At 40.5% G+C, this 128,121-nt stretch overlaps 2 protein-coding genes across 9 annotated transcripts; one reads left to right on the plus strand and one right to left on the minus strand.

The window, feature by feature from the left end:
- The first annotated feature begins 708 nt into the window (after window positions 1–708).
- Window positions 709–35,053, plus strand: Fbxo33 (F-box protein 33). The gene is made up of 4 exons (XM_048415576.3): window positions 709–1,601; window positions 28,778–28,888; window positions 29,991–30,676; window positions 33,031–35,053. Exons 1-4 carry the CDS (start codon window positions 973–975, stop codon window positions 33,300–33,302), a joined length of 1,698 nt encoding a protein of 565 aa, XP_048271533.2. The 5' UTR covers window positions 709–972; the 3' UTR covers window positions 33,303–35,053.
- A 6,598-nt stretch (window positions 35,054–41,651) lies between these two features.
- On the minus strand, window positions 41,652–112,714 carry Mia2 (MIA SH3 domain ER export factor 2). Of its 8 annotated transcripts, XM_048415812.3 has the most exons (30): window positions 112,389–112,712; window positions 107,496–107,629; window positions 104,944–105,030; window positions 100,311–101,520; window positions 95,461–95,643; window positions 95,261–95,361; window positions 85,306–85,437; window positions 84,181–84,202; window positions 83,991–84,079; window positions 80,887–80,955; window positions 79,277–79,303; window positions 78,676–78,786; window positions 75,318–75,389; window positions 73,818–73,922; window positions 69,753–69,875; window positions 67,491–67,611; window positions 65,635–65,681; window positions 64,785–64,875; window positions 62,446–62,584; window positions 61,731–61,832; window positions 59,835–59,895; window positions 59,326–59,361; window positions 58,159–58,226; window positions 57,027–57,109; window positions 54,565–54,693; window positions 51,244–51,399; window positions 46,219–46,335; window positions 44,529–44,587; window positions 43,302–43,536; window positions 41,652–42,199 (listed from the first exon to the last, which is right to left on the minus strand). In XM_048415812.3, exons 1-30 carry the CDS (start codon window positions 112,501–112,503, stop codon window positions 42,027–42,029), a joined length of 4,197 nt encoding a protein of 1,398 aa, XP_048271769.3. In that variant the 5' UTR covers window positions 112,504–112,712; the 3' UTR covers window positions 41,652–42,026. The 8 variants fall into 8 exon arrangements, with proteins under 8 accessions (XP_048271769.3, XP_085553728.2, XP_048271770.3 ...); XM_085697602.2 differs by lacking the exon at window positions 46,219–46,335 and having other exon boundaries at window positions 112,389–112,714; XM_048415813.3 differs by lacking the exon at window positions 80,887–80,955 and having other exon boundaries at window positions 112,389–112,713.
- Between the last annotated feature and the right edge of the window lie 15,407 nt (window positions 112,715–128,121).

Genomic DNA, 128,121 nt, shown 5'->3' on the forward strand with positions numbered 1-128,121 from the left:
CATGAGAACACTGTTAGGGAAGTGGATGCACACGGATACACAAGACAGTCTGCGTCTTCGGCTCGCTCCAAAAAAAACACTTCAATGACTTTATGAAGCTGAAAATTAAAACCTCTGTCTTAACTTCCTAATTTGCTGCTGTTGCCACTAAACGATAGTTAGCTATTAATAAAACATCCTAATTACACAGAACTTTTGCAGGCAAGGGTCCAGAGAGCCTTTAAGTCTGGGTAACGCGCCCCTCAGATGAAAATCGTTAGCCATTTTTTTCTCCTGCCCCTCGAAAGACTAAGGGTGGCGCTGTCGTCACTCGTTCCGCATAGGGGCGTGCGCGGAGGAGGCGGGTCCGCGCGCCGCCCAGAGCCGCCCTCTCGGTAGCCGACTCCGTCCTACTCGGAGCAGGTAGGACGGAGAAAGTCGCTGCTGAGAGTCCGGGGGCTCGGTGACCTCAACCGGGCGAATGAGAGCGCGTCGGCAAGTCTCGCCTCACGCCGGAGTCCCGCCGCGAGCACGCTGCAGGGGCCGGACCCAGCCCGCGAGTGGCGCCCGCGGCGTGGCCCCGCCCCCGCGCCGCTGGCCCCGCCCCTCGGCCTGCCGGCGTCCTGGATCACGTGCCTCGCGATCCAGGCAACCAGGAGCTCCCCGGTTCCGGAAGTCACGCCCGGCCGCGCCAGGCTCCGCCCCTCGCCGCTGACGTCAAGCTCAGTCCCTACCACTACCGAGCCTCCGCGTCCCGGTCCGGGGAGAGTCGCGGTTTCCTCCGGGGTAGCGCGGTCGTCTCCGGACCCCCGGGTCCGTTGGAACGAGGACTCTGAGGTTGTTCAGTGGGCCGGCCGCGGCGTCCTTGCGTGTGGTGCGGAAGAGCGGCGGCTGCGGCCTCCCCGCCCGAGCTCTTTCCCCTCTCCGCCGCCCTCGTCGCACTTGGTTCCGCCGAAGCGCACGACGGTTCCGCCCCCTTCTTCCTTGTCATTGATGTTGTTGTTCTTGTCAGTGCCGCAGCCCCGACCGCCGGGAGCGCGAACCCGAGCCGGGGCCGCCCGGGTGGTGCGGTGGCGGCGGCGGCGGCAGCGGCTGCGGCTGCGGCAGCTACGCCGGCTGCGGGGGCTGCTGCGAGGACTGCGCGGGCGGCCGGGGGCGAGCGGCCGGCGGCGGGGCCGGATGGCTCTGTGCGGGCAGGCGGCCGGCGCCGCGTCGCTGCCCAGCGAACTCATCGTGCACATCTTCTCCTTCCTGCCGCCGCCCGACCGGCTGCGGGCCTCGGCCTCCTGCTCGCACTGGCGCGAGTGCCTCTTCTACCCGGCGCTGTGGCCCCAGCTCCGCCTCTGCCTCCGCGTCTCGCCGGCGGAGCAGCCGCGCCTGGAGTTCCTCATGCGCAAGTGCGGCTGGTTCGTGCGGGAGCTGCGCGTTGAGTTCGCCGCGGAGAATTACCTGAGCGGAGGCGGCGGGCCGGGCGACGGCGGTGGTGGCGGCGGCGGCGGCGCCGACACGGGCACCGGAGGGGAGGAAGGGGAGGCCCTGCAGCTCTCCTCTCGCTGGCTGGAAGTGCTACGCATCTACTTGGAGCTGGTGTTGTGCGTGCTGCTCAGCATCCGGAACAACAGGTAGGCTTGCGTGGGCACCACGAGGGTGGGAAAAGATCCCGTGGGATGCGCCGTCCTTCGGTGGATGCAGCTGTCGGTCCTGACCCGGCTATTTCCTGAGACAAGAGGTGATAACGGGACTTGGCTGACACTTTATCAAGCACCATTCCTGACGCATCCCAGGCACGGTTCATTCATCAGTTCTTGGCCATGGAATATAGCTACCAGGGCAATGGCATTCTTAGTTTATGCGTGGGAGAGTTAGTTGTGAGTTGAGAGTGAGGCCTGTGCAAGAAACAAGACGGTGTTCTGGATTCTGTACCAGACCATTGAAAGTAGTAATTCGTAGTGAAGTCGTGAGTAGTTTTTACTGTTTGGTATCCATAATCACAAGAATTAACCTACAAGAGGTCTTTAGCCTGGCAGTGGTGGTTCACGCCTCTAATCCCAGCACTCGGGAGGCAGCGGCAGGCGGATCTCTCTGAGTTCGAGGTCAGCCTGGTCTACAGAGCGAATTCCAGGACAGACTCCAAAGCTTCACAGAGAAACCCTGTCTCGAGAAAAGAAAAAAAAAAGTTATTGGAGAAGAATATTGCAGAGTTGAAGCCCCTCCCCATGCATCATCTGACTGAACTTATTCCCAGTGATTCACACAAAAGTAATGCAGTATAACATGGCCTGGGGAAAGGAGCTGGCCAGGGCTTTGGGGCGTGGGGGAGGGGATAAGTATGGAAATACCATTTTGCATCAGGACTTTACTATAATTCCACCTAGAGCTCATAATGCATTTTCAGATTCCGGGACAGACTCCATATCCAAATCAGTATTTTTCTATTGTCCTATGAAAGTCTAGTGTCCTTCAAACCATATTTATATTTTCTGTATCTGGATATTTATTCCAACCTTACAGTGACACTCATAATTTGGGAGGAAGTTTAAAAAAGAAAAAAAGGAGAACCTTACGTAGTTGTAATTGTAGCAGTTTACAAATACTGTAGTGTTTTTCTGATTTGATCCTTTAACGATATCGGTCAGATTCAGGTCAGAAAGTATTGTCCCACTTTACAGACTGAAAACAGGTACTTAATAGGTTAAGTGATGTGCACATTGTCCTAAGCATTGTTTTTCTCTAAGAGCAGTGCCCTTCTTCTTACAATAAATATCCCACTGTTGTTACGTTAAATATGGTAATGCAGGCATTATATGTCTATGTATAGGTTATGTTTTTATCCATAATCTGTCTCAAGAGGTATATCGTATCATATGATGAAGCCAGGAGTGATACAGATCTACAGTACCAGTACTTGGGAGTTCGAGGCAGAGAGCTCAGTAGGTCAAGGTCATCCTCTGTTGGAACAGCAAGTTCGAGGCCAGCCTAGGTTTTGTGCAGCCCTGTCCCAAGACACAAAGCAATACAAAAACAAATTTTGTGTATGGAACATGGCTGCATTATTCCAGGGTTCTGTTTCCTAAGCTTTTCACAATAGCTATTCCACTTCCTTGCTTTGAGGCCAAAAGCAGCTTCTTTATTAACCAATGACAATAAAACATATTCATATCATACAGAGGGCAATCCCACATCAAAAAACTGTGTTAACAATGTCACTCAGTAGTTTTTTTGATTGTTTTCTAACCCTAAAATTTAATAACTAATGAAATGTATAAATATTAACAGTTTTTTAAAATTTATAATGCATTTACTTTGATTTCTGCCATTTTTTTAGGCGGAAGATTGCAAATCATTGTTTCAGACATTCCACTTCCAAGCTTTGTGCTGAATTGCTTTATTCCATTCATAGTTACGTTATTTTTGTTTCAGATATGTTCATGCCCCAAAGGAAGAGAAATAAAACTGCAGCCTATAAGTTGTGAGGTGCTTTCAAGGTTATTGATTAAAGCTCAATTTTTGATTGGTCTTAATTATAAAATCCCCCAAGTCAGATAATAGCAGTAAATGCTGAAAGATCATAGACAAAGGAGCCAGCCACCAGACAAGACTTTTTACCTCTACCGAATCCTCAAATTGAAGAGGGCAAGACCCTGTCTCCACGAATTCTCAGACTGAATGCTATTCCTACAAAACTTCAGATTGAATCCCGAGCTCCTGTCTCTTCCCATTGTATATTCCTCTCTCTGCCCAGCCATTGTCGGGGGACCTTGTGTACCAGCCTCAGCACCCCCTTAAGGGCTCAGCACAGGGCATCTACAGCAAGTGAAAATTAGCTGGGAAAAGGGATCTGAGGGGTAGACCAAACTGACTCAAACGTTTCTCCCGTGTGGTTCTTTATTCCTTGGACCAAGAGGAAAGAAAGATTGTTCCCCACAAGACTTTCAGATTATATATATAGACAAATGAGCAATTCCATAGGCAGTAACAATATTATCAAGCATGCGTTTCACGGAATCACAAAAGCAAGTAAAGGAAGCCTCCCTTTACATCGCAGGGGGAGACGTGACTGTGAGGCTCCCCAACAGATACCAGGAAGATTAATTAAGAATGGAACTTTAAATCACTACAAAATTCTAAGAAGAAGTTTTCATGCACTAACTACATTACTTAAGTGTAACTAGAAGTTTTGTATGATTGATAATTGTAGAACAACACAGCAGCACTGTTGCACTTTCTGAGTATTTCCACTTCCTTCCCTGGTGGCTGGGAACAAAACCTTGGTAGCAATAGCAACCCGTGGGTGTGGGAAGAAGGCTGAGTGCTTGCTTTACATTAGCATCTAGCTGCCTGAGTTAAAAGAAATCTCAGCTGGGCACCAGTGGTACACACCCTTAATCCCAGCACTCGGGAGGCAGAGGCAGGCAAATCTCTGTGAGTTTGAGAGCCAGTGTAGTCTACAAGAGAGTTCCGTAGTCTACAAGAGAGTTCCAGTACAGGCTCCAAAGCTAGAGAGAAACCCTGTCTTGAAAAAACAAAAATACCAGCAGTGTGCCTGCCAGCACCCAGGTAAGAATTACTTTCTCTGGAGCTGGTTTTAGTGACCCGAGCCTTTTTTCTGTATCTCTAGGGGTAAAGGCATAAACAGTTAATTTCCTGGGCTATGATCTTATGTTAATTGAAATCAAGGTGAAGGGTAAATACAGAATATTAGTGACTTGTTGAGTTAGAGCAAAGGCCAGTGGATTACACCTTCCTGAGTCTGCTGCTAGAGAATTCAGAGCCACACAGACCTGTTTGTCAGTAAGAGGAGACATACTGTCTCTCTGCTCAGTGCCTCCTAAGTGGGACTCCTTTCTTATCAATGAGTCCTGTCAGTAAGGGTGATTGTGGAGGACTAACATGTAGATCTGACTATGAGAACAAACATGTGACTGAGTGAGTGCTTTCACACCAGGGCTTCACGGTGTGGAGAAAGGTATCCAGTTGCCCATACAGGAAGTCATCTCAACAAATGGTTTACACTGCTGGAATATTAGGAAAGGGAGAAACGTCATGATTCCACAAGATTTCTACAGAAGTGACTATGACTATCCAAACGCCAGGTGTTCCCACAGCTCTGCAAAATGGGTCCCCCACAAGCTGTACATTTGTCTGTACTCACATCCACACACGTGTTGACTAGTTTGCAGAAGTAGATTATAAGAGGAGATTGTGGTAGTCGCTTAAATTGTGACAATAGATAGGGTGTACACAAAGTCCTCTTTGGAAAAGACATTTATAGCTGTATGGTAAATGACAACAGTAAAGGCACATCTCAGAGCAGATAGCATTTCAAGACAAAGATCAGTTAGCTCCATGGCCTGAATCGGACAGGATTTTTGACCTGGAAAGAATGACAACCAGGGCAAATGAATAACTGAGTCAAGGCAAGAAAAACTCTGAAAGGCAGAGGGAAGAAAGATGGGGTCAAATGAACTTGTGGAATCAATCACTTATTGCTGTAAAAAAGATACCACGAACCAAGACAGCTCATAAAAAGAAAGCATTTAATTGGGGGTTTGCTTACAGTTTCATAGGGTTAGACCATTGTCATCATGGCAGGCAGAAAAGCAGGCAAGCAGGCAGGCATCATCCTGGAGAGATAGCTGAGAATTTTACATCCTAATCCACAGGTAGTAGGCAGAAAGAGAGAGATATCGGGCCTGACTTTGGCTTTTGAAACCTCAAAGTCCCACCCCAGCAGCATACCTCCACCAAGGCCACACCTCTAATCCTCCCTGAACATATCATCAGCTGGTGACTAAGCCTGAAAATACATAAGACTGTATTTAAACCACAACAATATTACAAGAACAGAGGTCTTTGTTTTATTTGTTTTGGTTTTTAAGACAGAGTTTCTCTGTGTGGCTTTGGAATTCGCACTATAGACCAGACTGACCTTGAACTCAGAGATCTACCTGGCTCTGCCTCCATCAACTGGAATTAAAAGGCATGCACCACCATCACCCACCTAGTATAAGAACAGAGGTCTTTGACAAAATTTTTAGGGACGAGTCATAGAGGATAGAGGCGATTGCAAAGCCCCACCCCTTCTTGAGTATTTATGAGCAGTTAATGGTTGCTGGCTGGAGAAGGGAGAGGGATTTACTTTTAACAGCTCCACACTCCTAGGAACAACTCCTGCTGATGTCCTCCTGTAAGCAATCCCACTGAAATCACTGGGTCATCAAAGACAGGTAGGAGAGTAAAGGGAGACCAGTGGGAAGCTCAAGTGAGAAGGAAACGAGGAAGCGTAAGGGTATGTGAACATGACTGAAACAAATGCACACACATATGAAAATGTCATGGTGAAATACATGACATATAATATATGCTAATGGAAGGCAAGAGAAAAGCTTTAGAGAGGAGAGTAATGTGATCTAAGTTAAGCATGGTAGCACATTCCTATATTCCTAGCGCTTGGTAGATGGAGGCAGGACTAGGAGGAGGAGTTCAAGGCCAGCCTAGGCTATGAAAACCCGCTGTCTCAAAAATAGATGGGAGGGAGAGAGAGAGAGAGAAGTGTGACTTCATCTGAATCCGTATTTTAAGATAATCTCTGGTAGCTGGATCATGAAACCAGGAAACAACTAGACAAATGTTTGCTGTAGTCAGTACAGTGAAATTGGAAAGAAGTGGATAGATTTGGAGTAGTACAGCTCAGGACTTTCTAATTAGATATGAATCATAAAAGAAAAAATAAATATTCATTTCATTATTTCTTTGTAAGACTCCATTTTCTCATCCTTAATAGTGTTGAAATTATCTTTTAGTCATATATTAAATCATACTTTTGTTGTCTTTGAATACAAATACAGTCCTAATTTTGAGATTTGAGGATGATGGAAATTCTTAAGTGGAGCTTGCAAATTCAGGGAAATTTTAATTAGTGTATCCTAGTAAAACTTAATAAAACCACTATTTTAGGCTAGTAACCTATTTGCTGGCCCTAATGTTCCTGTCTCTCCATTATGGTGCCATTAGCCACACAAATCTAGATTTTAAATTAACTAAATACCACTAAAATGTAGATTCACCCCACCCATGCTCATGTAAGCAGTCCTTACAGTGGCCACAGAAACTAAATAAAACTGTGAAAATATGAAAACAACTTGTTGGGAAAAGAAGGAGCCTCATAGAGGGGGAAAGGGCATAAGACAGGATAATGAGGTGCTCAGAGTGCATTATCTTTATATAAGAATGTTATGTGAATACAAAATGTTTAAAATTGAACCTGGATTCAGAAAAATGGAGTTCAAAAAAGAATCGCATACATTATTTTAAAATTTATCAACAAGAACAAATACTGTATTTATAAACTCTTTAGTATTGGGAAAGGTTTTAACCTTTTTATGATGATATTTTAAAAAACTCATAGCTAGATGTGATAGTGCCCAGTTACTCACATAATCTTAGCAGGCAGGAGGCCAAGGCTGAAGAATTAATTACTCAGGTCCAAGGACAGTCTAGGATCTGTATTGAGACTCTTAACAGCCAGCTTCTCTCCTATTCCTTGTTTCTTTAGATATTTAGCCCTAGGTGTATTAAATTTTAGTTTCAAGGCCACTGCATTTTGTGTTTCTATACCAGTCCTTTTGATTACATCAAATTGACCAAAACATACCAAAGTTACTGCCGTGAATGGAATACGTCGGTTCTGAACTGTTAAATAGAAACAGGCCATCATACCCAAGTCTCAGAAGCTTTGGGTCTCAGGTTTTTTTAAAGGTCCATCTAGAACCTTAAGTTAAACCTTGAATAATGTTTCCTGAGCACATAGGTCATTGTATTATTTTTAAAGAATTACCCAATTTTATTTGCTGGTGTTTTAATTTTATTTACTTGTATGCTTTTTACATACTATTGAAAACTATAATAAAGAAATTCTTATACTAAAGAAGAAAAATCTTTTTCTGACATCCACGTCATGGGCAGCGTATGTGAATGCATGTGTGTGCATGTGGAAACCAGCAGTCAGCCTGTAGGGGATTTCCACCTTGCTTTTTGAAATAAGGTCTCACTTGGCCTGAATCACATTATCAGCTAGGCTGTCTTAGCTCCAGGGATCTGTCTGTCTCCACCTCACCATACCTGTTTGTTTATAACCTCCTCATGTCCTCATGCTTGTGTTCCCAGTGCCTTACTGACTGAGCTTCATTAGTTCCGTGCTTTCTTGATGACTGTGACTGCTAGTAACTCTAATCTCTGCATGATAGTTGATGGGATTTTTCCAGGATTGGGTGTTTCCACATACCTTGTCTTTCTCCTATTTATAAGGAATCAGTTCATGGGTGTATTATTGGTTCTACTGCAAAAGGTGATTCAACACTTTAATGCCACAGTTAGAAAGAATGTTTGTTCCATTGCAGTTTAGCGCTAGGACATAGAAAATATGGTATAACTGAACCTGAAACTAGAAATTTCTGAGGGTCTCAGTATATCAACTAGGTAAATTTCGGCTTAAATTTAAATGATAGTTAATTAAATTCTTATAAAACTAAGAAATATGCAGTTATTTTAAATTTTTTTGGAATTCCCAAGGAATGTGTTGGTAAAAATAGAAAAAAAAATTAAAACTACAGAAAAAAATAAAACAGACTCACCAGATATGGTGAATGTATGCATCTTTTTGCAAAATTGTAGTGTTTTATAATTTTATACCTTTTCATCAATATGTACATTTTTCTTACAGTGAAAAATTTTGTGTGAGAGCAAGATAGTAAAATCAGTCAAGCCATTGTTTTCCCACAGAAACATTGAAATAATATTCAGATAAAGTATATATAGTAAAAGGCCAGAATCCATTTAAGAAGTTAGAGTACCATGGGGACTGATCTAATGAGAGCTCACCAAGGCCAGCTGGACTGGAACTGAACGAGCATGTGATCAAACCGGATTCTCTGAGTGTGGCTGACATGGGGGCTGACTGAGAAGCCATTGACAATGGCACTGGGTCTTCTTTCATCTGCATGTACTGGCTTTTTGGGATCCTAGTCTGTTTGGATGCTCACCTTCCTAGATCTGGAGGGAGCCGGGAGGACCTTAAACTTCCCACAGGGCAGGAAACCTTGACTGCTCTTAGGACTGGAGAGGGAGGAGGAGAGGGAGTTGGGGGAATGGGAGGGTATTGGGAGGAGGGGAGAAAGTGGAAATTTTTATAAATAAATAAATAAATAAATAAATAAATTTAAGAAATTAAATATGTATACACAAACATGCATGGAAACACTAAATGGTAATTGTATATTGTCTTATTGGAGAATGACGATACATGTTTGTAAAATGTGTTAAGAAGTCCTTCAGCAAGCAAATATTGAATTAGAGTTAACTCAGAAATAAAAATAATTTTTATGAAAAAAAAAAGAAGTTAGAGTACCATAGACAAACACAAAGCAGAGAAGTTTTAAGTTTATGCTCGTATCGATAAGAAGAGCACAATAATTCTCTCCCCTCCTCCTTCCCCCCCTTCCCTCCCTCCCTCCCTCCTTTTTTCCATCCCTCCCTCCTTTTCTCCTTCTCTCCATCTCCCTCTCCCTCTCACCCTCTCGCTTCTTGGGTTTCTGTAATAGTGAAGGCTACAGTGGATGGTATTCCTGGCCATCTGGTTTTGTAAGAAGCCTTTTATTTTCACTCAAGGAGTCACTTTCTGTTTTGCTTCATACTGCTACAGAAAGCAGGAAGCCTTATAGATCACAGGCCCTTGGGAGTACAAAGAGCAACAGAGGTGACCTTCCTATTACACAGCTAACTCTGTTTTATGGGACTGTGAAAAGGCTCAGAATCCGGGAGAGAGATGAAGTGAGCCTTCTCCCCACCTTTCAGTGTAATCTCCAAATGGCTGGTCTCCGCTTGCCTCCTGTTGAGTACAGAGGACCTCTAGAGCCTAAATGCCCAGAACAGGACATCTAGTACACAGAAGAAGGACAAGCATCAATGAGATTGGAGTAATTTTTCTTTAAATGCACAGACACCAGCATGATCATATGATCACTCCTTATGCATTACTTTGCTCTCTGGTATTTTCTGGTATTTCAGTTACCCATCAGCCATCATCTAAAAATACTATATGGAAATTTTCAAACATGTTTTAAATCACATATCATTTTTGATAGAATAATAAATTTTTAAACTACTGAATTCTGGCCCTAGGATATGATTCATCCATCTATCCGGCATATCCATACTGTGTATGCTGCCCACCTACTAGTCACTCACTAGGCACTTTGGTTATCAGATTGACTAACTAAACACCACTGTACTGAAGTTTAAGTAACCTATATTTTACTTAATAACAACCCCAAACACAAGCACAGGAGGAGTGATACCAACAGTTCAGATATGCCACAGAGAAGCCATAAAAGTATGCTTCTGTGATGACTATAAATCTCATCAGGTTGACAGTCAAGGTTAAACATTACTATTCCCAGTAGAACGCTTTCATAAATGTACCGGAGAATAAAAGCACCACGGCACATAATCTGGAAGGACGATGGCCTGAAGCTGTGAGACAATGTTGACAAGCATATTATGAAGTCGGGAAGAGTAGACAGGACGAAGAACCCAGGCGTTCTCAAAGACAGTAAAAAAAAAAAAATACACTTTAAGAGATCATGTTTGCAGCTTTTTTTTACTGTTTATTGTAATTTTCCTCTTTCATTATTATCAATAATAATAATAATTATTTAATTATTATAAATTAAACTTTGTCATCAGTACACAGATGTATAAAAACATGGTCTATACGAAGTTTGGTATATCCATGGTTACACCATCTGGTGAGGGTCAGGGTCTTAGAACATGTTTTTTTTTTTTTAAATATTTATTTATTTGCTTATTATGTATACAGTATTCTTTCTTCAGTCCAGAAGAGGGCACCAGGCCTCATTTCAGATGGTTGTGAGCCACCATGTGGTTGCTGGGAATTGAACTCAGGACCTTTGGAAGAGCAGGCAATGCTCTTAACCTCTGAGCCATCTCTCCAGCCCCCTTAGAACATGTTTTCCTACAGATAAGGCAGGACTACTATGTAAATATGTGAACAAATCAAGACAATATGACAAGACACGGTCTAAAGAAAATAAACTATAGCAATCAACTCAAATGAATTTTTATTAATTGCTTGTAAAAAATTCAAATCATCTTGAAACTCAGTAAGTTACAGAAAACAAGGCACACACATAAATCACATACAGGCATACATGCACACACAACTTGAAGAACTAGACATAATGGTGCAGCCTTTAATTTCAACACTCAGGAGTCGTAAGCAGGGAGATCACAAATTTAAGGCGAGCCTATGCGACAGAGCAAGCTTAAGACTAGTCTGGGCGGCTACTATACCCAGCAAAACTTAAGTCACCATAGAAGGACAAAACAAGATATTCCATGACAAAAACAGGTTTAACCAATACCTAGCCACTATACAAGTACTAGAAGTAAAACAACAACCCAAGAAAGTTGGCTACATCAACAAAAACACAGACAGTTGATGGTGATCTCACAGAAGCAAATTCCAAGAAGAGAAAAACACACAAAATAACATCACCAACAACGAAAAATAACTTAACAGGAGAAAGCAATCCCTGGTCATTATTATCCCTTACTATAAATGGACTCCACTCACCTGTAAAAAGATATAGGCTAACAGATTGGATATGAAAGCAGAATTCTTCCTTCTGCTGCATACAAGAAACCATCTCAACCTCAAAGACAGACATTGCCTCAGAATAAAGGCTTGGAAAAAAATTTTCCAATCAAATGGACCTGAGAAACAAGCGGGTATAGCTATCCTAATATCTAACAAAATAGACTTCAAATTAAAATCAATCAATCAAAAGAGACAAAGAAGGACATTTCATATTAGTCACAGGAAAAATTTGTCAAGAGGAATCTCAGCAGTGAACATCTATGCCCCGAATAAAAAGGCACCCCCATATGTAAAAGAAACACTTCTAAAGCTTAAATCCCACACACTAATAGTGGGAGACTTAAACACTCCACTCTCACCACTGGACAGGTCAGTCAAACAAAAAACAGAGAAATAAGGGAACTAACAGATGTTATGACTCAAATGGACTTAACAGACATCTATAGAGTGTTACATCCAAACAGAAAAGAATATACCTTCTTCTCAGCATCTCATGAAATCTTCTCAAAAATTGACCACATACTCTATAACAAACTTCAACAGGTACAAAATAATTGGAATAACTCCATGTATCTTATCAAATCACCATGGCTTAAAATTAGACCACTAATTCTAGGAAGCCCACAAACACATGGAAATTAAATAATGGTCACCTGAAGCATCAAGGGGTCAAGGGAAAAATAAAGGAAGAAATTAAAGACTTGTTAAAATTCAATAAAAATGGCCAACACAACATACCCAAATTTATGGGACACAATGAAAGCAGTGTTAAGAGAAAAATTCATAACACTAAATGCCTACATAAAGAAGCTGGAAAAAACCCACACTAGTGAATTAACAGAACATTTGAAAACTTTAGAACAAAAAGAAGCAAGCTCACAAAGAGAACGGGACGGCAGGAAAGAATCAAATTAAGAGCTGAAATTAACAAAATAGAAGCAAAGAAAATAATGCAAAGAATCAGTGAGACAGGGAGTTGCTTCTTCAAGAAAATCAACAAAATAGAGAAACCCTTTACGCAAACTAACCAAAGAGAGACAATATACAGATTAATAAAATCAGAAATAAAAGGGGAACATAACAGACACCGGAAATCCAAAGAATCATCAGGTTATATTTTGAAAACCTGTGCTCCACAAAATTGGAAAACTTGGAGAAAATGGATGACTTTCTGGATAAATACCACTTACCAAAATTAAATCAAGACCAGATAAACATTCTCTCCATATCTATTCAATATAGTTCTTGAGGTCCTAGCTAGAGCAATAAGACAACAAAAGGAGATCAAGGGGATACAAATTGGAAAAGAAGTCAAACTCTCACTGTTTGCTGATGATATGATAGTTTACATAAGCAACCCAAAAAATTCTACCAAGGAACTCCTACAACTCATAAACACTTTCAGTAATGTAGCAGGATACAAGATTAACTCAAAAAAAAAAAAATCAGTAGCCCTCCTGTACACAGATGATAAAAGGGCTTGGGAAGAAATCAGAGAATCAACACCTTTCACAATAGCCACAAATAGCATAAAATATCTTGGAGTAACTCTAACCAAACAAGTGGAAGACTTGTATGACAAGAACTTTAAATCTTTGAAGAAAGAAATTGAAGAAGACACCAGAAAGTGGAAAGATCTCCCATGCTCTTGGGTAGGCAGAATTAACACAGTAAAAATGGCAATCTTACCAAAAGCAATCTACAGATTCAATGCAATGCCCAACAAAATCTCACCAAAATTCTTCAAAGACCTCGAAGAATGGTACTCAACTTCATATGGAAAAGCAAAAATCCCAGGATAGCCAAAACAATCCTGTACAATAAAAGAACTTCTGGAGGCATCACAATCTCTGACTTCAAACTCTACTACGGAGCTACAGTACTGAAAACAGCCTGGTATTGGCATAAGAACAGACAGGAGGAACAATGGAACCGAATCGAAGACCCAGATATCAATCCACACAACTTTGAACACCTGATCTTTGACAAGGAAGCAAAAAATATAAAATGGAAACAAGAAAGCATATTTAATAAACGATGCTGGCATAACTGGATATCAACATGTAGAACAATGAAAATAGATCCATATCTATCACCATTCACAAAACTCAAGTCCAAATGGATCAAAGACCTCAACATAAAGCCAGCCACACTGAACCTTATAGAAGAGAAAGTGGGAAGTACACTTTGAACGCATTGGCACAGGGAACCACTTCCTAAATACAACCTCAGTAGCATAGACACTGAGAGAAACAATGAATAAATGGGACCTCCTGAAACTGAACAGCTTCTGTAAAGCAAAGGACACGGTCAATAAGACAAAATGACAGCCTACAGAATGTGCAAAGATCTTCACTAACCCCACATCAGACAGAGGTCTGATCTCCAAAATATACAAAGAACTCAAGAAATTGGACACCAAAAGAACACACAATGCAATAAAAAAAAAATGTAGTACAGACCTAACCAGAGAACTCTCAACAGAGGAATCTAAAATGCCTAAAAGACACTTAAGAAAAAGTTCAAAGTCCTTAGTCATCAGAGAAATGCAAATCACAACAACTCTGAGATCCCATCTTATACCTGAAAGAATGGCCAAAATCAAAATCACTGATGACAACTTATGCTGGAGAGGTTGTGGGGAAAAGAGAAAACTTCTGCATTGCTGGTGGGAATGCAGGCTGGTACAACCCCTTTGGATGTCAGTGTGGCGATTTCTCAGAAAATTGGGAAACAACCTTCCTCAAGACCCAGTAATACCATTTTGGGTATATATTCAAAGGATGCTCAACTGTGCCACAAGGACATGTGCTCAACTATGTTCATAGCAACTTTGTTTGTCATAGGCAGAACCTGGAAACAACCTAAATGCCCCTTGACTGAAGAATGGATAAGGAAAATGTGGTACATTTACACAATGGAGTACTACACAGCAGAAAAAAAAGTGACATTTCGAAATTAGAAAACATCATATCGAGTGAGGTAACCCAGACCCAGAAAAACAATTATCATATGTACTCATAAGTGGTTTATAAACATAAAGCAAAGAAAATCAGCCTATAAATCACAATCACAGAGAACCTAGACAACATTGAGGACACCAAGAGAGACATGCATGGATCTGATCTACATGGGAAGTAGAAAAAGACAAGATCTCCTGAGTAAATTGGGAACATGAGGACCATGGGAGAGGGCTGAAGGGGAGGGGAGCAGAGAAAAATGTATAGCTCAATAAAATCAATTAAAAGACTAGTCTGGTCTAGCTGACTATCTCAGAAGGAAGGTAGTGGGGGAGTACTAAGTGAAATCAAGAAGTCAGTACATAAATACATTGAAAATGCAAAAAGCATGGAATAATTTTAGATAACTAAAGAGAAATAGTACAGCTTTCTAGGTCTGTCAGTAGTCTTCACAGCAGATACCTTGCCCCAGAATGTATAGTCTGAGAATTGAACAAGAAAACAGCCCAGCTGAAAATCAGGCCAAAAATTGGGCAGACACCTCACCAAAGATGATGTGTGGGTTGCAAGTAAACTTACAAAAAAACTGTTCACACCATATGATCTCAGGGAAATACAAATAAAACAGTGGGATGCTACTGTGCATCTAGAATAAAAAGTCTTAGTTCAGAGCTATAACATTACATGTGGATGATAGTAAGATGGTAGAGCAACAACGTTCACGTTCATCAGTGTGGGAATGAAAAGGCACAGCCAGGTGATGTGCCATTGAATTGCTTTGCAGATTATTGTGCATATATCCGTAGGTTTAAGTGCTGCGCTGGCCTTTGGTATGAGTTGCTTCCTTTTGTAGTGGGCAGCAGTGTTGCTGAGGCTCATAACTAGTAAAACTAGTGAGAATAAGTGATTATTGATTACTCAGCCATAAAAGACTTCCAACTAGGCAGTGGTGGTGCATGCCTTTAATGCCTTTATTCCCAGCACTTAGGAGTCAGAGACAGGTGGATCTCTGAGTTCAAGGCCAGCCTGGTCTACAGAGTGGGTTCCAGGATGGCCAGGGCTACACAGAGAATCACCATCGCGGAAATAAACAAGCAAGCAAATAATGAGCTGTCCATATGAGACCCCTCTAAGGCTCAGGGGTGTCACAGGTACGTCATACCTGGGCATGACCTTGCTGTTGCATTCCTTAACTCCCAGCTGTAATTACTTGCACAAGACTGGGCCTGTCAGCATCCTGTCATGGAAGGGAAGAACTGCTGGGCCCCATTTCACTGTGGGGGTTTATGTGCATTTAATGGTAACCTCTAGGAAAGTTCCAAACAACTCCTTGGCTGTATTCCTGTGAGCTATCCTAGTGAATAGCAACCCTAGTGAAACTTACTGAGTTATTTCAAACTGTGTGGTGGGCGGTTAGTTGGGAAGAGGAAGAGAATTAGTGTGAGTGGGAAGGGAATGAGAAAAGGATAATGGGGTGAATATGGTCGAAACACACTACATAGATACATAAAATCTACTGTGATTCTAATAAACTGACTTTCAAAAGATAAAGACTTTTTTTCAAAACCATACAAACTCATGTGTTATCTTGGTATATATGCCCACACAAAAACCTTCATAAGGATACTTATAGCAGCTGTATTAATGAGTGCCAAAACTTGGAATCAATCAATATGCCCTTCATAAGTGAATAAAATGTGTTAATCTAGACAATAAAAAATAGCATTCAGTGCTCAAGAGTATAAGCTCTTAAACTACGAAAAGACATGAAAGCCTTAAAGTGTATTGCCAAACAAAAAGTCTGAAAAAGCTGCATGGGATGGTTCAGCTGTATGCAGGCAGAACTACGGAGATGGTAAAAAGATCAGTGGTTGCCAAGTTATGGCGCCGTGACCCTGGCAGCTTACCCTGTGTGGAGGACCTGGGTGAGTGGGAGACAGACAGATACGCCTTGCAGAGAGAGAGCTTGGGTATAGAATTTATTTCGTGGGTGTTATGGTAAGGGGTTATGGAGGGGGTGCAGAGAAAAAGAGACAGAGAGAGAGAAAAGAGAAAGAGGCTGCCTCTTCCGGAGACCAGAGGGAAAGAAGAAGAGAGATCAGTTTACCTGTGAGGGGGAGGGGGAATTGGAAGTGGGTGGAGCTTGTCTCTTAAAGGGACAAGCTACCCAGGTGACAGGACAGGCCAGCAGAATTATAACATCTGCCTTATGAGATCTGGGATTCAGACTCTGGTAATGAGGCCTACTTGCAAGCACCTGCACCAGCTGAGCCTTCTCACACACATCGCGGATCTTGTCTTTTTTTTTCTTTTTTTTATTATTTATTTATTCATTTATTTATAAAAAATTTCCACTTTCTCCCCTCCTCCCAATACCTTCCCATTCCCCCCACTCCCTCTCCTCCTTCCTCTCCAGTCCCAAGAGCAGTCAGGGCCTCTTGCCCTGCTGGAAGTCCAAGTTCCTCGCCCCTCCCTCCAGGTCCAGGAAGGTGAGCATCCAAACAGACCAGGATCCCAGAAAGCCAGCACATACAGACAAAACAAGACTCAGCGCCATTGTCAATGGCCTCCCAGTCAGCCCCCATGTCAGCCACATTCAGAGAATCCGGTCCGATCACACGCTCGTCCAGTCCCTTTGTATCAGTGGGTGAACGCACCCCTCGCGGTCCTGACTTCCTTTTTCATGTTCTCCCTCCTTCCGCTCCTCATTTGGTCCTTGGGGGCTCAGTCCAGTGCTCCAATGTGGGTCTCCGTCTCTATCTCCATCTATCGTCAGATGAAGGGTCCCTCCGATCCTGCCTTCCTTGTTCACGCTCTCCCTATATGTTGGAATAGAGACTGGAGACCATTTACATTTAGGGTCTTATTGAGAAGTGTGTGTTAATTCCTACAATTAAGTTACAGTTGTTTCCTCTTTGACTTGTGCAGTTCATTCTTTTATAATGGTGACAGTCTTTCTCATTTGTACATAATAATCTTTTAAGTATTTTTTGTGGTGCTGACTTAGAGATCAGGAATTGCTTAGTTTATGCTTATCCATTTAAGAGATGATGAATAATGTTGCTAGATCTAGAATCCTTGGCTTGCAGTTATTTACTCTGGAGGCTAGAAGCACATCATCCCGAACTTTCTTGGCCTTTACCATTTCTTCTGAGAGGTCTGATGTAATGCTAATTGGTTTACCTTTCAAAGTAACTTGGCTCTTTTCTCTTAATGCTTTGAGTATTCTTTCTTTGGTTTGAGTTTTTCACAGGGAGAGGTTCTTTCCTGGTCATGTTGGGAGTTCTATATGTCTCCTGATCTTGGATGACAACTTTGCCTAGATTGGGGGGATTCTGCTGTAATTTCACTGAATGTGTTTTGGGGGGTTTGTTTGCTGTTTCCTTATACCTTTTCTCCTGCTTGGTCTAGTATGTTAGCCCCTGGATCCATATGGTATGCTGTCCAGTAGGTCAGATTCTACCACCCATCTCTCAGACTTTGAAAGCAGAAAAAGCAGCAGTACCAAGGCAGTCTGTGTTGCCCAGGGTTGGGGAACAAACACTTAAGTTTTCAGTTGTGCCCGGTATTATGACAGAGTTCCTATTGGCCTGGCACCAGAGTTAGCAAGCAATCACCACTAGCCATCACTCTAGCTGGCCGTACCTGGCCTAGCTCTGGAGTTAGCACCAAGCCCTAATTCATCCTTTGTGTTACAGATTCCTTTAGTCTCCCTATGTGAATCTTGTCTGAGAGTTTCTTATAGATACAAAGCCTATGCAAAACATGGTTGGGGGCAACCCAGAAAACCATGGTACCTGAATAAGGTATTTGCACTTAGCATTGTATTTTTGGAAGCTTTATTCAGGTTGTTGAGAGCATATGGAAATCTACTGGCTAAAATGTAATATAAGGAAAAATAAAAATGTTGTGGGCTAAGGGAAAGTGCTTCAGCCCACTGAGGATGGGACCCCTGCAGCCACAAAGACTAAGTTCATCCTCAAAGTGTCTGTGAGTCTTCGTTTCACAGACCCATGTGAACCTATACCCACACTGTGTTACCTGTGACATGGCATGTTGGTCTCAGTCCCAACTATAAGTGTCCTTCATGTTTCTCTGTGGTGGAGCCCACACTTTTCCCATATAGACTCAGGTGCATGCACCAGTATCCCAGGTATAAGCAATTACCTCAACCACTCTGATTCTTGGGTGGTCACTTGCTTGGTGGAAAGAGGAGACCTTTTAGGGCTTGTGGATATAAAAAATGCAGTGACTGCTGCAGTGACTGCTGCTCTCATTGGAGGTAAAGCTTGACTACACTGCCTCTCCCAAAATGACTACCTCCACAGTACCATGAATAAGCTAGTGTAGGGGTCCCTTCCCCAGCATCTGCTTGGTGTGCAAATAACAGATCTCCCATTTTAAGCTGTGTTATAGGTTTTCTTTTCGATCTCTTTCTATTTTATATGTGTGGGTGTTGTGATTGCACGTATGTCTGTGCACCATGTACATTGAGTACCCACAGAGGCTAGAAGAGGGTGCTGGATCCCCTAGGACTAGAGTTAAAGGCATCATGTGGGTACTGGAGCCCAAACCCAGTGAAACCCATCTCAAAAAAGAAAGCTTAATCCTCAAATTCATGTAGATTTGGAGATGGAGCCATTGGCATGAGAAGTAGATAGATCCTAAGTGTAAAACTATGGTAGCATTAATAGCTTTTGAAAGTAAGAGAGATAGGAACTAAGAAGGTTGATGGGTCATGCTATGATTCTCTCACCCTTCCTTCCCCGGCATGTGATGCAACAAGAATATGTTCATCAGGTGCCTCCTTCCTGTTTTGTAACTGCCCAGCCTCCAGAACTCCAGTTTGTATGTACTAGGTAAATTTGTATCTTTTGTAAATTGCCTGAACTTGGGTGTTTTGTTACAGCAACAGAAAATGCACTAAGGCAGATGTATAACTCTGCAGTTGTTATGTTGCTATCAGCTTTGTGTTCAAAATATGAAAATCAGATTATCTCATTCAGAGAAATAGGCTTTTAAATGCCAGGCTCCAGTAATGTAAATCTTTAAATGTAATATTAGTCTTTTAATGTAACTCTCCAGTCTTAGATACATTTTGTAAGTTGCACATTCATTTTTGTTTCTCAATTTAAATAGAAATAAATGGCCTTCAACTCTGAACTTACTTAAATTTACAAGTATTTTCATTTGCAGAGAGCACTAAACTCAGAGGCTGAAAAGGCACTTCCTTCTAAATGCCATTTCTATATGAAATTCTCAGTGAAGCATTCTAATGTAGTGAATGAAATTTGTCCAGTTGCTTAGAATTTTGCTAGCTGTTATGCAGGTTTTACAGACATGCACAAGCTTAGTATATAGATTTGAACTGTCTTTAAAATATGGTGCTTCTGGCTTTTCTAATAGCTGTTACAAGCAACTATTTTTTTCCTTTTTTATTGATATTTATTAAGCTCTACATATTTCACTGTTCCCCTCCCTGTCTCTCTCCTCCCCCCTTCAGCCTTTCCCCAAGGTCCCCATCCTCCCAATTTACTCAGATTTTGTCTTTTTCTACTTTCTACTTCTCATGTACATTAGATCTATGGAAGTCTCTCTTAGTGTCCTCATTGTTGTCTAAGTTCTCTGGGATTGTGGTTTGTAGAATAGCTTTATTTGCTTTATATTTAAAAACCACCTATGAGTGAGTACTTGTGATAATTGTCTTTCTGTGTCTGGGTTACGTCACTCAAAATAATGTTTTCTAGCTCCATTTTCCTGCAAAATTCAAGATGTTGTTATTTTTTCTGCTGTGTAGTACTCCATTGTGTAAATGTACCACATTTTCCTTATCCATTCTTCAGTCAAGGGGCATTTAGGTTGTTTCCAGGTTCTGCCTATGACAAACAAAGTTGCTATGAACATAGTTGAGCACATGTCCTTGTGGCACAGTTGAGCATCCTTTGAATATATACCCAAAATGGTATTACTGGGTCTTGAGGAAGGTTGTTTCCCAATTTTCTGAGAAATCGCCACACTGACATCCAAAGGGGTTGTACCAGCCTGCATTCCCACCAGCAATGCAGAAGTTTTCTCTTTTCCCCACAACCTCTCCAGCATAAGTTGTCATCAGTGATTTTGATTTTGGCCATTCTTTCAGGTATAAGATGGGATCTCAGAGTTGTTGTGATTTGCATTTCTCTGATGACTAAGGACTTTGAACTTTTTCTTAAGTGTCTTTTAGGCATTTTAGATTCCTCTGTTGAGAGTTCTCTGGTTAGGTCTGTACTACATTTTTTTTTTATTGCATTGTGTGTTCTTTTGGTGTCCAATTTCTTGAGTTCTTTGTATATTTTGGAGATCAGACCTCTGTCTGATGTGGGGTTAGTGAAGATCTTTGCACATTCTGTAGGCTGTCATTTTGTCTTATTGACCGTGTCCTTTGCTTTACAGAAGCTGTTCAGTTTCAGGAGGTCCCATTTATTCATTGTTTCTCTCAGTGTCTATGCTACTGAGGTTGTATTTAGGAAGTGGTTCCCTGTGCCAATGCGTTCAAAGTGTACTTCCCACTTTCTCTTCTATAAGGTTCAGTGTGGCTGGCTTTATGTTGAGGTCTTTGATCCATTTGGACTTGAGTTTTGTGAATGGTGATAGATATGGATCTATTTTCATTGTTCTACATGTTGATATCCAGTTATGCCAGCATCGTTTATTAAATATGCTTTCTTGTTTCCATTTTATATTTTTTGCTTCCTTGTCAAAGATCAGGTGTTCAAAGTTGTGTGGATTGATATCTGGGTCTTCGATTCGGTTCCATTGTTCCTCCTGTCTGTTCTTATGCCAATACCAGGCTGTTTTCAGTACTGTAGCTCCGTAGTAGAGTTTGAAGTCAGAGATTGTGATGCCTCCAGAAGTTCTTTTATTGTACAGGATTGTTTTGGCTATCCTGGGATTTTTGCTTTTCCATATGAAGTTGAGTACCATTCTTCGAGGTCTTTGAAGAATTTTGGTGAGATTTTGTTGGGCATTGCATTGAATCTGTAGATTGCTTTTGGTAAGATTGCCATTTTTACTGTGTTAATTCTGCCTACCCAAGAGCATGGGAGATCTTTCCACTTTCTGGTGTCTTCTTCAATTTCTTTCTTCAAAGATTTAAAGTTCTTGTCATACAAGTCTTCCACTTGTTTGGTTAGAGTTACTCCAAGATATTTTATGCTATTTGTGGCTATTGTGAAAGGTGTTGATTCTCTGATTTCTTCCCAAGCCCTTTTATCATCTGTGTACAGGAGGGCTACTGATTTTTTTTTTTTTGAGTTAATCTTGTATCCTGCTACATTACTGAAAGTGTTTATGAGTTGTAGGAGTTCCTTGGTAGAATTTTTTGGGTTGCTTATGTAAACTATCATATCATCAGCAAACAGTGAGAGTTTGACTTCTTTTCCAATTTGTATCCCCTTGATCTCCTTTTGTTGTCTTATTGCTCTAGCTAGGACTTCAAGAACTATATTGAATAGATATGGAAAGAGTGGACACCCTTGTCTTGTTTCTGATTTAAGTGCTATTGCTGGGAGTTTCTCTCCATTTAGTTTGATGTTGGCTGTTGGCTTGCTGTAAATTGCCTTAACTATGTTTAGGTATGTTCCTTGTATCCCTGCTCTCTCCAAGACCCTTATGAAGGGATGTTGTATTTTGTCAAAAGCTTTTTCAGCATCTAATGAGATGATCATGTGTTTTTTTCTTTTTCAGCTTGTTTATATGGTGGATTACATTGACAGAATTTTGTATGTTGAACCATCCCTGCATCTGTGGGATGAAGTCAACTTGATCATGGTGGATGATGGTTCTGATGTGTTCTTGGATTCGATTTTCCAGTATTTTATTTAGTATTTTTGCATCAATGTTCATGAGTGAGATTGGTCTATAATTCTCTTTCTTAGTAATGTCTTTCTGTGGTTTGGGTATCAGGGTAATTGTAACCTCATAAAAAGAGTTTCGCAATGTTTCTTCTGTTTCTATTGTGTGGAATAATTTGAGGAGTATTGTTATTAGCTCTTCTTTGAAAGTCTTGTAGAATTCTGAGCTGAAACCATCTGGTCCTGGGCTTTTTTTGGTTGGGAGACTTTTGATGACTGTTTCTATTTCTTCAGCAGTTACAGGTCTGTTTCATTATCTTATCTGGTCTAGATTTAATTTTGGTAAATGATATTTATCCAGAAAGTTGTCCATTTCCTTTAAGTTTTCCAATTTACAGGTTTTCAAAATATAACCTGATGATTCTCTGGATTTCCTGTGTCTGTTGTTATGTCCCCCTTTTCATTTCTGATTTTATTAATCTGGATATTCTCTCTCTTTGGTTAGTTTGGGCAAAGGGTTTCTCTATTTTGTTGATTTTTTTCGAAGAACTAGCTCTTTGTCTCATTGATTCTTTGTATTGTTTTCTTTGTTTTTATTTTGTTGATTTCAGCTCTCAATTTGATTATTTTCTGCCGTCTAGTTCTCTTGGGTGAGTTTGCTTCTTTTTGTTCTAAAGTTTTCACATGTTCTGTTAATTCACTAGGATTTTTTTTTTCCAGCTTCTTTATGTAGGTGTTTAGTGCTATGAACTTTCCTCTTAACACTGCTTTCATTGTGTCCCATAAATTTGGGTATGTTGTATGGTCATTTTCATTGAATTTTAGGAAGTCTTTAATTTCTCTTTTTATTTCTTCCTTGACCCATTGATGATTCAGGTGAGCATTGTTTAATTTCCATGTGTTTGTGGGTTTTCTGGAATTAGTGTTGCTGTTGACTTTGTAGTTTTAAACCATGGTGATCTGTTGAGGTACATTGGGTTATTCCAATTTTTTTGTATTTGTTGAGGTTTGTTTTGTTAGCAAGTATGTGGTTAATTTTTGAGAAGGTTCCATGAGGTGTTGAGAAGAAGGTATATTCTTTTCTGTTTGGATGGAATACTCTATAGATGTCTGTTAAGTCCATTTGAGTCATAACATCTGTTCTCTTATTTCTCGGTTCATTTTTTTGTCTCATTGACCTGTTCAGTGGTGAGAGTGGAGTGTTAAAGTCTCCCACTATTAGTGTGTGGAGTTTAATGTATGATTTAAGCTTTAGAAGTGTTTCTTTAACATATGAAGTTGCCCTGTATTTGGGTCATAGATGTTTAGTATTACATTTTTCTCTTGATGGATTTTTCCTGTGACTAATATGAAATGACCTTCTTTGTCTCTTTTGACTGATTTTATTTTGAAGTCTGTTTTGTTAGATATTAGGATAGCTACACCTGCTTGTTTCTTAGGTCCATTTGATTGATATAGTTTTCCAACCCTTTACTCTGAGACAATGTCTGTCTTTGAGGTTGAGATGTGTTTCTTGTATGCAGAAGAAGGATGGATTCTGTTTCCGTATCCAGTCTGTTAGCCTGTGCCTTTTTATAGGTTAATTGAGTCCATATTAATAACCAGTGATAACTATCTCCTGTTAATTTAGTTTTTGTCATTGGTGATGTTAATTTGTACGTTTTTTTTTCTCATTTGGGATTTGCTGTCATGAGATCATCAATTGTCTGTGTTTTGTTGGTGTAGCATCTTCCTTGGGTTGGAGTTTTGCTTCTAGTATTTTGTGTAGGGCTGGGTTTGTGGCTAGGTATTGATGAAATCTCGATTTGTCATGGAATATCTTGTTTTGTCCTCCCAACTTCTCCTTTTTCTATACCTATTATTCTAAGATTTGGCCTTTTTATGGTGTCCCATGTTTCATGGATATTTTGGGTTAAGCTTTTGTTAGATTTAATGTTTTCTTTAACTGATCAATCTATTTCCTCTATTGTATCTTCAGTGCTCGAGGTTCTCTCTTCCATCTCTTGTAGTCGGCTGTTCATGTTTGCATTTGTGGTTCCTGATCTTTTTCTCATGATTTCTGTTTCTATAATTCCTTCAGCTTGTGTTTTCTTTATTGTTTCTATTTCAGTTTTCAAGTCCTGAATACTTTGTTTTATATGTTTGATTTCATTTTCTTGGTTTTCTTTAAGTGATTTGCTGATATCTTCCTATTCTTTGTCTTTTCCTCAATTCTTTAAGGGAATTTCTCATTTCATCTTTAAGAATTTCTAACATTCTCTGGAGGTTATTTTTTAGTTCCTTTTCTTCTGCTTCATCCATATTTGGTTGTTCAGGTCTTGCTGTTGTAGGGTCTTTAGGTTTTACTGGTGTTGTGCTGCTCTTTGTGGTGTAGCGTGTGATCTTACCTTTTCCACTCATCTTTTCCTCTAATAGGTGTGGTTGGGGCTGTCTGAGATTCTGTTGAATAATCTTCTAGGTGCCAGTGAATCCAAAGCTCAGATGGTTTTCCTCGTGGTACAGTCAGTGTCACAGTTCTAGTTACCCCGTTGGTTACTCCTGTTCCTGGAGATAGCTCAGCGCTCCTGTGACTTGCTCTGCTCACTTGCAGTTTGCTGTCTCAGGCCTTCTTTGGCCTAGGTTGCCGACTTTGCCCTGTTTCTATAAATCCTGGTCTGGATCTCCTCCTGCAGAAGTCCTGGCTTGGAGTTGAACCTGTTCTGGTGGAGATGGCTGACTCTGGATCTGGTCACTGGCTCAGTCCTGATCCACCAGTGTCCCAGGACTGGGTTGGCTCCCGGGACTGGATTTGTTTCTGGCTTCTGCTCCAGGTGGAGCTATTTGCACTCTGTCCTAGGTAGCTGGTTCTGTCCCATTCCCGTTCACAAGCAACTTTTAAAGAAAAGAAAAGTTTTAAAGTGCCGCGTGTCAGAGACCTTCTGTTATGGGTTACCTGGGAGGACAGTAGATAGTCTTCTTTGTGGCAAAAAAAAAAAAGAAAAGAAAAGAAAAATGAAAAAAAATAGTGCTAGAATTTGAGAATCATAAAATACTATATTTGGGTGTTGTTTATTGGATTTTGGTGGTTAGGGTGGTTGAGGTGGGGTTTTGAGACAAATGGTCTTTCTGTGTAGTCTTGGCTGTCCTTGAAGTCTGTTAGTGTTTGTTTGTTTGTTTGTTTGTTTGTTTGTTTTTAAGATTTATTTAATTTTGCTTGGCAGGAGTAGCACAGGCCTTTAAAACCGGGACTTAGGAAGCAAGAATAGGCAGATTTCTGTGAGTTCAAGGCCAGCCAGATCTATATAGGGAGTTCTAGGACAGCCAGGGCTACATAGAGAGACCCTGTCTCAAAAGACAAAAACAAAGCAAACAAAAAAGATTTATTTAATTTTATCTGTATGTGTGTGTGCCTGAGTGTATGTTTGTATAACTTACGTGTTCCAGAGCCTGCAAGGTCAGATTTCCAGTACTAAAGATAAAGGCCATTGCAAACTTCCAAATGGGTGATGAGAACTGAACTCAACCACTAAGTGTGCTTACTACAGCTCTTGCAGGCACACTTAGAGAACATAGAGATAGAATAATACAATAAATACAGTTGTGTTGTATACAATAATACAATAAATACATCTTTGTTTTATATCTGTATTATAGTATAAGCACTTCACTCTTTTTTATCATTTGTTCCATTGTGTGGATATGTTAATGGTATATTTAAATTGTTTCTAATTTTATTTCTGTTATGAATAAAGTTGCTGTGAACTTTTGAATCAAATTCTATCTCTTGAGTAAGGTCTTACAGTTGGAATTCTTGGCCAGTATCTAACTCTTCAACAAATTGATGAACTATTTTCAGAGTGTATTATTTTGTACTCTCAAAATAACATATGTGGGTTTTAATTGTTCCATATCCTCGCCCACACTTGGTGTTGTGAATCTCTGTGGTTATCTCACTGTGGCCTTAGCTCCATTTCCCTGGTGAGTGATAATGGTGAACATCTTTTCATACGCAATTCACCTTTCTCCTTTCTTGCTTGCGGTGCCCTTTCAAACCTGTTATAAATGTATTTTATTGGCTTTGGTTTTTTACTGTGTTTTGTTTTTCTTTTCTGAGCTGTGCTCTAAATCTAGCTCAGGCTGGCCTGGAACTCAGTTCCTGTAGCAGTTTGGCCTTGGGCCTTCCCTCTTGAGCCTCCCAGGTGCTGGAATTTCAAGCATGTGCCTTCACAGCTGCTTAAAATTCTTTTTTAGATCACAGTCTCTTAATTAAATATATATCTTAAAAATATTTCCTGTCATCTGTAATTTGCCCTTTATTTTTAACTGTCTTTGAAAACAAAAGATTTTAACTTACTGAGCAACTTATTGTGAGGAAGGTCTAGCTCTTCTTGAATGACACGCAGTAGAAGTAAACACCTCTTGCCTGTGTGTTTTACTGTCCTGCACACTTGAGGGTATATGATAGCCACCAGTGGAAGTTGACCTGAAGGGAAAACACTGAGATCGTGTGACTCGTCAAAATATGAGTAGAAATTGAAAATAATGCAATTTTTTACTTTATAGAGTCTCATCCTCTAGACATTTTGTCTTTTAGAAGTATTATTTTTCTTTCCTCTGAGAAATTAACCTTTTTTTTTTAATTCCATATGTAACAATACAGAATAACTTTTTTGTTGTTGTTTGGACTTTTGTTTTGCCTTTGCTTTCTGTTGCTTTGGTTTTGGTTGGGAGACATAGTTTTTCTTTCTTAGGAGTTTTTGTTTTGTCTTCAGGGTCTCTTGTGTACAGCCCTGGCTGTTCTAGAACTCACTGTAAAGAACAGGCTGGTCATGAACTTACAGAAATCTGCCTATCTCTGCTTTCTGAGTACTGGAAATAAAGGGTGCACCATACCTGGGCAGCTTTCTGTGTTAATGTGAAATAATGTCATGGTCTTTTTTTTAATGATTTTCTTTGAAGCTTTTAAAAAGTAAGAAGTTTTAGTCATCTAAAGAAGCTGTCTTGAGTTACTAGAAAGATTGTCTTGAAACTTTATGAAGGACAAAAGTTATATTATTTCCTTTAGTAATCCTTCTGACATTTTTCCTTGACAGTGTTTTACATTAATTTTCATCACTTGTGTGGATTAAACAGTTTTGGTTAAAGTTTTCCTAAGTTTTATGTTATTAATGAAATCTACAGTTGGTTACTACTTAATACCTGAATGAAAAAAGAAATAGAAAGGAAAGAAAAAGACATAACTGTTCCTAGGTATGATGGAGGAGATGGACAGGGACATCTGGGAGAGTCCAGAGTGGACATAGCCACACTGAGCTGGACCATGTTGGGAGAAGGGGAGGAGAACCAGGTGCAGTAGCCAGGAGGCCAAAGGTACAAAATGGTTGGGTAACCAAAATGTCTGGATTATAAAGGGAAGGGTATGCCAGTCATACCCTGTAACATGTAGGGACTGAGGGGTACTGAGAGAACCTGGCAGCCAGGTCCACTTTGATATGGTCAATAGACACTTCAGCCTTTTGTCTTAGGTTTAAAACTTAACACTACCATTTATGAGTGTGTATCTTTTTAATATTTATTTATTTGTTATGTATACAATATTCTGTCTGTGTGTATGTCTGCACACCAGAAGAGGAGACCCTGTTACAGATGGTTGTGAACCACCATGTGGTTGCTGGGAATTGAACTCAGGACCTTTGGAAGAGCAGGCAATGCTCTTAACCTCTGAGCCATCTCTCCAGCCCCTATGAGTGTGTATCTTAACTATTTATTTGTTTTCTTGTATTTTATTTAGGGTTTTGTTGTTAGAAAAGTATTTTAGCTGAAATTATCTAAAGAGTTTTACATAGGTTCGGTTTGGTTTGTTTTTTCGAGACAGGGTTTCTCTGTAGCTTTGGAGTCTGTCCTGGAACTTTGTAGACCAGGCTGGTCTTGAAGTCTGATAAATTCGCCTCCCTCTGCCTCACCAGTGTTGGAATCAAAGGTGTGTGTGCACCACTACCCCTGTCTCACTTAAGAAGCTCTTGTGATTGACATCTCTTATAACTTAAAGTGATCCTGTTCCCAGTATAGCGTCATTACTTGTACCAAAGACCTGTGAGCTCATCATTTGGCTTTGGTCACAGTATTGTCTCCAGTTCTTAAAGCTTGAATAAAAGCTTTATACCTGGTCCACCTCCCTTACCATATTGCTGTTTTTCCATACTGTCGCTCTGAATATGCACAGCAGTCTGAAGGTGATTTGCTCCTAAGTGAGTTAAAAGGTGGAAATTCTTCTAGAATATCCTTTCTACATATTTTAGTATGTGTGTATTAAGCATTTAGAAAATCATTTTAACCTTTTTCTCCTACAGGAACCTCCAGAAGTTCAGTCTGTTTGGAGACATAAGTGTCATACAGCAGCAAGGAAGTTTATCCAGCACATACCTCAGCCGGGTAGACCCTGACGGCAAGAAGATTAAGCAGTAAGTCTTGACACAGACAATCAAGAACAATGATATTTGCTTCCTATAAAATATATAGATATAGACAGGTGTGTGTGTGTGTGTGTGTGTGTGTGTGTGTGTGTATGGAGGTAACCCACAAGTGTGAAGATTTCAGGTCCCCAAAGATCCCATATGAATGCTGCATAGGCATGGTGGGCTACCTATAATTCTAACCAGAAATCCCCCAGCAAGCTGGCTAACAGAAACTAGCCCTGTCAGCAACCTCTGGTTTGATGGAGAAAGCCTGCCTCAGACAGGCAGACAGACACACACACACATATACACACACACACACACACACACACACACACACACAGTATTGGGATAGAATACGTGTCCTAGAAACATCTTAAACAGTACGTTTTATTGGTGGTTATGTGACATAATAACGTAAATAAGTCTTTTAGGATGAATCATATTACTGTATAAATTCATAATACTTTATTTTATGCATTTTAAGTGTTTTGCATGCACCACCTGAGTGTCTAGTTCCTACAAAGTCAGAAGAGGGAGTCAGATCCCCTGGAGCTAGTTAGAAATGGTTGTGTGCTGCTATGTGGGTGCTGGGAGATGAACATGGATTCTCTGCAGAAGGAAGTTCTCTTACAGCTCCTTACTGCTATTTAAAGGTGTTATTTTTTTATAAAGTAAGTCATATGTCATCAGTCTTTTCTTTCATAATGTTAATTTAAAAATTGCTATTTTCCTCAGATGAAAAACATTTCTACATGTTTAATGTATCTTATTTGTTGTATTGTAATGTGAGTTTAATTTTACTTGTGGGTTGCTTAGAAATCAGTTAATGAGAAGAAAATGTATCTCAACATTGAATGCTATGTATTACCCTCCCCCCTTTTTTTTGAGACAGGGTTTCTCTGTATCTTTGGAACCTGTCTTGGAACTAACTCTCGTAAACCAAGCTGTCTTCGAACTCACAGAGATCTGCCTGCCTCTGCCTCCCAAATGCTGGGATTAAAGGCGTGCGCCACCACCACCCAGCGTATTGCCCATTTTTTAAAGTCATAATTAAAAGATCAGTGCTGAGTGCTAGTGACATCATTGTGACATGTTTTTCTTGTAGAATTCAACAGCTGTTTGAAGAAATACTGAGCAATAGTAGGCAACTAAAATGGCTGTCCTGTGGGTTTATGCTGGAAATAGTCACCCCAACGTCACTGTCATCTCTGTCTAACTCAATTGCCAGCACCATGGAACACCTGAGTTTACTGGACAACAATATTCCTGGCAACAGCACTCTCATCACTGCAGTTGAACTAGAGCGGTTTGTAAATCTGCGTTCACTTGCCCTGGATTTCTGTGACTTCACAGCTGAGATGGCAAGAGTCTTAACCGATAGCAACCATGTGCCTTTGCAGCGACTGTCTCTCCTGGTCCACAGTGTCTCAGTGATGCACAAGTCATTAGATAACATGCCAAACGATGAGCACTGGAAAGCCCTATCGCGAAAGAGCTCCAGCCTTCGGGTTTATCTAATGGCTTTTGATGTCAAAGGTGAAGACATGCTAAAGATTCTGAAACCCAGTATACCACTTGAAAGGGTTCACTTTGACAGCTACGTCACTTGTGTCTCAGGGGCTATTGTTGATCTTATATCCAGGCAGTACGACAAGTTCCTCACCCATTTTATATTGATGAATGATGTAATTGACACGTCTGGTTTTCCAGATCTTAGTGACAACCGAAATGAAGATCCGTTGGTCTTATTAGCATGGAGGTGCACAAAGCTCACTCTGTTGGCAATTCATGGTATGTGGTTTTGTTCACTATGACTTGATACTGACATCAGACCTGAACTATTTTGTGCTGGTAAATGTGTCAGGAGTTAGTAAGTCCTGTCTCAACCCTGAGTGTTCTGTCTCAGTGCCCTTCTACTGTTTTTTCCTGCCATGGGGCATTTGATACTAATTTAGCTAAGAAAACAGATGTGTAACTAACTACCTGCAGTGGGTATATCCACTCCAGTCAGAAGATCTGAAATGTTTAGGACAGAAGGAGGTAATGTGTGACTTTGATATTTATAGCCTCATCTTTTAGATTCTAGATTGATATATTATATTTTTTAAATAATCTATTAGGTACATATTTGTTTCTTAGCCATTCATCTTAGTGTGTATGCTATTCTCATCTGAATGGAGTTGCTGTTCAGATAAACTAAGAGAACATTTTACTTTAAAGACAGTAACCCATAATCTCAGCTCTTGAGACTGAGTTAGAAGGATTGTCATGAGTATGAGAGAGCAGTCTAGGCTTTCTAGGCCAGCCTGAGCTACAGACTGAGACCTTGTTTTAAAAATAATAATAAGCAGGGTATGATGGCATACACCTTTAATCGCATCACTCAAAAGGCAGAGGCAGACAGATCTCTGAATTCAAGGCCAGCCTGATCTACAAAGCTCATTCTAGGATGGCCAGGGATTCTGCACAGAAAAACCCTGTCTCCAAACAAACAAAAACAAATTTTAAAAAAAAAGTACAATAAATACTGAAGCAAACAAAGAATGTCTTCATGGTCTTTTGCTTGTTTGTTTGTTTGTTTGTTTGTTTGTTTGTTTTTTGTTTGTTTGTTTTGAGACAAGGTTTCTCCACGTGACAATCCTATTTGTCCTGGAACTAGCTCTTGTAAACCAGGCTGTTAGGCCGAAACTGGTTTTTTTGTTTTTGTTTTGTTTTGTTTTGTTTAGATTTTTATTTATTATGTATACAGTGTTCTGCCTGCAGGCCAGAAGAGGGCACCTTATCTCATTACAGATGGTTGTGAACCAGCAACATGTGGTTGCTGGGAATTGAACTCAGAATCAGAACCTCTGGAAGTGCAACCAGTGCTCAACCTTTAAGCCATCTCTCCAGCCCTGCAAAAAATGTCTTAAGCTCACTCTACTAACTCTTTCATTGTTTTTGAAACTTTTTTTCTTAGCCTAAAGTTGTGATTTTTCCGGTTTTACTTCATAATTGGGCCATCCAGTTACAGGTAGTGGCCAGAAGCAGACCCATATTAAAGTCGTGAGGCCTTGGTGAGGGGGATGCGGTTGACTGGTTAGGTGCTGACTGTGCACGTGCTGACCAGAGTCCAATCTCGAGCTCACACAGGTACCAGGCAGCATGGTGGCCATCTCTAGTCCTCTACTCAGACAGACAATCCCTGGGGCAAGCTGCTAGCCACACTAGCCAGTCGAGCTCTGCTTCAATTTCAAGATCCTGCCACAACAAATAAAGCAGAGAGAAACCAGGAAAGACAGCCAGTGTCATCTAGAGACCTCCACAGTCAGGCACACGCATGCAGTACACACTGTGTAAAATAAAACAGGAAGCAGCAGGGGGAAAGGGGCTTTTTAAAAGTTAACTTTAAGCTTTTAAAGCTTTTTCTTCTTTCAAGATGTTAGATAGAGGTAAAGCTTGCTTGTCATCTGTCCCCTCATCTTCCCAGAGGTGGCTTCTGTTTTGAAGTTGGTGCATACTCCTATGATTTTTATGATTTCTGACAATGAGCAGTTACTTTCAAAGTTTCAAGTGTCTTGACTTAGGACTCTGAGATACCATAGGAAATGATTTTTACAATAAAAATTCTAGTTTATTATATGTTAGGTTTTTTTGTTTTCGGTTTTTGTTTGTTGTGGTTTTTCAAGACAAGGTTTCTCTGTGTACCCCTGGCTGTCTTGGAACTCATTCTGTAGACCAGGCTGGCCTTGAACTGAGATTGCCTATCTCTGCCTCCCGAGTGCTGGGATTAAAGTCATGAACCACCACTATGTGACTCTATATATTGTTAATAGGGACTTATATAAGAAATAAAATGTGTTCCCTATGATAAATCATTATCCAAAGTTAAAAATATATTTATGTATTTTAAATGTCTTCTGTTTTGCTGAATAAATACCAGAATAAGATAATGCACTACTTACCAGCTGGTGTTCTTAAAGACGGTATGAAACTCCTAGGTAGTCATGTTTCTCTGTTCTCAGTTTGTTTTAAGGGGAAGGACCAGCATGGTGAAAAACCAGTGTGAAGCTTCTCAAGAAGCACTTACTGAGGAACAGACTAACTTATCAGAGACAGAATAAAACAGAAGAGAATGACAGAGTTGCCTTTTGCTTATCTTTAAGGTTACACCGTGTGGGCACACAACCTCATTGCCATTGCTCGTCTTCGTGGCTCTGATCTAAAAGTGCTTGAAGTCACCGAAGAAAGCATTGATTTTGACCAAGGTGAACTAGCCGACCAGGATGTGGATCCAGTACATAACCTTATTGAGCAGGTATCCCTGGGCCTTGGTCAAGCTTGGCACGCAGTCTTGGACATTGAATCACTCAGTGTCTTCACTGAACCAAATCGTCATTTTTACAGAGAGATGCAAAGCTTCAGCGAAGACATTTAGCTTTTTTAAAATGTATAATTCCTGTGGCTACATATGCAAGTAGGGTCCCATTATGTTTTTTTTTTCCAGTAGTATAAACTAATCCTTTTGTGCTGTGTTTAATCAGTATTAGCTTTATAGAATTATATATGTATATTCTACTTCTTGATCAAAGAACGTAGTCGGGTATTGGTTTTAGAAGTTCAAAGTGACACTGTATAGGGCTTTCACGGTTAATGAGATTGTTACCAAACCTTAAGGACATACAGCCAATGATTATCTGAGGTTGCTGGCTAACTTTGTTTTTCACTGAGTTACTCTGCCTTTTTGACATTTTTATTCTTTCTTTGTCAGAATCCAGAGCTCAGGAGCCAAATATTTTTATACGAAAAAATATATATATATATGAATATCCATAGCCTGGTGGATTTGTATGCAATGCATTGCATCTATGTATTCTGATAGCATCTCATTGATTTTGGTTTGAAATAGAAGGGAAAAATAGTGTCCCAAATGAGTTATCTTTAACGAAGCTGAGTTTAACTTTCACTACCTATATAATAATTGATATTGCCAATTACCATTCTGAATTTCATATAGTATAAGTTAGACATTGCTTAATCCCTTTTTAAATGCATTTACATAAACATGAACACTCAAATTGCTGGATTTTTTAAGCTATATCTGACAATTTTTTTCATCTGTTACATTCAAGTTAGCTTCTTTAGCCCAGATATCAAAACAGTAGAGGAAGAAAGGAACCATATTCCAGGGAAACCTCTGAGGCTAAGTCAAAGCACAGAACTGTAGACGCACAGGCTTGCAAATCAACATTAGTCGTGAAATCCCTAACAAGTCACTGGATTCTCTCTGTCAGCGCGCGTGTCAGCTGCCAAAGAATAGATTTACATGAAGAAGTGCCCACATGCTGGCAGGGGCTGGCTGGCTTTGGCCAACCAGGTACTGCTAGATTGTAATATTTAAGGTCGAATTTCGACCTGTGGTACACAGCTGTGCTGTGGCTCAGTCAGCAACCTCAGAACTCTGAAAAAAAAAAAAGAAAAAAAAAAGAAAAAAATGCACCTGTTTCACTGTGAATAGTGAATGTAAAGGAAAGAAAGGAGAAACCAAAAGCTTGTTCCATCACAGGTATGAGCTGCTATGACACATGAAGAACATTCCATGAAGTATGTTTTAAAACCTTGTTATATCTGAGCGGCTTTAAAAGCCAATTTCACTGTTTCAGGGCAACCGCGGTACAGACGTGGTCTCTGTGAGACTTCCACCTGACCCAAGTTTTAAGTGGTACGAATGTTGTGCATTTAACGTTAAGGACAGTCTGCAATAATAAGTAAGTAGCCAACGTGGGTGCCCAGCAGTGCTGAGACCTGGCTGCTCTATTGTAAGCTTTGGAAACACAATTTATGCAACAGATGTCCAGATATGATTCTATTTATGGAAAAAGTTTATATGTTTTACAAATGGTTTTACCATCTTATATTAAATGACCTTTTGACAGGTGTGCACTGTTTTGTCTCCAGTGAGCACATACCATGCGGATTTTATATGTACATCAGTAGTGTGAATCCACTGGCACAGTGTGTGTAAATGCCAGATGTGGTGAGATTTTATCTTGTATATGTGATCTGATAAAATAACTCCTGACAGAAACTGTAAGGAAACCAGCTGAATGTTTGACCTGATGACTGATGTTGTATGGTTTATGTTAAATGTATATTCTTTTAATCAATGAATAAAGCATTAAAAAATGACCGTTGTGATGTATTTCATTGTATATGAAACACAAAGTGTTAATGTTTAAACAAAAATCTTAGAGTGCATGGTGTAGAGAGTCTAAATTGTCACTTTGAGAAAAGGCAAGCTTAAAAACAGACACTAAGCCAAGCATGCTAGCACACTTCTATCATCCCAGCCAGCTCTTGAGAGATGGAGACAGGAGGATCAGAAGTTCAAGGTCAGTGTCTTAGTTACTTTCCTGTTGCGGGGACAAACACCATGAACAGGAATATTACAGAAGAAAGTGTTTAATTGGGCTTAGTTTCAGGGGGCTGAAGTCCAAGATGGAGGAGGAAAAGCATGGCTACAGGAACGTCTGAGAACTCACAAGGAGGCAGCAGAAAGAGCAAGCATAGCACAGGTCTTTCCATATCTTATTGTTCTGTTGCTGTGAAGAGACACCATCAACAGGGAAGCATTTAACTGGAGGCTTCCTTACCATCTGTGTGGCTTAGTCCACCATTATGTGAGGAGAAGGGCACAGCAGGCAGGCATGGTGCTGAAGAAGTAGCTGAGTTTTATATCCTGATCCTTAGGCAGCAGCCTGGGCCAGGGGATGGGAGTACCCTTGGCCTGGCATGAACTTTTGAAACCTCAAAGTCCATCCCTAGCAGCAAATCACCTCCAACAAGGCCACACGTACTGTACTAATCTTTCCAGACAGTATACCAACTGGTGACAAAGCATTCAAATATATGAGCTATGGGGACCAATCTCATTCAAACCACCACCCCTACCCTCGGTGACAGGCCACCCCTCCTTCTCAGACAGTCCCATCAACTGGAGACCAAATATTCAAAGCCAGTGAGGTCATTTATTCAAACCTCTACAGTCATCTGCTAGTGCAAAGTGAGTTTGAAGCCAGCTTTGGCTGTGTGAGGCCCTAGCTCAAAAAAGGCCACTAGACTGGTTAACAAAATCCCAGTGTAGTGTGCGTTTAGTATGCATTATTGATACAACTAATTTAAAGGTGCTTATTTTTTAAAATTCTTGATAGATGCAGAAAGAATTGCTGCTGTTAGATACTTTAGCAAGTATCTAACCGTGACAGCCCTATACAGTGTCACTTTGAACTTTGACTTCTTAGACAAACTGATGCCTTTGAGTGACTCAGCATGTGTGTGTACGTAAATGCACCCATGTGTTTGCAAAGGAAGAGACTTTAGTAAAGAGGATGAGAAGCCAAGTGAAGGGTGAAGTCCCAAACTGAAGGGCTCAGCTTCCGGGCTCTGTTCTGCCTGCTTCCACACAAGCTCCTCTGTCAGCCTCCTTATCTCTTGATAAGAACAGGACTTGGAGCCAAGTGCAGGCCTCCTTAATCCCAGGAAGCACATCTCTTAACCAGCTGTCTACAGAGTGAGTTCTAGGACAGCCAGGACTACACAGAGAAACCCTGTCTTGGGGGGGTGGAGAACAGGACTTGGTTAACTAATAATCATCTCTTTAAAAAAAAAAACTAAGCTGTTTTTACTGCTTGTAGACCAAAGAGATAATTGTTTTAAAAAAAAAAATAGTGAATATTTTCAACATAGTGAAAATACTACTTGTTTTGCAGGACTAAGAATACACCTTAAGTATAAGGTGTTTCCCTTGCATGTGCAAAGACCCTGGGTTCTATCCCCAACTGTAGTGGTTTGAAAGAGAATGACCCCCAAAGGGAGTGGCACTATTAGGAGCTGTAGGCTTGTTGGAGGAAGTGTCACTGTGGAAGTGGGCTTTGAGGTCTTCTTTGCTCAAACTTCCCTCAGTCAACTTCCTGTTTCCTGCAAGATGTAACACCCTGAGCTCCAGCACCACGTCTGCCTGCACGCTGCTGTGCTCATCTTGACAGTGAACTGAACCTCTGAAACTGTAAGCAAGCCACCCCAATTAAATGTTTTCTTTATAAGAGTTGTGGTCATTGTGTCTTTTCACATCAATAAAAACCCTAACAAAGACACCAGCACTGCTAAAAAGAATAAAATAAAATCATTTTTCTATATCTCCCACTGTCCTGAAATTAAAGAATTTAGGAATTTAGTCTGTAGGGTGGGGCTGTAAGGACAGAGTGCTTATCACTGAACACACACACAAAATGCAGAAATTGCTTTGCTTGGGCTTATGACATGAATCACAGTGGTTCTTTATGACACCAATAACAACTGTGTACCTGGAGTAGCACACAAACAGATAAGAATGATATTCAGGGGCCATACAACACTGGAATTGCTTCCTGACCTTTTTCACATTCTCACAGAAAATAGCATACAGCATATCGATACACACTGGAAAGAATTAGGATACCCACACCACCCAGTCGCCTGAAACATTTGTATTTTCTTTATAATTACTAATTTTTTTTTTCCAAGACAGGGTTTCTGTGTGTAGCCCTGGTCTAGAACTCGCTTTAAACCAGGCTGGCCTTGAACTCAAAGAGATCCTCCTGTCTCTACCTCCTGAGTACTGAGATAAAAGGTGTGCACCACCACTGCTCAACTAGCAAAATTTTTGGAGAACTTTTTCTGCATTTACTGTGTGTGTGAATACACCTGCATATTTGCCTGCCACACTGAATGTGTGCAGGTTAGAACACAGTTTGCCGGGGTGAGTCCCAGGGATCAAATCCAGACTGTAAGACTTGCTGGCAGGTACCTTTTCTTACCCATTGAGCAATTCCCTGCCTCTTGAATAGAACTTTCAAATACAATCTTGTCAGTTGTTAATCTCTTCAAAAATTCAGTACTGCCAATACCACCAAGAAACACCCAGCAAATGGGTGATAATGTTTTAAGCCTTTTTTTTCCAATATCCATTTGAAAATATATGCAATTCATATTAAGGCATTTAACAGCTTGCTCGCTTTGGTAGATAAGTTAAAATTGCTTACTGTATGAATTTCAGTTTTAAGTGGATTTTGTCATTATAAGTACTTCAAAAGAGTGATGCTACAAATGGCCCAGCTACAGTTGTAACCTCCACTCTAGCTCTGCTACAGTTGTAACCTCCACTCTAGTTCTGCTACTAGCTGAGACACCGGTGGCAGCAGGCAGCAGCCACCAGCAGTTGCTCTAGGAAAGTTACCATTTTTTTTTTTTAAGTACATTATGCTTGAGCAGGAATTACAGAGGAAGCAGAGTGGGGAGCTCAGGTGGAGACTCGAGCTACTACACTGTTGTGGAGTAATCTTTTTGTACACTGTGAAGATGTGTCACTTGCATTGGTTGTAAGAACTACTGAAAAAGAAGCCTAAGCTCTCGGCCAAGCTTTCCTGCTTAATAAGCTTCTGTGTGGTTATTTGGGAGGTGGCAGGTGGGACAGAGAGAGACTCGCTACAAATGGAGTCCAACAATAGGGGCACGTATTTCACACAGAACAGGAGAAAGCTTTAAAAATGGTTGCAAACACACAAAAACTGAGCCAAACTTGGCTTTCTAGTTCCACAGTCTCTCATGTGGGCCACGGAACAGTCTCTAGGCCACTGCTATGGGATTGAGCCGCCAGAGCACCATGATTAAGCTGCTCGGCAGTTTAAGACTTTGCTCATGTAGACAGAAAAGGTTACAGATACACAGTAAAGCAGGCTCAGATGGGAAAAACTCTAAACGGGTTCCAGTGTGTTTAAAGATGTGTGTAGAAGATGGGTATAGGCAGTCATAGAAAAAATAGTTTACAAAGAAGATAAAGTGTGTAAAGAGACAATAGTATAAAAGGAAAAACCACATAGAAATGGGAAGCCTAGATCATTTATCACCGGTGTGTTAATTTTGAATTTTTGAATGCTAGTGAACAGAGAATGACAGTTGCTAAGAGACACTGGACTTGCTGAACTAAACCAGCCTAGATATTTTAGGAATGCAAGTCAGAAAATGTATTACTTTGGGGAAGGTTATGCTTTTGTTTCCTTCAAGGTTGACAGAGATCAGGTTTGATCAGGGGAGACCCCCCTGAAAATCCTGGCTACAGGCATAAAGAAATAAACCTGGAAAACTACAACACAAGTGATGTATCTTTTACCTGCTCAAACATTAAAAAAAACAAAAAAAAATCACCATCTTTGCCTGGCTTGTGTACAATGCATAGTTTATACTTGTGTTAATGCAGATATGTATGTTACCTTTGAAAGTTTATGTGTGTTCAGAGCAGGGGAAGAGACACCAATGAAAATAGGTGGCTCAGGTGATCAGCCCCTCAGAGTGCCTCTGTTAGTTTCCTCAGTTCTACATCCAAAACAGCCCCACAGACTTATTCCAGCCAGGACTACAGATAAGCTTTGTGCTTTTCCATTGTACAGAGACTGGACAACAAATGTTATGGCTAGTTTTTCCAGGACTTGACCATTACCCCAATTTTCTCAGGGTTCCCCAAAAATGTCATCACCTCCAGACAACAGGAAGCAGTCTAGAGAATATGATACCCACATTCCCAAAAGCAGTAGGTGTTTTTTGGTTATTCAGTAGGTTATAGATGTTTGTCATCATTTAGGGGGTTTGGTTACAGATTGTTGTTATTGGTCATGGTCAGGGAGAAAACTAAACAAAAGAGGTTAAATTTAAGTATCTCTAAAGGGAACAGGGGGGAATATAATATTGAAATGATGAGATAAAAAGAGTGCATTGTTGAGTCTACTTTTGTTTTTGGGGGGTTTTTGTTTGTTTTCGAGACAGGGTTTCTCTGTGGCTTTGGAGCCTGTCCTGGAACTAGCTCTTGTAGACCAGGCTGGCCTAGAACTCACAGAGATTCACCTGCCTCTGCCTCCTTCGGCAAATCCTACCACAACAACTGGTGAGTCTACTTTTGAACAATCATTAGAGTCTCAAGTATTTTATATTGGTATAGATGTTTGTTTATTGATACAAATAAGATTACTTTTGTTATATTGTATATATGTTTCTATTCTTGTTTAAGATTTGTACCAATACAGCTCATTTAAAAATGTAAAGTTTTAGTACTTAAAAACTATTGTGGAGGGCTGGAGAGATGGCTCAGAGGTTAAGAGCATTGCCTGTTCTTCCAAAGGTCCTGAGTTCAATTCCCAGCAACCACATGGTGGCTCACAACCATCTGTAATGGGGTCTGGTGCCCTCTTCTGGCCTGCAGGCATACACACAGGCAGAATATTGTATACATAATAATAAATAAATATTTTTTAAAAACTATTGTGGATAATAAAGAAATACACGTTAATAGTCAACTACAATCAAATTTAGTCATTTTAGGTATGTTTTCAGGGTCATACAAAGATATATTTTAAATAGAGATGGTCTTCAAATACTTCAAAGACCTACAGAATATGGCATTTAAAATATTTTAATAACTGAAGGCTTTTTATGACAATGGGACACATCTGCTCCTGGCAACACTAATCTACTTCATAAAAGGATGATGGGCATCAAAAAAACTCCATATGGAGTTTGCTTTCATTTGTGGCAAGGTTAGTCACTGGGCAAAGAAACTGCCTTTGCCTCAATTGCTGACAGTATGCATGCTGTCCAAATTGAACAAACAGGACACAAAAGTTTGCCAAATTTTGCCAAGACAAGGTAGGACAATCTGTCAAAATTCCTGCTTCACAGAAAAGTCTATCAGATATTTTAGGCCTCTAGGCCAGAAGGTGGTTGCCCCAACATTATAGAGGAACTTTGGGGTGACTGTTCAGGCAACCAGATGTCTCTATTGTTTCTTACATAATTTCTCTTTCTCCTGTTGTAACTATTTATTTATTTTGTTTGTTTCTAAAAGGCAGGTTTTCTGTGTCTAGCCCTGGTACTTGCCGTGTTGACCAGGCTGGCCTTGAGTTTACAGTTGTCTTTTTCTGCCTCTGCGTGCTAAGAATTCTCTCTCTCTCTCTCTCTCTCTCTCTCGCACACACACACACACACACACACACACACACACACACACAAATTGTTTTTAAACTGCTAAAAGAAAACTAGTTGGTGAACCAAGTTTAAAAAATTCTGAAATTCATAGACAATATCCTGGTTTTCTTTAAAATGTAATCCATATTTAAGTTTTTAAAGTTTATTAGTTTATTTTGGGTCATTCATATATAACTGCAAGAAGTAGGGTACATATTCTGTAAGCTAATCAAATCAGAAAGATCATTTACCTTCTTTATTTTATATAACTTTATATGTGCGGATGTTTTGTCTACATTTATGTCTGTGCACTACATGCATGCCTGGTGCATTTTTGAAGGCCAGGATGCTGGGACCCAAACCCAAGTCCTCTGGAAGAGCAGCCAGTATTTTTTTTTTCTAGAAAGATGGATCCTGTTATATTTTTAGTTATTTTTATTTATGTACATGTGTTCCATGGAGGCTTGGAGAGAGCACTGGACCCCCTGGAGCTAGAATTATAGACAGTTGTGAGGTTGGACTCAAACCTGGGGTCTATGCAAGAGCACTCAGTTTTTAACCCCTAAGCCACTTCTCCAGCCCTGTCAATATTCTTAACCATTGAGCCACCATCTCTCCAGCCTCAAATGCTTTACTTTTGAACCACTGAATTATTGGTACAGGTAAAAAGATTAATTTATGGAACCATGTTTATGTGAAATTGGCTGATTTTACTATTATCAATACCAAACAAGACTTTAAATCAATTAAAAATTTATTTGATTAAACATAAGTTACTTTTACATTTGTCTACAACCATGGTGAACACATTCCTGGTATAAAGACACAGTCTTTTGAGTTTTAAGATATCCCCAACTATAAGATTACATATATAAAACTACCATAATTGTGGATGAGGTAATCAAAGTAAAATATACTATCCAGAATAAAATAAAAATGGAAATAATTTACTCATAAGATTCATATTTAAATCATCTTTATTTACAAAATACTATCCTGAGAATTATAATTCCATTAAGCTCCAAGTTGAGCAAAAATATAATCATATAAGTAACAGTTGTTACTTAAACTGAAAATGAGAAGAAAATGACTGTTTAGACCAATATCACCATCAGATCTCTGGCGTTTCTGAAGGTTTAGCTGCAGGTTCCTTTGAAGGTGGAATCAAGTCTGGCGGGAGCTCACTCCTACTTTCAGGATGTGGGGGTGGGGGGAAGAACCCAGCTCTTGGGGGAAGGTAAGGTGGAAAGCCCCTTGGTGGTGGTGGTGCGAACACATTTCTCCCTGTTCAAAGAGATTAGTGAAGCACAATGTGAGCTGAAACCCTGTACTGCACACCTGCCACACCACGTGCACCAGCAGCTATTCTAATACTCAGACACGCACACCAGAATATCTGATCTCACAAACTAATTCTGACACTGAAAAATGTACTTCTTCAACTACACAGGATTAATAAAATATCATTAATTTCAGGTATGTTTGTCCAATCTTCTCAGTTACATAGATCTCAATACACTCAAGATTTACTTTTGGTTTTTCAAAATAGGGTTTCCCTGTAGCTTTGGAGCCTGTCCTAGAACTAGCTCTTGTAGACCAGACTGGCCTCGAACTCACAGAGATCCACCTGCCTCTGCCTCACTAGTGCTGGGATTAAAGGCATGCGCTGCCACTACCACCAGGCTCAAGATTTACTTTAAAACAGGTTTTCAATGTAGTCAAATTTTTGGTGATTCTGATGGAATATTCTACTAAAAACATTACCTGTAATGCCAAGGACCACCTTAAAACTTACCAAACAGTACTCAATTGATTTACCTAGAACTTTAAAACCAGAGGTGAGATCAGAGAGCAGCTACCCAGGACAACTAAGCTAGTTCCTGTCTACTACCTGAAAATATGATTTACTATGTAGAAACCTGTGGTTCCAAAGGATAAAGTGTGCTGTAAAAGCAATAAATTGATTTTATTTTAAAATGTAAGGGAATGAAAGAATTTCGATAAATTTGACAAATAACAAAATACAATCTTAGATTTTAAATAAATACAATCAGCTGGGAACTATTTATGAAAATGATTAAAAATATAATTATTTTAAACAATGACCACAATAACTTTTCTACCAAATGAAATAACGTAATTTTAGTCTTAAAACTGCTTGTAAATTCAGGGATTTTCTGAACTATCACAATACAGATAAAATTCAAAATCCGTTAAAGTGGATCAAGGGAAGCCTTGGCTTCCTTTGTGGCTGGCCTGAAACCTGAGAGCCATCTAATCCTTTTCTCCTGGTTCTGGTCAGTGTTTATCACTGCAACAGAAAGCAAAGCTAAAGAAAAGCACAGATAAATGTTGACACATATATGAATTTTTTAAAAAAGCCGACCTGGGAATGGAGGTGGTGGTGGGCCAGGGAAGTCCCTTGGTGGAAAATAATCTCGAGGCGCTGCATAGATGTTCCCTGGAGGAGGTGGAGGAAAAGGGGGAGCCCTTCTCACGAACTGGCTCCTTGGATCCACTGGAAACAATGGGGCTCTGACTGGAAGAAATGGTGGAGGAACAAAGCCACGGCCAGCTGCTTCACATTCATCAGGGCGAGAAGAATCAGGCACAGTTGAGTTCTGTAACAGATTGACAATCAGCAGTCAGTAAAGTGGCTCAATCCACAGCTGCTTTCCCAGGGGTGCCAGACACAGAAGAAAGCGTGTAGGCACATATGCAAAAGCCAACCATGACATTCTGGAAAGTGGGAGACCAGGTCCAGGTTTCCATACTGGCCTCTGAGCTGCTTGTTCACTATCTTAAGTGTTTGTACTAACAACAGAAAACTTTAAGCATAGCAGCAATAGTCTATCTAGCTCACCCTAAAACACAAGTACAGTTCAAGCATTTCAATTTTTAGACATTTTAAAAAATAGTTTTATCAAATACACATACAAGAAAATATTAAGATATTGATACCAAATCAATGTTATATTTTTAAACTAAAATATTTTAGGATTCAAATAAAATTTCAAGGATGAAAATCTGAAATTATGTTAAGCTAGGAAAGAAGCTTTAAAGTCTTCTAAAAGTTGTACTTTTTTAAAAAGTGGGAGCTATCAGGTTTCTTTCTCATTTTTTTTCTATTTATTTGACATGTATGGGTATTTGCCTGCACATATGTCTGCATACCATATACATTCAGTGTTCTCAATAGATAGAATAGGGCTTCAGATCCCTTGCGACTGGAGTTACGAAGGGTTGTGAGCCACCACGGCGCTGGGAATCAAACCCAGGTCCTATAGGAGAGCGTCCACTGCTCTGAGCCTGTAAGCCGTTTCTCCAGTCCATTCCTGGTTTTTTTTTTTGAGACAAGATCTCCTTATGTGGCCTGCACTGGCTTTGAATTCACAGTCCTCCCACCTCAGCCTGCCAAAATGCCAGGGTAACATGCATCATCAATACCTGGCTGCGACTTGTATTATTTTCCCACAGGTTACAGTCAGAAATGGAACGTTGTTAATGTTACATAGGAGTATGGTTTAGTAGAATAGCTCTGTCCTTATTCTACTAAAACCAAGAAACTGGATATAGATAGATACATGGGTAGAGTTCAATTTTCAATACTTACACCAGGATGATCTTTGGTATCATTTTTACTGGATTCCATTTTTGAGGGCACTGGTCCATCTAGACAGAAAAATAAAACCAGAAAAACTCATGAATTCTCACTTAATTGGTAGACCATTCCCAGATACCAATGACATTGGCATGTTCCACTGCCCTTGCTGGACAGAATAGCTTGGCATGAATACAACAGTAGTCCATATTAGGATCCAAAAGCAGCCTGAGGGCTGAGGAAACTTCAACAGAACAGACATTCTTCCGCAGTGTCGTGATGACCTTTCCGGCTGGGTCCAAGGCGATCTTGCTGCAGCAGACTCCTGAGTGTACAACTTGGGAGTCAGCACCCACTTCCTGTCTTTTCTTTTGCCCCCTTTCCCTCAGTACACAATATATACTTTTATGAAAGTACCCTTATAGAACATCTCAACAAGGGCACAATGAAAATTTAAATTGATTTTTTTGAATCGTATTCTTTCTTAATGTTATATTCTTTGATAGCTACAGTACAACTTCAGTGGATAGTTGACTGGTAGTTGAAGAGGTCCTGACAAACAGATTAAATCTACTAAATATGAAATGACTAAATGAGATAACTGATTGAGAACATGAATCCAAATTATTTTGCTGACTGTCTTTTACACATACATTGATATTTGCTGCCTAATATCCTTGATTGCTAAACAAGATATATGTAAATGGACCAAAAACAATGAGAAGTTAGCTCTGGAACAGAGGGAAGTTTATATCATAGGGAGATACAGTAAACCCTTACTATGGTATTAAAACTAACCTTCAACACATGTATTAGATGACATACCTATAATATGAAACAAGAAAGCACTGGAGAAATGGTTCAGTGGTTAAGAGTACTGGCTGCTTTTCCACAGGATCTGTGTTCAATTCCCAACACCCATATAGCAGCTCGCAACTATCTGTAACTCCAGTTTCAGGGGATTTGATGCCCTGTTCTGGCTTCCCCAGGCATCAGGCATGCATGTGATGCACAGAAATAAATGCAGGCAAAACACAGATACACATAATATAAAAATAAATAAACTGTTTAAAAAAAAGACAAGAAATATAAACACAGCCGGGCGGTGGTGGCGCGCGCCTTTAATCCCAGCACTCAAGAGGTAGAGGCAGGCGGATCTCTGTGAGTTTGAGGCCAGCCTGGTCTACAAGAGCTAGTTCCAGGACAGACAGTGTTACATAGAGAAACCCTGTCTCAAAGGAAAAAAAAGAAAAGAAAAGAAAAGAAAGAAGGAAGGAAGGAAGGAAGGAAGGAAGGAAGGAAGGAAGGAAGGAAGGAAGGAAGGAAGGAAGGAAGGAAGGAAGACAAACACAGGAAATTTAGGAAAGATATTTTGTCCTTAAAAGCAATCTGGGGCCAGGCAGTGGTGATACACACCTTTAGTTTAAGCACTCAGGAGGCAGAGACAGATGGATGTCTGTGAGTTCGAGGCCAGCATGGTGTACAGATTAAGTTCCAGGACAGGTTACAAAGCTACACACAGAAATCCTGTCTCGAAAAATGAAGAAAAAAAAGCTCAATCTGGGATAGCAATTAAATTAGCCTTTTGTTCAATTCCCAGTCCTCTACACTATCACAACTATTTAATCACAGGCACATGGATGCTCACATGCGCGTGTGCAAACACACACACACACACACACACACACTTTTTTTTTCTTACCCACTTTATCCAAAGAAGGCATATTATAACTTCTGAGTTCTGCTGGTCCAGAGAGTCTACCGGAATTAGAATAAAATCTATCTTGCTTTTGTAAAGTCGGATCAGAATATGGTTGACCTAGAAAATTTTTAGGATATTTTCATTAAGGTACACATAAGTCTAGTTTACTTGTGCTTATTCTGACTTAAGCATTTCTCTGAATCCAAAAATTAAAGACAAAACCTGTGACCTATGTTTTGTCTTTGGTATTGGTAGGCACTTGTCAATAATTTGAGAAAAGTTAATTACTTTGCCTTTGTATTAAACAGCAAGCATACTTTGATGCATCAGAATTTGAAAGCTTCAATTATGGCATAGATATAAGCTAAATATATAGATAAAATGCAAAAACAAGACACCTTAGGATATGTGAAAACAGAATTCAGTTAAGTTCATTTCACCTTCAAATTAATAACAGCACCTCAAGGAAACCACATCAACATGTCAGGGAAAATGCTGAGAAGAGCCTGCCAGCAAGAAGGAAAAGCAAAGCAGGAAATCTGGCCAACAGTTAAATCTCTCACCACGGCAGAGAGTAAGCCAGAAACCTTCAGTAGCTTCAGAATTTGGGGAAGGAAAGATCCGGCTCAACAGGTGAAGCGAAGGCTCGGCTCAGATGAAGGACCGCTGCACAAACACAAGTTTGGATGCGAACTCAAAAGCAAAGGCTTCTGCAGTCACCCTCATTTAGAATAACAAAATGGGGACTCGTAATTCTTTGTGGAACTTAACAAAGTGGTGATAGTAGACTTTATGAGGTATAGCATTAACAGATCAACTCCAAAGAGGGTGAACTGTGAGGTTTCTGATGCGTATCCTGGTAGTTTTATGCAAACCTGACAAAGCTAGATAGGAAGGAACCTCAATTGAGAAAACACCTTCAAAAGATCAGGCTGAAGGCATTTCTTAATTAGTGATTAATGGGGGGGGAGCAGCCAATGGTGGATGGTGCTACCTTTGGCTGGTAGTCTTGAGTCCTATAAAAAAGCAGGCTGAGCAAGCCATGGGGAGCAAGCCAATAAGCAGCACTCCTCCATGGCCTCTGGATCAGCCCCTCTCCAGGTCCCTGAACTGCTTGAATTCCTATCCTGACTTTCTTCAGTGATGGACTACAATGTCGAAGTATAAGTCAAATAAATCCTTTCCTTAACAAGTTGCTCTTGGTCATGGTGTTTTGTTGCAGCAACAGTAACCTTACCGCCCTACTACAGACAGCAGCCAACAGTGCCAAATTGCCTTCATGGCCTCACTAGGCAGGGGTGAACTCTTGTGAACTCAGTAATGGCTGTCTCTCCTCATCTGATTTAAGCTCATGGGACTCCCCTGAACCATCTCTCCTCCACAAAGCCAAGGGAACCACCTAGATGAAACAGAGTCATGGAGAAAAGGACATCTAATGAGCTCCCAGGAGGAAGGATGTGACTAAGGAAAGTTCCAAAACTTCGGAATAGAAGGCTCATTTACACTACCTTTCAGATCTTAGCAAAGAACTGTCTCAAAGGACCAGAACTAGTCCCGTAAAGCAGAAGGCTAAGAGAAAGCCTTCTATCTAAAACAGACTGCCCCCTTTTTCTTCAGACATGGGATTAATTAAACATAAGGATGAAATGGGGAAATCATCCTTAATCAGGTCTCAAGACACCACATTAGTATTTTGCTTCTAATGTTCACCAAAATATCAGAAACTCAGAGTTTATTCTTTCACAAAACGTACACATTTTGCCCTCCACTGACAAAAAGTAAGCTGTTCCTTAGATCAAGGCCTAGCGCACGGCAGGAGCTAAGCAGTGCAATGCTGGTCTCAATACAGTGCATGCTGTCAGGGTGTAATGGCTATACAGAGATCAGTAAACACAGTGTGGCTGATTTTTTAAACATTCGTTTATTTTGTGTGTATGTGTGTGCATATGCCATGGCATAATAGAGCAGGTTCAAAAGATGGCCTTCGGGAGTCAGCTCTTCCTCCCACCATGTGGGTTCTGAAGACTGAACTTAGATTGTCAGACCTATTGGCAAGCTTCCTTTCTTCCTGAGCCATCCCACTGACCATGTGATTGGTGGTTCTGGTTTTCTTTTTGTTTGTTTATTTGTTTGTTTTTGAGAACATATCACCATTACAAGGGGCCTGGTACAACTGTCCCTTCCCTGTGAATGCCCAACAGGAGTTTATCTGAGGTGCTTTTGTGACGAGACCATTGACTATTGAATGTTCAAAAAAAAATCAGCCACATATAATTACTGATTTCTATTACCACAAGACAAGGCTGTCCACTCTCTGCATATCTAGTCAATATTGTACTTGAAGTTCTAGATAGAGCATTAAGACAATTAAAGGAGATCAAGGGAATACAAATTGGAAAAGAAAAAGTCAACGTATCACCATTTGCAGATGTTAAGATAGTATAAATAAGCGACCCCAAAAATTCTACCAGGGAATTCCTACAGCTGATTGATGTAGGTGGGCCGTGAAATGGATGGATACAAGATTAACTCAAAAGAAAAAAAAAGAATGAAAGAAAAATAAAAGAAATCAATAACCCTCCTATATACAAACAAAAAATGGGCTGAGAAAGAAATCAGGGAAATAATACCCTTCACAGTAGCCACAAATAATATAACATATCTTGGGGTAACTCTAACCAAGGAAGCGAAAGACTTGTAAGACAAGAATTTCAAGTCTTTGAAGAAACTGAAGAAGATATCAGAAGACAGAAAGATCTCCCATGCTCATGATCAGTAGGATTAATATAAAAATGGTCATCTTACTAACAGTAATTTACAGATTCAATGCAATCTTCATCAAAATCCCAACACAATTCTTTACAGACATTGAAAGAACAATACTCATTTTCACATGGAAAAGCAAAAGACTCAGGGTAGCTAAAACAATCCTGTACAGTAAAAGAATCTCCAGAGGTATCACCACCCCTGATTTCAAGCTGTACTACAGAACTATAGTAATAAACTAAGACACCAATCAAATGGGGTTGGAGAGATGGCTCAGTAGTTATGAGCACTGGCTACTCTTCCAGAGGACCTGGGTTCAATTCCCAGCACCCACATGGCAGCTCATAACTGTTTGAATTCCAGTTCAAGAGGACTGGCATCCTCACACTGACATACATGCAGGCAAAACGCCAATGCAAATAAAAATAAATCTAAAAAAAAGAGATAGAGACACACCAAGCAATGACTGGTCTAGCTTGAGACCCATGGCACAAGAGGGACCACCCCTGACACTAACTGGAGAGCCAGGATTCAGAGGCTGGATAGCCCAGAGACCTACAATAGAACCTAGGGCAGAATCAAACACAACCAGCAGGAAAAAGTCAATGAAATGATTCCTAATGATACTCTGCTGTACTCATAGACTAGAATCATCATCAGAGAGGCTTCACCCAGCAACCCATGGAAGCAGATGCAGAGACCCACAGCCAAACAGTAGGTGGAGCTCGGAAATCCTGCGAGAAGAGGGGAAGGAATGGAGGAGCCAGAAGGGTCAAGCATCACACACAAACTCACAGAATCAACTAACCAGGGGAGGGGCTCACAGAGACTGAACCAACTATCAGGAAGCCTGTATGTTCTTGTGGAACTCTTAACAGTGGGAGTGGGGATGTCTCTGACTCTTTTAACTGCTTTTGGAACCCTTTTTCTCCTACTGGGTGGCCCTGACCAGATTTAATATGAGGGGAGGTGCCTAGTCTTAGTGTAATTTATATGCCCTGTTTGGTTGATATCCCTGGGAGACCTGCCCTTTTCTGAATGAAGGAGGAATGGATCTGGGGGAGAGGAGAGGTGTGAAGAGCCTGGGAGGAGAGGAAGCAGGGGAAACTGTAATTGGTATGTAATTTATGAAAGAAGTATAAATAAAAAAAGGAGTAGTTGTAATCTAAATTCAACCAGCCACAGCCAGTGTGAGAAAACCCCAGGAAAGAGCTGTGACAAGCTCGACAGCACGTGCAGCAAGAGGTTCAGCTCAGGACGGAAGTGGAGAAAATCGGCCTCTGGAGCGCACAACTTGCTGTTCATGGCTGCAGTCTGAGAACCTGAAGCTCCGGGACTGTACTTGGCATCCACAGACACATCCTCTTGTGGTGGTTTGGATAGGAATGGCCCCCAGAGACTCATATGTTTGAATGCTTGGCCATAGGGAGTGGCGCTTTTAGGATGCATGGCCTTGTTGGTGTCACGGTGGGAGGGAGCTTTGAGGTCTCCTGTGCTCAAGCTACTCCCAGTCTCCTTCTGTTGCCTGCAGATCAAGATATAGAACCAACACCCTGTGTACCTGCATGCCGCCACGCTTCCTGCCACATAAAGGATGAACTAAACCTCGGAAACTAAGCCAGCCCCAATTAAATCTTTTCCTTTATAAGAGATGGTCATGGTGTCTCTTCACAGCAATAGAAACCCCAACTAGGATATCTCTCTACAGGCAAGCCACACCTGGGAAATTTAGAAAGTAGAAGGCAGGTCCTGCACCTGTACATTCCCCTCACTCCCAAGTAGGAGACACCTGCCAGCCAGAAATATGGTCACTCCAGGGAGGATGAGCTGGGTCGTCTCAAGAAAGGTAGGAGAACCTGCTCAGGATGCAGGAGGATTGCTGAGAGTTCAAGCAGCAGTGACAAAGAATTTTAACAATTATATTTGTAAACACACACTTTTTTTTAACCCTTCAAGATACGTAATTAAATTCTGGGTAAGAAATGCTTGCTAAGATGACAATGGAAATTTTTACTGCTGTAGCTCTACATCCCTACATTGTTCAGATTTTCAAAAATAAGCATGTATTATTTGTATAAGCAGTAATAACAATTGGGAAAGATTCCTATAATGTGAACAGTCACCTCATAATACTCTTTTTTCTAAACAGTATCACAATTTTTAAAATAGAGAACACATATGGCCCTCTTTCCTTCCATCACTGTATCCCAAACACAAGATGTTTTACATTTTTGAAAAGTGACTGTTGTCTTCACACACCTGGTGGAGGGGCCATCGCCCTTCGGCCGTGTTCCCACGGAGGTGACAGGGAGCTGTCAGAAGGTGCTCTGGGGGCATCATACACCCTGTCATAGTTTGAATCTCCTCTTTCAATATTCATCTGATGGTCCAGAAAATTCTCAGGGCCTCGTGAGCCTAATTAAAGAAAACCCAGATCTGTATTATCTCAAAAAGTGTCACAAAAGACCACTGTCAAAATCAAGATGCTTTTTCAAAAGTGAATACAAATTCAAACAAAGCTTCCCTGAAATACATTTGATTATGATTCTACCAAAACCATTTCCAAGAAATGGGAAAATAATTTTGCAATGTGTATAAACAAATACTTGCTTGCAGGCTAGAAGAATAGATTAGAGATTAGAGTATTTGCTTAATTAACAGATGGCTCTGAGATCAACCCACAGCACAAAATAAATAAATATCCAACGACACTTGCTTATAAATTCATTCTTAAGGATTACCACCATCATTATTTTATAATTATATCTATAATTATAGCTAATAAATATTGAGTCTGAAAAACACGGTATAGAAGAAAGAAAACTGTAAAGACTTATACTAAGCAAAACTATAAGATAAAAGATAAGGTTTCTGTTGCTTAGGCATGATTTCTATCAGTCATCATAGAGGCTGCACTACTTATCCTGCTGCTAATCAAGTAGCTCCAGACAACAAGAATTCTATGAATGTAAAATATATAGAATTCTGTGAATGTAATAAATCTATCCAACAATGATTATATATTCTGGTAAATCCCCACATCTTTCCTCCGAATCAGTTCATGAGAGGAGGCCGGGAAGGGAGAATGCTCAGGAGTCCACTGGGCTCAGGTATCTCAAGTGAAGCCCACAGGCCTTCGTGAGAGAGTCAAAGATTCTCCTCATCACTCGCCACCAGGACCAAAGTCACAGGCAGCCCAGTGACTAGCAGGTGGACGCTGCAAACCTGAAAACAAGAACGCTCAAAGGGTTTTAAGAACTAGATGTTTACAATTCACCCAATAAAAATAAATTGCTTTCCTCATACACCATCTTATTCAAGCTTTCAAATTTCAAGATAACAAGAGGAAGGAGAAGGAGCGCTCTGCCCTTTCACCGCTCATAGGAAACTTGATCCCAATAAAGCTTTCAGATCTGTTGGTAACTTACCAAGAATTTCTGTAGCTTTTTAATAGACAGGAAACAACCTTGCAAATAATCTGAACACACTGTCACTTAAAAGCAATTAAAGAGAAGAGGAAAGTATTTAAGCAGGAAAGGAGAAAGGAAAGGTAATTTCTGTGATAATTTCAGACATTCATTGGACTACAAGCAATCCTTGACTTACGCAATTCAAATTCCAGTGAGTTAGTTTAGCCAATTAAATATTATTTCTAGGGTACTGTGTTCGGCTATGAATAGCTGCTACCCATGTGTGCTGTGCAAAATTGACTTTGTCTTAATGAACATTCTTCTCTTAATGTAATAAACTGTACAGAAAGTATCAGAAATAACAAAGCGCAATGGCAAATGCATTTATATTGGTATGTAACATGACATGACATGCATTTCTTACAAGTGTAAAAGGTGGTGGCAAGGGAATTGGCCGGTAGCACTAAGCCCAAATCTTAAGCAGACATGTAAATTTAAACACTTAACCCCTTTCTGGAGTGTTCCATACAACCCCCCTAGGACTCCGTGTCTGGCACAATTACTTTCCCTAGAAGTTTCCAGTTCAAAGCCAATACAAGCAAAGCTCTTTCTGAGGTGAACCAGGGCTGGCAGGTGTGGAAACAGTTCCGCATGGAGCAAACTGAGGACCAAGAAGATAGATAACAAGAGGAAACAGACTGAGCTGCTCCTTCACCACAGTACCTAATACTGGGCACCTGGGAACCTGATATTCTCACAAAGAACAGAATTTTAGATGATTTACAATGGCCTTAGGTTTAGCTGAAGAACACAGTTTGCCTGAAAGACTCTAGAATAAGTAGACTCAAGTGTAAAATACTGATGTTTGGTTTATCTTGCTGGGGGTTTTTTGTTGTTGTTGTTTTATTTTTAACATTTTTTTAGCTTTTATGTGCATTAATGTTTTGCCATGGGAAGTTTCAAGACCCCTGGAACTGAAATTACAGACAGCTGTGAGCCGCCATGTGAGTGCTGGGAGTTGAACCTGGGTCCTCTGGAAGAGCAGACAGCACTCTTCACGGCTGAGCCAGCCCTCCAGCCCTACTCCAGCCCTAGTTTGCTGGTTTTTTTTTTTTTGAGTCTCACTTGTTCCTGCCACATATTTAGTTTGTTACATCGCTTACATAAATGATTAGAGACAATTCATTAGCAGGTCCTGCACTTAACACAGCTACGGAAATACAGAAAGAGCAAGGTAAGTACGGGAGCAATGCAGGCAACCCCGGGATAGTCTCTCAAAGTGTCAGCAAGAGTTAGGATTCCTGAAAAGGCCCCATGCAAACTCTGCCTAGACGGGCACTCTGAGTTCCTTCATGATTAAAAAGGGGGGATAGGGGCTTTCATGTTATGATTTACTATTTTTTTAAAAAGTTACTGAACTAAATATATACATATAAAAGTATAGTCTGATCCTATTTCATCAAAATGCATTTTATGCTGGTTATACTGCTATATCTTACATATTCTTTAAAAGGTTTTATGTAGTACAATATAATTTTGAAACATAAACATTGATTCCTCATTATCCAATATAGGCTGAGTATTCCTTACTGGAAATACATGGTGCCATAAGTGTTTGTAATTTTAAATTTGTGTGTGTGCGCGTGTATGCGCTTAAAGACCTTAAGGGTTGAACATCACAAATCCAAAATCTGCAATATGAAATGCTTCAAAATTCACAACTTTTTGAGTGTTTCACCCAAAGTGTCTGCCATTCAGAGCACTCAGGATTTCTGAATTTTCAGAATTGTGATTGCCACCTGCCTTAACCTGTACACAAGAGAAAAACATATCAGAACAGTGTAATATGGAGAGTTTTTGTTTTGTTTTTGAGGCAGAATCTTACTATGCAGCTCTGAATGACCTGGAATTCACTATGCAGACCAGGCTAGCCTCAAACTCACAGAGGTCCTCCTGCTCCTGCCTCCCGACTGCTGGAATTAAAGGTGTGAGCTACCATATCTGGCCCAAGATTCTTTACCCAGTTAAAAAAATAAGTAAATCTATGATAAGTGCAAGGAATGCTTGTACTTTCCAAATGTCTATTTACAGATTATTTTAAAGGTAAGTTGAAATGCAAATGTAAAGGAAGGAAGAAATTTAGAGTAATAAAAATGTTTAAACCATATACCTCTTCCTCCTCCCCCAGGAAGTGAAGGTGAGAGTCTGAGTGGACCCTCCAACAACGTTGGAGGAGAGAGAAAAGCTCTCGTTTCAGATGAAGGTCGGCCCAATGGTGAGGGACCAAATGGGGAGTGCTCTGGAATAATTAAAACAGCAGATGTCAATGCACACAAGTGAGCTGTACCATAAAGTCAGAATCCATTCAACAGCTGTCATCGGGTCATCCTGTGTCAGCTTATGTCTTGTCTGTGCCCTCAAGACTACACAGATTTAAATAGAGAGTGTGGTGTTTTTTAAAGCTTTTCAGCAAATTAGACATTTAGTCAATTAAAATCATACTGTTGTATATATAAATACCTTGAATTCTGTCAGCTTTACACCTATATACAGTGTTCTGACTTTTTTAAGGTTTTACTTCATTTATGTGTGTCTATGTGTGGGGTATTTACAAGTAAGCAGCAATGGCCTGAAAGGCCAGAGGCATTGGATTCCCTAGAGCTGAAGATTACAGGGATCATGAGCTACTCAATATGGGTGCTAGGAACTGAACTCAGGTCCTCTGTAAGACCTTAACAGCTCTTAACAGCTGACCCATCTCTTCAGCCCTGAGAGAGTTCTGATTTTTTAAAATGTGAAGGTAGTAAGGTCTGTGTTAAATATCACTTATTTTTATCTGTGCAATGCTAAGGACAGGCTACAAGCTCTAGAAAAATTTTAAGTGGTTAAATAAGCACAAGTCAAGACATGTTGTATATAAAAACCAACCAACAAACAAAAGAACCACAAACAAAACCAAACCATTAGTTACTGTAAGTAACCACACAAGCTAAACAAAGGATGCTGGCGATGCTTAGGAGTTACTGGAAGACTTAGGGAGCATGAAGTTGGCTTCCCTTTTTTGTTTGCTCATTTTTTATGTTGCTGTTTTATTTGTTTTTTGAAACGATATCATATAGCACTAGCTAGCATGAACTGGTTATATAGACCTGACTGGTCTTTAAACTCACAACGATTAGTCTGTCCTTGACTCAGACTAGGATTAAAGGTGTCTGCCACTATGTACAGATGATGTGGGAATTTGGTGACGGCATACTTCCCGCTATTTCAACCAGGAAGGTTTATAACATGGACTTGTTTTATAAATGGGCTTGATTTAAATCACAGTCAGACAGTTCATGTTCAACCATGAAATGTTTCAGTTAAGTAACTTTTTTTTTTTTGGTTTTTTTGAAATAAAGTTTCTTTCTATATAGCCTTGGCTCTCCTGGAACTTGCTCTGTAGGCAGACTGGCCTCAAGATCCGCCTGCCTCTGCCCCCCCTGCCCCCCACCCGGTGCTGGGATTAAAGGTGTGAGCTACCACTGCCCAGCTAAAAGTCAGATTTTGAAAAGGAAGTAAGTAGATAAAATACTCTGAAGAATTAGAAATTACTTTTAAATTTTACAAGTTAAAGATATTATCACGCATCCAATAATTTGTATGTAATCCAGATAACCAAGAGCCCTGCCATTTTACAAACATAATCGTTCTCCAATTGTGACTACACTTCCAGAGGTAAAAATTCAGCAACAAAAAAGAACTTAAACACCAGGGAATTCACACTTGAGTAAGTCTTATAAAGTGTGTACCTGTTACACCCAAATGGTTTACAAAAAGATTAAAGCATGGTTTACCCTCCCACAGAATCCTGAATTGAATTTAAACAAAAATTCTGCTTGTACACTTGGCACACTTCAAGTTTTGCTACTACTTGATTGAAGTCAATGATCTGATATTTTAAAATGTAAGACACATTTACATTTAATGAAAGTTGACTCTCAAAAATGATTTGCTGAATTCCAAAGGTTATTAAAAATAGATTCTACCTACCAAGACTTCATTTCATAACTATAGGACCTTAATTCCACTTCAACTAAAATCACTCTGAAAATGCTTAGCTGTTTGGACAACATTAAAATGCTCAGTCATGAGTCTGCAGAGGGCTAACAGCACCGTTGAGGGCTAACCTCCCTGGGATGATTAGAATCATCAGCTGTGAACTACATCTGTCCTAACTAAGAATTTTTTGAGTAGCTATGTTAATTCTCACTTTATTCAAGCAAATTTCAAAGTATTGTTAATATGTAAATAGTCACTGCTATTCCACTTAAGTACTTCTCATTCACTGTCCCGGAATCAGCTAACGGTACCTTCTTAAGAGCATTGGGCTGTTCAAGGAGTTGACAGCACTAAACACCTGCCATGACATTTCAATGAGAAAAGGAGATACCAGTCATTTTCATTACTGCTAGAAAAACAAAACCCAGAAACCCAAGCCCAGAGTTAATGAAACAGTTTCAAATAGAATCTTCACTACAAAATCCAAAATATCATAGGTGAAAATGTTAACTTACACTAAAGTAAACTATATACATAATATACATGGATATACAATATGTATTTTAAACAAGGGTTAAAAAAAAAGACTACCTCTGCCAAATGCTGTATTTGGAACATCAAGTGCATAAGGATCTTTTTCTAAAAGTTCAAGTTTAAATTCTGTCTCAGTTAATCTGCAAACAAAGAACAAACATCACTACATTACTCACCCAAAGGAAACACCACATTTTAAGCAAAGACCACTTCCAAAGCAGCTCCTCTCACAAGCTCTACAACACTAAAGAGAGAAAGGCCTACCACTGGTCTGCCTTTCCTCGGTTCCCACACTTCCTGAGGTACTGATGTTTAAAACTGCGTGCCTCTAAATCAAGACTTTAATGGGTGCTGTCCCTCCGAGTCCACATTTCTGAAGTAGAACAGCCAAAATAAACTAGTGCACGTGTCACTTTATAACTACGGAAACTGAGGCAGGGACTTTGACTGCTGGATGAAAAGGCCAGGCTACAGCATAGAACTGCTCTGGGTTACCTACACTTCCCCTTGTAAAACTGGAAATCCCATTAGCTGATATGACTACCTTATTTCTAAACTTTGTATCTTTAAATGTTACATTTTTAAACAAAGGTTATTTAGTTCCTGATTCTTAGACTTGAAATAAAACAACTGTCTGACTTCAATTTCTGAGCTTCGAATTGGAAGACAGAAACCGGCTTTTAATGATGCTAAAAGCAGAGTTTGGCAAGCAAGTGTTAACACTCTACGAGACTGCAATCACCACACATAAAAGCATTTACTCTTCCCTTTTATTGTACAATTTTATTCTTTCTTTCACCTTACTACTGCACAGCAACACCCAACAACAAACCTGGGCTGAGACAGTAAACACTTTTTCTACCTAGTGATGCAGAACACAGATACTCTAAGCATCATTGTGTCAGAAAGAAAGCCTTTCTTTTGCCCACGTTTTTTTTCTCCACTCATACTGGTTTAAATTTTTTAAAGTGACACTTTTTACAGTGTAACTTATAAAAGCTTCTTTAAGGAGTCCCTGTAGTAGCCTAAGGTATTTCAAACAAACAAAAAAACAAAAAACTTCAAACCTGCTAAAACCAACAATATTTCATAACAGATTATGTGGATTTACTACAAACCTTTTCAAATTTAACCTTATACAAGCATTACATAATGAAGAAATTCTTTGAAACTTTTAATGAATACTTACTTTTGTCTATTGTAAGCATTTTCTTTCCTTAAATCATTGAGATTTCTTTCAAAAGTTCGAGCTGCCAGCTTGAAGAAAATAATACATTTTGAAACTATATCTATATAGTTAGACTTAAAGACCAGAGCAACACAAATATCAGCATGACAGCATGCAATACCACAACTAAAAACAGACATGAGTCGATATAAAACACTTTAAATTGAGAGAATTATTCAAAAAGGGAATGAACATAAAGCTGGAGGTTAACTGGCACTTGCTAATGTAGGTTGCTACTAAAATGCAAAGTCCGGGCCTAAAATTATTTGGTGATGTAAATATTCAATCCTATGAAGCATGAGGGCAGTCAATGGAAATGGATGGTCATTATGCCCAGAATTCTGGGAAACTACAAATGTCTAAAACAGCTTCACAGGATGCCAGTATAGTTCATATTTTTAATAACTAAATACAGTAAATGAATCTTGCACATCTATTAAGTATAAAACAATGTACAAAGACTAAGTAGTTTTGATGTTTATGCACGCGTGTGAGTGCAAGTGTTTGTGGTGTGTGTGTATTTGTTAGGAGTGTGAGCACCACGCCCAGCTTAATTATAATAAATACCAAGAACATGCAATATTCCCAAATAATCATTAACAAAGGCAAAACATATGGTGCTGTACATGCTTCCCAGCCACTCTGTGGACTACACAGATTAGATGCAGCATATATGAAACATTAACTAGATCAAATGCAGGAAGTGAGCTTACCATACACAGGTAGACAAAGACTAACATTCTACAACCATTTACAAATAAAGGAACTCAACTTTCAAATTTGCTTTCACTTAAAACTGTGAAACACACATGAGAATTGACTTTAGCCAATGAATAAAACTCAACATTCACAGAAAACATAGCCTAAATATATTTTAGTACTATCAAAAAAGATATTTTTTGCCCAGGCAGTGGTGGTGCATGCCTTTACTCCCAGCACTCAGGAGGCAGAAGCAGATGGATCTATCTCTGACTATTTGTAACATGATTTCATCACTGATAAAATTAATAAAATTAATAAAGTGATTATTTTTTAAATACTACCTATAATTTTTATCTAATCTACAGTAAGTAGTATATTTCCTGAAAGGAATTTGACAAAAGGGCTTTAGGAGAACTTAAAACTTACCCAATTATCATGTGCTTTCTTCTCATGAGAAATAACCTAAAAAAATACAATTATTAAAATTATTCTTAAATAAAAACATTCATTCCCATCACTAATATTTAGGGCACAAACCATAAACTCAAACTGCTCAGGAATCTCTGAAGCAGAACAAGCATTTTGAAAGCATACTCTCATGTATACGTATGCTCTGCTCTACTCAACGGTTAAACAAAAACTGAATGGAAATTTCTTTAATGCCAACAAACTTCATGTGATGATCAACTATGAGAGTTTGCAAGGAACAGAAAACAAGCACAACATGGGACTGCAGTGGTGACAGGCATTATCTGGGCTACGTAATCCTCATTCCCAAAGAGAGAAAAGTCTCAGAATTCTTTGATTTCAGCATCTTTGGTTCCCTGGGAATCTTTCTCAGGTTTATGAAACATCTCAGAAGGGATGGAAGCTACAGTCCTGCAGCCACTCTAGAGTCAGAGTGCTCTCACTGTGTGCACGACGGGCACACGTACCTGTCCTTGAAGAGAATGGACCGTTTTCTCCATTTCTTCTTCGAGATCCTTGGCGCGCTGTCTATAAGGAACAAGTAGTAACATATAAGGAATGAGAGCACATAACTATAAAATACAGAGTGTTCTACCTTAAGTATAACCCCGAGACTCATCTGTCGACGCTGACAGATTTTAAAGAGCATCTTTCCCTCCCCTAATTCTAACTTCAGCTAACCCTTGTGAGCACTACTGCTTGAATGGGGCTCAAACAGCATCACTTATATGCTTATATGATCTTAAGCATATGATCTTAAGCTTATATGATCATGAGGACTTATATGATCCTCAAGGCTTCATCCAGCCTGGCCTTGACCCCAGTTATAATCTTCCTATCTCTGCTTCCTAAGTGAAGGAGTCACTGGCAACGCCTGATCCTCAGGTTTTCATTTTCAGGACAAGGAATCCTGGAAGATTAACTCAGGTCCTGTAATCCTGACAGAGTCCCAGGGAAGAAACTCTTTTTCTTTTTTTTGTTTTTTTTTTTTGTTTGTTTGTTTGGTTTTTTGTTTTTCAAGACAGAGTTTCTTTGCATAGTCCTGGCTATCCTGGAACCCGTTCTGTAGACCAGGCTGGCCTCAAACTCACAGAGAGTTGGGAGGCCAAGTGCTGGGATAAAGGAGTGTGACACCACCGCCTGGCACAGGAGAGCCACTCTAAAAAGTGAAAACATAACTAACTGCCTTTATGAGACAAAAAAAGCAATTCTTCCTTTTAGACAAAATGCAAGTTTACTCTTCCCTAGGTAAGGAGATGCTCTATGACAAACTGCTGCAGTGTGCTTCTTTTTAACAGACATTCTAGTGCCTCCCTATATCCACTGAGGACTGGATGCAGGATGCCCCTCTGTATGCTGTGAATATGTTTTATTACCATTAGTTAATAAAGAAGCTGCTTTGGCCTATGGCAGGGCAGAATATAGATAGGCAAGAAAACTAAACTGAATGCAGGGAGAAAGAAGGTGGAGTCAGGGAGACGCCATGTAGCTGCTGAAGGAGAAAGACTAGAACATTAATGGTAAACCACAACTCTCATGGTAAAATACAAATTAGAAATGGGTTAACTTAAGATGTAAGAGCTAGCTAGGAATATGCAGCTGGCTAAACAGTGTTATAATTAATATAATTTCTGCATGAATATTCAGGTCTGGGCAGCTTGGAAATGAACGTGGTCTCTATTTACAGAATGAACCAAAAACCATAGCTAAGCATTTACTAAAATGCTAAGTGTGCCTTGTTTACTTAGTGGCACACTTACTGAATGTTAATAGTGTGTTCATTCTTCCCCATTTGAACAAAGCCCAATGAATAAGCTTTAATTAAACTGGTCTCTCCATTTCCTTCTTTGAGACAGGGTCTCATGTAGCCCAAGGTGGCTTCAAACTCACTCTTACCCAAGGTTGGGCCTGATCTTGTGATCATTCTGTTCCACCTCCCAGTGCTACCACATAGCACTCATATTTACAAACTTCTTAACATTAACATAAAATATGTCTATCTTTTAAATATATATTTAAAGTATATATACATATACATGTATATATATAGTCCCTGAAAAGAAAACCTTTTCCTTTTTATATTTTCTGAATATCTGCAAAATACCAAGAAATTCAAATGCAAAGTAATGAAATAAAAATAAGCCAATCCACTGGGTGGTGGAGGCACACACCTTCAGTTCCAACACACAGGAGGCAAAGGCAGGTGAATCTCTTGAGTTCAAGGCCAGCCTGGTTTACAGAGTGAGTTCCAGGTAATTCAGGGATACAGAAAGAAACCTTGTCTCAAAACAAACACAGAAACAAATGCCATTTTGTTACTGTTTCCTGCTGCTGAGCATCCCACAAGAGAGAGAACTCCATACCTGTAGGTCTCCAGCTCCTGGGTCGCATGGCTGATCCTCTCATCTACTTTGGAAAGTTTTTCCTCTTTCTCTAATCGGTAATTTTCCTCTACTGTCAATTTCCTTAAAACAAAAAGTATTTTATTCCTCTTAAAGTATATAATAACTATAATCAACTACACTTTTAAAAACACATCAGAACTGGTGCATCCCACAAAGCAATTTGCACACACCGCTGCACAGGCAGAGGGTAAAATGCCAACAGATTAAAGGTTCAGAAAGTCAAGAAGCTTTGATGGTGAGACAAATATGGGACGCACAAGAGGCATTTGATGATGATGAGCAGCTGCCCTGTCGTTTCCTATCTAGAACAAGGAGCACTGAGCAAGACTAACTTGGAGAAGAGAAAGGAATCAGTTTTACATACGCCAGGCAGTTCCATCCAAAGAGATCACTCAGATTCCCTGACCCAGCTTGTCAGCATTAGTTTAAGGCGTTAATTTGATAAATGCTTAGAAGACATTAAAGAATTTGCGAGACAGCTTGGAAACTCCAACATCATTTACATTTTCTTCCAGGAAGAAAAACAGGCTTCAAGATGAAAGAACATTCTTAAAAGTGAATGATGCAATCGAATTGATAAGGTCCAATGATTCCATGTTTAAGGTCCTGAACATGCAACAGACTGTAAGGCCACTTCCCGTGCCGTCTGATGGAGTCACTGAGCACGTCTCACCTGTGAAGCTTCATCTCGTTTTCTTGGTACAGTTCAGTCATCACTTTGAGTTTCTGCTGCAGCTTCTGCTTCTCGTTTTCCAACTGCATGCGTTCTGACTCCAGAGATACATTCTCAGACTCCAGACTTCTGACACGCTCTAGAGAAATGTTTGAAGTCAAAAAGGTACAAAACTAAAGGAATTTTCATAAAAATAAAACCTATTAAAGACAGACAAGATAGGACATGCCCGAGGTGATACAACTGTAGACAATTACTACAGATATAGCAAACTAAACTTTCTCCAGCAACAACAGAAAACCTGTGACATATTGTTTGCCTAATTGCTTTTCACTATTTTAACTGAGATGCTACATACGCTATTTTAAATTGTTAATATTATTAATATGAGGATCTCCTAAACCTTCAACAAACTAATGCTAGCATCTAATTTCCAACCTTAGAGGTAACAGCACTGAAGGAAGGCTATGGAGGATGAGTTTCAAAGGCAGGTATTTCAACTCAGCATTCGCTATTTCACATGCTAAATGTCTTACAACCTAATGAGAAGTCATCTTGGGAACTTGATGTTCAGACTGGTGGACAGAGCCCAGAGGCAGAGCACTCGCTGGAACACACCAAGTCCTGGGTTCAGTCTCCAGTACCACAGCAACCCAGTCTTCTGTTAAAGCAGAAACCTTTACGTTGTCACTCAAGCTGGCGGATAACAGATGCTCATCTTCTAGCTCAGTGAGACAATGTCTCAAACAAGATTGAGACTGGAAAGAATAATGACTTTAACTTTATTTCAACTGCTCAACTACTTAATCACCCACAAAACTGGGGAGATGGCTCAGTCAGTAAGGCACTGGCCATACAAACATGAGGTCCTGAGTTCGGGTCCCCAGCACCCACATAAAATACAGGTAACAAAACAAATGTAAGCCCTGTTACAGTGCTGAGAAAGCAAAAGTAGAATTTCTGGGACTCCTGGGCAGCTGTTCTAGCCAAAGCAACATGCTCCAGGTTTTGTGAGACCCTTTCTCAACCAACAAGGTGAAAAGCAACTGAAGAAAACCCTGAACACAGATGAACACACACACATACAAGTGGAAATGAACAATTCTAAGTAATTGTGAATTCTGTATAAACCAGCACACCACTGTTTTTTAAAATCTCATTTCTCTTTCATTATAATTACTATAACACTAAACAGCGCTAATATTAAGGAACCAAGAAGGGAACCTCAACTCTGACCTCCTCTAAAGCACCCCAAAACATACGTGAGTCAATCTAACATAGGACAAGATGCACTAGGAAATCATAACCAACATGGAAAAGTTTAGTAATTATATGTAATGGTATGCAATTATTCTAAAATGCCAGTTAACTAAACATACATATCCAAAGAACAGTGTGAAAATACATTAACAGTAATGGTACATGTGCATGAAATCATGCATAGGTGTTTTCTGCAGAACTGTGCATCAGAAAAAAAAATTGTCCGTCTGTGCTGTCACCTAGCAGAGAAACCAGTGCTGGCTATAAGAAGCTCTGCTGCAACTGAATGATACCTAATACAAAGAAGCCTTACAAACGTGAGTTCTATAATCTGAATACACTCTAGTTCTCACCTTACTTTATTTTACTTTACAACTTTTCAAAATGTGTGTGTGTGTGTGTGTGCACACTCATGAGCCTGCATGCTCAGGCAGGCAAAGGCCAGAGCACAACTACCAGGGGTCAGTTCTCTCCTTCCACTGGGGAGTGAATTTCCGTCATCAGCCACTATTGAAAATCAATTTCTCAATTGAAAAAACAACTGTAAAGAAAATTTTAAGTTCGATACTTTTTAACATCTAAAACTATACCAAACTACTGCACGGTGGTTTGAATGAAAATGGCACCATAGGCTCGTAGGGAGCAGCACTATTATGAGGAAGCTGTCACTGAGGGTCTCTTCCTGCTGCCTGCAGTTCTAGATGTAGAACTCCTGGCTCTTTCTCCAGCACCATGTCTGCCTCTGTGTCACTATAATGACAATGAACAACTCTAAAATTGATCTTGGAACAAGTATGGTCTACTACTTTAAATTATGTATATAGTTTATTTACTGGCACTAAAACTTTGAACCGTAAGTCAGCCCCAATTAAATGTTTTCCTTCTAAGAGCTGCCATGGTCGTGGTGTCTCTTCACTGCACAGGAACTCTAACTCAGATGTACCATAATCCACAGTCCTACACGCTTTAAAAACTATTTCATAAACGTAAGAGAAATGGAAATGCCTTTGCCAACAACAGCAAAACTCTCAGAATTAATTCATTCTCTTTAAGGAGAAAAGCCATTGAGAAAACCTTACCTGTAAGATTCATTTTTATTTTATCTACTTCAGATATTTGAGTGTAAATTTGGTTTCTTTCTCCTTCTAAGGCTTTTAAAGATGCACTCAACTTTAAAGAAAGATGAAAAAAGCAATAATCAGCTACAAAAGATACACACATCTCCCAATCCGTCCCACAATGCACTGCAGCTATTTTCTCTCTGATGATGTCAAACATACAGCCATTAGTGCAGTGCTAAAGCAGCCTTCACACTACATTATCAGGCCTTCTCACTCAGGTTAGCTAAAAACAGGGAGAAGCAATAAACCAGAAGAAAGCAGACCTATTATTTACTTCTCAAAATAGAATATGGAGCCATTGGGGTAAGAAAATAATAAAACCTGAAGGAAAACACTGCACAGAGGAACTATGAGATAAATACGTTAACATTTTAAAGCATCTGTAACTGAAGGAATGAGTGCAGAACTTGAACTTTTCCAAATTCTATAATTATGTGAATTTCTAAAGTTAACAGAAAAAAAGCAATTGATAAAGAAACCTCTAGGGGTTGGAGAGACAGTTCAGTGGTTAAGGGTACTGGTTACTCTTCCAGAAAAGCCGGGTTCAATTCCCAGCACCCACATGGCAGCTCACAACTGTCTGTAACTCCAGTTTCAGAGAATATGACACCCTCACACATACATGCTGGCAAAACACCAATGCAGATAAAATAAATTAATCTAAAAAACAGAAAATTCTAATCATTTCTCATATAACCTTATAAGGAAGCAATAAAAGCAATGTTTAACTTAGTTACTAAGGACAGACAGATTTAACCCCTGCTGTAGGTCCTCCCCATCATCTTTATATTTACAAAATAATACAAACCTTACTAGCATAAATCAACTCCTCCAAAGCTCCCTTCAGCTGAATACCTACAGCAAAAAATAAAACTATAATTATTGAGGACATCCAAATGAATGTATTAGTTCCTCAGCTAGTCTTACAACCCCACTTCTTGCTACAATGAACAAGTTGGAGCTGAGCTTAGCACCTCTTGCCTTCAATCCCAATACTCCAAAGCTAGACAAAGGGATTACCATGAGTTTGAGGCCAGACGGGAGCTATACAGTGAATTTTGAGCCAGCTTTGAGCTATGGTGAGATACTGTCTCACAAAAACAGTAATCAAAATAAATATAATAATTTGTATAAGGTAGAGTGACCTCCTCTCAGGAAACTAAACATTAAAAACAATCAAAGTACTACAGAGTCCCAACAAGAACTGAATAGTCGTACCTAAACACTGGCCACAGACTCAACTATGTTAGATGTTTACGGCATTACAGCATCCAAACTAGTAGTGAACCATGGCTCAAAATTAAGCATAAATTCTAAAAAAAAAAACAAACTATTTCTTATATGATAAAGTAAAAATAAAAAACTAAAAATATAACAGTTCCTGTTATCTGTTTCAGGAGCAGTTTGTCCATCTGCCCGAATGCCAAGCACTCCCACCACCTCATACAGCTGGACTCTCCAGTAGATCTTTCTTCACCTCTTCAGAGTTGTAGCCTCCTTCTTCTTTGTCCCATGTATCCTACATCTCTTCATCACAACTTTAAAACACACAATTCCTGAGTTCTATATTGCCTGTGATCCTGATGGCAGGAGGCCATCTCCCACTGTCCTGCTGCCTGCCGGAGATGCGACCCACCCTCAATCTGTTCACTACTCATTACTCAGCCATCTCAGACAATCTGTTCCAGCGCTGGGAGAGAAAGCAACTACTCCCATCACTTCCCAACAGTATACTGCAATACGTATCCTATTTTATTACTGATTCTCTAAGTCTCTTACTGTGGCTAAGAAATAAACTTCTAAAAGTCCATGAGAATAGGAGAGAGCACAGTACACAGAGTGGTTCACTCAGCACTACCTACAGTTTTAGGTCCCCACTAGACAACTTGAAAACTATGTCTGTGAGTTGAGAAGTCTACTCATCATACAACAGGTCAGGGAGTCAAGACAGAGGACACAAAGTTCAAAGAATCACCACTGCAGGTGGGCAGTGGTAGCACATACTTTTAATGGCACTTGGGAAGCAAAGGCAGGCAGACCTTTGAATTCGAGGCCAGTAGGATCTATAGAGGAAGTTCAAGGCCAGAATGGTGTACAGAGTGAGTTCTGGGAAAGCCAAGACTATACAGAAAAACCCTATCTTGAAAAATAAAATACAAAACAAGCAAACAAAGGAATCACCACTGAAATTAATTAAGCCTAGGGTACATGGGACCTTCTGGGATTATTTTTAATTTTTTTAATTGTATTCTGCACTCTTTTCAAATTAAATTTTAATGAGTCAAAGGAATTGGTTTGAAAATACAGTAAATAGCTAAATGAACCTTAGTTTTATGACTGCCACAATATAACCAGCAACTGCAGTCACAATTTGTGGCCAAGATTAACATACTATAATCTGTCTAAAGCAAAGGCTTTCTGAATTACAGCTATTCTGACATCCATGTGACTAGCAATAAAGATAGGCACCAGAGTGGTTATGATCCAAGTCTTTAAGTGTTGTAATGAAGAGATGTATGACACATGGGACAAAGGAGGTGAAGAAAGATCTACTGGAGAGTGCACAGCATTTCGGGCAGATGGACAGAATGTGCCAAGTACAAGTGTACGAGGAGCATGGCTCACACGTGGAATGAAGAGGACGCAAGGAGCCAGCCACCATACCTGAGTGCACAGCATTTTCTAGGTCTTTCTTCACTTCCAAACCGAGATTACCATCTTCTGCTGCGTCTTCTCCAAGGACAGCAGTCCAGACTTTCATCTTTACCAGGTTGTCCATCAGTGACTGACATTGAGCAAAAGGGGAAAACAGAAAGAAAGTAGTGACTGGCGCTGATAACTTTAGAATTCAGAACTTAGCAGTAGTTTCTAATGCAGTCCCAGGCCAACGAGGGTTCGGCAGGTAAAGGTATCTGCCATTAAACCTGATGACCTCAGTTTGAACTCCAGGACCCACATGGTAGACAGAGAACTGCCTCCCAAAAGCGGTCCTCTGAGCTCCATACACACATCATGGCATGCACATACCCCACACATACATACACAAATGAGTTTTAAAATAGAATAAAGAAATTTTAAATCAATCCACATAAATTTCTCATGTGTTCTAATTTGCTACCTGCCATTAAGGTATGTAAATAGTCGTTTGTGAAACTGCAACATTAATTTACTATTAAACATTAAAAAATAAAAAGCAAAACTTGCTGAGCATAGTACAGCATCTTTAATCCCAGGACTCAAAAGGCACAGCAGGCAGATCTCTGTGCCATCCTACTCTACAAAGTGAGTGCCTTTCATCCAAAAGAGGAGGGGGAGGGGAAGGGGAGGAGGGAGGAGGGAGGGGGAGGGGAGGGGGAGGGGGGAGGGGAAGAATCCTGAAGTTTAGAAGGAAGGAAGTTCAGAGGAAGGAAAGGACAGCGTCCCTAAGCACCCAGAACACTGGCTCCAGGGCGCCACCACCACTGCAAGGATACAGACTGCATGGGTGTTCGAGTCCGTTTACAGAAGATAACAGTATTTGCATATGACCTATATGCATCTTCCTGTGTACACCAAATTGCTCTTAGATTACTTGTAATAATATAACACGAATGCTACATTAACAGTTGCTATATCATTCTGTATCTTTTAGAGAATGATGGGAAAAGTTTGCACATGAACATAACAGTCGCAATTACTCTTCTTTTGTTTACTATTAGTGTTTGTTTTGATGTGCCTGCGTAGGGGCAACCACATGAAGATCAGAGGACAATGAAGTCAGTTGGTTTTCTCCTTTACTTTTATGTGGTTCTGGGGATCAAACTCTGGTCATTAGTTTATGATGCAGGCATTTTTACTCAATAAACCCTCTCATCAGCCCAAAATTGTTAAGAGCACCATTCTGTGACTGGTTGAACTCAGAGAGCTAGAAAAGGCAGATAGAGAGTCCACGATATGGCAAACTGAATAAAATTAAAGCTAGAATCTCTTAAAAACATTTCTTATTATTTCATTTCATTTATTTATTTAGGTGGGAAGCAACATATGTGCTGAGGCATGTGCACGAAGGTCAGGACAACTCATGAGAGTCAATTCTCTCCCTCTACAATGTGAGTCCTAAGGACCAAATGAACTCGGAGTCAGAGGAGGGCACAGCAAGTCCTTTCACCCACTGAGTACTCTCAGCGATCCACGTAATGTCAGGAATTTTATTCCTACAATTGGAGTCAAGTTCCAGTCAAGTGTGTGTGTGTGACCCGAGAGCCACTTGTATGGGTTCAGGTACACATGCCACAACAAACCTACAGAGGTCAGAAGACAACCTTTGGGGGTCAGTTCATTCCGTTTCACCTGGCTTGAGACAGGTCTCTTGCCACTATGTAAGCCAGACTAGCTGGCCCTCAAGCCCCGGCAGTGTCCAGCTTCTTCCTCCACCTCTACTACAGGGCACTGGCACAGTGTCTACACTGGCACAGTGTCTACACTATGCTATATATCCAGCTTCTAGGATTCTGGGATCTGAACTCACATCATCAGGCTTATGAAACTCGTGACTTATCCAGTGATGTCACCACCCCATCCTGAGTTTCAATTTTTTAAAAAGCTTTTTTATCAACAAAATAAGGAACACAAACTTAGTAGAGATAGTGAGAATATTCAGTCAATACATATAAACTACAAACAATTTTTCAGCGTTTTCTTAACCAACAGTAGCAGATGTCAGCAAGAAGAGGTAAAAATCATTTTCTGTTTTAATTTCTTGATAAATACCAGGCTAAAATCCCGGAGGAGAAAGACATGGGAGTGTTAGCACACATATTTGTGAATCTTCAAGAATGGATGTGACAAAAGACACAACAGCAATAAAAGCTTTAACAGCATTTGAATTTCCATTAAGTATAAAACTGTGGCCAAGTAGCCACTAACACCAAAGAAAAGAGCCAGTACCTTGATCTGATTTTCTTTTTCATTTAGAACTTGCTCTTCCTGCACTTTGGATTCTTCAAACGTTACTTTCTGGTTATCAAGTTCATTCATTTGTTCTCTCACTGCTTCGGCCTCCTGTGACAGCTGGTATGAAAACAGTAACAAGGATGTGAAAGATAGCACAATGTTTAGATACATTTATTTAAATGTTTAGATGTATCATTAAATGATAGTACGAAGGTAGGGCTGCTACTTAGAAAGGAAGTCAGATGTGGCTCTCTTTTGTAAAGAACTTTTAAAACAGGAGACTGTGGAGTAACAAATATTTTCCAACTGATTTAAAAGGTCATTTTTTTTTATCAAGTACAAAGTTTCTGACACACGCTTATCTGAAAGTCTATCTTTGTATGCCATATAATATGCCAGAGCTCACTCACCTTAATGATACAGTTTTAGTTACCATGCTGTTTTACTCAGGGTTATCTGAAGATAGGTAACCCCCAAGAATACTATTAATCTGGAACAGATATTTTACAGATAACCCCAGCCTGAACTGCACTGTGAGTTCCAGTCTAGCCTGGGCTACATGGAGGAGAGGTACTTTTGATTATAGCATGAGAAATTTACAATAGGCATTGTCACTATCACATTCTCTGAAATATAAGATGGCATAACAAAAATGTAAAAGGAAAAGGCATCAACCCCCCCCCAAAAAGGAAAGAGAAATGAGGAAAAGAAAATTAGAGATGAGACACAATTGTGTCTACTGTCCACAAACAATAGACTGAAGAAACCTAAGCAAGTTGGAAAGTAGAAAATAAGATGATTTGACACAATCCAGAAAGGCTCAAGATTTGAAAGCAGTAATAACAGCGATAAGTAGAAACCAAACAGAAGAACTGGGGCCTGGAGAACTAGTGAGTAATAAGAGCACTCATGCTCGATTCCCTGCACCTGCACCTGCACCTGCGCAGTTCACAGCTGCCTCGAATCCCAGAGGGTCTAATGTCCTCTTCTTGCTGTCATGGCTGCCTGTACACATATGCACATACCAACACATAGGAACACACACATACATGGCTCCTGTCCCTCTCCCTCCCTCCTTGCTCCTGTCTTCTAACCATGCAACACTCATTTTAGTTCTGCCTCTCCTCTCATCTCTGTTTCTTTACATACATACATCCCGTTGGATGTCCATCCCTGCTGGCTAGCTTCAATAGTGCTGGAAGGTGCTGTGCATGCTGCCAGGGGAAAAAAGGAATCATCAATGTCACCAACCTGTGAGCCACGCAAGCTACAATAACAACCTGCCTGACAAGATATGTCTACTGGTGTAGTAGTGGCAGAAATGTTATGAGGAACCAACTACTTTCTAGTTGAAAGTAGTTCAATCAGTTGAGGCCAGCTCAACAGGATGGAACCCAGCACAGCACAGTAACACACACCTTTCATCTCAGTGCTCAGGAGGCAGAGGCAGGGGGAACTCTGTGATTTCAAGGCCAGTCTGATCTGCATAGGGAGTTCCAGGATAGCCAAAGTTACATAGAGAGACTTTGTCTCACAAAAAAAAAATTTAAAAAAAAAGAAAAGAAAAAGAAAGAAAGAATCCATTCCTGACAATGTTAAGGAGTCCTCTGGTCTACACACAGTTACACATATGTATCCACATGCACACATCAACACAATCTCACGCACATCCACAAATCAATAAATGAAAAATTTAAATTATCACAATAAATACATAAAATAATTCTAGTAACCCACAGAATCAAGAGTTGTTTCTAGAATGAGTGTCCAACAAATGAAAGAAACACAGTGTGGCACCTCATCATGTCATCTCACAACGCTGAAGACAACAGAAAGATTAACAGCGTGTGAGGAAGCCACACAGCACCAAAGGAGGAAAGAGAAGACAATGCAGCAACGTCAAGAATTTAATTTAAAAAATGCAGCACAGCAGACAGACCTCCGGGTTTGAGGCCAGCGGGGGCTACACTGTTGAGTTCAGAACAGCCAGGACTGCTACACAGACGAACCCTGTCTCAAGAAACAAGCAAACAAAAATGTGGAACAAACGAGTATCTAGATAGCAGAAGCATGAAAGAGGATGGGGAGCTGGAGCAACTGCCCAGTGGTTAATACACGCAGTTTCTCCAAGGTCCTGACTTCAGCCCAATACCCCATCAAGCTGGTCGCAGTCACCTACAACTCCAGCTCCAGAGGATCCGACACCCTCTCCTGGCCTGAGGCCACCTTAATCACGACCACAAATGCACACAAATACAGACACATAATTAAAATAACAAATTTTTTAAAAAATCTTTTTTCAAACATGAAAAACAACAAGCATTTTCAGCTATGCAACCTCCTTTTAAAATTACCTCCTGTACCTCATTATCAAAAAGTTAATCAAAATAATTAACCACAAAAGAACAGGTGTTTGATACAGGAAATAGCATGCTTAAGATGAGAAAACCAGAATCCTTGGCAGCTGAGTGAAATGAAGCCTCAGGACCAGAAGCCCAGCAGAAATATGGTACATATTCTTTTCTTCCTTTCTCTTTCCCCCTTTTTTCCCCCTTGTTTTTTTGAGACAGGGTTTCTCTGTGTAGTCCTGGCTGGCCTGGACCTCACTCTGTAGACCAGGCTGGCCTCAAATTCTCAAAGATCTGCGTGAGAGCTGGGATCAGATCAAAGGCGTACACCACCATTGCCCCACAGAACGCATTCTTATTGCACCAAGAGAATCTAAGTTCCCAAGAAAAATGGCTCCCAGAAGAAAACGAAGGGAAGGGAGACGGCTCGGTGTTTAAGAGTGCCTACTCTTCTTGTGCAGGACTTGAGTTTGGTTCCCTTTACACTTCTCAGTGGGCTTATAACTGCCTGAAATTCGAGGTCTGTGGGAGGTCTGATACCTCCGGCCTCTAAAGGCACCTGCACATGTATGCACACATTCACACCCAAAACACACACACACACATAATTAAAAATAATAAAAATAGAAGAGAAGGAAGAGAAAGAGGTGGCAGCAGGCATAGTGACAGATATCTATATTCCCAGGAGTTAGGAGACTGAGTACCACAGAGTGCCTTCCAGGCCACCCTGACTACACTAGAAGACTTTCTCCAAAAATATAAATAAGATAATAATAATACTAGAATCTTAAATGAACAAATTAGCCAAACCAGGCAGTGGTGACACACATCTTTAATCCCAGTAAAGCATGTGCTAGTTTGCCATAAAAACTGGAGGTAGTGATACACACCTTTAATCCCAGCACTAGAGAGGAACATAAAACAGGAGGAGACAGGTCTCACACACAGTCTCATTCTGAGATTCCTGAAGGCAGAATAACCATTTCAGACTGAGGTAGAAGTAAGAGCCAGTAGCTGACTGTTTTGCTTTTCTGACCTTCAGGTTGAACCCAAATTTCTGTCTCTGGGTTTTTATTAATCATGCTACAAAGACTACCTATGCGGCCATACACAATGGAAAAATGACAGTCTTGTCTCAAACAGTGAAGGTAAGGACCAACACCAAGCCATGAACTGTGCACATTTGAACTCTCACACAAAACACACACACGTGTGTGTCTGCACACACACCTCAATATGCACACTGTGGAAAGGAAGGAAGGGAGAGAGGGAGCAAGGGAGGGAACAGAAGACAGGGAAGAGGCTGAGAGGGAAAAGGGCTGGGAAGAGAGAGAGGAGGAAACAGGGCAGGAAGACAGAATTTTCATGCCAAAAATTGTATTGGGAGACAAAAGGGAAGTCATGCACATGCAGGTGCCTATGTGAGGAGGATGAGAATGAAAGCTACATTTCCATCTTCCGTGCCCCCAGAACGCCTTCCTCCTCTGGACCCCCGACCGGAATGCATTCTCAGCTGTGAGGAGTGGTGCTAGCCGCTGCCTCCTGTGAACGTCAGAAGGCTGACTGCCTTGGCTTATCTCTCTTAGCCGCTCAGGAGACAGAAGTACGCAGGGGGCTGCTGCTCTCAAAAGCCTGCTCATTCATCGCACGGCTCCTGGCACCCAGAGCTTCGAAAACTATATTCAGACCTAAGTCTCTACAGACGACAAACCTGCTTCTGGTCTTCCTCGAGTTCAGATCTTTCATTCAAGGCCTCTTTTATTGCTCCCTTAAGTCGTTCTTCATTGATTTCAAATACTTTAAAGGTAGTTTTCGACTAAATAAAAGAAATGCACAGTTTATAACAATTTAACAGAAAGTTTCATGTTTATGTATTCTCCACAGAACATAAAACTTAAGCAAAGGCCCAAACAAGTCACTGTTAACAGCAGCAAAGGTAGCACCAACACTACTCTGACACAACAAACAAAGGCTGGCCGTGATCCAGGGCCCCGCCCTACCCTACCACTCATTTGCCATGTGACTCTGAGCAAATTATTGAACCTTCCGTGTACTATGTGGACAATTTTGTTAATGACTGAAATAGGAAAGACAAAAAAGAACAATTTCTAGCTACTGACTTATAGGCTTATTTAATGATTTAAAGTACTGTTTGCCTATTTGCCAGGCATGGCTTTACCTGCTACCTGGTACAGAATGACCTGGAGAAACAATAGGTTGTTGCCTTAAGCAACCTGCTGACTGCCACGTACGCTTTGGAAAAATCTTACTTGCTTGCCTGATCACTTTGTGGTTTTATAATACAAACCGGACCCAGAATGGAAGCCTTTCAGGAGCGGTCCTGACTTCAGTCCACTGATGACATCTCTCCTCTTCCACGCTTACTAGTGCCCAAGTACTTATTCCAGAAAGATCCCATACTACTTACTCTGTCTCCTACCCTAAACGTCAGACTGCAGGAAGTGACTGTTTACTGTTGTTACATATACACACAATTTCAGAGTGCTCAGCTACAGCCATAGCTTAAATCTACCCAGGAAAAATAAATTTCATTGAAAATAACTCGAGTTAAAACAAATGCTTATCTAAGACTCCCCATATTTCAAATACTAATGTAATATCTTATTACCTAATGTGTGACTATTCTTGGTAATCATCTATATAGGAAATTAGCTAAAACTGAAGCAAACTGTGAGTAATTTTTCTTATTTAAATCATTTGAAACAGAAAGACCCCCCCTTAATCCACATCCACACTTTCTGGCAGCAGCCTATCTAAGGACATGAAAGGAGGAAGCTTTCGCTCTTTGCCTGCCTCTCCTTACTCTTGCTGGCGAGTCCATTCCTTCACTCGCAACAGACCCTACTTCTTCGGGACTCTGGTGTATACTGAATATCAGATGAGACATCTAGCCTCACGGACTGAGAAATTACTGGTCTCTTGGACTCCTTGTTGGTAGACAGCCATTGCTGGACTAGTTGGACCACAGCCTGTAAGCCACTCTAATAAATACCCCTTAAATAGGGAAGGAGGGAGGAGGAAGAGGAGAAGGATGGGGGGGTGGGAGGGAGGGAGATATCTATATATGTCACCCTGTTAGTTCCATTCCTCTAGAGAACACTGACTAATATACCTAATAATAGAAATAACATGAAAACATAAATGTTCTTCAAAAGTGACAGACCAATTAAAGTAATTCAACTTAACTTACTTCAGCCACTTGTGATTTAAGAGATTTTGATTCATCTTCTAGAGATTGTATCCTTTTTGAAATATCAGCTATCTGGAAAGACAGTATCAGTCAATAAGTATTTAATAAGTCCCTTTAGCTCCAAGACAACATGTATTAGTTAGGTATATTGTTAATTTATTATCAATAAAAGTGAGAGGCCAGATGAAGAGGACTTGCCAGCTTGCTTATGATGTGCTCACAAGGATTTTACAAATTACATGACAATAGTACGTCTTCTCAAATTCAATGTATCATAGTACTTTTCAGGTTCAAGATAAACCCACAAATTCATATTTCAAATAACCTCACACACATCAAGATTTTCCTGATGCCAGACTTTAAATTTAAAAAGTGTTATAATATTTCTAATAATATTTTTAAGTTAAATATACATATATCCATTCACATTTCCCATCTGGCTATCTTCTGCTCTGTCATAGGCCCAAAGCAGATTTTTACTAACCAGTGGTAATAAAACATATTCACGGCATACAGAGGGGAATTACACATCACCTCCCCCTTTCTGTCTAAATAAAAAGGAAGATTTTAACTTTAACACAGTAAAATTACATATAACAAAACAGGTATCAAGCAAGAATTATAGTTACAACATTTATATCTACCTTTTATCATAACTAAGAAAACTATAATTATAACTATTCTTCAATTCCATCAAAGACCCCAGAAAGATATATTACCTATTAAGTTAACAAGAAGTGCATTATAAGCAACTTCTAAAACTCTAGAATTGACAGAGACATCTCACTGCCTGGACAGTCACCCAAAGTTCTTCTGTAACATTGGGGCATCTATCTTCAGCCTGCAGGCCCAGAGTATCTGGCAGACTTCCCCATGAAACAGGAAATTTGAAGATCTGTTTTGCCTTGTAAGGGCAAAGTTCATCAGATGCTTTCTTCTGTGTCCTACAAAAAATGCCTGGCAGTTCTTCCATGAAGCAAGAACCCTGAAGGACTGTCTCACCTTTAGGCAAGTTCAGCAGTCATTTTTCTGTGGGTCCTGCATGTCCAGTTTATACAGCATGTCATAAAGCAGTACAGGCAAGAGCAGTCTCTTGCCCAAATGGCTAACAAACTCTATAAGGAGCCTCTCCAATACCCATCATCCTTTTGAAGTAGATTGGTGCTGCCAGGAGCAGGCATGTCTCATTGTTGAAAAAAAGTCTAAGATATTAAAACATTTAAAATGCCATATTCTGTACATCTTTGAAAGGTTTGAAGAATACCTATCCGTCTGAAATACATCTCTGTACACCTAAAAAACCACTAACATGACTACAAGCTTGACTATTACAGACGACTATCTATTAACTTGTATTTAATAATACATTACATTTTTAAATGAGCTGCACAAAAAAATACCTTAATCAAGAGAAGAAATATACATATAACAAAATTGACCTTATATTTGTATCAAGAGACCATGATCCATACCAATACAAAGTATTCATCTCCCCCTTTAAATGAAAACAATAAACAATATTTGGGAATATGGGCATAGTTCTTTCCAAACTGCTTCCTGCTTTTTGTTGGGCAAAGTATTTGGGGGGTTTCAGGGAGCCCTTTCAGGGGTCTTGGTCCATCAAACCACATTTTTACTGTATATACGTTTTTCTCTCTCTCTCAAGCCTACATACATTTTTTTAAACACACTAAGACCCATTCAGAGGTCTTTTTCATCTGAATCTGTCTTTATTGCATATCTGTAATCATTTTCTGACCAGAAGCGCTTTTTGCTTTTTAAATGCTAAGTGGGCATGGCTAGGGACAACTCCACGGCCCTGTCTGCTTGCTCCACCCAGTCCAACATGGCGGAGGTAGTTATACTGACAGCTCTGCAAACCATTCTCTTCCCCCCACCCCAACCGCAGCTTCAGGGACACAGAGGGTCTTTGCTTCCATTAAGCAATTTGTAACACACTGCTCAAAGACTCCATTTAAGTACAGGATCTTCCCAAAGAGACAGAGCTATTTGTGCCATCAGTGCCAGAACCAGAAAGTCATTTCTTAATGAAGTCACGCAGTTATTTTGCTGCTAATGCTGAGTCAGGAAAACCTCTTAAAGGAATCGTGCCTCTACTTGCTTCTAGCAAACAGAGCCCACCCAAGAAAATGCTGCTCCCATGAAGCCATGTTTAACTCTCTCTCTCTCTCTGTGTGTGTGTGTGTGTGTGTGTGTGTGTGTGTGTGTGCAGAATTCATTTCCAAGCTCTCTCAGGTTTTATGTGGATGTAGCTGGCTCACGTTGGCGTGCCATTTTGTAGTGGGAGATTGCTCATTTGTTTCTTTGCCTCCCAGACCCAAAATAATCACACAGAAACTACATTAATTACAACACTATTTTGCCAATAGCTTAGGCTTCTTACTAACTCTTTCATATTAAATTAACCCATTCATATTATTTTGTATGTTACCTCAAGGCTTATGGTTTACCGGTAAGGTTCCAGGGCATCTTTCTCCTTAAGCAGCTACATGGAGTCTCCCTGACTCCACCTACTCACACTCTCTCTCTCTCACTCTCTCTTGCTCTCTCTCTCTCTCTCTCTCTCTCTCTCTCTCTCTCTCTATATATATATATATATATATATATATATATATATTTTTTCATATTTCCTGGCTATATTCTGCCCCTTCACAGGCCCAAAGCAGCTTCTTTATTAACCAATGGTAATAAAACATATATATTCACAGCATATAGATCCTTCACTTGAAATATGATTATTCAAGTTATATTATTTATGTTACTTTCACAGCAAATATGGAAATTTTCTTTGAAAATGTAATGTATGAGAGCGCCAAGTATTGGGGAACATACTTGCAATCACAGCTCTTAAGAGGCACAGGCAGGACGATCAGGAGTTTGAGGCCAGTCTCCATTACACAGTTATACAGACTGGGCTATAAACCAAGACTGTCTCAACAAGAAAAAAAGAATATGCAAAAAAGAACTATGATCACATCTGAAAAGTGAAAGATTAGATCTGGAAATTTTTGTTCTCATGGTCTTCTACATTCTATTTCTTTTGTGCATGAGCTTTTTGTTTTGTTTTGGTTAGATTTATTATTTGGTTGGTTGGTTTGGGAATTTTATTTATTTATTTTCATTTATTTACATTTTTGAAGATAGTGTCTCTTCTCCCTGTGCAGGCCAGGCTAGCCTAGAACTCCTGACTCGTCCTCCCAAGTGCTAGGATTACAAGCTTGTACCACTATGGTTGGCTTACATGTAATATTTTAATCACTATCAGTATTTATTCAATATTTAATCAAAAGTATTAATATGTAAAATTCATAATTCTCTTGGAATACACAAGACTCACCAACTCATCTTGTTCACAATATTTAGCTCTCTCTTCTTCTAGCTCCTTCTCTAGAAGGAGTACTTCATCTTCAAGTTCAGATTTGGATTTTTCTAGATTTTCACAAGTTGCCTAAAATAGAAAGCTAATTTTAATAAGCTAGACATACGAATTTTTAGTTAGGGTAAAAAAAATCAAATGAGTATAATCAAACAAATTTATAAACACTTTATACATTTGTTCATTTCTGTAATATTAAAATAGCAGCAGGTCAAGCAGTTGCCAGCAACTTCTATAAAGAGTGTAAGTATTTCAGGCTCCCAGCAGCTAAGCATGAGAAACAAAGACTACCCATGAAGGAATTAATATGGCTACATTCCAATAAAACTTATTTACAAAGACAGAAGACTGGAGAAAATCCACCAAGCACAGCTTGTCAACAGTTCTTAAGCATGTTAAAAAGCATGTTACAGGTGAAAAGGACAAGTTTAACTTAATATAAAGAATGTAAATCAAGATTGCATCATATTTTCCATTGAATGACATATTTTTATAATAGTTTTAATTTAAAGTGATTAATGATTAGATTCGTTTTTTATTTTAAATACTATAATTAACATACCTCGGATATTTGTGATCCTTCAACAAACTTGTTAAAAGAAGACAAAAGTACAATGTGTTACAGTAGTCCATACCTGTTTACCTGCATCTCCCCAAATCTGACTATTTCATCACCGGACTTCTGACTTGAATCAAGATTACTCTATTGGTTTGATTTTTACCTGCAAAGTCAACTCTCAAGCTTTGTAAAACTTGTATTTCATTATAGTCTGTGCCCAACTATGACTACTGTCCTTACAAATGTTTACAATTACTAAAAGTAGCAGATAATTTTCTAAGGTAGCTAATGTGACTGCATCTCAACTCATCTTACTCATAATTCACATATATTTATAGTCATAACAAACTTGTATGCTTATATTACCTGTAATACCAATATTAGATTGGTCTGAATAAATATTTCTTTGTTACCCAGTAACAACTTTTCTGTTACCATGAATACCAAGCAGCTTCTAAAACTATGTTTTGTTTTGTGGCATTTGCTTTGATTTTGTGCATGTGTTTGTTTTTTGAGACAAACTTGGCAATCCTAAAACATTAGCCCCCCAAGTGCCGGGATGATAAGCATACCCCACCATTCAGAGAAACTAATAAATCTCCACTGGGATAGCATTTATAATAGAGGCAAACAATAGAGAACAAAAGGTTCTCGATGCTCACTGAATAAACCTACAAAGAGTTCCTGAAGCTATTCACAGGTAACAAAGAAAAAAAATAAGGATTTATTTGGAGTCTAAACTTCTTGTGGCTACTACAAGGGCATTCTAAATCATAAGACGCAGACTCCTGTGAGGACAGACGATGACATTGCCACGCCAGACTCAACACAAAGGCACAATGTCGATTATCTATTTTAACATCAGCAGGGGCAGACGGCTTCTACCACCGAGGCTCACGACTCCCTTTTTACAACCCTTCCATCTGTAAATAGTATCAAGGCACTCCATCACATCCTCATCTGTCTGAGAAGAGGAACCCTTGCATCCTCTAAGACAGGAGAGTTAACTGTGTGTCTCTCAAACTCCCCATTCAGTGACATCATGTACGGACTGAAAAGTGGCCATGACAAAATGTGTACACAGGGACTGATCTATAGACAGGGATTAAACATTCACCACCATGCCACTATTTACATACAAACCTCTGGTCTAATTCTAGTTAATGTCTACTAATATGGTAAGGAAAAAAAGTAATATGGTCACAACTTACTTGTCTCCTATTATGCTTGAATTTGTGAAAGAGTTCTATGTCTCTTTCCTGGATCAAACTATGTCAAAAAAAGGAATGGATGGTCTCTTCAATGCATTCTTAGGAATACAGAATAAAGGATTTCTTTCTATAAACCTATAGATTCTGATAAACTGGTTATGTATCCTTCAGAACAAGTTAATAATAAGAGCTCAAATTGTTTTGTTTTCAAATGTTTTATGCCACCTACAAATGTTCTGTTTCTGCTTTTTCTCTAACTTTTAAGATCCAGATACGCCATTTCCTATTTCTCTGAAATTATTATTTTTGAGAAGATAACATTTTTAAAGTTTGTTATTTAATAAGAATCTTTTCCCTAGCTTTTAAATCATACTTTTTGGTTTGTTTGCTTGTTTTTTTTACCTCCAAACTGTGTACTTCTGACTTCTTGTCAAAGTTGGCCTCCTTTAAAGATGACTCTAAGCCTTCATACTGAATGAAACAAGGCAACATGTGAGTAAAAACTACAAACTTTATCTCAAAGTGTATCTAAATAGACGCCTAAAAGGAAAACAATCTATTTCCACATATGTAAAATTCTCTTGGAGCAAAGTGGTCCCAAAGTCTGCTGGGGGTGGAAACTCTAAAGCAAGTGCATGCTAATGAGCACTCAAAGAAGTGAGAGCTCTATCATCCCCAAACAAATTAACAGGAGACGACGCAGCACTGGCCATCAGATATTTACACAGAGGACAAATAAAGCAAGCAAGGAAGATAAAATTTTTAAAAGACAAAATAATCAACAAGGAATAAAAAACTAAGAATAATAAAATAGAAAACAACCCAAGATTTGGCAAGTCTTTAAGGGGGTGATTAAACTGAAGACTATGTTGTTTTTGAATCAAGCTTCCTGCTGAACAACAGCTAGCTAACACACCAAAGGAAAGGGTCTGTCTGGAGGCCTCTGAGAACTACTCAAACAGCAAAGACGAACGGGAGAAGAGAACCCTGCAGACAGCAAACCCAGCGGTGTGCATTTCTTCTTCCAATAAGAGACTCACACAGGCAGGGAACTAGGTAAGGATTTTAGAATTAGAAGCCATGATGAAACAATGTGTACACTTCAGGACCTGCTAAGTCAGAAGAGCTTTAGGACAGGACCCCGTGCTTTCCTCAATATTTCAAAAAGTATCATTTTGATAACTAAGCAAGAAATAGACAACACAAGAAAAAGAAAATAGGTCAATGTGTCTGGAAACAACTACCGCAAAATTCTCAATATATTTCTAACAAATGAAACTTAAAAGGTTAGAAATCTAATCATGTGGAATTTACCCTTGACACTAAAGCTAAACAGTCAGTGTGATTCGTCACTTCACCAACCCACATGAGCAAACACAAGCACATGGATCAACACAGAGCTGAACAAAATTCAGCTTCCTTACCAAAAGGTTTATGTGTAAGAGGAAAGACCCCCATGACAATAAAGGTCATTTATGGAAAATACAAGCAACACAACAAATGGAGAGGAAATGAAAGCGGGGCAAGGACAGCCCCTTCCTCATTTTATTCCTCATTTGTGTGCTTATTACTTTAATCTGTAATTTTTATTTTCCAATTACTTCTACATACTTTTTAATTATTTTTATTTATCTATTTGTTCTGAACATGTTAGGTGCTTGGTTGGTACGTAGGAACTTGTGCCTTGGTGGGAAAGGCTCTTCTACACAGCCTTTTCCTCTAACCTAATACATAAAATTTTCTCTATTGCTTTTCATAGCTCTGACACCTACACATTTCCTATTTTGCTAGTGTTCCCTTTCTGACCCTTCTTTATGTCTTAAATACTGGTAAGTAATATTTTCTCTGTGGCTTTTCATATCTCTAACACTTTTAATCCCAGCACTGAGAAGGTAGAAGGCCCACATCCAGCACACACATATACATGCAAGCAAAACACTCATACATACAAAACAAAAATAAAGAGCACTTATTTTTGATAAATAGGACTCAGGTTCAGTTCCCAGCACTTATACAGCAGCTCACAACTGTCTGTAACTCCAGTTGCAGGAGATCTGACACCCTCACACAGACATACATGCAAGCAAAACACCAATGCATATAAAATAAAAAAAATGAAGAAGGAGGAGAAGAAGAGGAGGAGGAAGAGGAGGAGGAGGAAAAGGAGGAGGAAGAGGAAGAGAGCTGGGCAGTGTTAGTGTACATCTTTAATCCCAGCACTCTGGGAGGCAGATTCTCTAAGTCTGAGGTCAGCTTGATCTACAAAGCAAGTTCCAAGACAGCTAAGGCGACACAGAGAAACCTTGTCTCTTAAGCCTCAGCACCTCAGAATGTGTGTTATTTGGAGACAAAACCTTTAAATAATAATGGATAAAATGAGGCAGTAAGATGACCCTAACCTAGTATGCCTGGTCTCCTAAGAAGACAGAGTGAGACATGGCAAGCAGGCAGCACTATCCACAAGTCAAGGGCCAGGCCACAGAGAAAGCACAGCCTACCTATGCCTCCATCTTGGACTCTTGTTTTCAGAACTGTAGGAAATTCACCCCTGTTGCTAAAGTGGCATTTTGTCACAGCAGCCCTAGCAAGCTAACTAAGCCGAATGAAAACAGTAAGTAAAGTCTCTACGCGATGACAAGTAAGGGCACCACTACACCCTTGGTAAGCAAAACTCGACACATGACACTACACTAAAATTCTAATCCTAAACCTCTACCTTCTAAGACACCAAACAAAACAGAAATGTTAGCCACAACATATTTGCAATCCACACATCTGACAAAACTCATATATAAGATATAAACTATTCAAAACAAAAGTCCTACTTCTATATGACATAAAGAAAAAAAGATTATGAGTGCTTTTAAAAGGGTGGAAATGGGCCAGTGAGATGGCTTGGTACTTAAGGAGCTGGCCGCCAAGACTGACTTCAATCCCTGGGACCCACATGGAAAAGGAGAGAACCGACTCCTCCATGTTCTTTTCTTTTTTAATTTTTTTTTTATGATTTATTTATCTTTATTTTATGTACATTGGTGTGAAGGTGTCAGATCCCCTGGAACTGGATTTTCAGACAGTTGTGAGCCGCCATGTGGGTGCTGGGAATTGAACCCGGGTCCTCTGGAAGAGCAATTTGTGCTCTTAACCGCTGAGCCATTTCTCCAGCCCAACTCCTCCATGTTCTACAATCACGACACAGATGCCTTGGTACATGTACACACTCAACAACACAAAGAGACACACACAATAATAATGTCCTTTTTAAGGCGAAAAAGACTTAAAAATGCAAGTTCACAAGAAGACTATCTAAATGAACAATAAACAAACGAAAGTGCTCCACCTGGTTAGTCAGGAAAGATAAGCACTAGACATCACCAGGGTGGCTGCAAAGAGAAGGCCTAAGTGAGGCAGGTGCTCGGCAACGGAGCTCTGATGGCCCTGAGTGACCCACGAACAACCACTAAGCCCCACGCTCTCCACTGACATCATTTTCAGACACCTCTCACCTCCTTCTGAACGAGGCTGAGTTTATCAAGTAGTTTACATTTCTCTTCAATTAGTGCTGAAAGTTCTAGAGCAAGTTTTCTTTCTCTTCCTGAGAAAGCAAAAGAAAGATTATTACTATAACTAAACTGTTACAAGTTTTATTAATTATATACAAGCACGGGATCTAAGACAGAATAAAAAAAAACTTACCCACATAAAATCGGCTTTGAATCTGAAACAAATTTTTAACAAAATTGCATTAAAACAAATACACCTTCAAGTAAATCTATATGACTTTTCCTAAGTTAATAACTTTCTTATGGCTTTACAGTGAGCATATGACCCAAAAGCATTCTATTCCCAGTGAAAACAATGCTACCCAGTGGGTCTCCCACCCTAGAGCCACATTGTGCTATCATATTATAGGCTCTGAGACAGCCGCATTATAAAGACACCTGTTTAATTCCACTTAAACCCATGTTTCCCAGCCTGGAGAGATGGCTCAGAGGTTAAGAGCACTGGCTGCTCTTCCAGAGGTCCTGAGCTCAATTCCCAGCAACGACATGGTGGCTCATACCATCTGTGCCTTCTTCTGGCCTGCAGACAGACATGCAGACAGAAAAGTATATACATAATAAAGAAATAAATCTTTAAAAAAAGATGTTTCCCATGCACATATTTGGCCCTAAGAAAAAGTAGTTTTTAATGCCAGCACTCAGGAGGCAGAGGCAGGCAGATCTCTGTGAGTTCGAGGCCAGCCTGGTCTACAGAGCGAGTTCCAGGACAGGCTCCATAGCTACTGAGAAGCCCTGTCTTCACAAACCAAAACAAACGCAGACTCCCCCCTCAAAACAGAAAAAAAAAAAGAAAAGGGTGGGGCTTTGGAACTAGTGTACAGTATTCCTACAAAGAAAATCCTTTCAAAATTCCTTACATGTGAAAACATTTCTCTAAATCCATATTCACTTTCCAATAATTACATATTACCATGAGCAGCCCAGAACACTCTGCCCTAACTTATTTCCCTGAAATAACAAGTTTCTCCAAACAGTTGTTCTGTCTAAAGACAGAATGAGGGTTGGAGAGATGGCTCAGTGGCTAAGAGCACTTGTTACTCTTGTATTGGACCAGGATTCAATTCTCATCACCCACATGGTAGCCCACAATCATCAGGAACTCCAGTACCAAGGATCCTCTTCTCAACTCTGTGTGTACCAGAAACACAGGTGATACACATACATACACGTAGGCAAAACAGTCATACATATAAAATAAAATGAACTTAAAAAACACAAACCCAGAATGACCATTCTCTTAGTCTGAGTGGTTACTTACTGATCGGAAGGCTCTCCACAGAAACAGGAGGAAGACAAGCAGTCCACCGGTAAGCACACAGATCACCAATTCCATTGAAAATCCATTGGCACTGAACTCTGCTTTCATATCTTCAGGCAATGCTGCCACGACCTTCAAGACAAAAGAAGTTAGCCTATCAATGCAAGTCTTCCACATTCCACAGTCGTGTGGCTGAGGTCAGCTCTAGGAATATGAAATGGGCTGCCATGTAATACTGAGCAGAAAACCTCCGACCATGTTTTCTTACAACTTACAAGTGTGCTTGTACTGAGAGACAAATGTGGTGTGAAACACAGAGGTTTTCAAACAGGAGCTATGAGGAGATTCCCAGAGCTTAACTCCAGTAAAGTTTCAAGGATAAGGAAGGGGCAGCATGGAGCGTGCCTTTAATTCCAGAACTCCAGAGGCAGAGGTGGGTGGATCTTTTTGAGTTCAAGGCCAGTCTGGTCTTTAGAGTGAGTTCCAGGACAGCTAGGACTATTACACAGAGAATCCCTGCCTTGAACAACAACAACAAAAAAAATGTTGTGGAATATATTAGTTTAAAATGTGTTACACTCATTTATACTTTGGAACATTTGTTTAATGATGCAAAGATGTGTTGCATTCTTTTATGTTACATCCTTTTTTTTTTAACTCTGTAAAGCTGTGTTACTTTGCCTGCCTAAAACACCTGATTGATCTATAAAGAGCTGAATGGCCAATAGCTAGGCAGGAGAAAGGACAGGAGGGGCTGCATGGCAGAGAGAATAAATAGGAAAAATCTGGAGAAGAGTAAGCAAGGAAAGGAAGAAAGGAGGACACCAGGGGCCAGTTACCGATTAAGAAGGACAGAAAGACACATAGAATAGAGAAAGGTAAAAAGTCCAGAGGCAAAATGTAGTTAAAGAGAAATGGGATGATTTAAGTTAGAAAAGCTAGCTAGAAACAAGCCAAGCTAAGGCCGGGCAATCATAAGAATAAATCTCCATGTATTTATGGAGCTGGGTGGCAGGCCCCTGGAGTTTAAAAAAAAAAAAAAAACTACAAAAGAATATCAATGACCTGGGTTGGGTACTTTTCACTGACTTAAAAGTCATGTTTTATCTATATGCATTGTGTTTGACAAAACATTTCCCTGCAGAGGAAAAACACAGATCCAGTGTCTGGAGCCTCCTGCCTCCTCCTCTGCTTACCAAGAGGGACCAATTACAGATGCCTCTTCTCTGCCCAACTTTAATGTGGGTTCTGGGGATCTGAACTCAGGTGTCTTCCCCACCGAACCATGTCTCCAATCCAACTACGGAAATTAGAAAATACTTCCAGGGGATGGTGAGATGGTTCAACAGTTAAGAGTACTACTGATGGTTCTTCCAGAGGACCCGAGTTCAATTCCCAGCATCCAACAGGGTCCATAATTCCAGTCCCAGGGGATCCGACACGCTTTTGTGGCATCTTCAGGCACCACAAACACATGGTGCAGAGGCATATGTGCAGGAGCAAAACACCCACGCACATAAAATAAAGGGTTTTTTCCAATAAAAATAAAATGCTTTCAGATAAATAGAAAAAATACAACACAACAGAACTTATAAAATACAGCTAATTCAGTGCATAAAAGGGAAATTTGTAGTTGTGAAAGCCTTTCTTAAAAAGTTATTGGGCCAGGAAGATGACTCAATAGGTAAGAACTTTGCCACCAAGCCTGATGACCAGAGTTTGAACCCCAGAATACATGGTAGAAGGAAAAAGAACAGATTCCTGGGTCCTTGGATTTCCATGCACAAGCACACACACACACACACACACACGAATAAACGTAATTTTTAAGTTAAAAAAATCAATGCTATATACCATAGTAAAAGAAATAAGAAAAAATGACATCAACAGATACTAAGAAAATATTTCACAAAATCAAATGTCCTCTAATAATGATCAAGAGACTCTGCAAACTAGGGCGACATTTCTCAATCTGACAAACAGCACCAGTACAAAACCCACAGCAACACCATCCTGAAGGTGTGCGAGGGACTGTTGCCCTGAGATCAGCAAAACACATCCACATAGACAATTGAAGCATGAAAAATCCTGCAAAGTTTGCAAAATCTCTCCATGTCCCTCATTACCAGCCTTATCAAAGCCAAGTGTTGGTAACTATTAGGCGTGTGTTTTATGTGTCCACTGCATGAGCATATGCAGAAAAGCCAGAGGGTGACATGGAGATGTCTTCCTTCTCCACCTTAATTTTTCTGAGACAGCAGGGTCTCCTGCTGAACCTAGATTCTTGGCTAAATGGTGACCAGCGAGCCTGGGATTCCCCTACACACATCTCCACCCAATGCTAGAGCTGGGGGTACCATAAGCCTAGCATTCACATTGCCTGTGAGGGTTCCAACTCCAGATCACACTTGCATAGCAAGGACTTAACACTGAGCCATTTCCCTGGGTCCTAACTGTTAGTTTTAAGGGAGATGTGTGTGACCTGAAATTATGCCTCATTTACAGTATGCTTCTCGTACCACAAATCCCATCTCAGTAACTTAGTGACACAGCCAGAGATTTGGGATTATTCTAGATTCTCCCCACATCCCATCCCTCTCCACAACTAATCAAAAAAGTCCTATTTAGGACCACCTTCTGTATCCTCACCACCTGTAGCACGAATTCTAATTGGTCTTAATAAATAAAACCCGAAGTCAGATATTAGGGCGTGAAAGCTGAAGGATCAGAGAAGCAGAGCAGCCAGCCACTAGAGAGACCTTTTACCTTAACAATGCTCAGACCAAAGGGGCAATCCTGTCCTCAAACTGTCTCCTCAGACTGTCTCCTCAGACTGCAACTGTCTCCACCAAACCTCGGACTGCACTGATCTCTTCTCTCCTCCCGCCTTATATTCCTCTCCCCAGCCATATCACTCCTGTATCCACCTCCCTAGTGCTGGAATTAAAGGCATGGGATCACCATTGTGTAAACTGTTTCTCTTTTAGACAGATTCAATGACTGTGTTGGCCAGGGTGGCCTTGAAGTAACAGAGATCCCTCTGCCTGTCTCCGGAGTCCTGGAATTGAAGGTGTGTGCCGCCACTCACTCTGGTTTCTAGGGGCTTAGCTCTGCATTCTAGTCTTCAGGCAAGCTTGACTTAAAACACAAACAAGATATCACTACAACCACTGTCATTTCTCCTTCCTGTTTTGTCCCCTGACGTCTGACCTACATACTTTCAGGAAAATCTATACTTTTTTCTAAAAGTCTAGCCCCTGAAAAGCCTTCAATGGCTCTCCTGCACCCTCCAGCAGTCCTTGGCTCACTTTATGCTCTGAGCAGCTGAGCTCCTGCGCACGCTGTTTTCACATCTACTTTAGCTATGTGCTCAGCCTCTAAAAAGACTTTCCCAACAACCCAAGAAAATACAATCTCTCCCTCCCCTTGTTTTGCATGTGTGCTTCTATAAACAATCGGCTTCGACTGTGCATTAATTTTTGCGTGTTCTCTCCCTAAAAAGACAACATGCTGAAAAGGACCAAAACTCTTAGTTCACTTAGAACCTCCACGGAGCGTTTGCATTCATGAGTGGGAGCGCCCACTACACCATGGCTATCAGATAAACGAAGCATGAGCATGGCAAGATTACTTTAAATTCAACAACTAGAGGATACTCACAACTGGTTAATCAGAACAGCTGCAGTATTTAAATGGTCTTTTTTAAAATGCAATGGAGTTTTCAAAAACTGTGTGTGTGTTCCTAAACACGTCAACAGCAACAAGAAAACCACTCACAAACACTTAAAGAGCAAAACCTCAGCCGCCTGCTTACAAAATGAGAGAGAAAAAAACAGATATATACTTTGGATCCTGAGCGTTCACTATCTCTAGAGTTTACAAGAACACATTTTACAGTAACAATAACGAAAGGGAAGAAGGCACACTACAATTAAAGGCATATCAAAAGGGCATTATTCTTTACTGGGGAAAATAATGAGGAATTAGAATCTTAGCTCTGGCCCCGGCTAGGTGTCCTCTTAGGTAAGAAGTTTCATCGCCAAGAAACTCCAGTTTCCGGCAGTTACCACGTGTAACTGACCCCTGTTCAAAATAAATAATGTTCAGGCAAATTGACTCCGGAATTGAGAACGGTGCGGGCCCCTCTGGAAGTTCCACGTTGCCTTCCGGATCCCCGGCCCCTTTCCCCGCGGCGAACAGCAGACTAGCACAGGCCGGGCGAGCGCGCTGAGCTCCGGCTAGCTTCCCCCGCCGCACACGCTCGGCCCCACCGGGCCCACGGCTCCCGAGCCCAGGACTCACCCAGCGCAGCAGCTCCAGAAGCAGCCGCACGCACCCGGCGGCGGCCCCGGACCCCATCATCGCCGCGCCCAGGGGCGGAGGCCTCGCAGCCGGCCCGCCGGCCAGCAGCAGGCCCGGGCGCAGTCGGCGGGGCGCTGGGAAGGCGAAGGCGCCGGCGGCCGGCCCGCACCACCGCGGGCCCCGCGGGGGGAGCCCGCCTCTCACCCCCGGTCTTGGTCTCGCCGGTGCGGTGGAGACGCCTCCTCTACCTCTACCCAACTCCGCGGACACGTCCGCGCTCGCACTTAAAGGGCCCAAGCTCCTCGCCGGGGCCTCCAAACCCTGAGAACGGAGATACAGAGCACTAAGCCTGCGACTGCAGTCGCAGCCGAGGCCTCGGGAGCGGTCCCGGGGTGAAAATACACCCCTTGTCCCAGCTCCCAACGCGCTCCTGTCCTCTCTTCTCAAGCACAAAACCAACACTGCGTTGCCGGGCAGAGAGACGCTGGCCTTCGTCACAATTCCAGCCAGAACGTTCGGCGGTGCACGAGCCGGCGCGCGTCAAGCCTTCCGCGTCGGCCCTTCGGACTCTGGCTACGAAGGCATTGGGGTCAACTGTGTGTGTGCTCTGGTCAGAGTTTAACCTCTCCTGGGCAAGCCCGCTTCAGTCCTCCTCTGCCCGGCCTTCAGGTTCACTCACCTGAGGTCACCTGGTGGGCACTAGCCAGGAGCCCCAGTCTTAAACTCCATTAGCGCCTCGGTACCTAAATCAAGCCCGTGTGGACTTCTGCCCAGCACGGGGCGCTCACGGAGAAAGGAACTATATGTAGCAGCTTGCCCTCTAAATTTAGGGCTCTATTTTTAGGGCCATGGCATGAAGTACTGGGAGAGACGATTTTAAACATAAGGTTTAAAAGATAACCTGTCTCTAGTGTGTGTTTTCTTCACTAACACTTTTGTCTTATCCCAAACTAAGGCGTCTTCAGTTAAGCAGATGAGAGGAGCCCAAGAGAACTTGACACAGGAAATCATAAAACCTTTATAAATTCCTGTAATAAAACCTTCTAGTGAAAACACCACCTTCATGCCACAAGCACTCACACAAAGTCAGAAACACCCACGGTTACCCAGTGACTTAGGACCAAACTGAGGCCTACTTTGTCGAAACTCAAATTGTTCTTTGCCACATCACCCTAGGGAGTTTCAGAAACGCTGCTATCGGAGATAGCCGAAGTTGCTCAACACTCCAGTTTTAAGCTAGCGCACAACGTTCATACGTGTCGGATTGGGTTGAAATTAGCTTATGTGAATACTGAAGTGAGCTTAAAATTTATCTTAAATTTCAAAGACGCTTAAAGCTTCAATCACAACACTTGAATTAATTACTCCAAAAAAAATTCTTCAGTACGTCTGAGCATTTTAATGGGCTCCAGAATCTTACAGGATCTTAGGATTTGTTAATAGGAAAGAAAGAATTGCTCTGCTCAGCCTGTCTTCCCTATGTTAATCGTGTGCCCCTTTCCAATCTGCAATAGTTACCATCCCAAATGCTAAAAGCAGAAATGAGACAAGTGAAATTTTAGAATGAAGAAAAACCCAAGCATACCTATAGCAAAAATTTCTCCACGGCAAAAGCAGTAAACTTAACAGTCAGTGCACAATTTGAAATCTAACTTCTGAAGGCATCACCGTCACAGCGACACTGACCTCCTCACGCAGACCTTCCTGCTTCATGTCTTAGGAGGTTCATGTTAAAATACCCCAACGTGGAAATACAGCTCTCCTGAACACTTCATATCCTTGAGAAAGAGTCCAGATCTTAATACCTTCTGCACTCCTGTTTCCACACACAGTGTGATCCTGTTTGGACACTGAGACAGAGGGGTGCTATAGGTGGGGCTGTGACTACCAACCTGGAATCCAATTTCATGGACTTCAAAACTTATTGAAGACAATGTGTGCACACATATTTATGCCTGTAGATAGATATTTTCTGAAAAATATTATACATAACATACAGTAAGATCCACAAGTGGAAAGAAAAGTCCTAAGATTGATAACTACTTAAACAGTAAAGATTTTATCCTACAGTCTATTCACATAGAGTACATAAGTCCTACCAGATGAAAGATATTTCAAGACTGTTCTTTGTGGACATGAGATTTTATTATCCTATGAAGGACCTGCTTCCAAGGAAATGACAGCAAATGATATTAGTGCTCTTCCCAACTACAAGAGAGCATCCACTGGCACTAGACATCGCTAACCAGAAAACCTAGTCCACGGCCTGAGAAACTGGTTTCCCTCATGAAGGCCCTATGTCAGAGCTGTGCCTAGCTACTCCCACTGAGTTCAGCACTAGTGACACACTCCTCTTTTGGAAGGAAGTCTGTCGTGACACACTGCTATTCTCTGCAGGTATGATGTAAGAGCCGTTCTCAGAATCTATTGAATCAGGAGCTACCTGTTCAATAGGAGTGGGCCGTGGTCTTGTTTACAACACCTATAAATGAAGCATTCTAGGGGGGAACAGAGGAATGTTAGAACTTCGAGAGGTTCCTCAACTATGAAATGAAGTTGATAAAAAGCTGTGTTTGCTGCTATCGCTCGAATGAGACCAGGAAAGCACATCTACACATCATCAGCCTGAAACACTAGCTAACTGAAACAATCACCGCCACCAGGCAAGAAAATGATCACTCAAACTTAACTGGAAAATTGCTCCGGTTTTTTGTTTGCAGGAGCTTTTCAGATCTGTGTAATGGGTGCCTCAAAGCCGTGCCAGATTACTAGGTTCCAGGTCTGTTAGAGGCTCTTTAGAACATGTAATCCAATGATTGTGGGCTGCGGGCCCCAGAGAAGCCAAGCAGTTAAAATACATGCAAGCGGTTGCACAGTACAAGTCTACGTTCGTCAGCCTGAGCATTGCCAGACTAGAGAGGTTTCTATTGCAATCTTTTAGCTTTCCGAGAGAATCCGGAATTGTTAAATGAACTCGCATTTTAAATATTGATAATAGACTCGTGTGTGTGTGTGTGTGTGTGTGTGTGCGCGCGCGCGTGTGTGTTTTGCTACGCTGTGTTTTGTTACGGTTGTTTTGCGCGCTGTATTTTGCTACAGTTGTTTTCAGAACTGGGGAACTAAACCCAAGGCCTTGTGCAACCCAACACGTTCTCTCCTCCATGGAGCTGCATCACAAGCCCACATCACCAGACAGGTTTTCTCGGTGTCACACCTCTGACTGCCCTGGAACTCTCTCTGTAGACCAGGCTGCCCTCAAACTCACAGAGCTCCACCTGCCTCTGCCTCCAGAGTGCTGGGATTAAAGGCGTGCATCACCACCTCCAGGTCCGACAATGACTTTAAAAAACAATGTACAAGTCCACTTCACCAGGAGCCTATTGTCTAGTCTCAGCCTCTAACAATGAAGGTTTAATACTAAGATGTTTCTCCAAAGAATATGTAACTTTCCAAGACCACAAAAAAAATTAAAATAAACTTGTTATTCTTTTGCTGTCACTTTAAGAACTAACCACGCCCACCCCAGCCACTTCGGACCTCCCTCACCGCCATCTTCTCTCTCTTATGTGTTTGTCTCGTGTTGTGTGTATGTGTGTCTTTGTTCTCTCTGTTTCTCTTATGCCTCTCTGTTTTTCTCTTCTTTAAGCAATAAATGTCTCCCTCTTCTTTAAATAATACTATGTCCTGTGAGCCTTTTATCCGCCGTAACCGCCCACCTGACTCCCCTGGCCACCTGACTCCCCCGGACGCATGGCGCCCCCACCCTGGAGATCTTGCAGGGACCCAGGGTCATCCTTGTCGGACTAGGAGCTGCTCCGCGAGCCGCCCGGGGCATCCCATCATCATCATATTCTTTTTAAAAGAACAATAAAACTTAAATTCAATATTGTCATATCTAAAGAATTTCAACCAAGACAGTTAAGGAAAATATATTTGACTGCATTTACTAAGCCCACAAAAGTAAGCATACTTAGTAGGTTTCATTAAATAAATATTTTATAGTGACTTAAATATCATGTTCTGATTAGTAAATTATTTTTTAAGTTCTTAATTTCTCTGGTATAATTTTCAGTGGAGAATATTTCTTTTTGTTTTTCAAGACAAGTTTTCTCTGTGTAGGCCTGGCTGCCCTGGATCTCAGTCTGTAAACCAGGCTGCCCTTGAACTCAGAGATGCACCTGACTCTGCCTCCTGAGTACTGGAATTAAAGGCATGCACCACCACCACCCACCTGCAGAAGATTTCTTTTGTGCTTAATACTAAAGTGGGACCCTGTTGCAGGGCTATATCTCACTTAGTAATAAGTTTTTTAAAAATGTATTTATCTTTATATGCATGATATTTTGCCTACATGTGTGTATGTGCACCATGTGTGTGCCTAGTGTCTCTGGTATCCAGAAGAGGGTGAGTTACATCTGTAACTCCAGTTAGAGATTGTAACCTGACATGTCGGTGCCAGGAACTGAACCCAGGTCCTCTGCAAGAGCAACAAGTACCCTTAATCACTGAGCCGGCTCTCCAGGGCTCCCTCCCCTTTCTCAGATGGAGTTTTCACTTTGGAGCCCAAACTGAACTCCAACTGACAATCCTCTTGCCTCTACTTTTCAAATGCTGGTATTGCAGATGTGAGAAACCACATATAGCAGACAATCAGATTAGCAACAAAAGAGAATGTGAACAGAATTTGAAATTTTTGCTACAGTAAAATTAAGTACTATAGTGTTGGTTGGATTTGTATTCTTTTTTTTTTTAAAGATTTATTTATTTATTATGTATACAGTGTTCTGTCTGTCTCCTTGCTGGCCAGAAGAGGGCACCAGATCTCATTACAGATGGCTGTGAGCCACCATGTGGTTGCTGGGAATTGAACTCAGGACCTCTGGAAGAGCAATTAGTGCTCTTAACCGCTGAGCCAACTCTCCAGCCCCTGGATTTGTATTCTTATTACATTACTTCAAGATCACAACTGTCATTTGGTACTAACAATTTGTTCAAGACTCTTAACGCATATTATTTCTAATTGACTCACTTAGTATAATTTTACCGACAAAACAAAACAAAACAAAAAACAGAAAATCATTATTCATAATCTTTTTTAAAAAATTCCTGCTGGGCGGTGGTAGTGCATACCTTTATACCCAGCACTTGTGAGGCAGAGGCGGGCAGATCTGTGAGTTTGAAGCCAGCCTTGTCAGTAGAGTGAGTTCCAGGACAGCCAGGTATACACAGAGAAACCCTGCTTCAAAAATAAATAAATAAATTCCTAACAACATCTATTAACAAAACCTTTATCTGAGAGGAACTCACACGTAAGATTTCATGGAAAGGGAAGCACTGCGAGGCTTGTGAGGGAAGAGTCGCTCAAGCACATAAGTCATTCATGTATTGGGTAAAAAATATTGCAAAAGATTTAAAAATCCATGGGGTGGGTGGCATGGCTCACCTGGTAAAGGAGCTTGCTGGCAAGCCTAGTGGGTTTGATCCCTAAGACCCACATGGGGAATGAGAAAACAGACTCTAACAAATTGTCTTCTGACCTCCACATGTGTATCGTGACTCTCTCTCACACACATGTGTATACACACACACACACACACACACACACACATAACACATTAAATAAATATAAATAAAAATTTTAAATCTGACTCACCCTTTCTGTAAGAATTTCGATTGTTGAAAAAGCAAACTTCATGAAGCCGAAGACATCAATTTGAAATAAATACTTCAGAATCTGAAATTCTGCGTCATGTTCTGTTGGTTTAGAAATAAAACATATCACCATGTGATCTATCATTTCCGAATCTACTTTCTTCTTCAGCCGATGAACTGGAACAGATAACCATTTCTTACCTTGTTGAGAAACCAGCTGACTACCAAGCAAGGCACCTTCCACAGAGCTGCCAGTGTCCACCACAGCAGGCTCTTCAGGGTCCTCCCAGGATTCTGAATCTTCCTCGTTCCTTTTCAGAGATGAAGTTTTGGAATGTATTCCTTCACGGACGCTCACAGGTAACTCTACTTCAGAGGTCATATCTACAAATACATATAAAGAAACATCATTTCTAAAATCCTTGCTTTATAGTTGGCTCTTTTTATTTTCTGGAAAGTTATTGTTTGAAACAACATGGCCAGCCAGTATAGGACGACATTGGAGAAAAAGCACAAACATTTGCTGTGGCTTGTACCAGTTCTTAAAGGGGTGTGGCAAACTGACCGTAAGTCTTTGGCTTAAGTAATAGAATTTGTTCTGTTAGACTTTTTGAAGTCAAAATCTTAAAGCTATATTTGCAAAGTTATGTTCCTTCTGGTAACTTGAAAAAACAACCTCTGAAGTCCTTTCTGCATGTGAGATAACATGCCCATGGGTCTGGAGGTTAAGACAGGCCTTAAGGGGCTGGTATTCACATAGTGCTTCCTTTATATATTGACCAAGGAAGATCAAAAATAAAATAAAATAAAAGGACTGTACTCAGATCTACTCTACACACGTGTGTATGGGGGGGTGTCCTAAAAATTGTGTTCAAGCAAGCAAACATGTTTTTTAAAAAAATTAAAACATAGGAAAAATTTAAAAATGAAACCAGTCGTGGTGGCACAAGTCTGTAATTCCAATATTTCATAAACAAACAGAGGAGAGTGACAAGTTCAAGATCAGCCTAGGTGATCTAGCAAGACCCAGGCTTTAAAATAAAGGAAAAGCAGAAACTAATGAACATCAACTTTTCTTCTACTGTATAAGCTCATGATTAAGAATAATAAACAGGTCCCATTAAGATTCCATTCCTTTCCAGAGGTAGGTGGAGCTCTGTGAGTTCAAGGCCAGCCTGCTCTACAAGGAGAGTTTCTGGAGAACAAGGGCAACACAGAGAAACCCTATCCCAAAAACCCAGCCCTCACACTCACACACACAAAAAAGTTTAATTCCTTGGGCTGATCAAGATGGCTCGGGGGTAAAGGTCATTGCAGCAAAGTATGACAACCTGAGTTCAAGTTCTAGGACACACACAGTGCAAGGAGAGAACAGATCCTGTTGAGAGACGACTGCTCAGCAGTTAAGATCATTAGCCTTTTCTTCCAAAGGACCCAGGGTTCAATTCCCAGCACCCACACGGTAGCTCACAACCGTCTACAACTCCTGTTCCAGGGGACCTGACACTCTTACACAGACATGCATGCAAACCAAACACCAGTGAACATAAATTATAAATCAGTAAGTTTATTTAAAGAGAGAGAGAAAACTAACTCTACAGTCTGTCTCTGATCATCACATATGCATCATGACATTTGCATACAAGCACACACAGACACACATACACATAGTAAAAATACATATTTTTAAAGTAAATAAATAATTTTTAAAAAAGATTTCATTCCTGGGGCTGGGGATATGGCTCACTTGCTGCATTTGCAAAAAACCCAGGTTCAATTCCCAGCACCCATATAATGGCTTAGAGCCATGTGTAGCTCCACTTTCAGGGTATCCAATGCTGGTTTCTGGGGGTACACAAACATACCTACAGGCAAAACACTCATATAAATAAAATAATACAATTAATTAAAGAAAAAAGATTTCTGGCTGGCATGGTGGTACATGTCTTTGATCCCCACACTAGGGAGACAGAGGCAGGTGAATCTCTAAGTTTGAGGCCACCCTGGTTTACAGAACAAGCTCCTGGTCAGCAAAGACTACACAGAGAAACCCTGTCTCAAAAATAAAATAACAAAATGGTTTTATTCCTGTTAGAAACATGCACCCAAAAAGATACAATATGCAGACATCACTCAGTGGAACAGATTTTGCTTACTTACCTGTTAGATAACCAGGGAGTCTGAATGGCCAAATTTATTTACAGTATCTACAGGATGCTTGATATTGGTAGCTAATTCTATCTAATAAATAGGATAGTTACAATAAGGAAAGTCATACTAGAGTTTACAGTAACTGATTTTAAGTTCTAAAACTGAGTCCGTTAGAGCATGTGTATGTAACAATATTCACCATTAAATATAAAATCCACAATCACTCAAGATTTTTTTATATTTATTTACTTACTATGTATACAACATTCTGTCTGCATGTATGCCTGCAGGCCAGAAGAGGGCACCAGAACTCATTACAGATGATTGTGAGCCACCATGTGGTTGCTGGGAATTGAACTCAGGACCTTTGGAAGAGCAGGCAATGCTCTTAACCACTGAGCCATCTCTCCAGCCCAAGATTTTTTCTTGTGTGCATGTGTGTGTAAATGTATGTGTGCCACTGCATGTGTGTGGAGGTCAGGGGCCTTTTGCAAGAGTCAATACTTTGCTTGTACCTTGTGAGACCTGGAAATCAAACATTATACAGAAAAAGGGTAGTATCACTAAGCTATTTAGGAGGAAGTTTGAAAATGATAAGGTGCCGATCAAATGCCACACATTGTTGTTCTTCGTGTCCTTTCGGGGATTCATTACATTCAAATTTCATCCGTGGTTGTCCATTTAATCCCACATCCATTCCACTCCATTAGTATATACCATACCATACTACATAGTTGAGGGAACATATTAAAAAAAAAATCACGCCAGGCAGTGGTGGTACATGCCTTTAATCCCAGGACTCTGAAAGCAGAGGCAGGCAAATTTCTGTGAGTTTGAGGCCAGTCTGAGTGAGTTCCAGGACAGGCTCTAAAGCTACAGAGAAACCCTGCCTCAAAGAAGAAAAAAAATGAAACAAAACAAAACAAACAAAACAAAACAAAATAAAACTTCCTGGAACTCCTTCTGTAGATCAGTCAGGCTGGCCTCAAATTTACAGAGATACACCTGCCTCTGTAATCCCAAATGCTGGGATTAAAGGGGTGTGCCACCATTGCCCAGTACAAAAACAATTTCTTATAAAAAAGCTTTTAAAATTCCACTCAAACCCATCCTTTACACCAGCTGAGAATTTTAGAGGAATAGATACTCTAGACTGGAATCCTCTTCAGCTAACACAATGTCTTGTATACTTTTTGTATTTACTTATTGCAATAGGGTTTCACTCTGCAGTCAGTCCAACATGGTTTCACACAGAATGAGCTCTTGTCTCAGCCTTCCCAGTGCTGGATGATAGCTATATACAGTCACATGCAGCTCTTAGTATGTCTTGCATTCTGAGTACATTATGTTAGTGACTCAAATACTAGAGATGTTGTGTAACACAGATAAATTAAAGAAATAGTCTTAGCCAGGTATTATGGTGCATACCTATACTGCCAACACTTGGGATGGAAAGGTAGGAGGATGAAGAGCTGAGGGTTATCCTCTGCTAGTGTGTTTAAGGCTAGCCTGAGCTACATGAGGCCCTGTCTCAAAGAAACAAACAAAAAAAAGATTGGCAGAGTTTAGACAATGGCATTTTGTAGTTCTATGTTGACTCTGTACATGGAAGACACAGACATTTGTAAAAAATATAAAAATAGCAATTATGAAATCCACGCTGCCATGAGTTTGTACACACAAATACTTTTTTCTCTTTCAAGACAAATACTGGGCTCAGGAGGTAGAGGCAGGCAGATCTCTGTGAGTTTGAGACCAGCCTGGTTCACAAGAGCTAGTTCCAGGACAGGCTTCAAAAGCTACAGAGAAACCCTGTCTCAAAAAACCAAGAAAAGAAAGACAAATACAGGACAAGCTGTGCTGAAAAATTAAGTTACAACAGTACTAAGCTTTTGGTCATTTTGGCTATGATCACTCCAGGCAAAGGAAAACTCTCACGCAAGATTACTGTTCCCTTTGGTGGTTTCAGAAGGGTCACACACTGCGTCAGCAAGATAAGCATGTCAAATTACTGAAAGCAATCTCAGAAGATGATGAAACTTGTCACTGCCTTTTCTTCCCGTCAGAAATTAATTAGACCTGGTTAAGCAGATATCCATGTTACTGACCACGTTTGTATCTAGTCTTATTGTAACTTGCTATGCTATGTTCAGCTGACATCCCTGAGAGGCCTGCTCTTACGGGTTTTTTTTAAAGAGAAATGGAGGAGGGGTGGATCTGTGGGAGAGGGGAGGCAGAGGGGAAACGAGAATGAGTGGAGAGAGGGAAAACTATGGCCAGAATGCAATCTATAAGAGAAAAATGAATGAATGAAGGAGTAAATAGGTGTGTATGTATTTGGGTATGTGTGAGTGTGTGCAGGTGGAGGCCTGAGTGAACATCTTTTGTCTGCCTCAGTTTTTCTGTATGTTATTTACTGAAGCAGGTCTCTCACTGAATGGAGCTCCATGGTCCCACACAGTCTAGCTCATCAACTTGCCCCTGCAATCCTCTGCCTCTCCCTTCTAGGTGCTGAGCCTACAAGCGGCCACCACTACAAGCTGCCCTGCTCTTCATATGTTTGGGGAGAATCCAAATTCATCCTCATGCTTATGCAGCAGGGGTTTAGTCCTCTGAGCCATCTCCCCAGTGCAAACATGAACCTTTTTATCTGATTGGTACTTAGGAAAATTAACCATTTGGAGCTGGAGAGATGGCTCAGCGGTTAAGAGCACTGACTGCTCTTCCAGAGGTCCTGAGTTCAATTCCCAGCAACCACATGGTGGCTCACAAGCATCCGTAGTGAGATCTGGTGCCTTCTTCTGGCCTGCAGGCATACATGCAGGCAGAACACTGACATAATAAATAAGTAAAAGTCTTTTAAAAATCATCCCAACAAATATAAATCTTTTCACACCAACCTGACAGGCTGTATGTGCTGTCCAGCATCATGGGCTCTTCCACGCTCTCAGCAGCAGAATTTTCAGTGGGGAGCTTTTCAGTTTTGTCGCTTTCAGCGATATTATCTTGATCCAGCGTCTGTGTGGAGAATGGCAATTCTGTGTCCTCTGGCAGACTCTGGAAGCTCCAAGAGTTATAGAAGAACTTCTTCAGATACCGCATAGAATCGGAGCCATCTATCTTCTCCAAGGTGCTTTCTTTACCTGTCTGATCTTCTGTTTCCACAACAGTTATCATTCTGTTTTCTTGTTCCTTTCCAGGGTCAAAATCATTTGCTATAGGATGTTTGTGGTTTTCGGCCTCACCATCTTCACATTTCCCATCGTCTGAAATACTTTTGTCTTCATCGGCATATGCAAAGCCGAGAATACCAAAACCAAAGTCAAACCAAGTTGGGCTGGGAATTGAGCTGCCATTGATGACCTTATCTTCCTTGTCTGCTGACACTTCTCTGTATGGAGCTGGGGCCTCTTCATCAGCTGAAACAGAATTGGGAACATCTTGTAATGGCGGAATGTGTTCTGTGTTCTCCTCTCCAAAACCTAAATAACTTGTAAACCCACCACCAAACCAGCCAGTGGCTTGAGGCTTGAGGGTGTTCTCTGACTCAGACACTAGCTCATACTGTTCCTCTGAGACTTGACTGAATTCTGGTGTCTCTGAATCAAACTGGGCTTCTGGATCTTGCTCAGGCTCCATTTGGGGTTCACCATCGTTTAGTTTCTCTGGGTCATTCTCCTCCTCCACTGTTAATTCTCTAGTTTGAGATGAGTTTTCTTGGGTGCGTTCAGAATCTGCTTTAAAAGTCTGCTCTTTAGCTTCTCTCCCCAGTCCAAACCGTCCTTGCATTTCAGACAAGTCATGGTCCATGTCGGAAGTGTAACCCTGCTCCCCACTGCCTGCACTTCCAGCCTCTTCCAAGTCCTTGTACTCATTGGAAATCTTGAACTCTTCACGGGTTTCTGATGCTGGAATTTGGTCTTCAAACGAAGTCCCTTCAGAAGCTGCATAAAAGTCAGGCTCTGGCTGAAAACCACTTTCATATATATTATAGTTTTGGTCTTCATGTCCTTCATATGGGTACATATTTCCATCATCATCGCTGTTCAACTCACTATGTTCACTTCCAAATATGTAGCCTTCCCCAAGAAGACAAAGAAAGTCAGATTCCTAAAAGAAAAAAAAAGTCATAAATACCTCTCTCTAAGTTTACCAAGGCCAGTTGGACTGGGACTGAACGAGGACATGTTCCAACCAGATTCTCTGAATGTGGCCGGATTCTCTGAATGTGGCTGGCCCGGAGTCTTTCTGAAAAGCCATTGACAATGACACTGGGACTTGTTTCCTCTGCATATACTGGATTTTTGGGATCCAGTCTGTTTTGATACTCACCTTCCTGGACCTGGAGGGAGGGGGGAGGAACTTGAACTTCCCACAGGGCAGGAAACCCTGACTGCTCTTAGGGATGGAGAGGGAGGAGGAGAGGGAGTGGGGGAAGTGGGAGGGTGGTGGGAGGAGGGGCGGAAATGGAAACTTTTATAATTTAATAAAATTACTTTAAAAAAAATACCTCTCTCTAAACATTTTAAGATAGTAGACTGTAGCCAGGTGTGTTGTTTCACACCCATAATCCCAGCACTGAGGTGGCAGAGACAGGCAGATCTCTAAGACTGAGGCCAGCCTGGTCTACAGAGGGGTTTCCAAGATAGCCAGGGCTACACAGAGAAACCCTATCTTGAAAAAGAAGCAAAACAAACCAAAACAAAAATCATACAAGAGCACTTATTGCTCTATAGAGGACCCGAGCTCAGTTTTCAGCACCTACATCAGATGACTCTCACTCACTGCCTCTAACGCCAGTTCAGGGGATCTAATACCCTCTTCTTGCCTTCCTGGGCATCTGTATACATGTGGCATACACTCACACAGACAAATAACTAAAAATAAATGTTTTGTTAAAAAACTATTTCAAAAATAAAATAAAGAAAAAGGATGACCATGATTTTCCCAAAAGTATACAACTACCTTAACCCTAGAGTAAAACCTAAAATCAGGTCTCTGAATCTCAAATACATGCATTACAACTGACTTCCAAGGACTAATGATATAAACTTAAATGAAAATTCTTAGAGTATGCTTCATTTGTTATCAAACAGCTGAAAAACATAGATTATTAATGCTTTGAGTATATGCCACAAATAAGTTCTGATGAGAAGGCATACATGGAGTAGCTACAAAATCTGACACCTCCTAAGAATGTGCTAAGTGAATGCACACAGTTTTGCAGTGATTTCAGGGCACGGGCTATATAATATATAACTTAAATGTGCTTCCCCAAAGGCATATACAGGAAACTTAATGCAACAGTCACAAGAGATGGCCCCTTGTCATTAGTGATTAGGCCACGAGGGCAATGTGAATGGACAAAGGCTGCTATCATTGTCACTGGAGTGGGCGCATCAGCCCAGGAGTAATTCTTTATCAGGGGTGGGCTCAGCCCCTGCTCTGTCAGGCCTTCGCTCGCTCACTCTCTTTCCTGCTGCCATCAGCTCTCAGCTCTCACGTTTGGATTGCTCAACAGGTAAAGGTGCCCACTACCAAGCCTAGGGACCTGATTGTCAAACCCACATAGTAGGACAGAACCAACTCCAGTAAGTTGACCTCTAACCTCCACACATGGACTGTGGCACAAGTGCATGTGACACACATATGCACACAAACACACACACACACACACACACACACACACACGACTAACGTTGAGCACAAGTATACCATGATGTCCATGTAGAGGTCAAAGGACAAATTTGTAGAGCTGATTGTCTCCTTCCACAAGGGTTCCAGGGATCAACTCAAGTCATCAGGCTTTGGCAAAGTTCCTTCACTGGCTCAGTCATCTTATTACTGGCTCCACTTTTTTTAAAATTACACACTAATTATAACATCCCCCAATCTATATAGAGTGATAATTGGCTCACAAAAAAATGCACATAATGACTGCATCGAATCTGCTGAGTTTAGCCAAATTCACTGCCTTAGCATCACTAGATGGAGGCTGCTTGTTACTTTCCTGACTGCCCAGACCCAAAATTATCACACAGAAACTATATTCTGTTTGGCCTATTAGCTAAGGCCTTTGGTTAACTAACTCTTACATCTTAAATTAACCCATTTCTATTATTCTGCATTTTACCACGAGGCTTGTGGTTTACCGGTAAGGTTCTGGGGTTTCTTTCTCCTTTGGCAGTTACATGGCGTCTCTGACTCCACCTTCTCTATATATCTCTGCTTGGATTTCCCACCTGGCTTTATTCTGCCCTGCCATAGGCCCAAAGCAGCTTCTTTACTAACCAATGGTAATAAAACATATTCACGGCATACAGAGGAGAATCCCACATCACTGGAGTCTAGGGAAATACTCCAAAAGTTTCCTGAGAAGCACTAAAGATTTAAGCCGGCACCTACAGGGTAAGAAGAAACCAGCTAGATGAAAAAGTGTGGGGTGTCCTACCCAGAGAGAGTCCCTTCAAGTGTCTGGGCTAAGAAAGAGTTGGCACATTCTAAGAAAAACCCAAAAGCCAGTCTATCCAGGGGTATGTGTGGCTTATGGGAGGAGGGGGGTACCAGGCAGAAACAGTGGCACAAACAGGACCTGGGATGGAGTCTGAGCTGTATGCCAGGGCCAATGAAAAGCCATGGAAGGTATTTAAGGAAAAGAATGACATGACCTGATCATTTGCTTTTGTTTTCACAAGATCCATTGCTTTTCGAAGAATGGACTGGAAAGGAGCAAAATAGAGTCAAGCAGTTAGAAGGCTACTGTGTTCCGGTCAAATAGTGATGTTGCCTGGCCAGTGAAACGGTTCGGTGAATAAAGGCAATTACTGTGCTAGCCTGAGAATGTCAGTCTGATCCCTGGAGTCCATTTAAGTACTGAAGGTGAGAACTTCCTCCTCAAAGTTGTCCTCTGACCTCCACAGGCGCTCCGTGGCAATGACTCTTCCCCTTATTATGCACATAGAGCACAGCAATAATAAAATAAAATTGTGACAGACAGAGACGACAGTGCCTTGGGAGAGGTCTACAAGAGGGGACACACAGAGGAGAGAATGTGCTACAGATACAACAGAGATACAAGTGACAGGGCCAAGTATCTGACAGGAAGTGGACAGCTAATCCCAGTGCCGATGAAAGACAGTGTGAAAGCAAACAGTCTTATTTCACCATGTCCTCACTCCTGGTAAAACCTGGAATCCGAATAAACTGGCAAGTCAAACTCATGTATTGAAATATCATTTTGATTCTTTTTCTTTTTCAATTATATATTTTATTTAGAGTATGTTGTGTCTCTCCAGAATTCACTTTTCTAACCACTGTACTCTATTGCCTGTTAATTGCTCAAAAAGCAAAGTTTTTAACTGTGCTGTTTTATCTAATTGTATTCACATACACAAACCATGCCAAGACCAAGTTCTTAATAACTATTGTTGACAACCATTAAACAAAGCACACAACCAATGACATTTATTCCAAGGAAGACATTTTGCCAAGAACCTTTTGAATCAGTTAATAGCTGAGAATGGGTTTACTCACCTTAGTTGGCATCTCGACTTCTTCGGATATGAAGACCTCTTCAATCTGGACTGCATCTCTGGGGAAAAATCCAAAGTCCTTTCCTTTCTAACAAAATGGAGAGCAAAGTTATAAAGGAGAAGTGATTGAAGCTGTCATAACTACTGAGCCTCAGTTCTTTTTGAGACCTTGACTTTTAGCTACATGAAATCACAAATCATTAATTGGCTCTCAAATATCATCTAAAAATTGTGAGTGGGGGCTGGGGTGTAATGAGGTGGAAGAGAGCTTTCTCAGCGTGCACGGGGCCCTGGATTCATGTCCCAGTGCCAAACAAACAATAACAACAAAGAGAACACGAGTGAGGCCTTAGCTTTATGCTGTTTGACAGGATAGTATTAAGGGCACAATGACCCACACTGGAAGTGCCCCTGCCAAAACTGGGCTATATACTCCTACTATTCTCGCTCCCTCTCCACTCTTTTATTTTTAAGACTTATTTATTTTTATTTTATGTGTATGGATGTTTTACTTGTAGTGCCTGTGGGAATCAGAAGAGGCCATCAGATCCCCTAGAACTGGAGTTACTGGAGTAGTGAGTTGCCATGTGGATACTGAGAAAACCCAGGTCCTCTGGAAGTATAGCAAGTGCTCTTGACTACTGGCCATTGTTCCAGCCCAGCCCTCCCTTATTTCCTAAGGATCTTCTTCTCTCGGGTTCTGCAGATTTACACTTTTTTATCTGAGATAGCAAAAAGTAACAATTTAAATGACAGCTAAGGAAGACTCCAGAGGATGTGACAAAGTTGGAGTTTTCAATGTGTCACATTCAAAAAAGGATTTAAACTCCCAGGAGCTGCAGATGTATCCATCAAGGTAGCTAAGGTCCGTCTGTCCCCAAGGGAGGATGCAGTTCCTTTTGGCTCCTTTTGACTTTTCTGGGCTAGCCTGGTAACAGAGTCTTTTGGTCCAGTTCAAGCACACGTAGGATGGCCCCCAAGAGTGACGTCATCACTCAGCCACTCGCAGCTCTTATGACTGCTAAGGTTCCACAGATGTCTTTCTGTCTTCTGATCAATCTAACACCAACACACATTAAACATCATTTTGCTAGCTCTCGTTAGTTACAATATAGAGTAAGAGCAATAGGTATTCCATAGTACATAGACTGTTTGGAGATGCCCTAGGAGTCCACGGTATGAGTCCTTAACAGTTGTAAGCATAACTGTTCATCTCTATTCATGTTAGCAAAAAGGCAGAGAAGCAATTAGACTAAACATTTAATATACCAAACTAAAAGCAACTGAGACTTCACTCAGACTTTATCCATTAAACACTGTCTTATGTAGAATTATCATTTTCATGCTTAGTAAACAAACAAAAAAGATTGTTCTCTTGGCCTCTTATGACTTAAACTATGTCATTTTCTTATACCTGCATCAGATTTCTGTGATGCATTCAAAACACACAAACAGGTATTTTAAAGCCATTCTAAGTAGTAAATAGTCCCAGTAGCTGCAGATCAGGGCAAATCTGGCCAGTGGCAAAGGTTTGGTTAAACATCCTCTGGGAGGAAGAGGAAGTTTTCACCTTCAGATGGGTATGGCATTGCACATCAGCAACATCGACACTCGGGAGGATCTGGCATTCAGGCTCAGCTACATTGGGAGTTTATGGACAGCCTGACCATTCAGACAGTAAGCACAGAGACTGCACTGGGGAAGAACCTGGTACATACACAATATGGGAACCCTATGGGACTCCATCAGACTGGTCATGTCTGGTGAGCTTGGGAGAAAACTCGTCTACCATAGCATTCCATTATTACAAAAAACATAATACACAGCAGAGATATAAATCTTTTCAATTAAAAACATTAATTATTATCCTCAGAGATGGTTTAGGCTGCTTCTAGTTTGGCGAAATAAAAGGTCTCGCAGTTATTCTTTTATTGTCCATAAAAAATGTATATACCTTTTTTCTCTAGAGTATCAACCTTTCTGTTGACCTCTTCAGCCAACTTCAGTCCTTTCTCTTCAGATAGACATGCTTTGAAATGTGATCAATTAACGTCTGGTCTTTCTCAAACTTCGTCTCTGACAGCACAGACAGATGGTTGTGGTGACCATTATATATCTGTCAGTACTCCTAAATGCTTTCTAAATAACTATGAATTCTAAGCTTAAAACAATCTATGTGATGTAAAGGTAATTTTGAAGAATTCTTTTAGTCCTTCATCTTAAGCTGCCTACCCAAAACTTCTTTTTAAAGAAATTTTAGAGCCATCACTAAATGTGTTTTTTTGGTATTTGGGGGGGATTGTTTGTTTGTTTGTTTGTTTGTTTGTTTTTGAGCACTGGCTGGTCTGGAACTTGCTATGTCGATCAGGCTGGCCTTGTACAGAGTACTTGGATTAAATGTGTGCATGTGATCATATTTTGTTTGTTTGCTTAAGCATAATGAGGGTTTTAATATTTATATAGTGATAAGAGTTCCTTTATAGACTAACAGGGAGTATCCTTGTGCAAGTTGGCCATTCATTCAGCATTCAGTTCTTAAAACTGGATACTTACGCTGCCTGCCCAAAGATCTTCTCTCTCTCCTGCAAGTTTAACATAAACAGATATCTCTTCGCCCTCAGTAAAGTTCAGGTACCGACAGTCAGGTCCTGTGTGATCTGTCCGGGCTAGGACTCTGCTGATTAAGGCTGCATAGACACATAAAGAAAAGCACACACTTTAAAATGTTACTGCCTCTCATTTACTTATTTGTAGACAAGGTCTTGTTATGTATCCTGCACTAGCCTCAAGCTTAAAATCTTTCTGCTTCAGCTTCTCCCAGATGCTGAGATTATAGATATATGCCACCATCATTGACTCCTCCAGCCACTTTGCCTTCCTTCAATCCATCCTTTAAGGTTTTTGTTTGTTTGTTTGTTTTTTATTTTATTTATTTATCTATTTATTTGGTTTTTCGAGACAGGGTTTCTCTGTGTAACTTTGGAGCCTGTCCTGGAACTTGCTCTGTAGACCAGGCTGGCCTCAAACTCACAGAAATCCTCCCCATCTGCCTCCTGAGTGCTGGGATTAAAGGCATGTGCCACCACCACCTAGCCATTCCTCATGTTCTGAAATGATAGCTGGGCCTGATAGTTCACACTTGTAATCCCAACACTCATGAAGCTGAGGTAGGTAGGAGGATTTCAAGAATTTAGGCTATGTCTTAGTAAGGGTTTCTATTGCCATGGAGAGACGCCATGACCACAGCAACTCTTATAAGGAAAACATTTAATTGTGGTGACTCCTTTACAGTTTCAGAGGTTCAGTCCATGTGTGCAGGCAGACACGGTGCTGGCTATATCTTGATTAGAGACAACAGGAAGTGTCTGTGCCCCTCGGTGGTATCTTGAGTGTAGGAAACCTCAAAGCCTGCCCCCACAGTCACACACTTCTCCTCCAGGAAGGTCATACCTACTCCAACAAAACCACAGCTCCTAATGGTGCCACTCCCTATGAGCTTCTGGGGCCACAGAAAACTACCACAGGCTATTTCTATAATAATAGTAGTAGGAGTAATAATAAAGTTTGAAATGCTAATCTCAAAAACCAAAGTAAACTTTTCACTGCACACAAATTCAAACCCAGATTTTTTTGGCACAGTATTAAAGATTATTTACAATGATCCCACTTACTCATTTTTTATTTAAATTACATTCGTGTGTGAGCGCACATGTGTGCATGTGTGCATGTGTGCATGTATATGTAGGGCACGTGTAGAGGCCAGAACACAACTTTTGGGGGTCAGTTCTCTTCTGGTATCCAGTGGGGCCTGGCTGTCAATAAACTCAGGCTGTCATGCTTGGCAGCAAGTGCCTCGACCCGCTGAGTATCTCACAGGCCCTCCCTTCCTTATTGCGTTTTAGGTCTTAAAGATGTTTATATTTCATTTTATGTATTTGAGTGTTTTGCTTGCATGATTGTATATTCACCATATGTGTGCCTGGTGTTCACAAAGGCCAGAGAGGGTTCTAGATCCACTGGAATTGGATCTATAGGCGGTTGTGAGCTGCCATGTAGGTGCTGGGAACCGAACCCAGATCCTCTGCAGGAGCAGTAAGACCTCATATGTATAGATTCATCTCTGAAGTCCGTGCCCTTCCCTATTTTAAGCAACCTCTCTTGTTCCTGTCCACAGACTCCAGCTTGCAAATACGTTGTTCTTGGAGGGAGTCACCACTGTTCTCCAGTGTGTAGGATGCTGACTTTCTTTCTGCTATCTACCTGTCCAGCCATTATATTTTCATTCTGTTAAGTCCTCGGTGCACATCTATAAGGCAAACAATCCCATTTCATTCTAAAAGTGAGCATCTAGCTAAGGCTTAGGGGGCTGATCAGATAGCTATGGTTGGCTAGGTCTGCCCTGAGAGTTTTTTTTAACTGAAACATCACCTCACTTATCCTAAGCATCTATCTTCCCTCAGTCCAGAAAAAAAAACCTACCTCTCTTCTTGCTTCCTGTCTGAGTCTGGACTCCAGCATTACCTGCTGTCCTCACAATTTTATGTCACTACTGTTTCGCCTTGATCTATCTTGCCATTATTAAATAAAATTAATATTTCTACAGAGGAAGAAACAGCTCACATTTCACTTTATTTCCTTTTAAAACACATTGTATTAAAGCACATCCCCCGGAGACATGGGAGGTCCTCAGTGACTCTGAGTGAATCACGTATGCTTGATTCAGCCCTCCAGAGTCTAGGGTAACATACATATCATATAACTATTATGGTACTAATGTGTAAAATTTAAAGACGTACTGATTAAGTCCTTCAGAGTCAAAATAGCGCTGGGTGATGGTGGCCCAAATCTTTAATCCCAGCACTCAGGAGGCTGAGGCAGGAGGATCTCTGTGAGTTTGAGGCTAGCTTAGTCTACAGAGTGAGTTCCAGGACAGGCATCAAAGCTATACAGAGAAACCCTGTCTTGAAATAAAACGAAACAAAACAAAAAGAGTCAAAATAGCATTATAAATTACTATAAATTTGAATTTCCATTGAATCCTAAAGATATTAAAGCGCTGATATAATACAAAGTGGGAAAGAATTGTCATTGTAGAGTACTATGGTCAGAAACTTTTCTACATATTGAATGGCTTTTCCAAAAAGGTTAAGAAAAAAGGATAATGCATAAAAATATCACTTATGAAACGTTTATATTTAAACTGATCACATTTTGCATTTTGAAACGCTGTCTTCAGGATATGATGTGGCTGCTGCACTCACAAATGCACAGCAGCTGTGCTTGCCTGCTAAAGACCTGTGCAAGATCAAACCATTGACATCCCAGAACAGAGCAGGGAGGGACTCACTGGCCTCTACTGCTAGCTGAGGGGCTGCTGAGTCTATGGCTTCTGAGGGAGGAGTCATTTCTCTGGGGGTGTGGCCACTGGTAGGCTGCACGTGCTCCAGTGGATGGCTCCACGCCCTCATGGTGGTTCACAACAATCTGTAACTCCAGTGTCAGGGGCTTCCATGGCCTCTTCTGACCTCTACCAGTACCAGGCGTGCATGTAGTATGCAGACATACATGCAGACACAACACTCACAAGCAAAATAAAATGAATAATAAATCTTTTAAAAATAACTTTTTTAAAAAAATTAAAAAAGAGAATATGAATTGGGAGAGGGGATGTTGCAAGAGGCTTCGGGAGGAGTTGGAAGTGAGATATGGAGTAGACATGAACAAAACACATCGTAAAGATGTATGAAACTGCTTAAGGATAAATAAAAATACAATTAAAATGTAAAAAGCAATTATTAGAGAAAAATTAAAGGGTCTTTACTATGGAATACCATGTAGTTGGCAGGGAGTGGTGGCGCAACCCTTTAATCCCAGCACTTGGGAGGCAGAAGCAGGCAGATCTCTGTGAGTTTAAGGCCAGTCTGGTCTACAGAGTGAGTTCCAGGATAGCCAGGACTATGTAGAGAGACTATCTCAAAACAAAACAAAACAAAACAACAACAAAAAATGATGTAAAGAAAGAAGGTAAGGAAGAGAGGGAGGGAGGGACGGAAGGAAGAAAGATGTACTAAACATTAGTTTCAAATGACTTCTGAGAAAGGTTACAAAAATTTTTATTCATAAAAATATTACTACCTGGGTGGTGGTGGCACACACCTTTAATCCCAGCACATGAGAGGCAGAGGCATCTCTGAGTTCGAAACCAGCCTGGTCTATAAAGCAAGTTCCAGGGAAGTCAGAGCTACACAGCAAATAAATCTTTTATACATACATACATACATACATACATATACGTTTTGTTACATATAGTTATATTTTGTATTTAAATTTACATTTTGCAAAATTAAAAACAGTTTTCATGTTGGAAAGATAGAAATTATTTTCAGCAATTCTAAGATGATCATACAATATTTTCTTTTTCTGTTTTTGTTGTTGTTGCTCTATTTTGAAAAGAAGAACTCACTATGTAGATCAAGCTGGCCTGGAACTAGAGATCTGCCAGCTTATGCCTCCTGAGTGCTGGGACTAAAGATGTGTGTGTCATCATATTCTGCAGGATAAAGTTATTTTGCATCAACATGTGGAAAACAAAAAAATAAGTTCTTGGAGCTAGACAGATGATTGAGTGGTTAAGAGTACTTACGCTCTTGCAGAGGACCCAGAACCAGTTCCTAGCACCCACACAGAAACTCATAACTGTAATTCAAGTGCCTGGGAATCAAATGCCCTCTTTTGGATTCTGTGATCACTAGGCACATATGTTGTATAGTACAAAAATACATATATACCTGTGGGCAAAATACCCACATATATAAAATAAAATTTTTAAACATAAGTTCTTAAGCAACTTACTTTGTAAGTACTTAAAGTAGAAATTAATTTCTCATCATAGAAACTCAAGAGAATTTAATATTGAATGTTATAAATTGTATATATTGGAACACTTATTTCAGCATTTTGCATAATAAATTAAAACAAATGACTAACATTTGATAAAATTTAGACAGTTAAATCATGACACTTGAAATAAAAACATTTTTGGAGAAACTCATGAGAATCAGAAAGTGTTGATCATGAAATAGAAACTAAAATATAGAAGCTTCATTAAGAGTGAATTACCAAAATGCCCGATGTCTTTTTTAAACAACTCAATCTTCATTAAGAAATAGTAAAAGTTTTAGTTTTTATTTAGTTTTTGACACACAGATTAATGCCATTTCTGACATATTTCTATACCAGTCTTATTTTTGTCTTTTATGTTAAATTTATACTAACGCTGTCACAAAATGCTTTGCTTCAGAATTCCCTTTTTTTATATCAAGCTGTAGTTTATAATTCAGAGATTTCTCAATACTATTAACGTTGATTTCATCCTACAGGTCCACAGTAGCATTTAATGTGACTTTTAGAACTCAATTTAAGAGTGAAGAAGAAAAGCAAACTTACTTTCACACTCCAAGTCACCACACTTTTTGAGGTGCGCCAGCAGCTTTGTACCCTCCAGTACCTTGGCCAGAGAAAGAAGCAGAAGGAGGATTCTTGGAACACTAATTTCCGCCATGCTTCCACAGGACACCAGGACCGCTGAACAAGCGTCAGAATGCTTGTTAGGTCGCAGACATGCCAGCCAAGCAGCAGACACTCTCTTCGGTAGTACAAGAGGAAACAGCTGAGTACTTTTCAGTTCCTCTGTAGCTACATTTTCCTGTCGGTTACTGGCTCAACTTCAGGAATCAACACTCTTTGGTCTCACTCTTTGGTCTCAGTGTCAGTTAGCCAGATGATACGGACGGGCTTAATAATTAACGGAGATTTTTAGTTGGACTAATGTTTTGTAAAGTAGCCCATGTGAAACTGACTCACTGAAGGCACCTTGCGCTCGGTAGGACGGTTCTTTGGCTGCCACAAAAAGGTAGTCAGTCTCTACAGTCGTCTTCAGGCAGAGCAGTCAGCAAGCACAAACCAAATGTGTACTGCATGCGAATTCTAACTTCAAAAGAGCCAGAAAATGGTGACTAACGCAGTCAGTAGATGCATTCATCATGAATGACAACCTGAGTTTGATATTACCTGGGAACAACTTGGTAGAAGGACAGAACTGATTCTCACAAGTGGCAGTTGGACCTACAGTCAGAGAGAGAGAGAGAGAGAGAGAGAGAGAGAGAATAAATAAATGTAATTTTAAAAGTTAAATGCATAATCTAAAATGAATTTACTCCTTTGCAAAAAAGCTTCAAATGTAGAAATTAGATTAGAAACAATGGCTGTATATGTGACATTAAAAAGACGGCATATACTTATACAAAAAACAGTATGAATTTATGTTAAAAGTATGATTTTGAAATATGATTATCAGAAAAACTCTTCCTTTGAGTATTTGTAAAAAAAAATCTTCAGTGTTACTATGAAGTCATAATTAGAGCAATAGCTGAAACATAATAACCACTTACTATGATCCACATATTGTCTGAAGTACTTAGGTAGTATTCATAGGTACGTGATCTGATTTCAACTTCATACCAGCTCTCTGGGGTAGGTGACATTATCACCCTGATATTTGCATAAAAATCAAAGTAGAGACAGGCTAAGTCACCCACATTCAGTGAATAAAGATAAATTTAAATGTGTGTACTGTGAAAAAAAAGCAGCACAGCGTCTACTGCGTCTTAGCTCGTCTTCTGTGCAAAGACAGAAGTGGAGAATTATTCTACACTTAAAATGACACGTGTATCTCTGAGAGTGGAGGGGGTGAGAGATGGGAGAGCTCCGACACTGCTCTCCACAGGGTGGAAATGTCATTTCAGAATGTGTTCTCCTTTACAGCTCTCTTTTGTAAAAACTAGGAAGTATATGCCACTTAAAAATAAGGTATGAAAATCGAGTTCTTTGAATGCTGTTGTTGCTTTAAGAGATCAAAGTCCTATATTGGGAAATTTTGTTTAAGGGACTAGATCTGAAGGTCCCCGAGTCTGAATGCAGCACTCTGCACTCTAGTGCCAGACAGAAATGACACATATCCATCACCCCTGACGAGCCAGAGGACCTTTGCTTTCAAAGTCCTAAAAGGACAGAAATACAATTGCCTGCTGGTTTGTTTACACAAGAGGGTCAGTCAGTCGGCTTGCAACAGAGAATTCCATAGCTGTATACACACACACACACACACACACACACACACACACACACACACACACGGTGTAGATTAGGTTCTTGACCAATTTCATGAGTTCAAAATTATCATTATTAATGACATTGAAATAAAAATCAGCTCTTTGGGGCCAGGTGTGGTAGCACATGCCTTTAATCTTAGCACTCCAGGGAGGCAGGATCTCTGTGAATTCCAAACTAAACTGGTCTGCAGCAAAAGTTCCAGGGCAAAACCCTGCATCAGTGAGAGAGAGTGATTTGGTGTGAAGCTATTTGCACAATTTATTTTATCAAAGCTATACTAGAAGCTTCAGAGGCGGCACATCTGGGAAGAGCACTTGTATTCTTTTTGTTTGTTTGTTTGTTTGGTTGGTTGGTTTTTTGAGACAGGGTTTCTCTATGTAGCTTTGGTGCCTGTCTTGGAACTTGCTCCGTAGATCAGGCTGGCCTCGAACTCACAGAGATTCTCCTGCCTCTACCTCCCATGTGCTAGGATTAAAGGCGTGCACCACCACCAGGGGAGCACTTATGCTCTTGCAGAGGACCCAAGTTGAGTTCCCAGTATCCTGAGAGATCTATCACCTCTGGCCTCTGAGGGCACCTGCACCTCATGTGCACAAATTCACATAGGGACACATAATTAAAAATAGTAAAAATAAACTGGTCAGTAGTACAACAATAAAAACTTTAAAAATTAGAACCAATAATAAATTGAGATAACAATTTTAAGTGTCATTTATATTCAGTACTAAAGACCTCCTTAATTAAATTCAGAATTAATGATGTTCTAAATTAGTAATAAATGGGTAGATGAGATAGATGACTTAGTGGGTAAGGTGTCTGTCCTACAAACCTGCTGAACTGAGTTTAATACTGAGTGTGATATAGGTGAAAGAAAAGAACTGACTCCACAAACTGTTCAGATCATGATTTAAAGATAAAAAGAAATGTAGCCGGGTGGTTGTGGCATACTCCGATAATTCCAGCACTCAGGAGGCAGAAGCAGGCAGATCTCTGTGAGTTCAAGGCTGGCCTGGTCTATAGAGTGAGTTTCAGGACAGCATGGGCTACACAAAGAAATTCTGTCTTAAAGAAAAAGGAAGGAAGGGAGGGAAGGAGGGAGGGAGGGAGGGAGGAAGGGAGGGAGTGAGGGAGGGAGGGAGGGAATAAGTAAGAAAAAAGAAAGAAATGAATTACTATAAATAACAGCTACACCAATTTAGATATTACCTAACAGTTGATGCAGTGTGTAGAATAAACGTATTTGTATTCATCTACAAAGTCAACACTAAGGAAGATGTCATGGAAACAAAATGCAGCCATTGGAGATAAGAAAGCCTACTGTACAAAGCTGAAGACTGGATTGTTAAAGTCATACATCATATCCTCCAGACAAAAGCACAGAGCAGTCTTTCCATCAAAACATAGAAGTATCCTCATGAGTGTTTGATTCTTAATGTAGTGGCATTATTGCCAACTCTATACAATATTGCCTCCTTTCTAATGTCTCAAATTTCCTAAAGTGAAAATGTATTTCTTTAAACCATCTGCCTGTCTCTCTAGCAATGAATAAGATAAGTTCAGCGAGGAACACCTTAGAGTACAGAACTGAATAAAGCCGTAGGGCTGTATCAAGGTCCAGGCATGAGACTAGAGCCTTTGTATAAAGTCCCTGAGGTCAGCAGGCACGTAAGAAAAAAGACCTAGGAACGACTGGGCGTAAAGCTTATGTGGAAGGTAGGACTATCTACCCAACTGCTCTGAGTCCAGTCAGCTGACAGTCTCCAGCAGGCTGGATGTCAAAGTCTGCCTTCACTGCGGGGAGTCATCTTACCCAAGATTACTCCTCCTAGGTGTCCTGGACAAGGCCATTTCTCATCCAGAGCTTCCTGCTGACTAAGCCTTGTGATTTGATGGCTTTGGTGCTTTTCTGCTTTCTTCCCCTTTCTTTTGAGGAAATGAATCCCTTGAGCCCCAAACCTCTTCTCAGTATCTGCTTCTCCAGAAGGCCCAATCTTGGAAACCATAAGACACAGACCAAGGGGAAAAAAAGTAAACATACATGTTTCAGTCTATCGTTTGTGCTGGTCACTCTGACTTCCTTGTGTGTGTGTGTTGCTGAAGTCTATATAGAAATATGGGCCTACACAAAACTCTAGAATTGACAGAGACATCTTGCTTCCTAGACCAGTCACCCAAGTTCTTCTGTACTGTTAGAGCATCCATCTTCAGCCCACAGGCCCATAGTATCCAGCAGACTTTCTCACGAAGCAAGAAATTTCAAAGACAGTTCCACCTATATTAGCAGTTTTCAGTCACTTTCTTCTGTGTCCTGCAGGATGTCTAGCAGACTCTTTCATGAAGCAGAAACCCAAAGGATTTTCTCACCTTTAGGCAAGTTCAGCAGTCATTTCTCTGTGGGTTCTGCATGTCCAGTTCATCAAGCAGTCTAGGCAAGAGCAGTTTCTTGCCCAAATAGCTAACCAACACCATAAGGAGCCTCTTCGATGCCCATCTTCTTCTTGAAATAATTGGTGCTGCCAGGAGCAGATGTGTCTCATTGTCATGATAAGTACTAACTTCTTAAACATTTTAAATGCTTATTCTGTAGTCTTTGAGAGATTTGAAAAATGCCTATCTATGAAATACATGTCTGTACATCTAGAAAATCTAACATGACTACAAGCTTGACGATTATAGATGATTATCTATTAACTTGTATTTCTTAATTGCACAGTACATTTTTAAATGAGCTGCACAAACACAATACTTTAATCAAGAGCAGAAATATACATACAACAAAATTGATCTTAAATTTGTATCAAAAAAACCAAGATTCATACCAATGCAAATCTCTATAGGATATCCCTCTTTAAATGTAAAGAAACATTTACAAACAATATTTGGGAATATGGGCATAGTTCTTCTCCAAACTGCTTCCTGCTTTTTGTTGGGAGAAGTAATTTTTGGGGTTGCTCATGGCAACCTTTAAGGGTATCTTGGTTCATCAAACCACATTAGTTTCGAAGGATTCCACAGGTTCTCATCCTCTGTGGAAACAAAAGAAGAATCTCTTTTCCAAAGCAACATATCCTTAAATCCATATTTTGAAGACAAAATACCTTCAATGTATATATGTCGGTTTAGCTTACTAATCCACAGAATCAAATGTCTCTCTGCAGTCAAAAAATTCAAAGAAACCCCAATAATATACATAATCCAGACTCTCTATGAATTTTCCATCTTTATGAGGCTTATTTTTCTTTACTCCTTTTAATCTATGACTCTCTGTACTCTGTCTTTTTAAAGACTTTACTTTTTTTTTCTCTTTATCTTCTCTCTCCCAAGCCTATGTACATTTATCCAACACTGTGACCTATTTAGAGGTCTTGAGGTCTTATTCATCTGAATTTGTCTTTATTGTGCATCTGTAATTATTTTCTGACCAAAAGTGCTTCTTAAAATGCTAAGCCCTTCTTATGAACTTAAGCAGCACCATTGCTAGGAAAATTATGGCACTGCCTGCTTGCCCTGCCCAGTCCAGCATGGTGGAACTGTTTGCTGCCTCTGAGAGCCATGCTCACAGTCCCATTTTTAGGCACACAGCCAGTCTATGTTGCCATTAAGAAAGTCATAGTACTCTGTTTACAAACCCCATTTAAATGCTCCATAGACAAACCTTAACAGAGTTCACTGGCAGCATGGCCCAGAAGCCACAGCCATTTCAAAACAGTGCGGCTTTTTTGCTGCTACCACTGAATCAGAAAAATCTCTCAAAGGAGCCATGCTTCTGCTTGCTTCTAGCAAACAGAGCCCACCCAAGAAAATGCCACTACCAAACCAGGCTTAACTCTATTATTTTGTGTCTAGGATTCCTTTGTAAGCTTTCTCAGGTTTTACATGGATTTAGTTTACCACGTTAGCACACCAATTTGTTGGAAGAGGCCACTTGTTGGTCCTGGCTGCTCAACCCCGAAATAATCACACAGAAACTATATTATTTAAATCACTGCTTGGTCCATTAGCTCTAGCTTTTTATTGGCTAACTCTTACATCTTAATTTAACCCATTTCTGGTCATGTGTGTCTTGCCATGAGGCTGTGGCTTACTGAGTAAAGTTCCAAGTGTCTGTCTTCGGCAGGGATACAGGGCTTCTCACGACTCTGCCCTTCTTTCTCCCAGCATTCAGTTTAGTTTTCCCTGCCTACCTAAGTTCTGCCCTATCAACAGGCCAAGGCAGTTTTCTTTATTCATTAATGGTATTTACAGCAAACAGAGGGGAATCCTACATCAATTAGAGGCATGTGCCACTACTACCTGGTTTGCATTTTGTTTCTACCAATAGGAAATGAATATACATTCTGATTGAAGGGTTGATAGAAACATGCGAGGATTCTAAAGGGACAGTTTACAAAGGTTAAAGGGGAGAACAGGGATGGAACATCCTCAGGCAACTTGCTTGGTGAGAGTTACAGGAGAGGCCTGCCCAACAGGAACTAGAAGCCGTCAGAAACGTCAGTGAATCTCAGTAAAGAGCACCTCATTCTTCACAGTCTTCTGCTATTCTGACAGCGCTTTCCATAGACCAAAACCAGCAGAACTAGCAAAGCAGGGAGCCCTTTGAAGCGGCTGCATTCCAGGGGCATAACTGATTGAAGAGTGGATTAGAAAGGACAAAGAAAACACAAGCAGGCCGTGATTCCTTTCCTGTGTACTGTCAAAACCCAAAACAGCCTTGAACTGTAGCTAGTTTGTTTTAAGTGTGTGTGTGTGTGTGTGTGTGTGTGTGTGTGTGATATGCAAGTAGAGGTCATGGAACAACTTTCAGGCTTCTTTTCTCTCCTTTCACTACGGATTCCGGGATCAAACTCAAGCGTTAGGCTTGTGTGGCGAGCACCTTTACCCCACTGATCATCCCGCTGACCCATAGCTCACCTTTAACAGTACCTTCCTTCTAGCATGCAGACTTGGCCATGTAGTATGGGATATACTCCTCCACCTCAGAAATCTCGAAGCATCAGAAGGAACTCCCTTTGTTCTTGGAGCTTGAGGGAAAAGGTAGACCTAAAGAATCTGTGTCCCTTTGGGGCCTCCCCATGGCTGTTTGTGACCATGAGCCTAATCTCATCTCTTTTAAAAGAGGAACCTGCTTTTCAAAAAAGGATTTATTTACTTATATTTTATGTATGTGAGTGTTTTTGAATGCATTTATGTATGTATGTATACCATGTGCACAACTGATGCCGACAGATTACAGAAGAGGGCTTAGATCTCTGAACCACCATGTAGATGCTGGGAACTGAACCCTGGTCATCTGCAAGAGCAGCCAGTGCTCTGAACATCTAAGCCATCTCCAGTTCACAGACCTGCTTTTGATTATAAGTTATACCTCTTTTTTTGTTTTGTTTTATTTTTCGAGACAAGATTTCTCTGTAGCTTTGTGGCCTATCTTGGAACTAGTTCTAGTACACCAGGCTGGCCTTGAACTCATGGAGATCTGCCTGCCTTGGCTCCCCTAGTGCTGAGATTAAAGGTGTGTGCCACTACTGCCTGGCTAAGTTATACCTCTTAACATGTACAGGCTTCCCCCCACCCTTGTCATTCTCTAAACAAGGATATACAGCAACTATTTGTACAACACTTACATTGATTTAGGGATTATAATGAATTTAGACATGATAAAGCATATGGGGGAGGGTATATGTTGGCTATCTATTAATATTATACCATTTTATATGTGGCTTATATGTAAAATGCACTCTGTTGGAGAGGGAGTGCCAAAGAGCCAGTCCCAAGGAATGATTGTATAGTCAGTAAATGTGAAGGTAGGGCTGGGATGTGGCTCAGAGGTAGAGTACTTACACAGCATACACTAAGTCCTGAGTTCAGTTCAGCATCGGAAACACAGTCATACGCATGCGTACACAGAAAGCATGAAGGTAGGTGGGAATTGATAGGAAAGTAAATAGAAGCCAGACAGCAATGCAATCATAATGGATCCTACTGAGCTGTGGAAGTGTGGAGTGTGTGGGGTTTTGATGTAGAAAAGAAAGCCATACAAAGTCTTAAGGAAGCAGGTGATATGATCTCTATTTTTTTTAATATGACTGCTTTTCTAGATCCTACTTATTCTTCAGGACTCAAATAAAATCTCATAAATATTAGCACTTAATATTTTATACTGAAATAATGCAAAGATGGACGAGTCAAGAACTCAGGTAGAGGCAGACAGATTTCCAAGTTCGACCCAGCCTGGTCTACAGAGCAAGTTCCAGGGCAGCCATGGCTATGCAGAGAAACCTACCCTCAAAAAATCTACCCTCCTTGGGTGGGGTGATGGTGGCACATGCCTTTAATCCCAACACTCAGGAGGCAGAGACAGGCAGATCTCTGTAAGTTCGAGGTTAGCCTGGTCTACAAGAACTAGTTCCAGGACAGCTAGGACTGTTACACAAAGAGACCCTGTCTCAAAAACAAACCAACCAACCAACCAACCAACCAACCAACAAACAAATCTATCCCCCCAAAAGGAAAGAGAACTATGAACTAAAGTCACCTGTTAAACTCAAAATATTAATCAAAATACATTTATAAACCTAATTGCTTTAATATGTTACTTCTTTAAAAATAATTTTTATGGGGCTGGAGAGCTGGCTCAATGGTTAAGAGCACTGACTGCTCTTCCTGAGTTCAATTCCCAGCACCCACATGGTGGCTCACAACCATCATAATGGCATCTGATGCCCCTCTTCTGGTATGCAGGGGTACATGCAGATGGAGCACTCATACCAAAAACAAATAAAAAAGCATAAATAAAAAAAATTTTAAAATTATAATCCATTCTAGTCCCAAAACACTGCCTGGCCACTTACCTGCTTTTACCTACATCCTAGCACTCCAGCTAGCTTGGCTTCTAAGGAAGGAGTGGCAGGAGCTAGGCTGTGGTAGCACACACTTTTGATCCCAGCACTCTGTAGGCAGAGGTAGGTGAATCTCTCAGTTTGAGCCCAGCCTGGTCTACAAAGCGCGATCCAGGACAGCCAGACTGTCTTGAAAAAAAGAAAGAAAGGAGAGAAGGAAGGAAAGAGAGAGAGAAAGTGAGAGAGGGAAAGAGAGAGAGAGGAGGAAGGAAGGTAGAAAGAAAGAGAGAAAGAGGGAGGGAAGGAGAGAGAGAGAGAGAAAGAGAGAGAGAGAGAGAGAGAGAGAGAGAGAGAGAGAGAGAGAGAGAGAGAGAACTAGAACAAAACAAAGCAGCTTCAGTTAGCCAGACATGATGGTGCATACTTGCAATCCCAGCATGTTAGATGGAGGGAAGAGGATCAGGGAATCAAGGCCATTCTCAGCAACACAGTTGAGCTTAAGGGCGGTCTAAGTTATAGGGCTGTTTCAAATTAAAAATAAAAACTAAAAATATATAAGTAAATTAAGATTTATTAATAAAATTAGCCTTGACCTGTAAACAAAATTTCTACTAATTACAGAATAAATTAAAATGACAGAAAATCTTAAAGCATCAGCAGAGCTTTGCTTTGTGTTAGCTACTCTTCTGTGGTGGTGATAGACACCAAGATCAAGGTGACTTACAGAAGGAAGCTTATTCTGGCGTACAGTAGCGGATAAAAAGCATCCACATTGTGGGGAGGCATGGCAGCACATGGCAGGCAGGGTGACAGGAGCGGGAAGCTGAGAGTGCCCATCTCCTATGGCAAACAGGAAGCAGAGAGAACAAATTGAGGTTTCTTAATCTCAAAGCCAGCCTCCAATGTCTTATTTCCTCTAGCAAGACTATACCATCTAAAAGGCCCCAAACGACAGCAGCAACTGGGGACCAAATGTTCAAATAAATGAGCCCAAGAGGGTCACTCTCTTTCAAACCACAACGTGCCTTATTCTTGTAATTCCCAAAACATAAAAAAAAAACCAATTTTATGTCTTTTTGTGCTACCTGATACTGAACCCAAGGGCCTGGCTCACCCTTGGAAGCATCCTCGACCACTGAACTAACTGCCCAGTCCCTTTCCTTTTTCCACTTTTTATTTTGAGACAGGGTCTCACTAAGTTTCCCAGACTGCTCTTAACTTTCTCTGTAGCCCAAGCAGTCTTTGAACTTGCAATCCTCCTGCCTCAGCCTCTTGGGGAGCTAAAATTAGAGGCTTGTTCTGGCCTGGCCTCTATTCAACTTGAACAATGTGACGGATTACCTTGGAGAACTGAAGAGCAGAGACGAAGACAGTCAAAATTCAGTTGAATAGTGCACATGTGTGTGCACAGTGCACGTGTGTGTGTGTCACTCCAGGTTCACTATCAGCACTGCAAAAGCAGCCTATTTATGTGTTATCTCTAAGTATCCAGTTTCCAATAAAGAACTTAACTACAGACTCCCAGAGTTACAGCAAAACTGGTTATCCTTTTCCAATACCAATTTATGAATCATCATCCAGGGAAGGCACATGAACTACATCCAAATATAGTCTTATTTGCTTGCTTGCTTGCTTGCTTGCTTGGAGACAAGGTCTCACTCTTGTCTAGTTCTTACAATGTAGCCCAGGCTATCCTGGAATCCTTCAGCTTCCCAAGTGCTGGCATTATAGCCATGAGCCACATCTTTCCATATTTTTTAACCAGATAAATTTCATGGAATGTTTATCTGCTGATTGATTGATATGTGTACCTTGAAAATCACAGTGAATACACAGAATTGGAGATAAACTTACCTATGTGGGTTCCATAATTAAACAACTCCTAAAAACTCATTATTACACCAGGTATTTTAATTGCAGCACTCAGGAGTCAGAGTCAAGTAGATCTCTGTGACTTTGATGTCAACCTAATCTACATAGCTAGTTCCAGGATAGCCAGGGCTACATAGAAAGATCCTGTCTCAAAAATAAATAAATAAATGAATATATAAATGACATATTACTTTGAACTAAATTATAGTAAGATGTTATAGTAATAAATAAGCCACAAAACTTCTGTAATTTTAGACAGGAAAAAAAGTCTTACCTTTCATTTCCCAAGTTAATTTGGCCATTTGTCTTTGATGATTTCCTTCCAGATGGTAACCCAGAGATCCAGAATATTTCCATTCTGTGACTTTGCACTCTAGATCACATGTCCACTGAAGTCACCACAGAAGTGAAGGAGGACATGCTGAGAACCACGTGTGGACTTTCACAGTCCAGCCTGAGAACACATCCCCTTTACCCATAGACACTGCAGAACCCAATCCTGTGGACACAACCTGACTGCTGGAAAGGCTGAAGTGAATGCCCAAGAAGGTGAAACAGTTGATCTTAAGCTAGCTTCTTTCATCAAATCTCTACAGTATGGTTTCCTGCAGATAAGCACTGGTAGTCCTGAACTAACCCTTCTGCAAAATTTATATATATATATATATATATATATATATATATATATATTTGCAAATATATATTTAAATTTAAAATTTTTTAATTTTTGAAATTAAAATTTTAAATTTATAAATATATGTTTATATAGCATAATATACATATATAATATATAGCATATATATATATATGTATACATTCAGTACTCATCTGCCTCAGAAATTCATGACTTGTTTAAATGAACACTACAGTGGAATTCTGTTCAAACTGGTTGCAACTCTGAGTAACAGGTCATAATCCCTAAGTATAGAACACACTGTTCCACGCTGCATGCTCAGTGCTGAATCAGATGCTTTCACTCTGAGTAGAGCTGGTGACAGGTAATGCCTTAGGAAAGCTGAGTTCAAAGGGCTAAATGACTACATAGGAAATTATCTTGCAGCCCCACCCTAAAAGTAAGTCAAAAAGGACTAATGGATTCTATGAGTCAATAAAGTATGGCTAGAAAACATCACAGGAGTCTATTCTGGAGACAAGAGGAAAACAGAAGCTTCCTACATTCTAGGAAGACATTTAAAGCTGTTTCAACATAATAAGTAAATTAAGTTTCGTGCAACGAAAGCACGAAAGTCTTATTTATAATAGGAAACACACAAAAGCTGTGAGGAACTTAACTGTACAATCTGAACTAAGAAAACCATCAAGATTTTCATAAGGACTATGGATAAATGAACTGAATTTCTTTTTTTTTCTGTTTGTATCGACCCAGCATTCTAAAGATGTTATTTATTCCCAAATAAATTAGAAGTTAATATAAGGACAATTAAAAGATTTATATATCAAGTTTCAGAACAGCCAGGACCACACAGAGAACCACTGTCTAGAAAGACCAACAAATGAACGAACAAACAAATTATTTTTGGTTCTTGAGAAATTATTCTAAAGTTTACATTAAAACTAAATACAAAGGCTGGAGAGATGGCTTAGCAGTTAAGAATACACATTGTTGGGCTGGAGAGATGGCTCAGAGGTTAAGAGCATTGCCTGCTCTTTCAAAGGTCCTGAGTTCAATTCCCAGCAACCATATGGTGGCTCACAACCATCTGTAATGGGGTCTGGTGCCCTCTTCTGGCCTTCAGGCATACACACAGACAGAATACTGTATACATAATAAATAAATATTAAAAAAAAAAAAGAATACACATTGTTACTGGGCGGTGGTGGCACACACCTTTAATCCCAGCATTCAGGAGGCAGAGGAAACAAATCTCTGTGACTTTGGTTTACAGAGTTCCAGAACAACCAGGGTTACACACAGAAATCGTCTCAAAAAACCAAACCAAACCAAACCAAAGTATACATAGTGCTCTTGCAGAAGACCAGAGTTCAAGTCTCAGGACTCATGTTAGGTGGTGGCTCCCAATCTAACTCTAGCTTCCTAAGAAAGTGACACCTCTGGCCTTCTTGGAACTTACACTCATGTGTACATAACCACATACAAGCGCAGAGGTACTCATATCTCTTTGAGATCAAGGCTAGTCTAGTTTACATTGTGAGTTCTAGGCTACCCAGAGTTATATGGTGAGATCTTGTCTTAAGAAAAAAAAAATTAGTCAAAGTCAGACATGGTGATACTGGCCTATAATCCCAACACTTGGGTGATGGATGCAAAAGGATCAGGGCGTCAAGGTTTTCCTTGCTTCCACAGTTGAGTCCAAAGCCAGCCTGGGCTGTGTGAGACTATCTTGACACTCACACACACAAGACATGGCATCAAAACTTCATGAGAATAAAAGGTAACTGTGGAGAATATTTGGTTAAGCTCTGATTATTTTTTGTTGAAAAGGTGATAGACAAGCAAAGTGACCTTAGTAAGACATTATAAATGACAGATCTTTTTTTTTTAATGATAGATTTTTAAGACTTCTAAAAAACTTGTGTTTGAAGGCAGGTGGTGGTGGTGCACACCTTTGATCTCAGCACTCAGGAGGCAGAGACAGGTGAATTTCTGAGTTCAAGGTCAGCCCACTCTACAGATGAATTTCCAGGACTACACAGAAAAACCATGTCTTGAAAAGCAAAAAACAAAATCTGCTTTGTGTGTATAGAAGTGTCTGAGGAGACTAGAAGAGGATGTCAGGGTGTCAAATACCCTAAAGCTGGGGTAACAGAAGTTATGATCAGCCTGGCACTTCAGAAAACCCATCTTTCTAGCCCCTAAAGTGATGGATCTCAATATGCTCAAAATAAAGATCAGGAAAATGCAACTGATTCTGGGTTGGGTGGAGAAGGAAATAAGGAACACATAGAAGACCTTAATCATAGTAATTTTCTAGGTCACTTTACCTACAACGAAATCAGTGATCACATAACTTGCACTTTGTAGCACAAAGGTAGGCAGCCGTGAACATACTATGGCTATATTAGAAGTCCCTGAGCACATACTAGAACAGACATCCATTTGAAGGGGACTTGAATGTGTAGCTCACACCCTCCTTTACGCTCAAGGACTGTGGGAGACTGCTAAGGACGAAGTTATTTAAGATTTATGTGTATGAGTGTTCTATCTGCATGTATTACTTTGTCAGAAGAGGGCATCAGATCCCACTCTAGATGGTTGTGTCATTGTGTGTTGCTGGGAATTGAACTCAGGACCTCTGGAAGAACAGCAAGAGCTCTTATCTGCTGAGCCACTTTCCCAACCCCTTGTGAAGCAGCTTATGATAGGCAGAGTGCTTGCCTGCCATGTACAAAGCCCTGGGCTCCATCTACAACATTGTATAACTGGGAATCATGGTAAACATTTGGGTTACATGACACCTACAAAAAGATTATGGACTGTTAATCAAAATGGAAACTTTTAATTACTATTTTATGTGTGTATATGTATGTGTGAATAGAGGTGTATACAGTTGCAAGAGATCTGTTCCAGGGATCAAAATCAGATTTATTTGGCAATATGTTTTGTTGTTTTTCCAAGACAGGGTCTGTGTAGCTTTGGAGCCTGTCCTGGATCTTGCTCTGTAGACCAGACTGGCCCTGAACTCAAGAGATCTGCTTGTCTCTGCCTCCCAAGCGCTGGGATTAAAGGTGAGGGCCACCATCGGCCAGGTTTGCCAAACATTTTTAATTGCTGGGCCATCTCACCAGCCATGAATTCGCAACTATTTTTTTCTCAAGACACGATTTTTCTGTTTAGTCCTGGAGAATTCACAATACTTAAACACACACATACACAAAGAAATAAAAGCAAAATAAAAATTCTGAGTTCTTAGTCAGGGGTCACAAACCCTTCTCCGAAAGATCTACAGTTAATGACTACTGGGGAGACATTTACAAACCTGTGCTCTTATAAATAGCCCTAATTAAATTTGGAAAGTCACTAAAATAAGAACATGAAAGACTATTTGGGAAGAGAATGAAGAGTGGGACAAGGGTCAAGAGAAACAAATATGTCACATACATGTGAAATATATTCCAGCCCTCCATGGGCTGGAAAAATGGCTCAGCAGTTTCCAAAGCACCCCCCTACTAGAACTCAAAAGGGAAGGAACTCAGGACTGCTGAGTTACTCTAGCTTGAGGGGCCTGACACCTTCCTCTGGCCTACACACACCGAGTAGTGAATAAAATGTTAAATTAAAAAAAAGCCTGTAAGCCTTCCATCTGAAAGATGCATATAAATATAGCGCTTAATACTTTTAAAGCTTTAAGTGGAAATTGTAGATCACTCCTTTCTCCTTATGAATTATACTCTTTTGCTCATTATCCACTAGCTGAACTTAAATGTTTACATTTTTCATAAACATGAAAATTGTTCAAATTTCCCAGGTAAAAAAAATGAGGGTTTGGACTAGGGAGGCAGGCAGATCAGAGTTCGAGGCAAGTATATCTACAGAGTTAGTTCCAGGACACCCACGTTACACAGAGAAACCTTGTCTCGAAAGAAAAAAAAAAAATCCAAAAAAACCAAGGCTTCGGGTCCAACTCAGTAGTAGAGATGTGTTCAGCCAATACAAGACCCTAAATTAAATGTTAATCATGAAAAGAACAGAAATAAGCAAAACTTGTATGACACCATGGGCTGCACCCACGGCCTAGCATGCTCTAGGCACTGGACTACAGCTCTATTCCAGTACACAGGCTCTCAACATACACTATTGTCAAGAGTTATGACCTCCTAATGCTCTAGGGGAGGACTCAAGTTTGGTCCTCAGCAGCCACACCAAGCACTCCAAGGGAACCAATGTCTTCTGGCTTACTTGGCATCTGCACATACCCACACAAACAATATTTAAGTCAAAATGTTATTGAGTACTTTCTTAGAGGGTCTCCCCAACCCTGTAATACCCATGTGCTTTAAAAGACAGGTCAAGCTTTTTTCCTCCTCAGCCATTTTAAATCTAGCCATTCCTTTACCAACCTGTTCCACTGCACAGGACAAGGTCGTAACATTTTACCCAGAGTACAAGTTGTTAAGCTGGTCTTGGTGTAAATAGGCTCATGAGTGTAGGTGGTTCTATAGTTTGATTTTTGTTTTTATTTTACCCAAGAAAAGGATTTTTTGGGGGGGGGGGTGGGTGTTTTGAGACAGGGTTTTCTCACTCCTATTGAGCCAGTCCTAGGAACTTGCTCTGTAGACCAGGCTGGCCTTGTACTCACAGAGATCCGCCTGCCTCTGCT

This window comes from Myodes glareolus, chromosome 11, assembly GCF_982192425.1.
Source record: "Myodes glareolus chromosome 11, mMyoGla1.1, whole genome shotgun sequence".
Classification (NCBI taxonomy): domain Eukaryota; kingdom Metazoa; phylum Chordata; class Mammalia; order Rodentia; family Cricetidae; genus Myodes; species Myodes glareolus.

Bases quoted from the DNA above. Each gene is read 5' to 3' on its own strand.
- Fbxo33 (XM_048415576.3), top strand. From the start codon at position 973: ATGTTGTTGTTCTTGTCAGTGCCGCAGCCCCGACCGCCGGGAGCGCGA. The intron at 1,602-28,777 runs GTAGGCTTGCGT...TTTCTCCTACAG, and splicing joins CTCAGCATCCGGAACAACAG to GAACCTCCAGAAGTTCAGTC. The intron at 30,677-33,030 runs GTATGTGGTTTT...CTTATCTTTAAG, and splicing joins CACTCTGTTGGCAATTCATG to GTTACACCGTGTGGGCACAC.
- Mia2 (XM_048415812.3), bottom strand. From the start codon at position 112,503: ATGGCGGAAATTAGTGTTCCAAGAATCCTCCTTCTGCTTCTTTCTCTG. The intron at 84,203-85,305 runs GTAAGTAACCAC...AATTTGTTTCAG, and splicing joins TGTGGAGAGCCTTCCGATCA to ATTCAAAGCCGATTTTATGT. The intron at 58,227-59,325 runs GTAAGTTTTAAG...ATTTTCTTCAAG, and splicing joins AGAAAGCACATGATAATTGG to CTGGCAGCTCGAACTTTTGA.